The sequence below is a fragment of the Castor canadensis genome, chromosome 3 (assembly GCF_047511655.1).
Source record: "Castor canadensis chromosome 3, mCasCan1.hap1v2, whole genome shotgun sequence".
Classification (NCBI taxonomy): domain Eukaryota; kingdom Metazoa; phylum Chordata; class Mammalia; order Rodentia; family Castoridae; genus Castor; species Castor canadensis.
Genome location: NC_133388.1, coordinates 157,679,314 through 157,823,492, shown reverse-complemented (window position 1 = coordinate 157,823,492; position 144,179 = coordinate 157,679,314). Strand labels below are relative to the sequence as shown.

Genomic DNA, 144,179 nt, shown 5'->3' with positions numbered 1-144,179 from the left:
TGCATATTGCAGGATGTCTAGTGTCCCTGGACCTCCCACATAGACACACAAATCATAGTGACAACCAACTACACCTCCACAGATTTCCAAAGTGTCACCTATGGAGCAGTACTGTTTCCACTGAGAGCCACCAGTCTTGTGCAATAAATGCTTCTCCAAGCCCCACATGGACACATGAATAAGTGGGTAAAAAAATGAATTTGCTACTCCTGGCATATTGATATAAGCAAGGAATATGAATATATTTAGAATGCCAGTCTTGTGCTCTGCTAGGTATTTTATATATACTATCTAATTTAATACTCATACAACCTTGCAAGGTGGTATTAACATCCTCTTTACAGCATCCAAAGTGGGCCTTTGGAAATGAATGTGTGTCTGCTCTCACATGATGAGTAAGTGGTGGGGAGGAGATTGAAATCTGGGCCTGATTCCAGAATTCACAATATTTCCACTGTTATTAGGGTGGCAGTATGTCTCTGTTTCAGTCTGCTGTACTGATTCTTAGTATTCCCTTTCACTACTGGGTCCCAGTTTGGGCAATAAATTACATGGTCATCCTAAATACTATGTGCTGCTGGTGTCATTATTATCTTTTGCTGACAAGGTCAAGAGAAAAGGGAAAAAATGTCCTTCTGTTTCAGACATCAGTGAGATGACTCAGGATATGTTATGAGCTTTCTCTCCCTGGCTTATCATTTCTACCCTTCTTAGGTCATCCTGAAGATTTGCGTCTACTAATCTTTCAGTAAAACAAGTTTTTAAACAGTAGGAAAATAAGCACTAGATAGTCACTATTTCCCCATCAAAGGGGATGCTGCTCTGTACCTTCATATCAGATATGCTGTCTATTGAGAGAGTGAAGTACTGAGTCTGTTTAAATGTGAGGAAATGCTGAAGACAGTGAAAGATGAACTGAAGATGGTAAACTGAGGAGATGCATCAGTGCTGGCTTGCTTTTGATGAACTGGTCACGTGTTAGACTTATCACACTTCTAGACACATCATATGTATTTGTTCAAGCACAGAGTTTCTGGAAAGTTCCAGAAAAATTTCTCATGGTCATTTGAACACCCAAGTACAGTATTTTACTTGGCTGGGTACATATGCTCAGTCTCTGCCACTTCTTCCATCTCATTCCCATCAAGGATCCTTCTCCTTGCTTTGCTCTGCCCTGCCCTCGCCCTCCCCCCCACCCCGCCGTAGTTTGAGTTCTGTGTGGCAGTTTGTTGTTTCCCTCCCAATTGCATCAGGCTGGCAAGGCTCTGTGGGTCAGCCTCCTGTCTCTCCCTCCCATTGCTGGACGTTCCTATGTTGGCTCAAACACAGGCCAACCTGAACTCACTCAGGTCCTTCTCCAGCTACTGTCACCCACCCTCTTGTGGGCACTCTGAAGACATTTCTTGAAAAGAGCTTAAGAGTTGGCCTTACTTTCTTGGTTTCCCAAGAGCTCTGACCTAGAGAGTCCTGGTGGAGATGTTGAGCCTAATCCCCTTTTGGCGGGGTCGGGTAGGGGGGGTGTTGGAAGAAGATATCTCTCAGACTTAGGTAGGACAGGGGCTAAGCCTGCTTACCCATGTACCCTTGCAGGAGCTTGAGGATGGCATTTGGTCAAGAGCACAATATCCCATCAAAGGCTTATAATAAAATTCTAGCCAGGTGTGGTGGCCATGCCTGTATTCCCAACTAATGCAGAGGCATACGTAGGAAATGAAAAGTAATGGACCCTATCTGAAAAATGACTAAAAGCAAAAAGGTCTAGAGGCATGGCTCAAGTGACAGAGAGTTTGCCCAGTAAGAGCAAGGTCCTGAGTTCAATTCCCAGTACCACCAAAATAAAATTAAATTAAAAAAATAATTATGGCTGCATCAGGCTTTTGAAATACCATCCTGTTGCAGTTGCTTCCTTCATATTCTGTTACATCACGGAAGAAAAGAAATCGTATCAGTAAGTGGTACAAGTCATAGCCTGGCCCCAGGAGCACACACCTGTCATCCCAGCTACATTGGAAGCTGAGATTGGAAGGACTGTGGTGCAGGCTGGCCTGGGCTAACAGTGAGATCCTATTTCCAAGATAACCAGTGCAGAAAGAACTGGAGGCATGGCTCAAGCAGTAGAGTACCTGATAGCAAGCAGGAAGCCCTGAGTTCAGACCCTAGAACCTCAAAAAAAAAAAAGAAAGAAAAGAAAAGAAAAAGATGGAAACTGGTTCAAGTCATTAAAATTTCCCACCCTTCAAGTCTGAGGTGCAGTAGACTGCTGAGGGACATCTTAGATCATTGAAGGGTAAGTATGAAGGATGGATGTTAGACGTCCTTCTTTCTGAAGACAAGCTGTTCAGTGGAAGTTTTGTCTCCTTCCCTCCCTAATCTAGGGCAGATACTACTCATTGGTCACCAGTTATCTCTTGCTAATTCTCCATAGAGTACTTGTGGGAGAAACTGATGAAAGTTTGTCCTTCTGACCTAGAGCCAAACCTACTCCTGAATGAGGTGGACATTCCCAGGACCTATGGAGTTGTAGCCTTGTATATGGAGATTTTGGATCTTAGCAAGTGGACCTTAGTGGACCCCAAAAGGGACCTCCTATGTCATTCTCTCTGTGTTCCCATCATCCTGTCTTGGGAGGTCTATCTATGCTGGAATATCTCTAAGGGGAAAGGGTGCAGGTGGAGATGTGCCAAATGCTCCCTGGAGAGGAGCAGCAGCTGGAGATGAGTGAGTTACTCTTTGTAAGTTAGATTCCTTCCTCACTATTAGCTCTCAGGGTCTGCCTATCCTTGAGCCTTACAAAGTTTAATCATTCAACAAGTACCGTGGTAATCCCTGAGCTGTGATCTAGAGTGTGACCAGGAGTGACACAGATTGAAGAAGACAGGCTAATGACATCCATCAGTGCTTGGTGGTGGTGTTTTAAGATGCTATCTCACACTGTTGCCCAGGCTGGTCTTGAACTTGTGGACTCAAGCAATCCTCCCACCTCATCTCCTGAGTGCGGAGACTGTAGGGGCACTTCACTGGGCTAGGTCATTTGGGCTCTAGATAGGAAGGAGTTTGGGTGAAGAAATGCTTGCAGAAGTGTGGGGGAGCACACTGCAGGGAGCCCAGTGCGCTAGCTAGGGGATGTCTGTTCTCCAACAGGGACTGGACATAGAAGAATTTTGGGGAGGGCTAGGGCAGGAAAAGCATAGAGGCAGCTCCTTCCCTAGGAGCCAGGGTCATGAGATCAAGGCACATTATCCATTTGGGCTCTTCTCCACTCATCTTGGAGGACTCGGTATGCTCCTCCACATATTAATAAGTCTTTGATTTTTTTACAGAGGGCTAGACCAGATAAATCCTTGGCAAAGACCAATCTGTGATTTGTTGTCATGTCTTTCTATTCCGTTCTCCAAGCGATTCTTAGAAGTCTCCATTCTGAAGACCTCCTGTCCTTCAACGAAGCATTCATCACAACTCCCCGGAGACACCTGAAGTCACTCCTCAAAGCCACTCTTCTTACCGTTGACACAGCCACCATTGTTCCTGACACATAAGGCAGGAGGATTAGCGCCAGAGGCCACCATGCTTGGAAAGTGAGGGAGTAGTACTCAAAGGCCAGTAGGCTTGGGATTGGAGGGGGATCCCTTAAAACTGTTATAAATGGAGACATTCCAGGTGTGAACACACAGCCTAGGACTAGAAGAAGTGAAGAGGGCATTGTCAGGAAAAGATAATACTGAGAACGGATGCCTGGGCTTTGCAGTGACAAAAAAAGGGACTTAGGGAAGGCTTAGGAAGCAGATCTGTAAGGAAGATAGGGAAGGAAGGTAAGGATTCTGTCTCGGGTATGGGTATTCGGGTGTGGGGGAGGCTGAGGGGGTGATAGATGAGATCAGGGAATGCGTTCTTGGAATGACTTCCTGAGTGTTTCCTTCCTAACCAAACATTAGCACTCAATTACTGGACAATGCCCTGTCCCTAGCCAGGCACAGACTAGAGCATCATGTCTGTCCTCACTCCCTTAAAAGATGACCAAAAGGATTTCAATCCGTGACTCAGCGCTGTTACATCCCGATTGAGAAGGGCCAGGGAGTTTGGTAGCATCATCCTGGTGCACAGTCTTAATGTTTAGGGGTCACGAGTTGCCAAAGACCACCCAGGACCACTGTCCCCATAAGTCCTTGACTGAACTCAGTGAATCTGGGAAGGGAAGTGTTTTCTAATATTGTGGAATGTAGGAGCAGAAAGAAGAAAAATCCCAACAACACATATCAAATTACAAACAACAACAGCAACAATAATAATGATAATAATAATAATAATAATATATAAGATGTGTAAATCAGAAGGTGGGACTCTCAGGCCCATCTTAGGATTCTGTCCACCATGTCCATCTTCACCTCACCACTGCCTATAAGCCAGGGTCTTTGTTGGCACAGCCTGGCAGAGCAACTCTCCCCTCTGGCCAGTCCTGCTTCCTTTGAGCCCTACTGCTGATGATCTCTGAGCACTTGACAACAAACTTTCTTAACATGAATCCCTGCTTGCAGGTCTGTCTCCAAAGGACCCTGACCAATGACAGCAGTGCTCTTGTACCACTGTGTTTGGTGCCATAAAGGACAGACTGGGAGCATTTAAAAATTCTGGACACCAGTTATACCTGGGACCCTCCTTAAAAAGATGTTGACAAAAGATAGGCATAGCGGTTCACACCTGTAATCCCAGTAGCATTTGGGAAGCAGAGGCAGGAGGATGAGGAATTCAAGGCCAGTCTGGGCTATATAGTGAGACCTTATCTAAAAATAAAAGAAAGGGAGGAAAAGAGGGATGGAAGGAAGGGGAGAGAGAAAGGTAGGAGGGTAGAAGGGAGGGAGAAAGAAGGAAGGCAGGGAGGGAGGGAGGGAGGAACTGACCACTGCATTGTGGTCCCTAAGGTGTCAAGTCAGGAGCACTATGCTGATGATCGTTGACAGCCATGTCACTCAGTGGTCATCCTGCTTATTGTAAAACTTGATCCTCCTTTATCTTCATCACCATGACATCATGGTTCACATGCACTGAGAGGTCACTCTGTTCCAGAAATCATAAACATCTCACCCACCACATAATTAATCATGACAGCAGAGCAAAGAAGAGTAGCTGGAGTGAGACAATTGGGTGTTGAACCAGCTACTCCACTTAATAGCAATATGGCTCCAGTTATATAACCTTTCTAAGCCTCAGTTTCCTCATCTGTAAGATAGGGATGGTGTCTGTGGGATCAAATAGCCTTCTGCATAAAATCCAGCACAATGCTCTGTACAGCCAAGCATTCCATAAATGTCAGCAACTTTATGGTCTCAATTAGTTCTTATATAACCTCACAGGAGGGTTTGTAGCTGAATAAACTGAGGCTCAGAGGTTAGGCAGCTGCAAGAATGTAACAAACAGCTGAAATGTACCAGAGGTAGGACTTCAACCAAGTTCCTTCTGAGCAACAGTGTGAGCCTTTGACCTCTTTTCAGTCTTATTTCAGCATCCTTGGGACCAGTGGGAGTGATGAAGGCAACATTGCCTTCAGCAAATTGCAGAAAGGAAGACAGATAAAATCATACCCACAGAGAGCCTCGAGTATCCGGGAAGGACAAGCTGACAAGAGGGGTTCCTACTGTTTCACCTGCTCTGTGGGTGGGTTGGGCCTTTCTAAATGAGGTGGTAGAGTTGGAGTCTGTCTTCTCTAAAAAGCTAAACTAGGCAGTAGTCCCTCAGGAAAAACAGGATCACAGCCCACAATCCCTGGTTCAAAAATTGTGATAACCCAAAACTTTATATATAACCTGGCTGGACTAGCAGATGCAAGCGCTTCGTGGTCATGTGGCCTCAGCTGGGATGAACAGTGATGTTTGCCTCAGAAAATTGTCATGTGATGATTTATTGGGGGATCACTGGATTTTCACAGAGGTGTTGGCTACAATGTCATCTTTCCAAAATCTGAAAAACTCTGAATTCTAAAACACATCTGGAATTCCAATGATATTTACTAATTGCCAGAGCAAAGAATACAAACCAACCAGGCTGCATTCTTAGAGTGATCTTCATTTAAAAAACCTTTACCTTGTCTGGGGGGTGTGGCTCAAGTAGCCTAGCAAGTGCCAGGCCCTAGTTCAATCCCCAGCCCAAAAAAAAAGAACTTTGATTCAAGGACTTTTCAAAAGGATCCCTTGTTCCCTGACAAGGAAGAATAACAAGCCCCAGGGGATCTTAGTGACCACTGACCAGCCTGTTTCCTAGAACTTTCAACTGCATGGCAGAATGTGCCTGTATCACGTCCTTGCCCCAGAACACTGATCTTAGTGGAGGATGGGAAAGGATATTGGGGCTGAGCATAAAGGTGAAAAAGAGGAATTGTTTTTTGTGCTGTTCCCCAGACTTCGGTTCCTTTCCTGGAACTCCTGTGGAGCAGCACTCATTTGTTCACAGTATTCCCCCACATAATCTAAAAGCAGAAATTTTATGCATTTTGAATGTATAAATTATACATCATCCCCTCTTCCTTCTTGTTTATGTACATGAAATAAATTGCTCGGTGAGCTACAAGCTTGGTCTTATTTAAAAATGATGGATTCAGAGTGCCTCCGAATGACCTGTGTCTCAGAATGTCTGCTGAGCCGATTTTTTCTAGCAAACCCCACTTAGCACTTTCATGTGGAGCAGCACAGGTGGAGCATCATTTTACCACCATTTGTCTCACTGCACTTTGGCAAATGTCAAGTCCAAGTCTGTGTATTTGGACAGCAGAGAACAAAATGAAGTCAGCAGCCTCCTGGTGGGCTTTTTTGTCTGACTCACCTACCTTCACTCCATCAGGAATTGCACAACCCACAAGGAAGCGTCGGGTGAATGAGGCGTCTGTATGCTTTCTTCTCTTCAGGATAAAATCAAAGATCAGGGAATGTAGAAGATGCTTGCCACATCCCAGCTGCAGAGCTTCCCCAAAGAGACAATGTAGCAGAGAAGTGGAACACTTATAATGGAAACAGAACTGGGCACGATGGTGCATACCTATGTACTCAGCACTTGGTCAAAGCAGGAGGATCATGAATTTGAAGCCATTCTGAGCTACGGAGTGAAACCCTGCCTCAAACCACCAAAAAAGAAAAGAAAAACACCAGAAGAGAAAGTAAAAAACTTGATGATGTTTCTACATTTGATCACTCTGAGTTACTGTCAAGTTTATAGCCTGTTCGAGTCTGTGGCTCATCTATCCACTTCTCATTGACTGATTATCTTTGGCCAGCCACACAGATTGGTGATCCTTCTTCCAATACCCAGGTGGGAAGCAGGGAGGATGGAAAACAAAATCAGTCCCTGTGGAATCTAATTCAATTTTACAAAGAATTGCTTTTTCTGCTTGGTGGTAGGGGAGTAAGTAGTACAGGGACTGGGAATAATAGCCAAGTGAAGGGGACAGACCAGCTGATGCTCGGAAATAAGAAGTTAACACCACAAGATGCTAAAAGAATGCAGGGGACGGGCACTCAACTTCACCTTGAGGGGCAGTCAAGGAATGCTTTGTGAAGAAAGTGATAGTCCCGATGGCACCCAAATCCTGGGTTGAATACGAGTTATTCAGGCACATAAGTGAGAAGGAGATGGACATCGTACACAGACAGCAGCTTGTGCAGAAGTTCTGAGGCATGAGCGGTATTGCATGGAATTTATTTTTGATGCCTCTGAATGGATCAAGGGATGTATGTTAGTTTTAGTCAACACCTGAGGGGTGATGTGTTAACATGTGAAGGCCCTTGGTGAGGAACATGTACTCCAGACTATTTCAATAGCTTTGAAAGACTCTATTTGGAAGTCCACACTCAGAGGTAGTGTCTGTAAGGGCTTCCTTCAGCACTAGAGGGTCTGTTCATTTGTATCATGGGTTTGGAATGAGTTTCCATTGGTGACAGGTCTGGTGCACAAGATGGGTGAAAGGCTGAGAATACGATTTGGGACCTCCATGCCTGTATGAACAGACTGTAAAAATTCTTCATGTTCAACAGCTTACAGCCTTCATAATGGCCCACCATACCTAAGGCCATCTGGTCCTGTGTGCCACACTTCACATACAATTCTGTGCCTGATTCAGTTCTACTGAATTCTGCTGCTGGACTATTTCCTCATCAGATAAGGTATGTGTCAGACGAAGAGCAAAGATTTCACTGAGCTTAGAAGAAACACTTGCACATTATAGCTGTACTTGCTTTTTGTAACTAACATAGCAGAATTCAATCTGGGTCTTGCATTCAGTACAACCTACTTGGTTGGATAGTCTTGGTACCTATGATCTTCATCTCCTTTTAGCTATATCTTGCAAAAAGAACCTAATAATTACACATGGCCAAATTGGCTAGAGCCAGTTTTCCACAGCATGGCTCCTGTGTTTGTTTTCAACAGTGCGAGCCATCCTTTCCCTCCACTCTGGCGGGGAGGGAGTTATTCATGGTGGTTCAGTTCAACTGAGCCGCAGGAGGGAGCGGATCCCGTGGAAAACTGCCTAAGTTCTACTCGGAAGATAGTAATAGCCCTGATAAACCAGCAGGGTAATTCAAGGACAAAAATGAAGAGGCCTTTGGCAACTGGGGAGAGCGGGGAGCAGGAAGAACGAGGTGTGAGGCACAGGTCAGGATGAGGCTGTGAGCAGTAGGTATCTGCATAGCAACCTTCATCATGATGCAGCCACTCCCAGCTTAACACAGACATTCCCAGCTGGACCAATTGGCTATCCATGGTCAAGTTCATTACATACTGCTCCTCTACCTGCCTCCCCTGAGTCTGCTCATTATCTTCCCAACTGTAATCAATCACTAGGTCTAAGAACTTATGCCCATGAAATACCTCTTGATTCCATCACCACTGGTCCACCACCGTCTGCCTTGGGTCTATCCATCTTCATCTCTGCTTTGGACCAATGCCAAGGCTCACACTTCTGGAGACTCTTGCTGGTCTTCCTGATTACCTGCGTTGTCTGTTCCATTCCTGCCACATCACAGCTGCCTTTCTGAAGTGCAGACTGAAGTCCTACAGATGCCCCTGTCTCTAGCAGAACAAATTCCAGAGCATGGTACATTAGAACTGTTTGGATCACAAGTGATAGAAACCTTACTAGGATTAGTTTGGGTAAAACTAAAAAAATTCTAAGAAATAACAAAGATTGCTGGGTACTGGAAGCTCACACCTGTAATCCTAGCATTAGGAGGAAGAGAGTGGAAGGTTCGCCATTTGAAGCCAGCCCACACAAATCGTTTACGAGACCCCTTCTCCAAAATAACCAGAGGAAAGTGAACAGGAGGCATGACTCAAGCAGTAGAGTACCTGCTTTGCAAGTGTAAAGCCCCGAGTTCAACCTCAGTCCAACCAAAAAAGAAAAAGAGAAATAACCAGGGTTGTACCCCAGGAAGTTGAATCAGGGACTCAAATGATGTTGGAATGCTCTTTCTCTGTGTGCTGTCAGTGTGTCTTCTCCACTGGTCTGCTTCATGCCCTGGCTAGCCTGGGACTCATATCTGCCCAGTTGCACCCATTTTTTTTTTCATTTCCCAGTTGAAAAACCCAGGAAAGGCCTCCTATTGGTCTGTCTGGGATGATGGGCCCATGTCTAGTCTAAGAATCATGGATGGGATTGTGGGGTGGGGTCATAGTGACAGATTGTATGGGCTCCTGTACAAGGGCTGAAGTGTGATGCGGCATCAGTATTGGTACCAGTGGACATCCTTACACAGCCCACCAAAGTTCTGACCATGAACTCATAGCCTAGTAATTTGCTCCCTGCCGTTACCCTTGGCAATATGGTATAGGACTCAAGACTGTAGGCTTGATTAAAGATATATGAATTCAAATTCCAGCTCTCTCAATTACTAGTCGTGTGATTTCAGAAGTGTACATAACCACAGTCAGCCTCAGTTTCCCAATCTGTAAAAATGGGAGGGAAGAAATATTGATAACCTTTGTGAATACTTAGGGAGACAAGGCATTACAGGCATTTTGCACACAACCTGATTCATGGTGTGCGCTTGTCAGCTCGTCCTCCTCCCAGTGGCCCTGGCATGAGTGGACAGCCTTCGGAAGGCAGCAGGACCTCAGGCTGCTGCCTGCTGCCAACAGAATGAGATCAGGGTTAATCGGAGGAACAGACTGACCTGATTCCCAGCACCCCAGCAAAGTGACCCATCTGACACCTTGGAGAAGACCGTGCCAGGGAGAGGAACTCTTGGCACACATTCCTCTCCATACGGTAGGAATGTGAAGGGAACTGAAAGTTCCCTTCAAAAGCACCTTTGTCCCCCTGCCAGAGGAGGACAACATCTTGGCGGGGGCGGGGGTGGGGGTGTTGTAGCACTTTTTTAGCTCTGTGGTTAGAATCTGCCAGCCTTACGGGCCACAGCCTGGAACCATCTCTTTATTGAATAATAATTAAGAGGCCCCTGTAAAGGGGATCTGGGTATAATTATCTCCTCACTCATTAAGCTGCCCAGTTGAATATGGGAAGCTGTTTTCCTCTCCTGGTCCCACTCTTAGGTAATTTTCACCTTTCTAGAATCTGCTAGTGGACCCTCACCTTTGTGTGTGCTCAGACTCAAGGTCACCTGTTGAAGTACCAATCACTCAAAAAAGGCTCCCACCAAGCATCCAACTCTAAGGGGGTGAGAGTCCTCCCCTTTCCTGTGCTGCAAGATCAAAATTGGTCTTAGATCAGAGAACACGAGGAAGGGTTGAGGGACCAACCCAGCAAGGAATCAATCAGCTCATTAGTAACCTCAATGGAGGTGTTGAAATTAAGCAAGTTAAAAGCAGATTAGTTTAAATGAGACTTTTCATAAATGAGGGGAGATGTTTAGGTAGGAAGCAAAGGCAATCATTTTGCAACGGGGCATAATTTGATAATTAATGGGGAAGTTGTCAGTCTAATCTTGAGGGAACCCCAGGAAATGAAGAAATCTGTCTTTATTATGGAAAACTCAGGAGAGAAAGTTATTGGAATGCAGGCAATTCACCAGTAATGTCCTAGTCGTTCTTAGACGGGTGTGTTGGGACAGAGTCTTTCTGCCACATCTGTGTTTTATCCTGATTCACCAGGCCCATTACCTCCCTTAATGGAAATAAAAAGGAGAATAGAGAAAATGGCAGGGGTGTGAAGCAAACACAAGTTTCTTTTTGCTGCTCAGAACACCTGGCTGGTGCCTTTACCATGCTCCCCAGGAAAGCAGGGAAGCACAGCTAACTGGCTCCCTGGAGGGTGGGCCAGATTCCCAATGCTCAAACCTGAGCAGCTGAGGCCCTGCTATTCCAGACCCATGGAAGAAACTCCCAGCAAGTCCTTAGGAAGAAGGGCTGTACAGTTTCCAAATAGCCAGAAAAAGGGGTTCTAGGGGAAAGTCCTCCAAAGATGTCCATAGCACAGTGGCTAAGGCCGGGCATCTGGAGCCAGAGGCTGCGGTTCATTGCTCTACTTGGTCACCCAGAGTTGCTTGACCTCAGGACATTACTCAAGATCCCTGAACGTCAGTTTCCTGGTGCCCATCTTAGAGGATGAGAAGAGTCATTCTACATAAAGGACTCACAACACCTAAGCACCTGGCACCTAAGGTCTGCTGAACAAGTACCAGAGCTTTGCTATCACATACCATAGCTACTAGCCACAGGTGCCAGCTGACACTAAAAATGACTGCTGCTGGCTGATATGTGCTATTGGTGGGAAATGCCCACAGATTTCAGGCTTTGTATAGGAAAAAGAACATGAGATGTCTCATTGATAGTTTTCTTTTTTGGGTACTGGGGTTTGAACTCAGGGCCTTGCACTTGCTAGGCAGGCACTCTACCACTTGAGACACTCTGACAGCCCTATCAAGGTTTCAAGGTCACCAATGTTTTTTCAGGACCAGAAACTTCTTTTCCTCTCTCTCCTCCTTTGACCCAGGTTCTTCTGCCCAGCAGTCAATGAAGCCAGTTTTCTCCATGCCAAGGGCTCTTATTCTCCCACCTCCAGCTTCCTGGTCCCTCCCTTTGGTCTGTAGGTTTCTCGGTAGCTCCTCATTGCTTCCCCTGACTCTAATCGTCACCACCCCCAGTTCATTCTACTCATCACAGCTGTGAAAACTGAACCACATCCTCCAAGGTGTCAGTCTTCAGTTATTCACAGTCAGGACCTACCTTCCTTTTCAGTCTTCCATAATCTCTTGCCTATCTTTTGGGTGGGATCCCATAGAAAACCCCTGCCTGGGTCCCTATTTCTACGTTGATCTAACCCAAGAAGCTTGGGTTTCTATCCAAGCGTCACTCTTTTCTAACTGCTGTGGTCAAGTGAGCCAGCCTCTGTGCCTCTTCTTCTTCCCTGTCTATAAAATCAGCATCACAATGTCTGCCTTACAGTACTGTTTATAAGAGACCCAGGCTAACCTGACACATAGGAGAAACTAAGCAAGTGCTGGATTCCATATTTTCTTTTTTGTGACACTGTGGTTTGAATTCAGGGCTTTAAGCTTGTTCAGCAGGTGCTTTACCACTTAAGCCACACCCCAAAACCCTTTTTTCTTTAGTTAATTTTCAGAGAGCATCTTGTGTTTTTGCCCCCAGGGGGCAGCCCCCCACCACCACCACAATCCTCCTATCTATACCTCCTGTGTGGCTGGAATTAGAGGTGTATGCAATCACTCCTAGTTTAGTTGTTGAGATGCTGGTCTTGTTAACATTTTTTTGTCCCCAGGCTAGTCTCAAACCATGATCCTCTTGATCTCTGCCTCCCAAGTAGCTGGGAGTACAGGTGTGCGCCACCAAGTACTTTGGGAGAGAGCTGTAAGAGGGCCAAGGGGCTTGAAGGGTAAGAAGTGATGGTGTTCAGGTAGGCCAGGTAGCTGATTGCACAGCTTCAGTTTTGCTGGGTGACGAGGATGTCCTTGGACAGAGCAGAATCATAGAGTCAGTGGAACCATGGGCACTCTCAGTCCTGCTTGCTGTCCTCACTCAACCCTCCTTCTCTCTTGCATGTAAACATCAAGTAAAGATTTTTTTTTAACAGTACTGGGGTTTGAACTCAAGGCCTCATGCTAGCTAGGCAGGTGCTCTACCACTTGAGCCACTCCACTAGCTCTTTTTTGTGTTGGGTATTTTCGATGTAGGGTTTCTTGAACTATTTGCCCGAGTTGGCTTAGAACCACGATCCTCCTGATCTCTGCCTCCTGATTAGCTAAAATGACAAGTGTAAGCCACTGGTGCTCAGCTTCATGCAAATATTTTTAACACACCTAGTGGAAGGAATGCCCAACTGATGCCTGCGCAGGTGTCTGTATCTTCATCTGAATTTGGCTATCTCAAGACGCAGGCTCTCAGAATCCATGGCCCACTGCTCTGGGCAGCTTCCCCTGCTCTGGTAGGCCTTGGCCATCCTCCCCTTCCTAGAAGTCCTGACTACTACCCAGGACCCACCTGATAACTGGTGAGCTTCTCACTTGGGTTGTTTTACCTCCCTGGCAAATGATGAATCCTGCTAAGACAACAGCATCTTCCACTTCTTCCTGTCCCTCCCAGCCCCAGGTCTCAGCCATGCTAGGAGATCTCCAGTAAAATGTGGCATGATTGAAAGACTGAGACAAATGTCAGCAAATGCAGAGCACGGGCATGGGAGAGGTTATAAGGTCACTTGCCCTGAGATGGGTAGGGTCTGGCGTAGAGAGCAACAGGAGAGGTGGCCCAGCTCTGTGGATCTGTAGCATGTCTCTCACCAGCAAGCTTTGTTCTTTCCAACACGCACAAACTGGGATTCTCAGAAGGAGATGACTTCCTCTGGCCAAAGTTTACCACAAATTATTAGATAAGATATCAAAATTAGGTATCATCTCTGCTAAATAAAAGTTGAAGACAGCCACAGAGTGCCTTAAAGAGACGGGCTGTACCCACCTAATGGTGCCTACCATCAGCTGGAGAGGAAATTGTTCTGGCATAAAAATCCAAGCCCCTCCTAAAAAAAACTTCCAAAGGGGGAAAAAAAAAAAAAAGAGCTCATTCCCAAAGTTGTTTCTTCCGAATATAGAACCTACTTGAAACAAAGTTTGACCTTTCTGGGGTTCAAGTTCATTTATTCTTTGCCTATACTACTTCAGCAGCTTCTTTATTTTGAAGAACAAAGGCTCGTTAAAAGAAAAAAAAGTCTTTAAAGTCTCCTTGGACATCAAATAGTTCTTTAGAGGAAACGCTTTGATGAGTTAAGTGTAAATGAGTAAGAAACATACGGATCAGATTTCTCGTATAATTCACATGCATTTGAGATTTAAGGAGGAAAATCTTTTTGGAAAATGTGGTTTGGATTTGGATCCTGCCTACTCTACAAACACTGATGAAGTTAAAGAATATGAATTTTCCTTGTGTTTTGCTCCCCACCTTCCACCTCAGGAACTAGCATTCATTCTCTCTGAAGAGTAAAGGCAGATAATCAAAGTCCAAGAGGATTGTTAACAGGGAACATGCGTGTTACTAAGGTTCAAAAACCAAAACAGAGGGTCTGTTTGGTAGCAGACCCTTTTCCCAACGACTGGTTTTTAGGTGTTGTGTACAAATGCCTCTCTGTTGACTAAAAGCAGCCCACAACCGTGAGTAACCCTGAGCCCTGTGTGTTGGTGAGCTAAAAACATCACCCTCTGGCAAGCAGATTCTGTGGCTGGTGATACCATTTCAGGAGGCCCCTTCCTCCCCTCGGGTAGATGACTTTACCAGTTGTGGCCTTGACGTGACATTATGCATACAGCACAAACTGAACCCAGTTGAGAATGTTTTCTTTGAGTCAGCACATGCTTTGGTACAGTATAGATAAGAGATTACATGGGATTAAGAGTGTGAAAGCAGTTGACACAGAACGTGCCACAGGGAAGGTGCTCATTAAATGTTGGTTCTGTCTGAAAAATCTGAAAACAGACTCTGATGGCCTCTGAGGGTCAGAACTGCTTATCCCATGAAGCCCTGGTGAGGAGGGCTGGCTGAAAGGACAGGCAGCCCTGCTTCCCAGTACTGACTGTGCTGGGCAAATGTGTCTCAGTCTAGAGGATTTAGAATTCAATTACAAAGATTCCCATTACACGAGCAATGAGCTGGATAGAAAGCAGAGCAAGCCATAGGACAGCCACAGTTCTCCTTGGGCACAGAGAAAGTCTGGTTCAGAGAGGGAGGGATAAAGAAGAATCAGGGAGAAAAATAAAAGCAGGTCCTGCCAGGTCTACCTCTCATGAGTGGGCCTTTTAATAATTTTTTTTGGTGGTACTGGAGTTTCAAGCCCTTTTTGCTTTAGTTATTTTTCAACTAGGGTCTCGAGTTTTTGCCCAGGCTGGCCTCAGATAGCAATCCTCCTACCTATGTTTTCTGAGTAGCTGGAATTACAGGCATAAACCAGGGCATCTGACTATGGGTCTTTTTTTTTTTTCTAAATAAACAACTTTGTTGACATATACTACACCATTCACCCATTTTAAGTATGTGATTCTGCACCACACACAACCGACTCAAAATGGATTACAGAATTAAATGTAAATCCTGAAATAGTAAAACTCTTAGAAGAAAATGGGGAGATTACTTCTAGACATTACACTTGACAATGACTTCATGGATATGACAGAAGTAACAACCAAAAAACTGGACAAGTGGGATTTTATCAAATGAAAAACTTTTCCACAGTGAGGGCACAAAACCAGAGTGAAAATGAAACCTACCGAATGGAAGAAAATATTTGCACATCCCATATCCAATAAGGGGTTCCTCTCCAAAATATAGAAGTCTCATGACTCAATAGTAAAAGTACAAAACACAAAACAAAACAATAACAAAACCCTAAATAATGTGACTTAAAAGTAGGAAAAGACCAGAGTAGCCATTTCACCAAATAAGACATAGAAGTTGGTACTAGGTACGTGAGGGGATGCTCGGTCCCACTAATGACCAGGAACACAAAAAGCAAAACTCAAAAACATAATCCGCTCCATCTGTTAGAATGTCTACTATAAAAGCCAAAAAATAACATGTGCTGGAGAGGATGTAGAGAAAAGGGAAACCCTGCACCCTTGGTGGGAATATAAATTGGCACAGCCACTATGGAAAAATGTATGAAGTTTCCTTAAAGATATCAAAACAGAACGACTCCATGATCCAACAGTTCCACTTCTGGGTCCACATCCAAAGGATCTGAAGTCAAAATTTCAAAGAAATGTCTGTACTCACATGCTCGTTGCAGCGTTACTCACAATAGCTGACACGAGGAAACAATCGAAATGTCTTTGGATGGATGAATGAGTGGAGAATGTGGTAAAAAGCATACCATAGATTATCACTCAGCCTTACGAATGGAAATAGTGCCATTTGCAATGATTGGACAGAGAAGAAATGTGTTAAGTGAAATAAGCCAGACACAGGACAAATACCATATAACCCCACTTTTATGAGAAATCTAATACAGTCAAATTCACAGAAGCAGAGAGTATAAGATGGGTTTTCAAGGGTAAGGGAAGGCGAAATTGAAGCTGTTGATCAAAGGGTTCAAAATTTGTGTTATGCAAGATGGGTAAGATCTGGAGAACCACTACACAGTATAGTGCCCATAATTAATGATAATATATTGTACACTTACAACAATTCACCAAAGGTATATATTACATTAAGTGCTCTTACTACAGAATGAGTTTTAATGGAAGTGTACACATACATCCAAGCACACATGTGTGGATGGGTGGAAATGCTGGAGGTGATGGACTTGATTGTGGGGGTCACAGTATCCCGATCTCCAAACTCACTGAGTTGTACACATGAAATAAGTGTGGCTTTTTATATATCAATCATAACTCAAGAAAGAAGCTTAAAAATAGTGTGCAATTCAATGTTTTTGGTGTATTCTCAGATATGTGCAATTTTTAAGCATTCTCATCATCTCAGAAAGAAACCTGTATACTGTTTATCTTTTTCCCCCTCTTCCTTTATACCTCTCATAGTCCTGGGCACTCAACTACTTTCTGTGTCTACAGATTTTCCTGTTATGGGAGTGTCATATCATACGATATGTGGCCTTCTTTTCTGTGACTGGCTTCTTTCACTTGACATGGTGCTTTGTAAGGTTTATCCAAATTGTAGCATGTATATCATTATTTGATTGCTCTTTCTGGACAAATATTAGTGAATACATTGAATGTACACATACACGAATAAATGAGTATGATGACTATTGGATGAATATATTATATGGATATACTACAATTTGTTTATCCATTCATTTGGATTGCTCCCACCTTTTGGTTATTATCAGTAATGCTGTCTGAGGTTTGAAATAATGAGCCTGAGGACATTATGCTGAGTGAAGTCAGTGAGTCACAAAAAGACCAAGACTGAATGGTTCCACTTACACATGTCTATAGGAGTTGAACTCACAGAACACAGAGCGGAAAGATGGTGGCTAGGGGCTGAGGGAGAGGGAACAGGGCATTGCTGTTTAATGAGTATTGAGTTTTAGTTTTGTAAGATAAAAGGAGTTCTTGAAATTAGTTGCACAGCAATATGATACTCTTAACAGCACTGAATTACACACTTAAAAAAATGTTAAGGCGGTAAATTGTTTTTTATCTTAATTACAAATTTTGAGAAGCATCTCTGCTTCATTCTCCCTTCCTTCCCTGGTCAAGTATCTCTAAGGCCAGCCATAGCTGATGCAGGACAAGGCAGTAACTCAGTTGCAGGCAGAGGAACTTGTGGGTTCCCCAGGGCATGCCCACTGGAACGTGACCCTGTTCTGTGGAGCACAGGAAGGGACCTAGCAGGGCTGGCTCCCACATGGCCACAGCTGGAGGCTCACTTGTTAGCTGGCTCGAGCAGATGGTGCTGCTTTCTCCCCGGGAGGGTGCTTCAGACTACCTTTGGTCTTGTCAGTTTTCTGACTAGGCTGAATCACTCTCACATCAATCTCTCCATTTTTACTCATGTCCTGGTGATTCCTCTTTTCCCAATCACAAATGCTGTTAGAACTAGGGGAACAGACTTAAGTAAGCTTATGGCGTGATAACCAAGAACACTGTTAAGGAGAAAATAGTTTGAAATAAGGAGGTGTAGAAAGAACCAATTGGTCCCTAAACCTCTTACTTTGCAGTCAGAAAACCTTTATAGAGTTATTGGGTGGATTTGTGTTCTCTTTGATAGCAACCTCAAAAATAATGATACTGTCATTTATTGTATATTTACTATTTTCCCGAGAACTTTAAAATGCCCGATTCAATTTTATCTCATAATGCTGTAATTACTATTTCCAGTTTACAGATAAAGAAGTAGATTCCCAGAGAACAACATGACCAAGAAATAAAGCTAAGACTTGAACACATACTTGTATAAGTCCACACCGAGGGTGTGTGACTGATAGGCTATGGATACCTGTCTTATTAGTCCAAAACATTTATTAAGGATCCACTGTGGACAAGTCTCTAAATGAGGCTCTAGTGGGGACCCCAAAATAGGAGAGAAAAAAATCCATCCAAGAATATTTTCATATAAACACATATGGTATTGCTCAATCTGTATGAATGGAAGTTAAATATATAAGTTGACAATATTAAGAAAGAGAACAACAAACAGTCCAGCTGCTCAACATCACTGCATTTCTGAGTTGGAGGTCATCTAATTCCATCTCCCACCCAAAGCAGAGAACTCTCCTATGGAATCTGGGAAATTGTTATAGTCAGGTAAAGGCAGGTAAGCCCACTCCAAAGTTTCCCAGCTTTTGATTTTTATATTTTTTCTACTTTTCATCAAATTGATCTCCCTTTGGGGAAATTCTCCCATTCCATTGTCCTGGAACCACACCAAATCAATCACCTTTCTCATTGCTCCCATCACCCTTCTTCACATGGAGAAAGGGAAGGAAGCATGCATTGACTGAAAACTCTGCTCCAGGCCTGTTCCAATGCTCCTCTAAAGATGGATAATGACATCTCTCCTGAGGACTCTGAAACCAGAAGACACTAAGAAATTTGTCCAAAGCCACACAGCTTGGAGTTCTGGAACAGGAACTTAGTGTACAAATTCACTGCTCTTCTACCATACTGCAGTGCCTTCCAACACCAGTTGTCATCACCATGCCCCTTTCTTTTCTTTTACAGAACATCAAGATAGCCCTGATTTTTCACTCCCCTCCTCAGGGGCATGAACTTTCCTGAATGGCCATTGTTTGAATATGCTCTGCTTTGTCAGTGTCCCTCTCAGAATGCCACATGAGTCATGAATCATGTACTCAAGTTAAATGTGTGTGTATATATATGTATATATATATTTTTTGGTGGTGGTGGTACTGAGGTTTGAACTCAGGGTTTCATGCTTGCTAGGCAGGTGCTCTACCACTTGAGCCACTCCACGAGCCAGCATGAGTCATGAATTGTGTACTCAATGGGTGCAGACCATCTTGCCTGCATGGCATGCCTATCCAGCATGGTGTCACTGACTTAGAGCCTAGTGGCCCATCACACATTTGGCCTGGGATAATGTCACAATTCCAGGCCTTTTTCATATGAGCAGGTTTCAAGTTGGATTCCATCTATCCATTACTTATGTCTTCATTCTAGTCAGTCTCTGTGGACTTTGCTAGATTAATTTCTTGGTGCAGAGTGTTTAAATGTGCTCATTCTTTGGTATATTGGCTTCCTCCCTGGATACAGATTATTTGAAAAATTTAAAAAGTAGGTTTTCAATGTTTGCAAGTCACTGATAAGAATATTGAACCTGCTGGGACCAAGATGGGACCTTGAGACGTTCCACTGGAGACATTCCACAGGCTGTCCAGAAATCAATGAAGTCATGCCCTGTAGCTACTCTTGTCTACCCAGCTGTGATTCAATGAGCATTTTTTTTTTTTCAGTACTGGGGTTTGAACTCAGGGCTTCACGCTTGCTAGGCAGGCACTCTTCCACTTGAGCCACTCCACCATTTCTTTTTTGTGTTGGTTATTTTTCAAGATAGGGTTTCAAGAACTATTTGCTTAGGCTGGCTTTGAACTGTGATCCTCCTTCCTGTGTAGCTTCCTGAGTAGCTAAGATTACAGGTGTGAGCCATTGGTGCCCAGTTCTATTTTTAACCCCATGTTTCCCTGCCTCCTTCCCAACTTACATAATAATAGTTTACAAAACACCTTACTGAATTTTGTCTAAAACATTCTTTCTCCACATGTGTTCTGTGGAACAGTTTTTCAGTCGGATAATGTTAAATAAGTTTCTTTGATGCAGGATTTCTAAGTGCCTTTAATGTTTTGAGGTGCCCTGTGACTTCCCGAGAGGAGCTATACTAACATACTGGGCTTCTCAGACTTGAGGGGTTTTATTTTCTGTGTGTTTTACTTTTTAGCTTAAGTAAAGTTTTTACTCTGAGATTTACTAATTTGTGATAGTTCCTTGACCTCCTGACAGGAGAACCACTTACAGAAGGACTCAGCATAGCCTTTTTGTCTTGTTCTTGGTAAACCTCTGCTAAGACCTAGCGATCAGAGCTTTCCTCCGTAGGGATGGTCCTATGACACCCTTGAATAATCTGCTCTAGAATTTACTGTGGATTGACAACAAGCTTGTTGGTCCACAATTTTCAGAATCTATCTCTTCTTTCCTCTGATGTGACACTTTTTGTTTCTCAGACAACACCTCTGAAATTTAGCATCAGGAGCCCAGAGACTTGGTGTTCTAAACACAGATAGGTGCTCTCTAACCTTTCCAGCTTGAATAGCATTATCCTGACTGAGAACAAATAGATGAATCTTATGTAACTCAAGGCGGATTCCAACTGATCCTCCTTGGGGATTCCTACAGGAAAGAGATCCTTTGGGGCAACAATATTTATGAAGGGGACAGGGAATGACAGGGAAGACCCTGATGCACATTAAAGGAGTGAAAACAGGTCAGAGTGACTGAAGGACAGAGATGAGGGGAGGAAGTTACTGCTGGGTGCAGAGGCTAGAACTTGATTTAGGAGCCATGGTAAAGAGCATGGAGTGGGCTGAGGGTATAGATCAGTTCGTAGAGCACTTGCCTAGCATACGTGAAGCCCTGGATTTGATCCCAGAATTGCTTTTAAAAAAAAAGGAACAAGCACAGAGCAATGGCAGGAGAAAGGAGGGCCTACAGCAGGAAGACACCACTACGTTAAACTCTTTCCCCAAACCTTGTCCTACATGTGTCCTTGGAAAGCTCTGTCCACTTCTTTTAAAAACAACAAATAAAACAAACAAAAACTGTTGTCCTTAGCACTTCCAAAATCCCTCTACTTTATGAGGTTTCTGCCAATCTTTTGTAAGGATCCTGGACTCTGTGCACTATTGGTGCTACGTGGACTGTTGGTGACAGAGGCTTCGGAGACTGGATCTGAGTTCAGAAGGTGACAAATGTGCAGGTTCTGGGGGAAAAAAACAAATTCTCCAAACACATGAAGCCTTGGAGGCAGCTCAAGCAACACATAGGTCATCTTCTTTGGTGGCTACTGGGTGAATGTGGTGTACAAGGGCAAGAACCCAAGGAGTAGGGATCTGGAGGTGACCTGAACCCCTGGCTCTGGGATAGCCAGCAGGTGACACTAGGCATGTCATTTTACAACTCTGGGATTCAATGTCTTGACCTGTGAAATGTTAGGGCTCAATCACAGACTAAACTTGTTAATCCCTCTTCCTCCAGCTTCTTCATTTTCCCTTCCCTCCTCTGTCCACATGCATGTGTAGCGACGTGACAGCTATATCAGACAGGGCTTTTTGCCATTCAGGCCACTACCTCCTACTAAAACTGTTTGTAAATCAGAAGCTGGACAGCAGACACAGCATCTGGGAGCAGCTTTCTTTGGGTCGGAAAGGGGGTGAAAATGTGTGATTCTGTTTCATTTCCTCAGCCATCTTTTAATATAGCGCAATCTTCTGGTTTTAGTTAACAGAAGAGGCTGGGAGGTGATTACAGGATTGTAATATTACAGAACAGAGGGTCGGTCTCTCCCTATTGCCATATGAGTGAGTCATGTTTGGCTCAGTTAACCCCAAAGAGAAGTCAGAGTAAATAGACACTAGCTCAGAAAAGGAGGATGCTGAACATAGAAGAGGCTTTCTCCAGGAAAAGCATTTCCCCAAAAACATGTTGTATTCCCTGGAAAAGATTTTACTCAATGATCCATCATCGCCTGTTTGAAAAGCTTGTGGTGAATGGAAGAAAGAAGAAAATTTGTGTTCAAAAGCAAAAATACTTCCCCAAACTAAACTGGTTACAGCAGGATAGAATTATCAGGATGAAAGATAATTAGTTCAGTTTGAGGACAACCACCAATGGAAGTGCCTTTTCTTTCAGGCTTATTTCTCATTAAAGCAGTGAGCAGGCCTTGCAAGATGCAAAAGAACATCTTTTGTAGATATAGAGCAGATGCAGCTCCTGGCAGCCCAGACCCTATAATTCAGTAGAGCTCAGGAAAATCCCTACCAAAGCTGTCCCCATCTGAAAACCAGAAGGGCTGCAGGTCCCATCAGGAAGGAAGCAGCTTATACAGGAGCAGGAACTCCTCTGTAAACTGTCAGATCCCATGAAGCAGATCCTGCCAGCTCCTTAGGAGGACAGAACCATAAAACTGGGGGCTGAAAGCCTGCAGCAACTGAATGCTTTAGTTCTGCTTTTGCAGCCTGGCAAGACACCTGTTTATTTGCAATTCCCTCTACTAGCAATCCAGGAAGTAGGTGTCGAGTCTGCAAAGAGGCCAAAGGAGAGGAGAGGGACTGAGAGCTATCCCTTTTCCCTTTTGAGAAGCCCTAATAGAAATCTCTTAGGTGGATTAGGTTGGTCCTGGCAGGGGTGGGTACCCAGATGCCCAAGGAAGGCTCATTGTTAGGAAAGACGGTCTGGCTGGTGGGCCAGGCTCCACAAGGGCCAAGGGCTGGGTCTGGAGTAGACTGTGTTTGAGGCTTGAACTTCTAACCTCCCTTAGCACTTAACACAGTTTTGTGCTCTGGGGATGACTTCCAGCTTGCCCAAACTAGGACATTGCCCTGTGGGATGGGATTGGTAGAAAGTGTCATGGTAGAGTACATCATTGTTCTGTGTCCCGTGCTGAGCAGTGGGGTGGAGCACCCAAATCATGAAGATCATGGTGGTCCCAGGGTGGAGGGAACTGTCCCATTAGCTGGCCCTAGTGGATGGATAAACCCCTAGCATTCTTCAGATAATCTGGCTGGGCTGGCAGGCCTGGGAGGGGTGTGTAATGCCAGAAAAATACAAGATGCTGCTTGGTTGAACTCTGAGAAGGTAAAGCGAGTTATACTGGTTCTATTGGGGTGTGGGTGGGTGGGGGGGAGGGTTACTGAGAAGTTAATGGAGGGAACACTTAAATCCTTTCTTGTGCATGGGGCTCTTTCAAGACTCCACAGGGGAACCTGCAATGGTGCCACATGGCATTTGCTTCTGTGAAATTTCAAAAGTAAGAGGTTTATAACACTTTTCTTAGGATCTCTGGAACTGTGAACCTCAAATAGAGGGTCCCACAAAACCTGAAGGTTTGAGTGATAACCATGACCCAGCATCCATGGAAGAAAATCAGGCCTTCTTTGGGATCTGGCAAGAAATATGAAAAGAGGTATGGGGGAGGTAGGAGGAGGTACCCTTGGCACCCGCCTCAGCCCAAGTGCTGAGGGTCAAAAAGTAGTCCTCAGTTATCTCAAAGAATGGACGCTTTAAGAACCCTGGGAATAAGCTATCAATTTTTATTGCTGGTGGAAGTCTAACAGGAAAAAAGGAAGCAGAGCAGCCCCTTGAAATGCTGGCCATGGGCCACAGTTCAGTGTGCCAGCTGAGGAAGTGGAGGTGACAGGACTCAAGTGTAGATGCAGGTCAGGCGCACCTGGGCAGAGGATCCTGCCCAGGATTTCTGCAGAATCAGAGGGAAGTGGAAGAGCTACAATGTTAGGTTGAAGGAAGTATCCCGTCCTGGAAGTAATGAACCACATCTTCTGTCCCACCATCTTGTTCTGAACTACTGATGTGGGTGAGGTGTTGGGGATGAATACCTTAAGGAGCCAGCAGTCTACTGGAAGAGATCCCAACATAACCATCAGAAAGGAAAGCAATAGGACATAGAGAAGAACCATGGACAAGGTGGGGGTGGGGGTATCTTAGGGTGCATCTGGGCTGAGATCAGAGGATGAGTGGAGCCTGCTAGACAGAATGCCAGGGGCAGGTGTTCCAGGCATGGCAAAGATGCTGAGGAGCATGAAATGTGGCATACTTGGTGGGCCAGGTATGGGGAAAGGCCAGTGTTTAGTGGCACTAAATATGAAGGTGGTAAGGGGGATGCAGGGGTCCAAACAGCTGACGCTTGACACATGGCTGGGTCGGAGCATGGTGATCCCCGGAGATGCCAAGAAGTGTGGGCTTTATCCTGGATTCCTCTCCCATCAGGTATCAAATCCCACTGTTTCTCTGGAAGTCCTCTTGTCTGTCCCCTCTTTTCTATTCTGAGACTGCCTTTGTTCAGGTCCTCAGTACCTCCTGCTAGGTTTACTGTATTTGCCCACTTCAAGGCTCCCTGTCTCAAAAGAGGGGTATCTACCCAACAATGAAAATTGTGCTTATTTATGAGGGTTTACATCAGCTGTACTTCCGTTCTATGTGCTCTTAAAAGGATGCATTTATTACATCTTAACAAGCACAAGAGGTAGATGTTATCGTTCCCATCTTATAGAGGAAGAAACTGAGGCGTAGGGGTGAAATAACTTGCCTAAAGTCATGCAGCTTGTGAGTGGTGGGGGCAGGATTTAATCCAGAAAAGTCTGGTGTATGTGAGCTAGGATTCTTACACCATCACAGAGGGATCAAAATTCATATTCTGGAATTAGATTACCTACATCATTTTACTTCTTTAAACCTCCTGTTTCTCTACCTGTAAAATGAGGAACAAATCAGATGATCCATGGAAACCACCAAGCATGGTGCCTGGCACATAATTAGCATGCATGTTAGCTGTGAATATTAATTACTTTGCCAAGTAGGGCAAAAAAGCATCTCTTGCCAACCACATTAGCAACTGAACAGCAAAAGCATGGTGTCAACATATTAATGAAATTTATTTGGGAAACCTAACTATTCCTTTTCTGTCTCCCAACCTGAGCAGCTGGACATTAAGGAATTTTTCCAAAGTAGATACAACTTTGCGATGATTTTTTTACATTAAGGAATGGAACGGGGGATGAATGGGAAAAGCTGAGAAAGTGAGACTCGCATGAAATACAGATTTTTGTTTTCGTCTTTGGGTCAACTCCATGATACCATTCTGGGTGAGATTTCATATTCCATGGAAATAATCAAATATGATGTCTGGTGCAGAGCTAACCTAAATGTTAGCTTTTAGTATTAATTATTTTGCCAAGTAGCCCAAAAAAAGCATCACTTACCAATCCATTAGCAAAGTATTAGAAGTTGGGTTTACATCATTGTACTAAACTTAAAAAGCAATTCTGCTGTGCACAGCAGTGTTGTCTGAAAAACTAATGACAATGGAGTTAATTTACATGTCAATGCACTAGGAGCAGCCATTACTGTGTCACCCTGATCCTGTCATTTCCCTTTGTAAGTTTAATTTACAAATAAAATCTGAGGCTGACATTTTCTGTAGGCATCACTGCTGGGCTCAGCTCCTATTTCTGTTGAAATTTCTTGGATGTACATACATAAACAGACATTTCTGGCAGGGACACAGTACTAAGGAAGGGATCCACAGCTTACGTGATCTGTGTGGCCAAAACATGCACTTCTACTCTGACATTTTTGGGGACCAGAATGGTCAATCCTCTTCTTCGTGTGCTAGGTGGGTGTGGTTATCCCATACTCCAACTGAGGCATTTTGTGAGTCACATGTGGGCCAAAGAAAACCACAGGAAGACACAAAGGGTGAGTGTGTTAGTGAATGGGTGCTTGTGAGGTTATGTTTCTGTGGGTGGATACGTTTGTGATTTTAAGCATCGTATTCTCACATACATCATGCACACTGGCCACTGTCAGCAGACTTTGTGACCACACCAAGGAAAACATGAGCTTGGTGGCTTTAATAGGTGCTCTAACAGACTCAGGCTTTTATAACAGTAGCTTGGGAACTTCGAGACCTGTGTGTTTTTTCAGCTTTCACCCATCATTTTGAATTGGGCTGAGGCCGGGTTTAAGGGGAAAAAAATGCTGAATATACCAGCACAGCAATACCACGTATTGGCTTCTGTGGTCCAAGGATTCCGGCAGCAGGAATTCATGTGGCCAGGGGCTGCTGCCACCCAGCTTATAAAACCTAAGCCAGGAGCTGCCCCACTGCTGGAATGAAAACTTTAGGACTTCATGGTTGTTTTGATGCTTGTGGCAGCAATAAGTCTGTTCCCAGCTCTTGACTGATAAAGGGAGACAGGAAGAAAACTTCAAGTCTTAAAGCAAAATCTGCTCGTAGGAAGTGAAAATCATGGGGTGGCTAAGTGAGAACACTAGGGGATTGGTTTGAGGCGGAGAAACACTAGACCACCAACATGAGTATGGGAATGTCTCTGTCACCTACTGCCCCATTCCCCTCTGTGAAGAGTGGCATTTCAAATTATTTGGACAGTGAGTCATCAGAGAAATGCTATTTTTCATTTTGGAAAAACATCGTATCTCAGGACATTTTGGTGTTATCTGTTCTCCCTAGGAGTATGCTAATAATGGTGGGGAACCCCTTAGAAATTAAATCCATATGCATTCCATATTAAAAAAAATAACCCACCCAGGCCATTACACTATTGCTGACCATAGGAATTCAGTATTTATGATTTACATTCTTTCCCATCCTTGCTGTTTTTCAGACGTGAAGAGCCGACCTTTACAGCCTGAGCTGAGGTTGTAAATCACATTCCTGAGGGCAGAGGGAGCTGCTACAGCCCAGAGGAACTGCCTTTGATGTTTGCAATGTGCATCAAATCACCAGGAAAAGAACCCACATGGAGAGGCAGATGCTGTGTTGAGGGGACGGCATCTAGCTCATTTTAGGTCACCAACACAAAGGGATGGAAGCGCTGGGGACCACCATTTACCCATCCAACATGACTGACACTGATGACCAACACCAGTCATTCCTTCCCTGGGGCACACAGCCAGTGAAAACTGCCTGAAGTCAACATCTGGAGAGTGGCCTGGTGGTCTGGTCATCTGTAAGGAAGGGAGCCTCTGAGGGCTGAGTCTCCTTGCAAGGACAAAGTTGTGTGATGCCCTTGAGGAGCTGGCTGCTCAGGAAGGAATCCATGGGGGCATAAGTCAAGTGCAAACCAAGGAATCTGGAAGAGAAAGAGTCTTGGGACCTGGGTTGATCTATAGTTCCTCCTGGATGAGTGTCAGGATGAGTGTCAGGCAAGTATCAGCCTCCACCTGCCTCATGTTCCTAGAAATCAGGGAGATACCACTAAATTCACACTCAGAAAGAACATACATATGCGTGTGTAGTGTCTGTGATGCCCTTCCTTTGGAACTGAGATGCTGCTCTGGCACTCAGCTCACTAGCAAAGCAAAATTCGGTGAGTGCTAACAAAACTGCAGAGCAAACTGGGGCTTCTGAGAGCCCCTTCCAGTGGTGTTTCAAAAGTTCCAGTCCTCTGAATACCTTTGTCTGAAAGACTTTGTCCAGAGAAGCCCTAGTGAACTCATTCCCCTGCTCCTGCTCTGGGTTTTATTTGCTCTCAGAGAAGGTGGAGGATCCTAAACACTGAGCAAGCTGGAGCTCTGAGTCTTTCCAGGGTTGCACCTGTAAATGACTTCACCAGCACGTGATGTGTGGAGCAGTCAGATGGCTCAGAGTGAGAGAGAGCATGCAGCCCTCTGTTAGGGTGGTGGGACAAGTCAGGTTTATAGTGCACATTTTCCAGTACAGAGCAAGCGTTCAGCAACCCTGCCTGCAACTTGACCCCGTAATTAAGGCTATTGTGTGTATACTTCGGATGTGAAAAAGCAATCTTTTGGTTCTTTGGTCTGAAATTTTAAGAAATCATTTTTCTTTTAAAGGCAGACAAACCTCATTTCCTGTGGTTTGTAAGGCCACAAGAGTTCCCTTTACTCAGCATCCAGAAAAGGAGACACACCCTATGCTGGAACTCTGGTGTCTGCTAAGAACGGGAGGAGGTCAGGCGGCTGTGAGGAAACCTTCCACCATTGCAGGGCTTCACGGGGCCCTCAGCAACACGATGTCTCCAGAACATTCCAACCCAGTAATTACCACAAGAGCATAAAAAGTACAAGCACGAGCCCAGATGGAAACCGGGGAGTTGGCTGACTCAGCTGTGAAAGCAGATTCCTCTGGGAAAGACTACTTTCTGAATGATCTACTGTCCTTTTTGGGCTTTGGGAGGGGAATGGATTCGCCAATGCCCTTCCTTCTCTCTGCTTCAAGAGGACAAACGTGCTGGGGCTTAGGCGTCTCCTTCACCAGGGCTCTGAGTGGGACGCTTGCCTGTCATCTACCTCTTTAGCCAGGCAGTTGTGCTGAACATGGAGACTGGATTTCAACCAGTGCATTACGGTATGAGAGCATCACAAGGGACAAGCTAAGCTGGATCATGGGAAAGCCTGGAGAGACAAGGACCTGTTGCAAACCTTCAAATGTGTCAGTGGCAACAAAGTGGACATTGGGGAGACAAAGTCACAGATGAAATTCTGAAATAGACTAATGGCAGTTTTAGTGGATATCAGAGACAAGATTTTCACAATTCAGCATGCTCACAAACTAAAGCAGTTTGGATCCAACTATTTCCCCCCTTCTATTGTAGACATCAATGATTCCTTTAAACTCAAGAACATAGCAAAATTATAAAGCCATATTTACTTATTGCATCAAATTCCGAAGTCCAATTAAAAAATATTGCAACCCTCACTTGTGATAGTTCTACCATCAGGTGTAGAATAAAATGTGATAAGGGGAAATGTTGTAATTAAGAGCTAGCCTGTAAAACTGTAGTCTGTCAGTCTCAACCATTCCAATACTGATCCTTGCAAAGAAACAAATCTCAAATATAACCCTGGAAACCTGCACATACATATAAAGGAGAGAAGTGTTCCCTTAGACTATGGAACGCTGACAAATAGAAGTCTTAGCCCTCTCTACATCCTGATTTGTCACAAAAGTAGGAAGTACATTGAGCACTGCAATAATGTGCCTGTGGGATTTCTAGCTGCATAACAGTAAGAATGACATAAACACCACCACCTGATAAACATCATGGTGGGCCCAGATCATTGAGCACAGAAGTCACTCTTGCCTACCCCCATGTTCAAATTCAGCCTGGCTTCCAATAGTTACATTTCTTCTTTCTTAACCTGTGTTAAGCCTTCCCTTTCTCCTAGTGACTCAGTGAAGACCTCTAAGTGCACTATTCAACCCCAAACACTCTAGTCCAGTTCCAAGGTAAGCCTTAGTAACAATGGGTATTGCTTCAGGGTACTGTGCTGTGAGTGGCTTCTGAAGAAAGACCAATGGGCTGATGTACTTGGTAACAAATTTTCTTTCTCATTGGTGAGAACTTGACTCATGAGCTTAGCATGGAAGTAGTGCTAATAGTCCTGGTGAAAAGAAGACTGGTATTTATGGGACATCTTGTATAATCAAAATGCTTAATGGTTTAGTGAAATGTCCTAGCATGGTCAGAGAGCAGTTTGGACACAGCTTTATACAAATAGTGGAAGGGACACAAGAAAAGTGGGAGAGGCCCTGGAATCACCAAAAATGGCAAATAGGAGAAAAGTATGTAAAACATTCATCATGCTTTATGCCTGAAACAATGGTATCTTTAAAGACAGCAATTTGCAAATGGGGAATTTGATGTAATCTACAATCAAATTGTTTCAGGTACTGAAGGATAACCCTAAGACATACATTCTATTTCCAGCAATATGAGGTCCATTTCCATAGAGATGGGTGGAAAATTAGGTCAAGCTAGCAGTGTGGTTTGGAAGAAGAATGGCAGCTGTGGGTCTGGCCAGTCACGGAATGCACAGGTTTTGTAACCACTGTAGTCAAGAACTCTGACTGAACAGGGAAAAAGAAAGTGTGAACTCAAAGAAAGTGCATGGAAAGTATCTAAGATCTTTCCTAGTTGTTCCCTACAAACCACAGAAGAAAAATGGCCTCATATGCACTTTACTTCTTATATATGTCACAGCAAAGTCCAATTTACCACCTACTCTATAGGTACCTCTTCTGTCCAGCTGTGGAGAAAGGACACGAGCATCACTGGAAGTGTTCCAATGCCACCCATCAGAGGAGTGCTATGTTGCCAGGCCCAGCTGTCCTGGAAAAGGAACTTGGAAACCCTCATTGAAGTGGCATGTGCACAAGGAAGGACAAATAAAGAATGTGAGAAAACAAAATGCTTTCTCCTTGCAAATCAAAGTAATATTTAAAAATTGTAACCATGTTCAAAAAGGCCTCTGATGGATAAGAGTATAGATAGGCTGGAATAAAGCTGAGTGGTAGAGCATTTGCCAAACACATGCAAGGCCCTGGGTTCAAATCCCAGCACTGAAAAATAAATAAATAAGTGAAGGAGAATGGAGGGCATCTCTCTGGCTCTGTTCAACACTTTCACAGAAAGGCTGCAGGTAAAAGCTCAGAGTTGGGGCCTACCGGCTGCAGATTTCCAATTCTTTAGTGTGGGCTGGTGGCTGCTGCTCCTTTCTAGGACACTCACTTCTGACTGAGGAAGCAACTCTGTGTGGCTCTGAGCCAAGTGGTCACCTAAAGCACAGGATGTGACCCTAGCTTTGCAAATTTCACTTAATCCCCTCTCCTTGGAATTCTTTTACAGAAAAAGAAAACATATGACACTTCTATGGTTAAGAGATTTTCTTAAAGGAAGCCAAGACATCAAAATCTTCACGCTCTGTGTAACAAGGAACAAGACTGCTTTCAGCAAGTGTCTTTCTGTACGCTGACCACTTGTTGAAGAAAGAAAATCTAACTCAGTCACCATAATCACAGTGAAAAACAACCACCATCTTGTTCATTTTCTACAGATCACTTGGGAAGGGTATGAACTCACATATAAATGACTGTAAGCCCTTTAAAATATGTACTTTTCCTTTTATTTTTCCTTACCGTATAAAATGCACACACGCACATATACACTATCTTAAAGTCACTTGAAAAATACAGATGCTAGCGGTAAGATGCAAAGAAACGAGCATTTTACAGACTTTGATGGCCTTTCATGTGAATTGTTTTATTTAAAACAGGGATCCATCAGAGGTGATGAACTATTAGGAGAATGTTCTAGAGCATGGCACAGATGAAAGATAATACTCACCAGCACCTCACATGAGACTAAAAGATGATGCGGGCAACACGCCGTGGAAGGAAACCAAGCACATGTAAAAGGCACCTGGCGGGGGAGGAGCCGTGGTGTCGCTGCCCCTCTAGCAGGGTCACTTTTGTGCACTGTAAGTCTGGACAAATGACATTTGGAATGGAACAAAAAAGGCTCTGATCTGAAACCCAGTTCCTATGCAGGCAACTAGCCTTCCTCTGACTGCTGTTCAACCTGCTGTGCTGACAGCCCTAAAAAGGGCTAAACAGGAACACGAAAGCAACCCTCTTTTCTCCTTGAGAAGGATGGGGAATCCTCCCACAATTTCAATTTCAGCAGTGGATTCTGCAGGATTTTAAGCATCCTACCTTAAAAACAGCAAAATAAAAGATAGTAAAGTGGTCTGAACTTAAACAAACCCATCAAATGGAAAGGCAGATTCATATAAATGAAAACCAGTGACCAGTCAATCATCCGTGGCTAAGGTCGTGTCTGAATGAAGACTTTTATCCACATCCACAAGACACAGCGCAGAGATGCTCTGGGACTCTGAGCAAACAGCTACCTTGTCCTTCCAACACTATGCACTGCTGCCTGTAACTGTGTGCCAAGTGCCGAAGCTAGGGGAGACCCCAAATTGGCAAAGAACCCAGGCCGTGGTCTGCCTGCTGTGGCCAGGTCTGTGGGAAACAAGACTTATACTCTCAAATTGTGACCCCCCCCTCAAGCTCCCCTTTCTCTTCCTGTGGCTCTGTACACTTTGATCTCCTGACAGGGAGGTCCAGACAAGTCCTGTTTCCCTCTCAGTTCTAGGCACTCTCTGGAACACCTCTGATAAACCAGGGCCTTTCATTTCTTCCCAACTCCATTGGTGACTTTGGACTTGGAATGTCGGTTCCTTCTTCTGGAAGAATGGCTTTCGTTGTTGCCTGAATGCTTGGGTGGGCTGTCTTCAGAACCTGGCCAAAGGAAGCAGAGCACAGTCACCTGGGGCTGCAGAACTTCCTAGACTGTCTTTATTGTGCTGTTTCCAGCTGGCCCTGCCCTGCCAACTACGAAAAGACTCTTCCCTGATACTTGCTCTCCCTCTAGTGGCCTCATTAATAATTAAGGCCAGACATGCAGAAACCCCAGCACTGAAGTGTACAGTGGTGCCTTGGGCACACAAGGAAACAACCCCCAAAGTCAGGATGGCTCCTATAGAATTTTTACACCTGCACTGTGTAAGGTGAACTGTGGTCACAGTGATAAGGACTTTAAGCGAGTATAAATGGACTGGAAGCACACAGGTGTTCATCTTACTCTTCCAACCAAAGAACAATTACCTGAGTTGGCATACCTTGAGCTGTCACATGCCAGGATTTCTAAACTCTCAATTGGGGAAGGATTTTTGGCTTTATAAAATTAAAATCACTAATTGAGAGACTGACACCTTTATAAATCAGGCCCTTGCTGCCTAGGATGGGAAGCCCTGGAGTTGCACAGTTGCATTGGCTGGGCTCTGTCCTCAGATGGCGCCCAGGGCCACTCCTTAGCCTAGCAGCTGGGTCAAAGGCTTTTCTGCCCAGGGATCATATTTATCCCTTTGGTAAATCTCCACCCATGTCAGCCATCCAGAAAAAGTTCCCAGAGTTTTGTCTCCATTGTAAGTATCATTTGTCTGAGTCCAAAAGATTCTTTTAGCATTCTTAAGGCTTTTTTTCTTTTTCTACTATTCTAAGTATGTAATAACTATAACTTTATCACTGATGAATTCTTTTCAACATACACCCAGAAGTGCCCAGAACTGATCTGTAAAAGAGGGCTCTATAAGGTGGGTCCAGGGAGCTCCCCTTCCCACCTATGTCAGCACTTCACAATGGGTTGCTGATCCATTCCTTGATTAGGGAGAAACTGCCACTACAAGAGTGGTTGTAAACTCCACAGGGTTCACACTAGCATCTCCCCAGTGTGATCCCTAAAAAGCATGGTCTTGGAAAACCTGGGGAGGATAAGTGCTCAGGTTAACATCTTCTCCACATGCCACAGTTTCTCTGGGCAATTCTGGGAGTTCAGTGTCTGGCACTCACCATTTCCTCCCCCAACCATGCTTCCCATCCATGCCCATGCAGCCTCATTGTTCCACAAATAACCAAGTAGGCCTAGCTCTTTTGGTAAGAGGCTAATGGATGGTTCCTGACTATATTATTGAAATCCCTCTCACACTGCTCTGCCTTCTATATCAATAGTATTTAACCGCTCTGCCTCTTTTGAAAGGCTCTTACTTCTGGTACACAATTCTCTCTAACCCTTTTCACTCACAACCAAAACCAAGAGGGAGAACATTCCATGGGGTTCTTGAGATGGTACGGGCCTCCTTACAATACCTGCTTCAGGAAAGGCAGAATTGTGTGAACATTTTTCTCACATAGCAAGTGTGTCAGCTGTAAGCTCCCTCTTTTCTCTCTCTCCCTTCCCTCCTACTTTTTTTGTTGTTCGTGCTGGGAACTGAATTCAGGACCTCATGCATGCGAGGCAAGTGCTCTACCACTTGAGCCACATCCCCTAGTCATTTTACTTTTAGTTTGTTCTTTGGTGAGGGTCTCATACTAACTTCCTACCTCTGCCTCCTCAGTAGCTGGGATTACAGGCATGTACCACCACCCCAACCCTGCTTGTTTTAGTGACAGAAGACATTTGATGACTAGGTTTGTGAGACCCTATGAGGCCTACATCACCAATAGTCAGAGGATGAACACTGATCCCAAATCTCTTCAGTAGGTCTGAGGGACAAAATACCTTTTGTACCTTTCCCATGAGGCCAGGAGATGTCTGGGCTGTATGTGCTGTCTTCACACTCTGAATAGGTCTGGGGAGAGAGACAGGCTTAGGGAGGAATTTCAGGTCTCACCTGGGATGAAATCACCCATGTGGTCCCCAGGCTGATCTCACCCCTAGAGAGTCACAAAGTTTCTAGCCAATGTTTCTTGGCTAGAAAGTTAAGGCTCTTCTGTTAGGCCATACAGAATCAACCTTCTAGAAAGTGCCCAAGTCCCTGAGACGAAAGGTATGAAGGAAGGATAAAGGTCTTTCGTTTACCCTAAGGAGAGGGAAGGGTAGGTGTTTTGTAGGTGGGGTGGGAGGTGCCCAGCTAGGATACAGAAGAAGAAAAGCTGCAAAAGAGGAAGAGTCGGAATATATAACCCAGCCTCCCAAGACCAGTCCAGGGCTTTCTCACTTGCTTCTTTCTTTTGCTTTTTAAACATATAATTAAAATTTATCCTCCTTACAAAGGAGGCTAAGATACTGATGTATGGGCTGCCGAGTCACAAGCAGACTCATTAATCCTGACACGGTTAGGTTCCTAGGGGAACAAGACTGAGAGAGCTCCACAGGGCTTCTATTTGAGTATGCTTGGGGCTAGTCCTACTTTAGGTGAAGGCCACCTCTGCCTCCTTCTGTACCTTTTCCCGGTGACCATAGTGCTCTGCGTACCAAACCATGCCGTACAAGCACAGGAACGTGGTGAAGGCCTGGAAGACAAAGACACGTGTGAAGCCAGTTTATAAATGATGACATACAAAACATGCTATTTCCAAGAATGTCAGGGTCTTGTAGGAATTCACAGGTATAGCACATTTCTATCATCTGTCCTGAGGATCCTGGTCACAAAACGGCTGGAAGAGGTAGAGCTGGGACTACCAAGAGATGAGAACTTGGAGAGGTGGCACATCCTGGAAGCTTGGGACAAGAAGGATTGTGAAGAGACCACAGTTATTGCCTGTGACTCTATTGTCAGAATTCGAGGTCGTCCTCAATGTGGAGGCAGGAGGGATGTGCTTCCTGGACAGCTTTGCAGTTCTGTTTAAGAGCATGTATGGCACTCTGTATTTCTGATCTTCGTGGCTGGTCCTCTCTGCCCTGCCCCCATCACTGGCAGGAGTTAGGAGGACTCAGCGTGGGGAAGAGGATTTCTGAATGAAAAAGAAGTTTCATCCAGCCTGGTCATGATGGCACTTGAAGGAACAGAGGACAGACAGCCTTCTGTCCTGGCAGAACTGTCTTGGCTGCTGGGTGCCAGTGGCCCCACCCTGACCACTGCTTATTGTTGCTTAGGTGTTTCTCATTTAAGTAGATAGGAAAGTAAAGAGAGAGAAAATGCTTCACAAGCCCCTGAGTGACATGAGAGAGAGGTGGGTACCTCTCTCTTGCATGGTCCACCTAACACACCACACCCTAAATGACTCTCAGGTTTAGGGAAAGAAAAGCTCGTTCACTCAGCCCTCTGTCCCCACAGTGCCCTGCCCTCACATGGACACACACTGCTTTCCACCTCATTATTCCCTGAACAGCAGGCTCACAGCTATTCGCATAGCACTGCATTAGCGGTCCCATTAAGTGCTGGCATTATATTATGTTAACTAGATGATTTAAAGTACACAAGAGGATAAGCAGAGGCTACATGCAAAGACTATGTCATATTATAAGAGAAACTTAAGCACCAGTGGATTTTGGTATCCACAGGGGGTCCTAAACTAACCTCCCATGGATATTGAAGGGTGATTGTATAAGAATCCAAAATTTCAGCATTAGGAGGCATAAATAGGGAGGATCACAGTTCAAGGCCAGCCCAGGGGAAAAATGATCTCGAGACCCCTCCCCACCTCAAGTGATAAAGCTGAGCTTGGTGGTGAGACCTGTTTTTCCAGCTTCTAGAGAAGTGCAAATAGGATTGATGTCCAGAACGGCTGGGCATAAACACGAGACTCTATTCAAAAAGTAACTTCAGAAGAAAGGGATGGGTGTGTGGCTCAAGCAGTAGAGAGCACATACAATGCCCTGGGTTCAATCCACAGTACCACACACACACACACACACACACAAAGAAAACCCACAATAATTCAAAATTTCAGAATTTGTTAAAAAATGAAAGTTAGGAAAAGTCTCTGGTTGTCCAGACTGCATAGTGAAGGGAGTACGAGCCTGATGGGAGGGGGAGTACGAGCCTGATGGGAGGGGGAGAACAGGTAGATCAGCAGGCCTTACCTTCTGCTTTACAAGTGAAACAACCAAGAGAAAACATCAAAACAAAACAAAGCAATGCCTGCCCTTCATGCACCAAACAGCCCACTTTCCAGCCTCTCTCTCTCCCACTGAATTTCCTGTGGACACCTGAGTACCTGTCATTACATGTCATCATACTCCAATCATGAACACTGTTATGAAATCATGCTACGACCTTTTCTTCTTGAGGGACTAATCTTAGTTCTTTCCAAGAATCCTGACTTTAGATCTAAAAGGTCACCTCAGAGACCAGTACTCATTTCTCTGCATTTAACAGAAGAGGAAGGAAGGCTCAGAGAGGTGAATGCCTCCTACAGATACAAAACTAGTGTGAAGCAAAACTGGAGGCTGAACGCAGGAGACCTGGATCTCAGTTTGGGGGACGGCTATGGAAATAAATAAATATTACCTTCTGACTATACATCTTTATGCCTCTATCCACTCACCCAACTCAGCCATCCTCTGAGAAAGAAAAGCATGATGGGAGCAGCCAATGACGGCCTTGTCTGCTCACAACCTGTTGGGTGGAGCAAAGACAGGTAGGGAAGGCAGGACAGTGAATTTTTGTCTTGGAGCCTAGCTTTGGTCTTTAAGTCAGCAACATGCTAAGTGTCTGTGGCATGCCCAGTGTCCTCTAAGTTCCAAGAAAGAAAGGAGTCCCAGTATTCCAGCTGGCCTTCCTCTTCCACACCAATGAAGTGGGAATAGAGGCGTGGTGGTGGAAGAATCTGAAACACAAAACCACTAGTTTGTTTTATATCAAATCCATATGCAAATTGACATACAGCTACAGATTGGGGTATTAACTTATTTTTGGTGGTTCTGGAGTTTGAACTAAGGGCTTTGCGGTTGTTATGCAGGTTCTCTATCATTTGAGTCACGCCCCCAGCCCTTCTTTTTGTTTTCATTTAGTTTTTAGTTGGGGGGGGTCTTATAATTTGCCCAGGGTAATCCTCCTATCTGTGGCCTCCCACCTAGCTGGAACAACAGGTATGGGCCACCATGCCCAGCCTAGATTAAGGGATTTTAAAAAGAGAAGTTCATATTCCCCATCAAAAAACCAGGCAGTTGTCTGGAGGTGTGCCTCAAGCAGTTGAGTGCCTGCCTAGCAAGTGTGAAGCCCTGAATTCAAACCCCAGTACTGCCCCAAACACAACAGAAACAAACCCCCGTACTGCCCCAAACACACAAACAACAACAACAACACAGATAGTAAGCAAGTATATTACAATTACAAAAGGAAAACCACTTCTAACTTTTAGCACACATTAATACTGGTCTGGATTTCTTACACACATTAAATTACCATTTTCATGGCATGGAAAGAATGTCAAAGACTAGAGATCTGCCACGTGAAGCCTTGGTATGTGACAAGCCCTTTGCAGAGGGCACAACAGGTTGTCCTAGGCTTCCCACAGGAGACTGGAGACTGGGGGCCTCCTTCCAAAACAAGCCCTGGGTGTGGGGAGGTAGGGCCCTTCACTAGCCTGTCATTGCAAATTCTGACCACCAGAGGGCAGCTGCGCAGGGCTCTTCCATTCTGCAGCTGGGCTTGGGAGGGCCTGCAGCAGCTGGGGCTCCTTCCAGCAGCAAACAGCAGGCAAAGCTGGCTTTGCAGAGGGCCAGGCAAACACTGGCAGGTGGCAAGAGTAGGTGCTTATCATCATGAGCACCGCACAAAAAGCCTGCTGTGGTTGCCAAATCTACCACTTCACCTAGGTATAAGAGCCCCATTTTCTGCTTCTCCCAGGAGACAAAAGCTTGTAATTTATGGGTTTGCAATCACACCTGTGGAAATCTAGGCGCGTATCACTTCAAATGTCAAAGTCTGGATTTAAAATAGCAATTGTACAGATTTTGTTTAAAAAGGGGTGGGAAGGGGGAAAAGAAAATGATACAGGACGAGAGCCAGGCAGCCAGTGATGGCAGATGTGGCAGCAACAAGGGTGCAAAATATCCAGCATGGCTTCCTCAGTATGGTAATGAGCATTAAAATTTATGATGATTGATCAGACAACTGTATTATCCAGCACAAGAGATCTTTGCTTTTGCATTAATCTCCAGCTCTGTGCACGTTCTCTTGCCAGGCAAGGGGAATAATTAGGGACTTTGTTTTTCTGAGCAGTGTGGGAGGCACAGTGTAACTCAATGCTCTTATTGAACAGTGATCGCCTGGCTCCTGGGCTATAGACCAACCTTGCTCTTTAACAAAGGCCACAATATAACAACAACAACAACAAAGGTGTCAGAATCTTGTTTCTACACTTTTTAAATAAGTACATGTGCAAGGCAGTGGGGACTTGCTACAGTTTGGGCCTTGTGCCTGGCTTTGGTGCCAGTGGGAGGTGGTGGAAGCCATTAAGTGGTGGGGTCTACTGCAGGTCTTAGGTCACTTGGGATGTGTGTGTGGGGGGGTGGGGGCGATCCTCAAAGGGCATAATGGGACTCCAGCCCATTCCTCTTTCCTGTCTTTCACGTCCATGCCAGGAGGTGATTTTGCTCCACAATGTGCTCACACTATGCTGTGCTGCCTCACCACAAGCCCAAATGTAATGGAGCCAAGTGATCATGGATTGAAAACTACAAAACTGTGAGCCAAAACAAACCTTTTCTCTTTAAGTTGATTATCTCAGGTATTTGTTACGGTAATAAAAGCTGACTGACCCAGTGGCCTCTTTTTGGGCCAAATCCTCCATGTCTCTCATCACTGATCACTTTCATCAGGGACTCAATCTGTCTTCAGAGTCCCATGTCCTATGGCTGCCTCTTGTGTCCCCTGGCCTCTTAAATCCAGGTGCTCCACGGACTCTGTCCTCAACCAGATTTCCAACTCCCTGAAGTGTGTCTCCTAACTCTTAAAGTACCCCCCTGGCTTCACATGTTTTTTTTTTTTTTCTGGTACTGGGGTTTGAACTCAGGGCCTACACCTTGAGCCACTCCACTAGCCTTTTTTTGTGATGGGGTTCTCCAAGATAGGGTCTTAGCCCAGGCTGGCTTTGAACTGTGATCCTCCCGATCTCTGCCTCCTAAGTAGCTAGGATTACAGGCGTGAGCCACTGGCCCTCGGCTCTGAGTCTTTGATCTCTACCTCTGACCAAGTCCTTCCACAGTTACTGGACGGACTAGAAGTCCAATGAGACATGACACCTTCACCTGTAAATTCAAAAGATCCTTGCAACTCTACTCTGTACCAAATTCACCAACTCCTTTCACAGGCTCCTCCCTTATTTCCCATCTCTTATTAGCACAAACTGTAAACTTTGGGAGTTGCCCTCAAGTCTCTTCTTAGTGGTCAGAAGTGGCCCTCTGTACTTAAATGCCTCTGCCTTGGCCATGCCAGTCACTGGTCACCTAGGACCCTGCAACACTCTCTGACTGTACGCCCTGTTCCCACCCATCTTCCTGCTAGGCCCCCTCTACCCTGCACCATGTTTCTCTGGAACACAAATCAGACGTCATTTTCTCACTTGCAAATATTTGGGGCTCCAACTACAGGTCCACAATCCTAAGCAGGCAACCCCTATCCTCTTCCAACTCACCCTCTTCGCTCTCACTCCCCAAACTGGCCATCATCGTGAGCCACCAGGCCTTTCCACATGAGGGACCGGCTGGTCCCTCAGCCGGTCTACACGCTTTCTAGTCTTTGTTTCTCTAACTCATTCCTTCATTCTCCACACATTTGCCAAGTGTTTCCTATGCTCACGACAGTGAGGGCAAAGGGATGATGTAATCATATTTGTGTGCAAGGAGAGGCTATAAAAACAAAATAAATCCCATAGCACTGGGTCAGGACAAGAAGAATTTTGTATGACATGTAACTGGGCAGCCTGGGATGCACTGTGGTGAGGACCTCTCCTGCACCAGGCAAGAAGGGCAGCCAGGCCACATTCCAATCCAAACCTGAGGTGCCCATGCCAGAGAGAAATCCAAGAAGAGCAAGGGAAAATCTTCAGGTGCCTCTGTTGCAATTCCCTTCACCGATTCTCACATCTAGTCTCACTAGGATGGGAAAACACACTTGAGCATTAATTCTGTACTTTAAATACAAAGGATGTCATTATTTCCCAATTTATTCCAGATGAAGCAGCACGGGACAGGTTCAAGATGCCTGCTGCAGTTAAGATTTCTAGCAAATAATCCTAAAATAGATATGGGGGAAGTGAGAAAAGACACCTTAAAAATATAAACTTGAGCCTGGCCAAAAAGAAACACCTGAATCTGACCAAGCTTCTAGAACCAACCACTGATTTATGTAAAACACAGAGGACAAAGAAATATGTTAAGTTACAGGACAGGCGGAAAATGGTAAAATCTAGACTGTGGGAAAACCTACAGGCCAAAGACCCGGTTTCTTCAACAAGAACGCGCTAAAGACAGAAGAAAAACTGTAGAACAAAAGTGACTTACTTAAAACACAAGCCACCTACTTGTGATGAGTGGATAGTGACTCAAATGAATTGTTAGAAGTATGAAATGCAAGAAAGAATGAGTTGTTTGAACAATGGTTAGATATTGGATAATATTGAAAATTATTAATTTTTCTTCAGATGTGATAATGGAATGGTGGTTGCATTATATAAAAAAAAAAGATTGCTATCTTCTTTCAGAGCTATATTCTAAAATAGTAAAGATGGATCTGCTTCCAAGTAACACGGGGTGGGAACAGTGGGAGAGCATAAAAGAAACAAGACTCACTATGAGTCCATCATCGATGACACCGGATGACTAGTACCTGAGGGGTTATTTATTTTCTCTACTCAAATGTTTGAAATTTTCCATGAGTATGCCAGGGGTGGTGGTGCGCACCTCTACTCCCAGCTAATGGCGTGGCCATGGCAGGAGGTCAAGGGAGAAGCTTAAGGCCAGCCTAGGCAAAGGCAGGGAGAACTTATCTCAAAACAAAGTACAAACAAATGAACTGGGAGGTGGCTCACGTGATAGAGTGTTTGCCTAGCAAGTTCACAGCTCTGGGTCAGCTCCTTATACTGGAAAAACAAATAAATTCCATGAATATATATAAAGAAAAAAAAAGGCCCAAATTAATCTTCTTCTAGACCAAATAAAGTGAATCAACTTAAGCTTAAATGTAAAGTAAGAACTTTTCTCCCAAATAGTCACTTTAAACAAAGACAAGCCAAATGCTTACATTGGGAAGACCTTGTTTTGTTTTTTTCAAAATTTTTTTGGCAGTATTGGGGTTTGAACTCAGGGGCTTATGCTTGCTAGGCTCACTCATGCTTGCTCTACATGATCCAAGACGGGGGTTTGAATTCGGGGCTTCGCACTTAAAGCAAGCACTCTACCACTTGAACCACACCTGCTCTTAGTGTGTTTTTTAGGTCAGATCTCGAGCTTTGCCCAGACCAGCATCAGACCACGACCCTCCCACCTCTGCCTTCTGAGTAGCTGAAACCACAGGCATGCCCCCATACCTAGCTTGTTTTTGAGATAGGGTCTCACTAACTTTTTGCCTGGGCTGATCTGGAACCTGGATCCTCCTGTCTCTGTCTCCCAAGTACTGGGATTACAGGCATGTGTCACCATGCCCAGACTGTATTCTGTTTTTTAAGAGACACCAGGAAGTTCAACTAATATCTTTGGGTATAAAAGTAATGACTTACCACACAAAGAAGCCAAAGTACAACATAGAGTATTTGGGTCTTAGAGAAGAGATCTTGTCCAAATTTTATGCAAACAATAGCTTCCAGGAAACCAATGACCCTAAGTAGACAGAAAAGAGGAGGCTAAATATTAATTCATCTAATTAGGGCATAGACATCACTAGAAATATGCATGATTGAAACAAAAAGTTAAATGGTCACAAGATTTCTGCTCCGGACACTTGTGGCAGGTACCCTACCAAACGACATTGTTCTTTCCCACTTGTATTTTCTTTGGAAATAAAACTTTTCACTTCTTTTTCCCAGATCAAAATCTTGGGTCACGGTTTTTAATTGCTGGGGGTACCTGATGTCCCATAACTCAGAGTCTCTGTTACCAGCTGGACCCTCACGCCACCCTGTGGGACACCGGACGCTCTTAGGCACAGGGAATCTGCATCCTTTGTGGGGTGCCTCACTCCTTGGGTCAGACTCTAACCGCTGGACAGCTTCATCTTGGGCTGGCAGCTGCCTTCTCACTGTCTACCTGTGCATCTCACACAGGCTAAGCCGCCACACAGGGCACTCCAGAGCCCTCTAACAGGGTGCTTTAATAACACGAAGGGCTCAACTGCAAAACCTTTTATTCTTTCTTGATCCTTTTAGCAATTTTGCAAAAACTGTTAATATTCTCTCTTTCTCCCTCCCCATGCTTTCCCCTGTAATTAAAACATCAGGGGAAGGTATCAGGCCTTCCCCTAATGGTTCAGAGGGTTCAGAGGTTGAAGGTGAGGATGGATGAAATGAAGGTTATACAGTTGGCTGTAAGGTCCAAAAAGTGGCAGAAGAACACTGATTTCTGACAACTCCACTTTAGGGGCTCCTTACTCCAGAAGGAATCTGGACAGTCAGGGATTAGTGTGTTCATATATAGGCAATCTCTAAAGAGGTGGCAGGGACCAAGAAGGCCTCAATACCCCTGTAAGAAGGAGTGACTTGAGTCTTATAGGCCTCTGCCCCCGCCCCCCAACAAAGCCTGCCATATGTGAGAAAGGACCACTTGAGCTGCGGAAGGTCTCTGCACTGTAATCCTGGAGTCCAGATGGTGACTTGACATGAGATGGCAGTTGAACTTCTGTTACTTCAGCCTGCAGTGATGTGAAGGCTAAATCTTTGGCCAGCACCACCTGAACACTCCTACTTGAGGGTACTGAGTCTAGGATATGAGTATGACTACCTGCTCATAAGCCAGACTGAACATCTGAGCTTATTAGGAAAGATTTCCAAATATCCAACTAGAATACAGAATAGTCCTTTTCAACAGCATGGTGACCAGCAGACAGGAGCTGGCAAGAAGCCATTTTCTACTGTAACCCAGTACACACTCATAAACACACACATAGCAGTGAAACAAAAGCTTCACAAAAACAATTTGCAATCCTTGTTAAGTAAAAATTATAGAAGGCAATTGTTTTCAACTAAACTCCTGTCCTAAATCCTAACAGACCAGGCTAAAAGCCAAAATGGAGCCACTCATGTGAAGTTCCACGTCACCAAACTGAAACTAAGCTGTTCACCTGGCCCTGTGAGAAATATGAATTACAGATAACAGCAAAATTTCCCAACTGGCATGATATGAAGTTCCTGCTGCCTTAATTCTTACACAAAAGGTAACCTGAAGTAACCTTAATCTAATCAATCAGTTTCCCTGTTCCCACCTCACAAAGAAAGTAACTTTGAAATGACCAATCCACTACTGTCCCTTGTTTCTGATTTCTTCGGCCCTTTACTCTTTATAAAAACAACCTCTTCTGCTCAGCTCATCACAACACCAGTTCTGTTTTATAGAGTGAAGTGTTGTCCAATTCTAGAGTAGAAAATAAAGCCAATTAAGACTTTAAACTAAATTGACAGCTACTCTGGTAGCTTTCTGTTTGATTTCATCTTAAATTCTGGTCAGAATCTACACAATTGTCTTCATAACCACCTAGAGTTTTTCCTAAAGACCAGTGCTTCTGAGTCAGTGGCTCCAGGATCTGATTTGCTGCTAGGTGCTAGGCACTCTTTAACCAAGCTGCTGTCTGTACACATAGACACATCTCACCTCCACAACAGGGTGACCAGGTCTAGGGAGCCAGCTATGGGATTATTGGGTGGGTCAGGCTGAGGCCAGAGCACGGGAAAGGTACAGACAGGGGCTTGGAATAAGGAAGGGATCAGTTGGGGTCAGGATAATTTGGTCTTGAGGCCCATCCATACTTGACTTCTAGCCTGAAGGGGCCTTAGAGGGTTTGGAGCACATTTTAACACAATTGGGTTCACATTTTAATATGATAATTTTGGTGGCTGAACAGAACTGTTATGAGGGCAAGAGTAATACACAGGGAGGCTACTGTACCGGTTCATGTGCAAGGACCTCGGTAGGAGCTGCAGGATTGATGAGAAATGCTGGGAACTGAGATGGATTTAAACTCAACATCACAGGGACTCATACCAGCCACTGACTCCAACCACTAGAGGGAGTTCCAGTCAACAGCAACCTTCTAAGATAATGTGACTTTCACACCAAGACTCAAATGGTAGCTAATCTGGAAAGAGGCCAAAGGCTTGGGCACAGTGGGAGCCCATACTAAGTCTGCCAGCTGACACACCACCTACCTCCTCCTAACTCCTCACTCCTGGGCCTCCCACTGCACAGCTCTGCATAAGTCCCTTTACTCAGTTCAAATTTAAATATCTGTGATCTGTGAGCGAGGTGGCCAAATTATAGTTTGACGGAATTCCGTTAGTGTCCCCATACCCTTTGATGTCTACTGCCATCCTTATCTTGATTTAGCAAGGCTGCCTGTGGGCTGTTCCTGGGGGCAAGAATTAGTCCTGGTCTGCCGGTTTACTCTCAGCTCTGTCTCTCTTTGCACATGGCTCCACTGGGTGGAAAAAAGGCCTTGTTAATGCAGAACCAAGGATGAGGAGTTCTGTGGTGAATGGAATGAGACTGCAGGCAGGGTTATTCCTGAAATTTGGGCATGAAAGCCCTAGGCTCACAGGTAAGTTGGGTATAGAAGTCAACCCTGATTGACAGAGGAAGGGCTCTTAGATTCTAAGGTCATCTCAGCAGGCCACCTCCTGAGTCCCACAAACAGCCCCCTACAGAGGCACAGGAATCATTCCTGGGTACAGTGGAAAAGTAAGTACCCTTCTGGCTGTGGAGCTGACCTCTAATAGTGGAAATCAGAGGTATGGCCGAGAAACTCAACTATCACACAGTCACCTAGGAAGCCAGGGAGTGGGGAGGAAAGGCCCCTAATTATGGAAGCATGGCAGGGACAAAATACCAAAAGTCAGGTGGAATGAGGAAGGAGGGGCTGAGCGTGCAAATGCCAGAATGAAGAAACAGGGGCCTGCCCAGCGAGATTCAAGCCATGATCTACGGAATAGACAACCAATCAATAAGGTCCACAAAAAGGGAGACAGTCAATCGAAAGTAGCCTGACCCAGGTATAAAACGTACTCTCAACCCTGCCTCAGCAATGTGCTATGCTCCTTTGCCTAGCTGCTTGCCACTTTCTTTCCTTTTAAGTGGTATGCCAACGAATCTTTCCTTTCTTGGTAAATTATTTTACCAACTCAAGACTCCTAAATCCATGACAGGCAGTACTCCTGAAGTTCAGAGGTACAGTCCCAGTTCTAAGTTGGATGAGTAAACACACTTTTTTAGAGAGGAAGTGAGAGCTGTGGGGAACCTTAACAGAGGTGAAATGACAACTGTGCTCTAGGACTTTCTGACTTTCAGAAAACGGTAGGAAAAAGAGAGGGGCAGAGGGTCCTGTGCTTGGGACAAGACGTTGTCTGCGGGAAGGGGATCCAGTTGCTATAAAAAGTCTTTGTGACTAGTGCCAGAGTTCTTTAGATGCCAGTAGGGGTGTCCTTGAGGCAAAGAGTGGGGAGTGGCAGGATACAGACAGGATGAACCAAGAGAAGATGAGGTGAACGGGAAGACAGTGCAGGGAAACTGGCTCTAAGGCAACACCGGAAGTGAAGACAGCAGTGAGCACAGGGCCAGAAGAGTGGATGTGAGACAACAGTTGGCCTGCAGGATGGCGATGACCCAGAAGTGAAGTCGGCAGGAACATGGCTGTGACCAGGAAGTGCTGGTTGGGTCACAGATATAGATGGCCCTATAGTTCAGCTCCCTTCTCCTGGAAAGGAGTATCTGTTTTATAGCTGTGTCTATCCTTAAGAAAGACAATCTGAGGCTATGAGCTTAGAACAAGGGCACAATTTTGAGACACTGCAATGGGGAGAGCAGGGTGGAATGTGAAGCCAGCAAAGGAAACTGAGAACAGGAAAGTGGGAGGAAGTCCAGGACAGAATTCGCAGAGGAAGGGGATGGTTTCAAGATGGTAGATACTGTGGAAAAGAGAGGAGAGATGAGGGTATAGACTTGGGAATAGTGCCTGAGCAGTGGCAGGGTGGAGGGTTACAGTACTGGTGGCACTAATAGGGTCAGGATGACATGGAGGAGAGGCTGCTGGGAAGCTGAGACTCTAACAGCAAAGCACGATTGGCCACTGGGCCTCAGGTACGCGTTCTCCCAAAGAAGTCTCAACCCAAGGACTCTCAGGAGCAAGAAAAATAACTTCTCACTCCTGTCCTGTCAAAGCTCAGCTGCCTTCCAGGAGAAGTGACAAAACACCTTTTCTTTTTAAGCCTAGCTAATGCTCTCTTTTTGAGACATGAACACCCAATTACAACCTGGGTAGAATGGGAGAAAAGGTAAAGAAAAAGACAATATAATCTGTACCCCTGCGGGATTTGCTCACATCAGTCTGGCCCCCAAACTCCCACAGAACTGAAGGAACATAACATTTAATTGTTCTCTGTTTTGATAGGCAAGGAAATAACATGAGGGCAACAGGGAGGATGGGGGAGGAACAGGACAAGAGAGGGGGACAAAGGGTGGAAGGGGGTGGGGGAAAGTGAACACTCAGAAGAGCCTGGAGCCCCAGGTTCCTGTTACACCTTTCTCAGCTGACAGTGTAGACAGCAAGATGGCATAGGAGCCAGTTCTTGTGTGTTCACACATGTAGGAGGGTCTCTGTGTGTGATTTATTTTTTTATTTTTGGTGGTAGATGAATGAATACTGGGGTTTGAACTCAGAGTCTTGTTCTTGCTGAGCAGGTATTCTACCACCTAAGCCATGCCTCTCCCCTCCCCCTAACCCACACCAACTGTGATTTAGGAAGAAGAATTTGTTTTTTTGTTTCTGTTTTTTAGCATGGCCTGCTGGTTCTCACAAAATTCATTAATCTTGGCATCACTACTCTGGGAGTTCTCAGTGATTAATGAGGCATACTAATAAGCCAAATAGCTCTCTTTTGCATCTTACTTTGTTTTAATTATTGTCCAAGAAGGCACAACTTTCTATCAGTGCTTCCTACTACTCTTAGCCCCATTTTCCTTTATCTGTGTCTTCCAGCATGGAGACTATACTTTTTTGGCTGCCTAATGAAAAGGAAACTCTGTTGCATCACTACCTCTATCTGACCCACACCTCCTTTTCCTCTACAGGTAACTCAATAAAGTTCTGTGCAAAACATCTACTCCACTGAGGACTTTTAAAAATGAAGGAAAAAATGCACAGGGGAGGGACCTGTGAGAGAGAAGAGCCCAACTGCTGGGGACAGCCCTTTCTCCTAGGACAAGACAGTAAGAGGGCCTCCTCTGTTCAGTCATGGCACCTGGAAGATGTGTGACTCCTCCTGCTTGCTACACACACTGAACAAAGGAAACCCAATCCACCTTATCACTCCTGAAGAAAATCAGCTTACACCACATAATGTATGAGAAACAAATGACAAGGACAATGGCCCTCTGTCTTCTGGTGGGTGGAGAAGGACCTGTTGAAGTCTAACTTGAGTATCAGCATTTTTATCCTTTAAAATTAGTGGTGATCCCTCAGAATCTGGAGCAAGAACCCACATGCATGTACACACACACACACACACACACACACACACACACACACACACACACAGTTAGAAGGAATGAAAGATCACAGTGACCATTCCTGAGGGCTGATTTCTTTGGTGATCTTTAGTTTCGTCTACATTCTTTTCTGAGGCTTTATCCATGTGCACACATTATTTTTTAATTGGAAAAAGGTTATTCTGTTTTGAAATTCTATTGGAAATAGTCATTTCTTCTCTGCTGTGGGTTTTCCTCAAATTTCCTCTGCACTATCATACTCAATTTAGAACTTAGATTAGGCCTTGAGATCAAGGGAATCAGGGACTGAACTTCCTGAGCAGATCTGCAGGACCTTTAGGCAACTTAGGTTTCGAAACTCGATGATAAATTGCTGGTGTTTAAGTGTCAGAATAACTTGCCTGAGACACTGAAGAGGGGCTCATATAGGATGGTGGGGTGGAGGCAGGGGGTGTGAAACTATTTCATATCAGTTATGTAACTGTAAATTAGGACACAGCACTCATACCCACAATAAGACAATAAATTGTAACCATGTGGCTGTGTTCATCCTCTAAACAATAAAGTTATACTTTGGTACAGCAAGCAGCTGTTTGTTTCAAGGACCTTCTAAAGGCAAAAGAATGGAGCATGGCTAAGCTCACAGCAGGATGATGGCCCAGGACATGGTCCGGGGAACCCATCCAATCCATTCTCTCTTTCATAAAACCAGGTCTCCTACTTCTCTGTGGGAAATATCTGATTTCCTAAAACTGTTTTCTTAAGAAAGCAGTTTCTACACCCTCTCTCTATAATTTGCCAAGTAACTATTCTTAACTTATATCAAAAATAGACGAATGTTAAAAATGAAAGATAAAACAATCTAAAACCAGCAAACCTTGTTCAACAATGTGTGTGGGAAATTTACTGAAAGGCACTTAACATAAGATCAAAAACTATCCAGAAAAAAATTAGGGCCTTCTAGCGGGGTGCCAGTGGCTCATGCCTGTAATCCTAGCTACTCAGGAGGCAGAGATCAGGAGGATCGTGGTTTGAAGCCAGCCTGGGCAAACAGTTCACAAGATCCTATCTCGAAAAAAGCCCTTCACAAAAATAGGCTGGTGGAGTGGCTCAGGTGTAGGCCCTGAGTTCAAAACCCCATACTACAATAAATAAATAAATAGGGGCTTTGGTGGTTTATAAAGCCCTGATATAACAGATACTCACCCAAACACCCAGCACTGAGTCCCTACACGTTTGCACTGTGTGTCGGTCAGGTAAGCATAGTACTGCCTGAAAGAACAAAGCTGGAATTACTGAACATTCTGGAAGACCAAGTCAATACACAATTAAATCACAGTGAAGGTAAAAATGGTCCTTGCTTTACATGCTCTGTCTTCCTGCTCTAGTTCTACTCCAGGGAACAGAAAATCAGTGCCACTGAAACACTGCTGTAAGAGATTCAGCACTCCAGTTAAGTGGGAGGGAAGGGAGCAAAGCTTAAGGAACCACAGTGTTGGCAAAGGCCACCTTGATCCAGTGAGACTCCACCAGCTCTGAGCCAAGGCAGCCCAGTGGTGGGTTCAGGTTCTCTGTGGAGGTGATTCCTGAGGGTTGGCTCTGGGGGTCATCGGTTGTCCCCTCTGGGACTTCCTGGGCAAAGGTCATTGCTGGTAACTGGCTCTGAGAGACTGGAATGGACCCCAGCTGCACTTCACTATCCCTCAACACGGTGACTTTAAACATTGCCAACAAGATCAGAAAAGGGTGTTGAAATCTCAGAGCAGTGCCACCCAACAGCTACAAATAGGAGCCACAGGTGCCATTGTGAGTTGTCCAGTTGCCACATTCAAAGAGCAAAAGGACAGATAAAATTCATTTTAATAACATGCTACTTACGTCAACATTAAATAGTGGATGAGCCCTTTGATGCTTTTGTAAACTCTCTCAGATGTGGGGTGCGGTTTATAGAAACAGCACATTTCAAAAGGGACTGGCCCCATTTCTAGTGCAGAACAGCCACGTGGTGGGGGCCTGTCCGAGGACAGTGTAGCTTGGAGTCTCCTAGATACCCCTGACCTCAATCCACCCTCAGAGCTCCTCTGAAGGAGGAACTCATCATCTTTTGGGGCTCACTGACTCCCTTGAGGATTTGATGATAGAAGTACATAAAACTTGCTCACAAAATTCTGCAAGAAACTCCATGGGATTCACAGATTTACCTAAAGTTTGTACAAGCACTGTTACCTCCTCACCCCAAAGCCCCCAGTGAAGAATTTCACAGAATGCAGGTATCCTCTTATTTCACTTGCATTTCCTTAATCTGACGTGCTTTTACCAGTCTGCCTGTTACCTTCTAATTGCTCTCATCCGCTTACACTATCCCTCTTTATATTATCGAAAGAGTATTCGCCCAGAGTCTTCTCAAAGCAGATTCATGTGGGAGTTGAATCCAAAAGAAAGAAGATGGATCTGGGAGGTATATACCGTTTATACTGAAGCCTGTAAGCTCTCTCTTGTGTCAGGGCCTGGCACTTGCTAACTGGATGGCTGCACTGAAATCCACAAGAGCAAGTCCATCTTTCCAAAGCATTTTGTAATATGAAAAGTATCCCGGTAGTGTAAAAGCACTGAAAGTGACTGAATTTTAAGCAAAAAAAAAAAAGAACTGTATAGAAATCCATAGGGTTTGGTAGAGTTTTAAACTCTAATTTGCGGTTGAAATTTGCAACTTCATGACAAGTCAGTTGAGGTTTGCCATTTTGCTTGGTAAGAAGAGATTTCTTTCCCCTCTTACTGACTTTGTTGATTGCCCCTAACTTTACACAAAAACAGCTCCTAGCTGGGGGTAGTGGCACATGCCTGTAATCTTAGCACTTGGAAAGTGGAGGCAGGAGGACAGTCATGAGTTCAAGGTCAGCTTGGGCTGCACAGTGAGATGAGATCCCATCTCCAAAATAAAACATAAAAGAAAATAACTGTTCCTAGTCTTTCTGACATTAATGTGATGTGTCAAATGAAATGAAATTTTAAATGGGGGAGGGGCCTTCAGACCATTAAGGAAAAACAGCATTTATGACCTAAGGACTTGAACAAGCCACTGACCTACAGAGTTTCAAAGGGCTGCCAGCCTTTCTCACGTGACTCACAATAGAGGAGATGGAATTTTGGCTTTAGTTCCACAGGACTCAGACTTCTCTTTTTTACTTTAGCTTGCTTAATCCAGGAACTTCAGACAGTTGGGGTTTTTTTAGAATGATGAATGACAACTAGAAGGGGCACTGGTTGGGGGTCTCTTTGACCAAGGTGAATATCTACTATTGGCAAGTGACCCTTTCTACTTGTGTGGCTTGCATACATATTAAAAATGATGAACTAAGAAATCCTACAGTTTCTGAAAAACTATTTTTTTAATTTTTGGAGGTACTGGGTTTGAACTCAAGGCCTCACACTTGGCTAGGCAGGTGCTCTACCACGTGAACTACTCCACCAGCCCTTTTTTTGTGTTGGGTATTTTTGAGATAAGGTCTCATGAGCTATTTGCCCAGGCTGGCCTTGAACCAAGATCCTCCTGATCTCTGCCTCCCAAGGAACCAGGATGACAGGTATGAGCCATAGGTGGCTGGTCAAAAGTGAAGTCTGTAAGAGATTTGGCAGATCTTTAGTCTGGTGACTGATCAAGGCCTGCACTCTGAATTAGTTATAAAACCCAAGTGCCACTTATGAATATTAAAAGTGAAAATGTTTTGCTTTGAACTGTCCTGGGTCCTTGTTTGTGATGGACAGTGTCCTGGAGAACTACAAGAGCATTTTAAAAGGCAATTAGTTTGAGGTCAACCCAAGCAAACGGTCTGTGAGACCCCATTTCAATCAATGAAAAGCTGGGATCAGTGGCACATGCCTATCATCCCAGCTACACAGGAAGCATTTACAGGAGGACTGCGATGAAGCCAGCCCAGGCAAAAGTGGGAGACCATATTTGAAAAATAACTAGAACAAAGAAAAAGCTGGGTGTGGCTCAAGTGTAGAGCTTCTGCCTAGCAAGTGTGAGGCCCTGAGTTCAAACCCAAATACCATAAAAGAAAAAAAAAAAAAAAAAACAGGAAAAAAAGCAAGTTGAGTGTGGTGGTACACAACTATAATCCACTATTCAGGAGGCAGAGGCAGGAGGATTGAAGCCAGCCTCTGCAAAAACCTCAAGACCCTATCTGAAAACAAATAAAGCAAAAAGGGCTAGTGGCATTGTTCAAGGAGTAGAATGCCTGCCTAGCAAGTACAAGGTCCTGAGTTCAAATTCCAGTACTGCAAAAAAAAAAAAAGAAATTAGTTTCCCAGGTCTGAAAAAGCTAATAAAGTCTCAGTCTAAAAAATGGTATCACTTGTGACTTCAATTGCACCACAAAAACTTTCACCACTTCTCAATAATCTCATTTTAAGAGCGTTAAGTGTTTGAAAATGAATAGGGCAACTGGTGTGGCTTTAACCATTTGCTTTGTTCTTAAGGCCCCAATGATGGACTGAGGTCTGAGAGCAAAACATTTCTTCACATTCCGGAGTCACGTTCTTTGGGAGGGCTTTTTTCACGGAAAATCTGCCAGTTGCTGGACTTCCCTCCCCGTATGCGGGAGAACACATCAGGTCAACATCCACACACGGCTGTCATGCTGCAGGAATTACCTCACTGTCGGAGCTGTGATGCAACCGATGAAGAGGATGCGACACCAGCTTAACGGATGGCTGGCATGGAACACAAAGATGTGCTTCAAGAAGAAGGTATTCAATTCGGTCAGCTGGAAAAAGGAGAGATGAGTCACCCTGGTCCATCGTGTGAAGTTATGAGCACATGTCCTTAAATAGGTATTGTACAGCTAAAAATAACTAAGATATCCAAAGCATGTTCAGAAAACACATGGGCCCTCCCAGGGGTTGTTGCCAGGAGTTGCTGTTCAAATGAGTAACAGCACAATATGAGCCCTGACCAGCTGGGGATCCAGGGAGGAGCAGGGGTGTCTGGAGGGGGACAAAGGGCTGGGCACCAGGTACTGTCATGTGTGCTACTTTGTGGCTCCGCTAGAATGGTCAGGAGAGGAATGCTTTGAGCACAGTAGACATAGAAGTCAGGCTATGCCTACAGGAGGTCCAACCATAGCTAGGTCAGCTCTTATCCAAGGAATCTCCATGTACGTCCTGAGATGACTGTGTACTCGTTTGCATTCCCCTGGGACAGACCAGATCTTTGACCAAATGCAGGTAGAAGGTTTGCTCTGATTCCACCTCGGGACAGTGGCACTTCTCCCTGACGTTAGCATCCTGCAGGATGAGCACCTGGCAACAGGATGTAGCCGCTCTCTGCCCACAGTCCAGCTCTACGTCATTAGCAAGGGGTAGAGACCGTGGGAGGTCACTGTGCTTTGAGAACACATCACGTGGACTGGTGGTGCATTTCAGGTACATAAAACATGTGTTGTTTTTCAAAACCTCTGACTACAAGGATATAAAATAAAAAGCAGACCACTAAACATCACTTGTTAGAGCTGATCACAGCATGGTACTCATGGCCATGGGAGAGGTGAGTTCCAATAACTGCCAGCAGGGGGCTCCATTCTAGAAGCTAGGCTGTCCTTAAATCAAACCTTGCAATAAAAGAAAACAAATCTTTTGCACTTATGGCTGATAAGATAAAGCTAAGCCCAACCCATTGACAGACCTATTTTTATAAATAGCCATCCCTCAGTACCTGGAATATTGGTGTCAAAACACCCCATGAACACCAAAATCTACCAATGCTCTCATCTCTTATATGAAATGGATCCTCAGAGTTGCCAGGTGTAACGGCTCGTACCTGTAATCCCAGCTACTCAGAGATGGAGATTGGAGAATCATGGTTGGAGGCCAGCCCTCGAAAAAAGTTATTAAGACTATCTCAACAAATCAGCCAGGTGTGGTGGTACATGCCTATAGTTCAAGCCATATGGGAGGCATAGATAGGATGATGGCAGGCTAAGGCAAAAATATGAAAGCATATCCAAAAATTAGCTAAAGCAAAAAGGGCCGGGGAGGTGGCACAGGTGACAGAGTGCCTGCCTTGCAAGCGTGAGGCCCTGAGTACCTCAAACTCCAATACTTCCAAAAACAGAAATAAAAAGGTTCCTTAACATAAAATAGGTTACGTGCTGATCAACTACACACTTTAAACCAAATCATCTCTGGGTTACTAGTGAGAACCAAGACAACACAAATGCCACACAAATAATGGTTAGGATGTGTTCGTCAGGGAACAATGACAAGGAAAATGTCTCTATGTGTTGAAGACAGACACAACTGTTTTGCAAATATTTTTGATTTGCAGTTGGATGGATCCTCACATGTGGAACTTGTGGGTATGGAGGGTGACTACACCAACTTCTCCAAACCATGGTGACGACAGAAGTACTCACTACTCACCTATACCTCTCAATCCACATGCTCCATTTATGGAGCAGGGTGAGTATTTTCCCTGTGTGGACAAGAAGTCAGGAAGACTGCCTTGGTATCTGGTGACGTCAGGGTCTTGAATATTTTGTCCAGGTCAGCCTTGCATTGTGATCCTCCAAACTATACCTTCTAAGTAGCTGGGATTACAGCTGTGTACCACCATACCTGGCTTGAAATATGGTCTTGCTAACATTGTTTTGTCTGGGCTGGCCTCAAACTTTGATCCTCCAATCTCCACCTTTCAAATAGCTGGGGTTAGAGATGTGAGTCACTGCACACAGCCCTAATTTCTGATGATTCTGAAAGAGCCTTTAGGCAAAAGCCCTTGGCTAGTCTGCAAAAGTTGTGAAAACACCTAGGAACAGGAGGCTCAATTAAAAACAAACAAACAAACAAATAAACAAACAAAAAAAACCAAGCTGAGGGAGGGAGGGAGGAAAGAAGGAAGGAAAGAAGGAAGGAAGGAAGGAAGAAGGAAGGAAGGAAGGAAAGACTTTTCATTTATTCCTTTGGTCTTGAAAATGACCATCACTGCCTAATTCTTCTATATGCCAGCTGCAGCATATCACATTTTATAAGCTATCTGTTTAGTATGCAACATAAACGAGCATTAATTCTAAATTCCCAGAAGCTTTATAGTTTTGTTTTTTGCCAGAGTTATGAGCATCTCGAAAGCTACCTGCCAGATGATCATGAAAAGGTATACCCCGGCCACTCTCTGGAAAGAAGACTTGGGATCAAACCACCTAACGTAGGTCCAGCTGGCAGGGGTGAACTGCAGCACAGCACGTTTGATCTTCCCGGTGGTGGTGTGAATGTCCCTGTGAGAAGAAAGTGGTTCTAGTGAAAACTCAAGGAGGTAGGAAAGGGCGGGGTGGGGGAGGGGGAGGAGGGAGGATGAGTAGCCGGGGAGAGGGCAAGCTAAAACAAGGAAAAAACTGCACTGGTGATTTTCTAGCAAGTGCTCAGAATAGAAAGTCCTTTCTAGTCCAGTGTGGTGGCTCATGCCTGTAATCCCAGCTACCTGGAAGGCAGAGATTGGAAGGATTAAGGCTCTAGGGCAGCCTGGGTGAAAAGTCTGAGAGCCCCCCATCTCAACCAATAGCTCGTGTGGTGGTACCTGCCTGCCATTCCCAGCTATTTGGGTCATGGCCCTGACCGTTTAGGTATAAAGTGAGACCTTATCTTAAAAATAACCAAAGCAAAAAGGGTTGGAGGCCTGGCTCAAGTGGTAGAGTGACTGCTCTAGCAAGTGCAAAGCCCTGAGTTCAACTCCCCATACTGCTAAAAAAAAAAAAAGTCCTTCTATTTGAACAGTGTCAAGCAAAGGTCTCCTGCTCCCATGGGAGGTAGTTAACAGAAGCACAGCCAATGCGGCATCAGAGATGACAGCAGGACACAATGCTCCCATTGGGGTCAGGGACTGAAGCACTGTGAGCCAGGAGGGGCTTGTGAATTGGTAAAGATAGCAGCCTGGAATCTGTCCAGGAGGAGCTTGGATGTCCCACCCACTGAGGGTTGGTACAATGCCCATGTTCTGTGTTCTTGAGATCATCTGTGTCATTTCTTTACCTTATTTTGGGTTGACAAACAGTGATATTTAACTTTTCATATTTGTAATCCTAACAATCACTCCGAGGTTTCCCATGCCCATGACAGGAAAACAGAGTCCCACATTGTACAAACAAGAAGGTATGAGCACAGAGCAGTGCTGATGCACAATGATACGTAAGCGTCAGAGCTAGGTGCAGATTCCACCCTTGCTGATAGCCCAGGAGAGCTGAAATCCAAGGCAGATACCAACCAGCACCTGGTGGAGAGTCTTTAATTCAACAAGGACCTGTGTCAAGGACCTATGTGCCACACAGCGTGCTTAGTGCTGCAGGTACAAGTACCTGTGCACCAGGCCTTTTCTTCCAGAAGGGTACAGGCAGGGACTGTGGAGGTCACCAGGCCCAGTCCTCCATCTACCACTTGTCCACCCATAGGGACACATTGGGAAAATATGACAGCAAGAAGATTTGCAGCACAACAATAACAAAAACAGACTACCCCAAAATAAGTAAGACCTACATTTTAAAAATGCAAAGTACATGGAAAGACCTAGAAAACAGAAGTAGAGATACAATGTAATTCAGAGCAGATTATTTAATAAAGTGAAGAGGTTAATTCAATAGAATTAATCTATATCCATTTATACCTTTAATATGATTTCAAGAAACATTGGGATTTTTTTGGGGGGGGGCTTATATTTTGGTATCTTGTCAAAATGATTCTGAAGTTGGATGTGAAGCATTAATGTATAAAAATAGGGAAGCAACATATCTATGTTTGAGGGTCAACCTGGAGGAAAGTCAGACTCCACCACCGCCTACTGTACGTCCTCAGGCAAATTACTAAACCTGCAGGCCTCAGGCTCACCCTCCCTGAAATGAAGAGAATTGCTGTGTCTACCTGTACGGCTGAAATCAGGCTCCAATGAGAAACTGTATAGCCAGGCGTGGTGTCTCATCCCTAGTTGGGAGGCAGAGATTGGAGATCATGGTTTGAGGCCAGCCCAGGCAAAAAAATTAGCAAGAGCCTTTTTCAAAGAACAAACTGGGTATAGTGGTGTGCACCTGTAACTGCAGCTAGGCAGTAGGTACAGGGAGGAGGATAGAGATCCTATCCAAAAAATAACTAAAGCAAAAAGGCCTGGGGGTGTGGCTCAAGTGGTAAAACAAGGCCCTGAGTTCAAATCCCATAGTACCAGAGAAAGAGAGAAAGAAGAAAGAGAGAAAGGAGAAAGTGGGGGTGTGTGGGGGCGGGGAGGGAGAGAGGTACTGAGTATAAGATTTCTTGGAGCAATACCTAGTGATTTATTGCATTTAAATATTACAAAGTCTTTGCAAGGACATGGCTAAAAACAGGTATTAATAAAAGGAGTAGGAAAAATTGGTTAATCTCTGGCAAAATAGACCAAAACAAATTTAAGATAGATTAAATAAGTGATTTATAATGACAACAAAAAAGATGCAAATGGTCAGGAGCTAGAAGAAAATACAAGATTAACAAAGAAAAACATGAAATGTTTTGGGAGGCATAAATGAAAAACTCACCACAGACTAAATGAAAAAAAGGATGACAGAATGCAAAATAAAAGTTATATTTATGATGACTCTGTCTAATATTAATATCCTTGAACTATAAAGAGCAATAGTTATTCTCCAAAAGAACTCTCTAAAAGAACTGGACTAGAAATTCAATATCACACAATTTTAGGGGGATGAAATTGACAAAAGTTCAACAATAAAATTCAAGGCAATAGTAAAGGTACACACACACACACACACACACATATAACTGGTGAAATTTTAAGTTGGTGTACTCTAGTTGTATTTGAAAAAGAGAGGGAGAAAAAAATATATAAAGCTATATGATCAAGAACTTTCACTCCAGCCTTCTTTATAAAGTAAAAACCTTTAAACAAGTAACGGAAGCAGACTGAATACTGTTGGGAAATGGCAAAGGCTGGTAAAACCATGCTTCAGAAGAATACTGAAGAACACAGGGGAAATGATCATGTTTTGTTATAAAAATAAGGTTTTAAATGCAGTGAAAACAATTACTACTTTCATTTTCACTACATGGTTCTTTTCCTCTTGTCAATGGCTGCTTCCTGACAGCCCGGTGTGCTCTGCCACTCCTAGAAGCACAGAGGAGAGGTGTGCGACTTAACCTAGCATCAGGGACAGCTTCCCAAGAGTTGACAAGCAGGCCAAGTCAGCAAATGATGAACAGCCTGGTCCTCGGAACATGAGCCAAATCCCAAATAAAGAGAGGGAGCCACCTGTGCGTGGCCATAGGACCACAGGTGCCCTGGGAAGGGATGGAGAAGGGTCCTGCCTCCCAGCCCACGGGTGTACACTTTGTCCTAAAGACCAGGAGAAGCCATCACAGGGTGAGACATAGTGAACCTTATATTCACTCAAGCAGTGGTGTGAGAAAGTTTGGAGTGGCCGTCTCAAGGGACAGGGGACTAATTAATCTAAGGACAGTAGTCTGAATGCAGGCTGAGCCAGACAGCAGGGATCCAAGCAAATGGATGAACGTGAGACTTGTTCAACCCTCTGAAAACACTGGGTGAGAAGAGAAAATGGTTAATGCTTGAAATCAGGTGTATAATCATTTGCAAGTTTCAAAAATCACTCCTGATTAAACACTTACATATTCTGCAACACCAGGACTAATGTCCCAAAAGAAGAGGACTCACTTGAAACTTGCCCAGTGGTAAGTCCTCATCTCTAAAAATCGGCAGACGACCATGCCCAGCCAGATGCCACCGCCATTGCACAAGAGGATGTCCAGAATGACTTGGTCCCACCAGCACTCAGCAAAATTGGGCAGAAGATGCATGAAGAAAAGCTGAGGACACAAAAAGATGATGGTTGAGAAAAAAAAAGCAACACTGAAGTATCATGCAAGAAGACTATTTCCTTTTATTACACATTGTCTCAAAGTTGTTTCATTTCCCCCAATATATAAAAAAGCTTGCTTTTTATATATATATAAAATATATATATATATATATATATATATATATATATATATATATATATACAAGTCTGTAGTCTAGTCCTTGCTTTTCATGTTGCAGATGGCTTACAAACATTTATCCAAACAGCTCTTTTTTTTTTTTTTTTTTGACATTGGGCTTTAAAGAAAACAATAGCACCTCTTAAAAAATAGTTGACTAATGACACCAACACAACAAGGATCTGGGAGGGGAAGAGAGGAAAGTTTTTGTGGCTGACTACAAAGAACTGACATCATGCTGAAAATCAGAAGCTTGAGAATGCAAGCTGTGCATTTTAGAAACGGTCCATGGGTACGCTGGTAAACCAGTGGGTGAATTTTACAAGCAGGAAGGCTGGTTCCTGAGGTCACATCGAAGAAAACAGACACCTGACTAGGACACATCACACTCCTTGATTCACAATAATGATAATCTTTTATTAGGTGCCCATGATGTACATGGTGGTAAGACAAAAGGAAGTCAAGGCTGTTGATCTCAAGGGGAGGAGTTAGATGTGTATCCAGATAACCAGAAGCACAAAGTATGCTAGACTGAGGCATCATGGGTACAGAACAGATTCATTTCGCCTGAGGGCAGGTGGAGGCTTCTGGAACGAAGACATACTGAGGTGGTTCAGGACAGGGACAACTGATTGCAAGAGGTAAAGACAGTGAAAAGAACATTCCAGAAAGGGGAACAGGAAGATCACAAGTGGAACAGAAGTTCCTTATGGAAACTTCTTGTCCAAAAACAAAGGGTGTATCAGCTGTGTTCAGCACATACTGCTATGTGAAGGCCCAACTTCAGAAGGTGAAATCATAAAGACCATGCTAGGGAATTCTCTGGAAAGAAGCAACCCTGTCATCACAAACCTCTGAAGTAATAGCCTAAATCCTGCAAAGTTACAACGGTATTGATGAGAGCATTTTGGAAGCTATCAACAAAGTATGAACATGAGGAATTTTCTTCTCCATTTGTCTACTGCCCAGGAGCTCCAGGACAGCTACTGCATTGTGATGGCTGAGGTGTGTTGGCCGGCGGGGGTGGGGGGGGGCACAGAGCTAGAATTCTGGCCCTATGTTGAGGAAGACAGAAACTGCAACAGAAGCCAGTGACACATTTGCTGAAACAAAACTATGCCTGGGAGTAGCTATGGAGCCAGCCTGGTGGCTTTCTGGAAGGCAGAAGATTCTGGAGCAAGATGGGCCCTGAGAAACTGAGCGTGAGGAGCTGGGGGCCATATTCAGGACAGAATGGTGAGTATTTGTGGCACATAAGGCTCAATACTTGGGTCTGGAAAATACAGACATGGGCTTTGCCCTCTCAAGGCAGAGAAGACACCTAACGTGTCTACAATGTAAGGGGTATTTTAGAGGAGCGGGGAGTGGTCTTGGAACAGTGAGAGTTCCTTCAGGTGTTCAGTTCAAGGCAGCAGGCTAGTAGGTGAGGGGCAGGGTAAAAAGGAAAGGGGTGGTGAGAACTCTGGTGGGGAGAAGCCTAAGGTCTTCAAAATGGAGAACACAAAGATGGCTGGAGCACAGAGGCCAAGGGATAGAAGCTCAGGCTCATTCTGCTTCTGGGATTTCTTATTGGAAAGCTTTCTTTTGTTATTTTCAGACCTTTCTGCATTAGGATTCCCTTTCTCACCCACGAGTTGGGCTCCGTGGAATCTGCCTTTTAATTAAGACTGCTGTTTTCAAATTGGCCTGTGGGGCTCAGGGAGTTCCCCTTGGGCCTAACGGCTGGGTCCAAGTCTGTGTTGTGTTTTAAGAGCAGTGGACAATTACGCAAGAGCTTTTAGGAGGAGAGGATCTTGACGTGGTTGAGGTCGAAGAAGGACCACTTTGGCAACAAACAGTGTGAAGACAAGGACTTGGGACAAGAAATGATGGGGGATCAGACATGAGTGGGAGCAGAAGAATGAAGAGGGAAAAGAGCCTAGGACCTGGGGACCACAGGGTGCTGAGAGCAGGGGAAGAAGGGACAGAATGATCAATCTACAGAGTGAGTGAGGGGAAGCAAGGTGGCCGAGAAGGACCAGGAGCCTTGCATGAGGTCATGTGGTGGCTGGGTAGGACGTGGTACTACAGCATGAACATAGGAACATAGGCTTCACACCTGGAGTGCCATCCTAGCTTATCTGAGGGAACCAGGCTGACCTTTGGCTCCCTAGCCTCTGTGGTGGAAATACAGATGCATGGCTTCTCCTGGCTACTGTGAGGATGCATTGTGGCAGGGACGGTGTTGGGCCCTGATGGATGAGCTGAACTAAATCCTCTCAAGATTCTTATACTGAAGCCCTAACCTCCACTTCCTCAGAAGGCAAATTTATTTGGAAATGGAGTCACTGCAGAGGTAATGATCTAAGACGAGGTCATATTACAGTAGAGTGAGTCCCTAATCCATTATGACTGGTGTCCTTATAAACAGAACCAGGAAGGCTCAGACACACACAAGACAAACACCACCTAATCACCAAGGTAAAGACCATGGTGATGCATCTACAAGTCGGGGATACCAAAGATTGCCAGCAAACCATAAGAAGGCAAGGGAGAGGCCTGGAAAGAGTCTCCAAGACACTCCTTAGATGGAACCAACCCTGCCAGCCCCACAGTCTCAGACTCCCAGCCTCTAAATCCCTGAGAGGCACATTGACTTCTCTGAGTTAGGGTTCGGACAGTGATTGGTACTAAGAAATACACTGTGCATGTAGCCAAATTCTGTTTTCTGGGAATGATTAATAATAATATTAAAATTGAACAATAATGAATTAGTTCTACAAGTTTCATTTCATTAATAGTTTTTCAAGAGTATTTCTCTTTCATTAATTAAGTTAGACAAACTTTTGATTACCAAAATAATGGAGTTCTTTGAGAAGCCATTTTCAGCTGCAAAAATACCTTTGGATGCTCTAGTAATTCCTGAATACCTAATTTTCTTTATCTCAAACTGGGAACTCATGTGTGGGTAAACTGACTTAAGTTCTACACTGATCTTTTTATTACCATTTATTTGTCTCACATGGGATTTTAACTTTATTCTTTAGTTTAATTTCACTTGTTTCTCTTTAAGTCTTCCGACTTCTCCTATAAGTAAACAAGGAAGATTTTATTTAGTTTTTGTTTCTTAAATGAAGGTATAAGATATTCTCATGTGAGGGTGTAAATAGTTTTAACCACAGAAGCTGGAGAGTGGATCGACCGACTGTTACTTGACAACTCTTTTACCTGGTGACATAGACTGTGCACACTGTGGAGTCCCTATAACACCCCTACCTATGTCTCACCTCGGTCAGCTCCCAGGTGATGCTGATGGTCCAGCAGAGACCGTAGCTACGGATCAACAGGGCTTTCATGGCCCAGCCCCAGAAATGCCCAAATGCAAATATGTCAAAATGGCTGAGGATCCTTTCCCAGGTGATCACGTGGCAATTCACAGCATACTCCTGTTTAGCATAAAAAAGGAAAAAAATTAATGGCACTCTGAAGACCACCCTGTTGTAGGATTCAGGCAGTCATCCAAAGGACTGATATGACGTTGACAACTAGTGTATGTCCTGTTCAATTAAAAAAAAGTTTTAGTAATAAGATTCTTGGAGTAAACAGGCAAGGATTAGGGTTTATAAGTGAGAATTACTTTGCTCTCAATTGTGATGCTGGGTTAAAATGGAAGCAAAATAATTTTACAAAGGTTCAACATGTTTTAAAGAAGCAGAACCATGTCACTCATCTGACCACAGGGCAAATGTGCAAAACACAGTGTCAAAAGTAAAAGATCCCAGTAGAGTTAGAAACTTAAAATCACATTTCTAAAAAATCATTGACTAAAGAAGAAATCACAACAGAATTTTTAAAAAATGAATACTAAGGATTATGAAAATATTGAGATTTAATTCAACTCCGAGATCAAGTGTAAAGACTAAAACACTTATATTGGGATCCAAGGGCTGAATCGCTCAAGTTCAGACATGGGAAGAAAACAGAATAACCCCTCCCCCACACACATCTAGAAAGGTATCAGGTACATAATTTACATACTAGGAAAACTAAAGCTTTTAAAGATTTGGGTTTCATTTCTAATATCTTTTTGTTTCAAATATGATATTATGTATTTCCAAGCAATTTTCAATCTTATCTTTAAGCATTATGAAAGTAGTTATCATGTGACTACATGACAATATCACATTTCTTAGGAAGCTCTACATTTCATAACCTTTCTTCACCAAACTAATCTGATAGAAAAGTACCTGCCAGCAGCCAACTGGAAAAAATCCCTACAAACTGTAATGCTGTCACAATCTAGACATGACACTTTCTAAGAAAGCAGAAGAGCAGCTCAGTCCTTTCTAGTCTCTTCTGAATCCCACCATATCCGACCTCCTCAGATACAAATGGATTTCAAGTTGCAAAGCTGAAAGGACTACCTTTGGAGAAGCAGTGGGATGAGATATTACTGAGTGTAAGTAGAAAATGCAGAGGAGGGAGAATAAAATTCAACAAAAGTAAGTCTAGGCTTAAAGACACAAAACTGCCCTGCAAATGCAATGAAGTCTCTTCCCAGACTCGGAACTGCATTTTCCTGTTACAGGCACTCCTTGGCTGACAGAGAAACACCCTGGGACAGGATACAGACTAGGTCAAAGAGAGTGACACCATACCACCAATCCCCAATTCCTTAACCTCCTCACCTTTTCTTACTCTCACAGGCTGCTTAGGGCTAGGTAAGGACGTGGTGGGAATGGGGGTCCTGCTGTCAGGAGTTTATTCAACATGATCACAGGCTGAAGGTGGCTTTGGAAGGCTTTGTACTTCTATGCTTCAATTATAGGAGGGCATTTAAAAAAAATCAGAAAGAACCAAGCTGCTCATACTAGCATTATAATTATTAATGAGCAGATGTGCAAATTCATGACCTTCAGAGGACCCTGAGGTTCTGGTCCTGAGAAGGCCCCAGGTCTCTTGAAGTCCCTTGGTCTCTTGGAGGGGATGCTCTATGGATGTCCTAGTCCCTTCTACAAAATGACACAGGTTTTCATATTACCTACACACATCCGCCCATATATGCTAAATGATCTCTAAATTATTTCTAATACCTAATATAAATGGTTTCTTTTATTAGGTTGTGTTTTTTAAGGAAATAATGGCAAGATTCCATACACATTAAATACAGATACAATTTCTTTTCCCTGAATATTTTTGATCTGCAGTTGGTTGAATTCATGGATGCTGAATCCAGGGATACAGAAGGCTGGCCATACCAGAGCTTGGGAACTGCATGCAAGCATGAGTCTGGGGAACTGGAGGAACAGGCTGTAATTGAGGACAGCCCAGAGCCAAAGCCTGGAAAGGGGCCAAATGGGCAGGTGTGTGCATGAGTAAATGATAAGTAATGATGAATTCTGCCACCTCCCAGTGGGTCCCTGGGCCAATTTTGCTGGCTCCATCCTCTGTGCTTGCCTAACATGTAACCAAACACCAAATCCTACTCATGTTACTTTCTCTTTTCTCTACCTCATTACCACTATTATTTCTTGCTTAAGACTTTTGCAATAGCCTTCTAAACTGTTTCAGAGACGATGCTATAATGTGTACCTGAATAACCACCCTGTATTCAGGGTACTTTTGCTTCCTGTAATGTGTTATTTTTAATTTTAATTTTTTTTATTGCTGTGCTGGGTGGGGGTACATTGTGCTATTTACAAAAGTTCTTAAAATATATCAAATATATCATTTGAATTCACCTCCTCCACCATTTTCCTTTATTCCCCTCTCCCCCTATTCCTGGAAAAGTTTCAACAGGTCTCATTTTTCCATTTATATACTTGTGTACACAGTATTTGCACTATATTTACCCTCCTAACCCTTTCCTCACCTTCTCCCCCTCCCACTGCTTTTTACAAACTCATCTTGAAAATCATAAATCAGCCCATGTGTGCATATGTGTATGTACACACGTGCGTACATGAGTATGATATGTGTGTGTGTGTGTGTGTGTGCATGCGTGCGCTAGGGCTTCTACACCTTCCTGGTGTAGAAGGATCTCTACTACTACTTATTGCAGACTTCCAGCCGTATTTTCTCCTTCTCCCTTTTGGAAGAGATAGTGATTCTGGAGGACCCAACTTTTTGGGTCTTCCCTTTGGAAATTATTTACCTTCGGACAGTACAAGTTCTTGTCTGATCCTCAATCATGCAGAAATTTTGTGAGCAGGGCCCTGCCTTATGGAAGAAGCTTCTGGTTGTCCAATGGACCGGGGGAGGTCAAGCCTGCCTTATCAGGGGACAGGGAGCATATTAGCAAGCTCATGTGGCCCATAATATATGGTTCTTTAAATAGATAGTTTCTTTTGTTCCCTTCCCAAAAGCCATACCTATAATTCAGGGTGCACCTTAAAGTTGATGTTGACCTCCTGACCCCACAAATAATGTAATGTTATAGAGACCAGCAGACATCTGGGCATTCTTGTTTGATACACAGCGTCACTTGTGATGCAGCCCCACCATACAAACTGGACTAGGATCTGGAATCCTATCCGGCCTGTATGCCCAACTTCCCATGGACAGAAAAGGCAGGGGGGACAGGGATACATCCTCAATGACACCCTGCAAATCCATGCTGCGAAAAACAATATGGTTTCTTGCATAAACAACCTTTAAGGAGAAAGTTAGTGTGTGGGGAGAAACTAACTACTGATCACCAGATGCTTCATTGAAGCTTCAAGTGCAACACATGCACCTTTTCAAGGTCCAACCTGAGCAAGTCCATTCTAAAAAGCCCTTATCAGGCAACTAACTGGGAGAATATAAACACTGATTGCATAAGCTAACTGTAAAGTACTTATGCTAAAAAAAAAAAGAAAAAGAAACAAGGAGTCCATACATATTTTAAATTTAATGTCTGTGAACAGTTTTGAAATAATCTGGGGTACAGGAGGACGGCAAGATTGGGTGTATGTTGATAACTGTTGATGCCAGCTGATGGGCACATGGATGTGTACATAGGGACAGGAGATTCTTTCTACCCTTGCATATGTTTAAAATTTGTAAAGTTTGTTAAAAATATGTCAGAACTGTTTTAGGGTTCAGTAGTCAACAATTGTTCCTTTAAATTTACCCTCTGTATACCCTAAGACAGGGAATGTACCCATCTGTTCCCCTGTTACCACCAGCATGGTGTTAGCACATAGGAAAAGCTCAGTATCCACTAAACAAAGACTGCAGCATCAGACAGACCACAAATGAGCTGTGCTCTCAAAGACTGCATAAAGTTTTGACTATAATCAATGCTTTATTTGGTCTTATTTGGTGCTGGGCTTCGTGCATGCTACACGCATAGTTTAGTACCGAGCCACACTCCAACACAGAATCAATATTTTAAAAAGTAACAAACTGTTCAGGTAATTAAACAAGAAACTGTCTCAAACAGGATTAATGCCCCTTCCACCCCAATTTCTAATAGAAACTCTAAGGGCAAAAGGGAGTCTGAGTTTTAGTGGGCCAGAGTGTAGTCAGATCAGGAATGGGTGGAAGAGTAAAGGAATATGGAGAACAGATGACCCTGAGGACCTGTGAGTCACAGACCTTCTGTCCTTCATAAAAGACTTCTTTCCACAAATCCCACAGTATAGAAGGTATTTTTCTACAGCCTCCAATGAGCAGGTCCTTAAAAGTGTGCAAGCAATTTGAAGGAAATATAAATTGATAAGGGATGGTGAAGATGAAACTGCTCCAGCTCCAGCCAGAAGTCTGGAAGCTTCAAACAGCCTCATGCTTGGCTTGGCCAAAAAGAATTAGCTAATATAGGAGACTGTATCTTAAAAAGCCAGATGTAGCTATTTTGGAGCTGCAAGTGTGACATTCAGTTATCTCTGTGATGTCAGACTCCTATGGAAGCTAGAGGTCAAGCATTTGTTGGATCCAAGCTGCTCCCACCAGCTGGAGATCTGGATCAACAGGGATACCAGACAATACCTGCAAGTTGGTTTGCTTTGTAATGTAACCACTTTTGCTCTAAGGCCTAAAAAAGGTTGCCTGGGAAAATATTTGATCAGGGATTGCTTTCTCCCAATTCCTGCCTCCTGAGGCTCCTGCAAGCATGAAAGTACTTTTGATGATACTGTGTACTTAAAGCACAGTTGAAATGAAAAGCATGGATTAGGAAGCCAGAGAGAGAGAGAGTTTTGAGAGAAACACTTAGCACCAAAGTTTCGTTTCCTCCTCTGTACAATGATGACATGTCTGGATCTGGAATGCCCTCCAAAAGGCCCTTGTGTGAAATGTTTGGTCTCCAGCTTGGCACTGTTAGAAGGTGGTAGAACCTTGAAGAGGCGAGGCCTAGGGGGAGGTTTTAGGTCATCCCACCTGTAATCCCAGCTACACAGGAGGCATAGGTAGGAGGATCGTGGTCTGAGGCTAGCCCTGGAGAAAAACACAAGACCTTATCTGAAAAACAACTTAAGTTGAAAAAAAAAAAGGGCTGGAAGTGTGGCTCAAGTGGTAGGGCACCTGCATAGCAAGGCCCTGAGTTCAAATCCCAGTACCACCAAAAAAAAAAAAGAAAGATTTTAGGCACAAGGCTATCTATACTCTTCTTACAGTGCACCTCTGCTTTGTGAGAGGATTCCATGTCCCTGAAGTGTATCACTTTTGAAAAACCATGCAACTCAACAGCCCATGTGGAGATCCAGGTTTTAGCTATCTATACAGGAAACATGGAGAAAGAACAGCTTAAAATGTGACGTCTACTACCTCCCACACCCAAGAGTGCGACAATTTCTCTACAGGGCCCCTGCCAAATACATACCATGATGTCTGCTTCCCTTGTGGCATATCGAAGATTTGGATCTAACCAGTACATTAAGGATTTGACCTGGTCGAAATTCAGGAATAGGAGGAAGACCAGGAAGAGGAAGTAGAGCACGCTGAGTCCTGACAGAAACAAACAAAAAAAACAGCTCAAGTTTAGCAGAGAAACACAACGCACATTAGACTTGAAAGGCTTCTTGTCACAACCTGCACAACTATTGCAACATAACCGGTTAAGAACTCTGTCACAGTCAGGAATTATGGGGAAGGGGACTGGGGATTGAACTCAGGACTTCAAGCTTGCTAGGCAAGTGCTCTACCACTTGAGCCATGCCATTAGTCTCTGTCTCTGTCTCTGTCTCTCTCTCTCTAGTGTTTTAAATGAGGGAGTGTGATACACAGTCCTAATTCAGAATGAGAGAATAGTATTTGAGCCAAGCCTTAAAAGACTGGCTCCCAAGGGATGTGTGAGGTGGACATGGGGCGCACACACAACATTCAGGCAGCACAGTGAGCATGTGGCCAGGTCCCTGAAGAGAGAAATGTCTAGGACCTGATATGTGGCACGGGTGATGGCAGAGAAGGGACTGAATGAGTGGCACTGAAGTGATAGGTAGGGCTCGGGGAACATGGCAAAGATGTCCAATTTCCTTTTAAGGTAAATGAGGAGGAAATAAGATAATGCAGGTAATGTCTTACGAAGTCGACTCGGTAGACTGGACATGGGTCAAGTTGGGTGTGGACACCCCAGTCTGCGAGCCCTATGAGGTGCCTGGGCCGTTGATCCTAGACTGACCCTCCATGTGAGCCCTTGAAGGCATCATTTTATTGTCACAGCACATCATAATTGCTATCCTAATTAACCACACACCAAGTAATACATTTAAAAGAGGTAAAAGCCTGTGCTTTGCATTTCAGAAGGCTCTGAAAACCAACTGTGAGCATTGTCGTTTCTTTCTGTTGAGCCTGTTAGAATTAAGATGTTGATAAAGGGCATCTAGACACATGATCTTGGATCACAGCACCCCATCCAAACTTGGCTCAGCGGTAATCTCCGAGGAGCCGTTTCGGAGAAGAGGATGTCTGTGGCTGGCATGAGACCCACAAGCGCTGCAGCACAGGCCTTCCAGTGGGACCTCTGCAGTCCTCAGGAGCGTGCAGAGGCTCAGGAGGAACAGAGCCAACCCACGGTGTGCATCCCACGGCCAGGAAACACATTTTAGGCACATTGGTATGAGAACTGCCCTATGTTTGCACTTATGCACTGCCTGTTACAAAATTTCACATCAAATGTCTATCCGCTACACCCTTCTAAAAAGTATGATCCTTTTGAAATAATTATCTTAAGCAGAAAGAAATTGTCTGTGGTATATATAGATGCTCTTAAATTGGAGCTCTCGGTTGGGTTTTGGGATGTGTAAAACACTGGATAGATAGTATATGTAAAATTGTACAGATTAGGGAAAGGTCTATACATCTCATCAGATTACTGAAGAGCCTCATGTTTCAGAAAAACTCTCAGGTAAGAAATAAAACTGCTCATTACTGAAACAGAAAAAAATTCTGATGTGCCCAACTGGCTGAAAATAACTTATAACTTGAAGCAGCCGTGTTAAGTCCATGAGGTAAGCACAACCAGGACTATCCTTTTTAAAAACATAAGCGCCTCACGTCACTCACTGCTCTGGGAAAAACCCTCCTGAGATTTCCCAGTGCCCTTTGCACCCACATTCCTACTCTGCCTGGCCCACAAGCCCTCGATGCTTCTGTCTGTGCTGGATTCCGTGATCACTCTTGTGTATTCCTTCTTGTCTACTAAACGCGGGCCACATTGGCCTGAAATACCAAGTTCTTTCTAGCTGTGGGGTCATTTTAGTAGTCTTTGTGTTTGCTGGAATGCCTCTCTCCCTCAAATCGCTGCATCCAACTTTCCTTTCTTTGCATCCAACCTTCAGCTGAGCCTCCCTCCCTCAGGCCTCTCCTCATTACTCAACCTAAGGCAGTCGTCCAGTCACTGTCCCCTTATCCAGGTTTGACTCACTGCCTGACGCTTAGTGACAGCTGATCATTTTTGATTACTGACTTGCTTAATAGTTTGCTTACTACAGCTGTTCTTGTTCCCCTGACTGGAAGGGTGGCTCTCAAGGGCAGGCTCCTGTATATCTGGTCCTCCTTGGTGGCATGTCACACAGTCACACTCAATGAATAACTGCTGAGTGAAAAGTTCACCAACAAACTCAGAGATGAGCATCTGAAGGATGCTCAGGCAATCTTGGGGGGGACAGCGTGGTTAAAATACAAAAAAAAAAAAAAAAAGCACATAATCTTCAGCAAAATATCCTTTTATCAGGGCCCTTTTGCATTTTTACACAAGATTACATTTTTCCAAACCTCAAAGTCAGATATCCTAAGTTTTGAAGATTTATTTTAAATCCACTCAGATGATTTAACTTTTTGGACCACAAAATCAAGTCAAAATAAGATAGCCAGCTTTTATATGTTTATCAATAAGCTTTAATTCAAAGGAGGGCTCTTGGTCTCAACTTGTTTCCTTTTTCCAATTTTCTTCTCATTCACAGCACTGAAGAGATTGAATTGCTGCATTTTCATTTCCTCCTGCATGCTCACGAGACAAGTGTGCTCACGGGATGCATCTGAGCTTTAACTTGCAAAGGGCAACATGAAGGTGTGTAAAGGAAAACAGGCAATACTTGCTTAAGTGAGGTCTTGTGCACCCGTGGAGTGAAAACAGTTCACGTGGACGAGAGAATTTAAACCATCAGCAGTAATTTACTTGGTGTCAAAGAAATTTAAAAAAAATAAAGGTTAAAAAAAAACTATAAAAGTTTAATTGCAGATGATATAATGACATAGAAAAACAACTTTTTTAAGCGGAATATATTTTTACATCTATTAATGGAACTCACCAAAAACCATTCTCCACAAAGCTGGATGAGGTCGAGTAAAGGGACCTGCAGGTAAACGTGGAAAGTTAAGAATGGTTCAAAACACAGAAGAAGAATGCACTGTGCAACATACACACGCATAACAGAAAGCTCTCTACTGGTTTTTCGGCCACATAAGCACTTTGAGGTCAAAGTCAAGGTTGAAATATTTTACCCACATTGTAACAACTATCACCATGACCATCACAGGCTTTGTCCTTAGAAGTAGAAGCATAATTTCCCATGGAAACAATGTTGTAACCTTGACCAGGTCACCAGGCTGGCCTTTGAATGCGTCTAATACATATTGTGTCTTCAGAAGGAAATCTTCCAACTCTACTGCTCGAGCCAGAGAAAGATTCAGGACAGCCTAGAGGCTGTGTGTGTGTGTGTGTGTGTGTGTGTGTGTGTAAGAGAGAGAGAGAGAGAGAGAGAGAGAGGAGAGACAGAGAGAGAGAGAGAGAGAAGGAGGATGGGGAGAGGGAAGGGCAGAGAGAGGGAGGGTAGGGCAGAAGAAGGAAGGAAGGAAGGGTGAGTCAGAAAATAAGAGAAGAAAACAAGTGGGGAGGGGAGTATGGAACCCTAGGAACACACTAGAACAGCGGCTTTTGATCATGACTTGTGATAACAAAGTATCTGTAACATGGCAACCCAGTTCCAACACAGATTTCTCACAAGTAAAACAAAAGTTTCACAGGACAAAACTACACTTTCTCTTCTACTGAAGGTGGAAGAAGAGGAGAGGAAGAAGGAAAAATGGAAGCCAAAAAGCCAATTAGTCAGTTAGCTGGGCCTTGGCCTGCAAATCAATTTACCACTGACCTTAAGGTTTCAACTCACAAATACATAAGAGCAGTACTCTAGGGGGGCACCTATCCCGTTTGGGGCTCCCACCCCCTTTGAAGAGCTTCCTTCACTTGGGAGAACTGGCAACATTACGGGGAGACACCCGAGTTTGTTTCCCATTTTCTATAGCTTGGTCTTCAGTTACACCTGGGCTACACTTGAACTTGGCAGCTGGTGACAAAATAGGAAAGGATGCAAAGTATGCAGAGCTCTCGTCTCTCTGTTTCTCCAACCTTGGTCAACAGAGGCAGAATCCCACCTAGGATCCCCTGGAGACCATGGCAGTGATGGTTCCACTAGAGTTCACTGCAGAAGTGACAGTGGGGCAAGACACAGCCTATGTTGGCTGGGGTTTCTGTCTTAGATCAATTTTGGATGTGAGGCTTGGTTTCCGAGCCTTCTTCCCTCTATGAGCCAATCCATAGATAATCCTTAACACGCTCTGTAGCAAGCAGTCAACTTGCAACCTTGAGTTCTGTCTGAGGCAAACATTACATTGTAACTTTTATTCTGGAATCATTCTAAAATCTAATATATCTTCTCAAAAAGATTGCATTGGAATATATTTTAACTACTTTCTTTTAACAAATTAAGTTCAAGTGAAGAAAATCAGTCACAAGTATCCCTCACCACCCAAGTCTATTCAGTTCCTGTGTTCAGACAGTAACAGCTCAGAAGGTGAGTTACATTCATGACAGACTTGTATGCGTTTGGTTCCAGAGTTGTGGATGGCAGGAAGTAAGAGCTTGAATGATGAGGGCTTTACCAAAAAAGTGTATCCAACTCTGTTCCACTTCTAAGGTTTTTTTTTTTTTTTAAATAAATTTTTTACTAGGATATATTCATTATACAGGGGGAATTCATAGTGACAATTCTGATTAGACTTATATTGTACTTTAGTTACATCCATTGTCTCTCCCCCTAAACCCCTCCCCCACCCCAGTGAAAGCAATTGCAAGAGGTTTCTTTGTTCTATTTCATATAAGTATATGAAGTCCATCAACCATATACCCTCACCTTAATCTCCTTCCTTCACCTTCCTCCCTCCCACTAGTACCTCCACTTATAAGTTCTGATAGTGAGTGCTCAGAGAAGAAGGAATACCTATATTTCTTTTTGATCACTTGCTTCTTTCTCAGGAAGTTACAGTGAAGCATATAAATCACTTCTAGGTAATGCAACACGGTTACCTTTTGCCAGAAGTCATTTGGAAATGATGATTAAAAGTGCCATGTTTTATTTTCTCCAGTGAAAGCTCTTTTACTGATGTGTGGCTGCCTGCCCTACAAACATTACTTCAGCATTACCACTGAATCAGCCTTTGGATATAACATGGGACCGACCACAGTTTTCTCCATAAGGTGCAACTCTAAAATTTTATGGCCTATTATTTGGCTTGCACCAGAATGCTGTGTCCAATCAACACTCAGCCATCAAATAAACAGTCATTGTCAAGGGCAATTATAAAGTGGACAGCACTTTCCAGCGCACACACTAACTTGACACTCCTGTACACATGAATGTTCTCCTGCCGACTCAGTGCCGAGGGTGCCACCATCTTCCCGCAGCACGGAAGCAGGCTCTGCAGCATGAGGTACCTGTCCTGGGCCTCACGGCTGACAGGGTTCCTCAGCAGTTGTCAGGTTCTACTCTGTCAGCAGGCCGAGTGGTGCAGAGTGCCTGGTGCCTCTAAGGCATAAGGAGGGGGACTGGGGGGTGGGGGAGTCCAAGGTTTGAGCCAGGAGTGCAGGGGAAGAGGATGGAGGGGTACTCTAGGGGAGGGGGATGGTGGTGAGTAGAACATGCCCTAGTTCTATGTGGAATCCATAAGTAACATCAGAAAAAAACAGGAAAGAGCAGGGAAAATGGTAGGGAGGACTGGAGGTAGGGAAGCCTGGAGTGATGTTAAGCCAGAGAATTACCACAATCTTTTGTCTACAAAAGGTGAGAAAAGGCCCTGGGATGTGAGGGGTTTTGCAGTAGTACTGGTGATTGAACTTGGCCTTGCACTTTCTAAGCAAGTACTCTACCACTTGAGTCTTTCTCCCCTTCCTTTTGCTTTTAGTTTTTCAGTTGGGTCTTATGATTTTTGCCCAGATCCTCCTATCTCCACCTCCCAAGTAGCTGAGACCACAGGTATGGGCCATCACGCCCAGCTTGTATATTTAGATAGGGTCTCAATAGCTTTTTGCCTAGGATTGCCTTGGATTGTGATCTCCCTGTCTCTGCTTCCTAAAAGGCTGGGATTACAGGCATACATCACCATGCTTGGCTGAGCCTTGAATTTTTTAATACAGTATTTTAAGAAGTACATTCTTAGTAGCATTACTCACTAAAAGTACCATTTACTCTCAAAGTAATAGTAATAGTGGTAAACAAAATGAGTGGAGGAGGAGGCTGGCCAGTTTTTATATTATGAACCTTGTACCTGTGCGTGCCAGGTCACCACGCCTGGCTTTAGTGAAGCCACTGCTGATGATCCTAAGAATGCAGGGGGATGCAGGAGGAGCCCCGCTTTCTGTAGCATCCACCTGCCCATGAGATCATGGCTTGACTTACCAGAAACAGTTAAACCTATGAAAATTTAAGTTCAAGGGACTAAAACTTAGGGAAGTGTAATTCTTCTAACAAAACTCAGAAGCTGTTTTTCCAACAGTGACACATTTATATCCTTGGGCCAGAGGCCCCTGGCAAGCCCTCCTAGCAGCCTCTTCTCTTGACCATTACTGTAAAGTTCAAAGTCTTCTAGGAAACAAGAATAAAATTGTCTCAGTACATTTTAAACCTTAGAAAAACATTATTATTATTATGCCTCAAGAAGGTATGACCCGTGTTTATTCTTACAATGAACAAGTACTAGTTTAATTTCTTGACTTGCAATAAGGTTTATCTTTTTTTTTTTCCTCGTTTATTCATATGTGCATACATTGTTTGGGCCATTTCTCTCCCCTTCCTCTCCCTCCCCCCAAAAAACATTATATTTTAAGAGAAAAAAAGTATTGGAGCAGGAGACAGAATAGTAAAAGAGGTTTTTTGTTTTTTAATTTGGAAGATGGCAAATCTTCTAGATCACTTTCAACCATCAAGAAGCTGTGATCAGACCAGGTGTGGTGGTGCACTTCTGAAATCCCAGTATGAGGAGGGAGATGCAGGACCACAAGTTTGAGGCAATCCTGGGCTACAGAGCAAGGCCCTGCCTCAAAACAGAAACAAAAACCAGCAAACAAAAATTGAGAAAACAGCAACAAAAAGATGCAATTAGCAGGACCTGAGCTCAAAAAAGTGAAATGAGGACACAGAAGAATAAATGCAGGAAAATCAGGAAATGCCACTATTCTGCTATCCTCAAGACACATGTAAGAAGTGTGGAATGGTGCTTTCTTACAGACAACAAAAAGGAAAACAAAAGCTGACTTTGGTTAACTTCTTTCTTGGCTGTTTCATTACCTAAATGAACATGTATTTCCTGAGGAGTGGCTGGGGGACAGACATGGGTACACTCAAGGCTGGCTGCCTTGAGTAGGGTGGGGAGAAAAGGTCCCAGGGCCCTCAAAAGCTGAAGGGCCTACCAGAGGCCGCCTGCTGAAAGAGGTCTCAGTGAAGAGCAGACTCCAACGGGCTTCTCAGGTTCCCTCCTGCGATGAGGTGGTATAGTTAAAATTACACTTGCACTTGATGGTCATTTGCTTTACTGGGATGGAAGTAGCATTGAAAACAATTTTTTAAAGGAGCCAAAGGTGAAAGGAACGTAGAAGAGAAGGAAATGGCGGGAGAGAGGAGGCATGCAGTATAATCCCATTCTCTCCTTCCCCTGGTCTTACAGGACGCAGGAAGGGGCCTTGGAACCTAGCCTGCCCTGCCCCCTTGCTGATCATCAGAGGAGGATTTGTGAGTCTCCACTTCTCTCCCAATTAGCGCTAAACCCATGGAAGGAATCCTAGTCACCAGCTATGTCTCTGTCAATACATAGCTATTCAACATCTACTGCTCTGCTGTTGGAGATTCCAGTCCTCAGGACTGGCTGGAAAAGAGGCATATGTCTCAATCCTAGTCAAAGATGTGAGAAAAAGCAGATTAGCGGGGTGCTGGGAAAAGTTTCTTCACTCTTAAATAAAAGACACAGGAGAACAGAAGAGTTCTTCTGTTAGACACTGCACATTGTTCTATGTCTAGCTCAAGAACATTAGGACAAAGCCAAACATGGTAGCACATGCCTGCAATCCAAGCTACTCAGAGGCAAAGGAAGGACAATCTTGAGTTTGAGCTCAGCCCAGACAAAGGTAGGAGAGCCTGTCTCAAAAAACAGAAACAAAAACAATAGCGAAAAGGCTGAGGTGTAGTTCAAGTGGTAGAAGCTTGCCTAGCACGTGCAAGGCGGTGGGTTCAATCCCTAGTCCCTCCAAAAACAAACAAAAACAAAAAACTATTAGGACAGAAAGGTCTGGGCTGGGACCACCATGCTCAAGATGGGAGAAGAGAAAGAGTGTAAACAGCCTGGGTTTTCACATGCCTCTGAATTAGCTGCTGAATGAGCCAGGCTTGAAGCCATCCTCTCTCAGAACATCTTGCTATATAAGAAAGCAAGTTTCCCTTCTAGCTTAAGTGATTTTCAATTACTTACAGCTCCATGCACCCTGACTGCTAGAAAATCTTTCAGAGAAACTAAGTCAAGGGACTTCTTTGTTATTTAGACTCTACACAAAGAATTGCAAGGCCCCTCCCATGGGAGTTGGCAATTCTACCACACAGGTGGCACATCTGAACTCACACATGCCAGATGAGACACATGGTCAAGATCAGACTTAGGCTGATCCCCACACACGCAGGGCAACCTTCATAGGTCAAGGCTAAATGCCAGAGAAGTTGCCAAAAGGGTACCACCTGGGTGTGCTGCCCACTGCAGGTGCTCCCTAACACTGCCTTGGAAGGAGAAGGCAAGTCTGGGCTTCCACTCTCCCTGTGCATTTTCAGTACTTCCTTTGAGAATGGGTGCCAAGGATGGGGAGGATAGAAGATAAGGTGATGAGACTGCATCTCCCACCCAGAGAGGCAGTCATTGATGTCATGGTTCCTGGAAAGGCCACAGGTCTGCAGGCTGGCTCTGAGGTGGCCACAGCTCAGGAGCACCTTTTGCCAGTTGCCCTGCCAGCTATCCATCACCTCCACTGGCACCTCCTAAAGCTGCTCCTAAATTTAAAAATAGCTGAGAACATTCTTTCATGTAGAGAACACAGTTCTTCTAATCTTATGTTAAGTGTGGATACACAGATCTTTACAAAACTAGGTAAACATGATCTGTGTGCTATGTACACATGACTTTAGGAATTCCTCTAAGTTTTCCATTCCCAGACATTATGGTTTTTGTTTTTTGTTTGTTTGCTTTTGTTTTGTTTTGTTAGCAGTACTGGGGTTTGAACTCAGGGTTTTGTGCTTGCTAGGCAGGTGCTGTACTGATCGAGCCACGCCACAGCTCCCTTTGGTTTTTTGTTGTTGTTTTGGTTTTAGTTATTTTTCAGATAGGCCCTTGCTTCATGCCCAGGACTAGCCTTGGATCTCATTCTTCTACCTATGACTCCCACATAGCTGGGATTACAGGCATAACCACCATGACTGCACAATAAGGTTTGTTCTTTCAAAATTCATGTTGAAATTTGCTTATCATTGTGGTTGTAATGGGGGAGGGGACCTTTGAGAGGTGTTTGGGAGCTGGGTGTGGTGGTACACACTTATAATCCCAGCATTAGAGAGACTGAGACAGGTGGATTGCCAGTTTGAGGCCAGCCTGGGGCACATGGCAAGACCTGGTATCATTTGAAAGAAAAAATAAGATAAACAAGAGGTGCTTGGGTCATGAATGTCTTTCTCAGAGAGGAGCTGGTTAACTGTCATGGGTACAAGTGAGATCTTCCTCTTATGGGACTGGATTAATCAGTTGGAAGCAGGTTAATAGAAAGCAAGGTCACTTCCTCTATTTTCTCTTCACGTAAGCCTGTTTGCCCTACAGACTATTACACCTGATGCAGCCACTCAGTCTTGGACTTCCAGCCTCCAGAACGGTGAGCCAAAAAAATCTTTTTCTTTAAAAATTATTCAGCCCGCAGTGTTTCGTCACTGTCACATAAAGTAGACTAACACACCTGACTAACCTCCCAGCTCCTACCACATAGTACTGAGCTGCAATCACCCTTTTCTACATGTAGCTGAAGTCTTATCTGTGGCAGTTTCTGCCACAGGTGTTGGCAGAAAGGGAAGGGTTCTAAGGCAGTAGAGCGGCGAAAGGAGAAAGTGGGGAGGCTCAGTTCCCCTTGCCAGCTTCTGCCAGTCACGGACCACACTTGGGCAACAGAGGAGCAAGGATCCAACTGTCACCTGCCTTCTGCAGGTATCTGAGGCATACTACGTGCAGAACAACTAAGACCCAGCTCTGGGGAAAAAGAAAAGCCAGAGACTAACAGACAGGAAGAAAAACGGACAGTGACAGACACATTTCCATAGGAAGACAGAGGCAAACACCACACAATGGACCTGACGGGAAATATGAGCTGAGTTACTTCAAGGAAGGCAAAGGCAGAGCCCAGCACCAGGCTGACATCGAGTGGCCAGGTGACTCCAAGGATGACTGGTGGCCATGGGTTTCGGCTTTCTCATTTGTAAACTGAGCAGGCTGAGCTAGATGAGCACTAGATGGGTCGTTCCCTCCCCCGATCTTGTATAGATCCCCAAGTCCACACAGCCAGGATGAACTTAAGATTAAAAGCACACACGATATAAGCTTACAGTTCTATTTTTCCAAAATCAAAACAACAGCACAGTCCCACCATGAGAAGTCACACAGGTTAAGAGAATGTTGGAGATGAGAGGACTTCACAGGAAAATGGAGGAAAACCAGCAGAAATAACAAAATGTGCCTTCAAATACAAGTACTGGAGGTATCTCTAGTGCCTGGGGTAGCTTGAAAACATCTGCAAATGATGCACTACAGAGGGCATGACTACAAACAAGGCCACTGAGAGACTCATCGTTTAGACTCCTCAAACCTCCAAATGGCTCTGGATTCAGAAACAACAAATTAGAAAAAGCAAAAAAGAAACCTTCAAGCCATGAAGAAGTGACCACTGAGAATCAAGCAGCAGGTAACAGAGCTAAGGAGAGGGAAGACTGGAAGGACAGACCTGATTCCTCTGGGTTGATATTTCCTGACCATGTATGTATGCACTGTGCTCAGGCAAGGAATAAAGGAGATAGGACAGGGGCCACAAGAAATAAAAAGCAGACATAAGGGCACAGATAAATGATGACATGGTATTCAGCAATGACAGAACTAAGCAGCAGACCTTGCCAGGATACAGAGGGTGAGAAGGATAACCTGAGTCACCACCACCTGAATAGTCACCTGCTCACATTTTTGAGGCTTTGGTGGTGGAGGGATGAACTCCTTGTGTTGGTATCCAACCTGAGATAGAGTTCACGATCTCCTTACTTGGAGTTGTATTCTTACACTACCATTGTATAAAAAGCTCGGATTGCAGAGCTGAGGGTAAACACTCACAGCTGGGTTCTGTGACACTACTACATGGAACCCTAGAAGGAAAGGATAGGCTGCAAAGTATCCAAGCTGTCCTGATATGCCTAAAATTATAAGATTTTGTAGGTTGGAGATGGGAGGGAAAGGAAAGTTGGCGGACAGCCAAAGGCTGTTTGACAGTGGTTTTTCTTAGCAAATTCTACAGCAGGTCAATAATGTATATCTTGTCCTCATTATCTCCATGACTGTGCATTATTGGAGCCATCACAGAAAAGCCAAAGTACACTTGTCATGTCTGCAGAAGGGATGCAGGTTTTCATACAGAGAAAGGTTTTCATTAAGGTAAATTTCACATAAAATCTTGAGTGGTTGGAAAGTTCAACTCAGCTCCCAAATAACATGGCCTGCTAGGATAATTCACTCTTCAAGAAATTGTGTGTCATGGTTTCACTGGCTCAGTTCCTATGCTACCAGCAAAACTTGCTACGTTCTTATAAACATGGTGCTCCCCAAGAGAAGCAAAACAATAAAACAAAATTCTACTGCCACTATCTTGGGAAGCCAGAAGCCCTTGCCATGGAACACTTCCGTTCCATATGAACGTTCCATATGAACGTTCCATATGAACGTTCCATAACATTCACAGTACATCTCCCATGTTACAGATCATAGTCTCCAGAGAGGCATGCGATGAGATCCAAGAGATAATCTTGAAGCCTGTTATTTCAAACCTGAGTAGGTTTCAAAATATCCGAAGTATATGAGAAATAGGATGCAGGAGTAAGCATTTAGAAATGGTTACAGAGAACATGTACAGAATATTCTAGAGAGAAGATACAGAGATTAAGAAAAATAATGCAACTCGGAAGGGGCAATTCAGAGAAAAGGTACGAGTTAATTGGAAGCATGGCTGAATACCACACTTGGTTTCTCTTTTTTTTTGGTGAGACTGGGGTTTGAACTCAGAGCTTTGCACTTGCAAAGCAGGTGCTCTACCACTTGTGCCACATTTCCAGTTCATTTTGCTCTGGTTATTTTGGACAGGGAGTTGCTCAAACTATTTCTCCAGGCTGGCCTTGAACCATGATCCTCCTGATCTCTGCCTCCCAAATAGCTAGGATTATAGGTGTGAGCCACTGGTGCCTAGCCCCAAACTTGTTTCTTTAAACAAGGCTCTGCCTCATTCTCTCCAAAATCATGATGGGGGTGAGAGGAAGTGGGAGATTCACAGTAATAATTATCTTTTTCCTGATAATAAAAATTATTATCCCAAATGTACAATCAGCAAAGTTAATTGTGTTAGAAGGTTATTTGGGACCATAAATTATTTAAGTAATACTCATTACAGCATTGACCCTGTCCTTAGCAAAAAAAGAGTAATAAGGGGATAGGACTTTGATTACATGATAAGGTGAGTGCACACAAGGGAGGTATGAGGATAGGTAGGTAACCCCCCCCCCGAAAAAAAGATAGCATTTGATGTCCTCAATGCAAAGGAACTAATGCAGAAACTTTAAAGCAACAGAGGCCAATAGGAAAAGGGGACCATGAACTAGAGAAAAGGTTAGTTCGAGAAGAATCAATTTTGAAAGTAACCATATGTACATGGAAGCAAAACTAGGAATCTCCCTGTATAGCTGTCCTTACCTCAACTACCTCTGGTCCTCCTTATTAATGTTTATATTCTCTCTTCAACAAAATTGAGATAAGGGCAAAACAGTTCCTGCTTGGAAGCGAGGGGCTGGGGGTGAGAGGGAAGGGGTAGGGTGAAAGGGAGGGGGCAGGGGAAAGGGGGGAGTAATAACCCAATCATTGTATGCACATATGAATAAAGGAAATTAAAAAAAACCATAAAAAAAAACACCCCAAAAAAACCAAACCAAAACAAAAAAAGAGTAACAAAAGTTGAGCACTGTATAGCTCAGCAGATAATAACTAAAACAGCAACAAGAAGATCTGGCAATTCATCAGTCACTATTCATAGTGGGCTGTGGTTTCAACATGGGGTTTCCCCCCAAGGGATCATGTGTTGGAAACATGGTTCCAGCATGGTGACATTAAGAGGTGGGATCTAGTGGGAGGTCGTTGGGGGTGTTGCCCTCAAAAAACCTAATGTAGTTCTCTTGGGACCGTAGCTCTCACCAAAGAGTCACTATAAAACAACAAATCTAACTTCTAGTCTTACCATGTGATCTCACCTCTTGTGTCCTCTCCCACCATGAGGAAACCTGCCACAACATGAAGCCAAAGGGACCTTCACCAGAGCCAGAAACATGCTGTTTGGATTTTCAGCTTCCAAAACTGTGAGCTCCATAAACCTCTTTTCCTTATAAAGTACACAGCCTCAGTTAGGTGCTTTGTTATAGCAATGGAAAACAAAGTCATATGGAGTGTTCAACATGTATGAAAGCTAATTCCTGTTGTCACCATTCTGTAGAAGAGAAACTGAAGCACTCTTAGCCTAGGGGGCTTCCCTAGGACTTAAAGCTAGGAAGTCCACAATGTGCAGTCTGCCTCCAGAGCCTGGGCTACACAAAACAAAGGTTATTATTATTTTTTTCCATCTCCAGTTTCATCTGCTGGATGACTTGCATGTCAAAGAAGTCAGACGGGCACAGAAGTATGACAGCACATTATATCATCACTTACCATTGGGGAAAGCTAACACGCTGATGATAAGAAAGAAGAAAACTACAGAGAGGATGCCTTTCCAGATGTTGTCTTCTGGAACACGGTCATCCCTGAAAATAGAAAAACAACAGTGAGAATTCATTTTCACACCTAAACAGTAAACCAAAAGGAACAAGCTTTGCGCGGTGTAAACAATTTTGCTGAGCCAAGTCCCTGCATACACTATTTACAACTCACTGCCATTTCCTAAAATCACAAACCTCACAATAAAGTCCAGTTCTTACTAGGAAGACAGTTCAGGGGCGGGGGTGCAGCTCAAGTGCTACTGAGCACACCAAGCATGCACAAAGCCCTGGGTTCAATCCCCAACACCGAAAACAAATAAACAAAAAGACAATTGGCAACCTTCACTCCAACACACACTCACTTGGACATGCATTTGAGAATCACTGTTCTTTAAAAAAGAAAGCAAACAAAACCCTACAATGTCAAAACACAAGGTTTATTTTGGAGAAATGTCTTTTGATCTGAAGAATAACTGAAGATGACCTTTGTTGATACAGGATGTGGCAAAGACATTTTTCAAGAATCAGAAAGAAGTATCAGATTGTAAGGAAGAAGGCACTGCAATGAGATTATATCATCTATTCTTAAAATTGGGCAGTTGGCTGTCTAAAAGGATGCTTGAAGATGGGGTGGAAAGGTTAGATAATAAGATAGAGTACCAGTAAAAAAGTTAAAGAGAAAACAAAACATGAGGTTTAAAATCACATCCAGAGCAAAAGAATTTAAAGAGAAAGGAAGAACCCTCTTCCCATGCTGGTCATTCTAACGCAGTATCACAACATCGCCCTAAAACCCCAGTGGCTGGAATAACCCCATTTGTTGGTTTGTATCACTTGTCTCCCCTGTAAGTAGCGTACTTCTGAAGCAGGGAAGTATTCATTTCTGTTCTCAGAGCCTGGAACACACACAAAACTCCACAGGTATCTGTGGACTTCTTGCAGATTAGGGAAAATATTAGTTGTGCAAGACCAGAGAAAATTTCCCAAATGGAAGTTCACATTGACACTGGGGATGAACTAGGGCTTTTTTTTTTTTTTTAATTTATAGTTTACATTAAAAAGAGTCTAGTAACACATTTGAGTCTCAAGAAAAACAAAAGCAGGAAAACAGAAATGTAAGCCAAATAAGGAAAGAAGTCCTGAGTTATTGATAATTACTGGGAAGCTTGGGAGCATTTCCGTTTTCAAAAATGCAGAATGCATAGGCAGAAAATGTTGACACTAAGACTAGCAACAATCAAGTAAAAGTGATCAAAGAAGTTGAGTTTGTGTAGGGAAGGGATGAGTGAAAGTTTTCAAAAGACAAATATTAAGCATTACTGAAAGGAAAGAAAGAGATTCAATCAGCTTAAAAGAAACCCATGTTTGCACAGAAAAACAAATCTAGATCATCAAAAAATATGAAGAGGCGTGGAATGAAAAACAATAAATTAACTTCATTAAAAACAGTTCATTTAATACTAGCTTCTGTTTAGGCAGCTAAGTTTCTGCACCCGATCAAACAACATTTAGAGTCATGACAGGATTGAACATAGGATCTGAAAGAAGAGCCGTACAATGTTTCTTAGATCACTATATGCACTCAAATGCAGGAACAGTGCTGCTACCTTCGTAGTCAGATTACAAAACCAAACTAGAAAATCAGGACAGACTTCATGGTCAACAAAGTATAGTTTTATTTTAATGGACACCTTAACACTTGACCATCTGCCCAGAGGTTATAAATATGGACCTGAAAATGCCAGCCTGGTCCTGACAAGGGTACCTGCAATGCTCTGGCTTAATCAGGGAAGTTCCATATTGGATTTCCAGGAACACAACCTTCTCCTTCAGACCAACTCTGCATTACTGATACTGATAGTCATGGTGGTCATCGTAACAGCTCCTGGTTATCAAGTATCTGCTGTGCACCAGACACTCAACGGGCAACTCAACGTTATCTCTAAGTGTCACAATGCAACATGGGGTATTATCAACCGCATTTTCCAAATGAAGTAACAGCAGCCCAGAAAGGTAAGCAACTTGTCCAAGGCTACACAGGGTAAGAAGTTGCAGAGTTGGCATTCAAAACTAGGTCTAGGGACTGCAGGCATGGCTCAAGTGGTAGAGTGCCTATCAATTGCAAGGCCCTGAGTTCAAACCCCAGTACCACCAAAAAACTCAGCTCTGCTAGTCTTGGAAGATGATGATCTTTCCCCAATGACAAGCTCCCTCATTAGAAGATTATCTATCACCTAAAATCAGTGTAAGTCATGTTAGAGGCAAAGGATGATAGGAGAGACTTGGACAAGACACATGATATGCAAGTTACAACTCAGAAGCAAGGCTAAACGACTATTTATGGGAAAAGAAGGGAGAATCTATAATCCACACTTTATGCCAAAATACATTCTGGATGACTGAAAGAGTTTAAGGGAAACTATATATCTATATGCTGGAAAACTTAATAGGAGAATCAAAAACAAACAAACAAAATAGTCAACAATCTTAGAGTGGGAAAAACTTTCTGAAGTACAGCACAAAACCCAAAAGTCAGAAGGAAAGAAATCAGTAGATCTGCAGAGCAAAAAGAAATCAGTAACAAAATCCAAGACAAAGTGATCAACTTGGGGGAAACATTTGTGCTTCATATCAAGACATGGGCTAATTCTTCTAATATACAAAGTACTTCCTCCAGAATCAATTAACACAGCGGACATAGCAAAACACACAGGAAATGGGCAAAAGATACCAAGATTGTTGACAGGGTGTGAAATCCTATGGCTCTCAGACAACTGAAAAGACAGTCCACCTCCCTCTTGGAAAGAGATGAACGAATTAAAACAACACTGAGAGACCATTTCTTTTAATCTACCTAATGACTAAGCTGGTGAGGATCTGAAGAAATTGGTAAATTGGCACCCCTATACACTGTTGGTAGTTGTATAAATGTAAACCTCTTTTATGGAGGGCAATTTAACAATGTATTATGTTTACAAATGCATACACCCCGTGACTCAGCAATTCCATTTCTGGGAATTTATCCTTCAGATATCCTCTTATTTATGCAAAAATATCATATGTATCAGGGTGTCCATTACAAAATTAAATGTATTTACAAGACTGGAAACAAGCTAAACATTCACCAAAAGGAAACTGAATAAATTTTGGTCTAGGCCCAGTCCAACAATATAATATAAATAAATAAGTAAATAAATAAATAAATAAGCAAATAGAATACTAGCGAGGGGTGAATATAATCAGAGTACATTATATACATGTATGGAAATACTATGATTTTGTACAATTAATTATGGTAATAAAAATAAAAATTACAGTCTAATTTCACAAGGGGAAAACTAGGCAGCCATAAAAAGGAGAAAGGTTTTTTTGTGGCTAGTAAGAGGTATAATTTTTTTTGGAGGGGGATGGTACAAGCGTGTGAACTTAAAGCCTTATGCTTGTTAAGCAAGTGCTCTACTGTTTGAGCCACACCCCAAGTCCTAAGAGTTATAATTTTTATTGGCATAAATTAATCGTACAAAGGGTTTTATTATGATACATATACACAATGGCTGATCAGGTTCACCCCCTCTATTACTCTTTCTTAATCTCTAATCCTCCTCCATGCCTTTAAAACGGCTTTCATTATGCTATTTTCATAAATATATATATATATAATGTATTCACCCTGTTTTATCCTCTTTTTCCTTCACCCGTGAGAAGTTTTTATGAATTAACTGTTTCAGAATAACTTAAGAGATATTGTGAAATAAAGAAAATTGAAGGGCAGATATAATAAGCAAGCATTTGTGTACATAAGGGGACCTATGTAAGGGGATATAAGTTACAGTTTGTGCTTACAGAGGTACAGAATGTCTCTAGACCTCCACTTGAGGAAGGGGACACCGATTTTCTAACAAACAGGAAAACTGAGGGGCTGGGACAGAGGTGTGCAGGGGAAACCTCACCACATACCCTTTGGTATAAAAAATTTTAAATAAGTCAATCAGCAAATCGTTCTCTATTTAAAATTACCAACTATTCACAATGCTCGAAAACATATACCATCACTAAATTCATAAGAACTTGAGATCAATAATAAATAAGAATATAAAACCCAAGTCGAGCATGGTGGTATACGTCTGTAATCCCAATACTCAGGAGGCTGAGGCAGGACGAGGTTCGAGGCCAGCCTGGGCCACGCAGCAAGTATGAAGCCAGTCTAGTCTACACAGTGAGACTGTCTCAAAACAAACAACAAAATAAAGCCAATGACACTACAATTGTGCAATTTGTAAGCAATTTTGTTGGAAAGAATCAAGCGGATGGCCTAGTTTCAGGGAGAAAAAAATGGTGGGAAAATAAACCCCGGAACTCTGAAAAGTTGGCCGTTTCATATCTGTTTAATGAGGAAAAAAAAGTATCAAAGATAGACAAGTGAGGTCTTTAAATAAACTAAGAGATCAAAATATTGTAGCCAAAGAACAGGGAGTGGGTGGAAGAGCTTAGGACCAGAGCTGCACCTTCACATTCTAGTATGAGTTTCTTGAGCACAGAGAGGGTGCATTTACAGCACGGGGCACAGCCCTTCTAAGTGGTGGATGCACAAAATAAACTGAATGCTGCCCAACATCCCTGCAGGTCACATGCAAGTTGAGTGCACAGGACTACGCTCTAAGGCCTAGTGTAAGTCCATCTTTTCAAAATGCCAAATGATCCAGGGATTTAACCTTGCACTGAAATGCACAGAAATTTTCCAAAGTTAATCATGAAAAGGAACTTGGCTACAATGGCCACACCAGTGACCTCAGAAAACCCACTTTTAGTGAGAAGAATCATCTCTATGAACTCCATGGTACCCCGTGCCTCATTGGGCATGCTAGTCTTTGCGTGTGAACTTCCTCAATCTTCAGTAACAGCCTAAAGTGGGAAATGACCAAATTCTGCATTTTACTCATGAGTTCTGGCTCCAAAGTGCAAACTGTCTCCTGTGCAGGCAGCCAGACAGTGCAGTGACAAGGAGAACGGGTTGGTGCCAGAATGCCAGCTGTGTGACCTTGGGTAGACTGCTTAACCTCTCAGAGTCAGTTTCTTCTCAGTTAATAGTTCCACCTCACAGGGTGGTGGTAGAACTTAAATAAGTTAACACACGTACTTAGAACAGTACCTACACAGAAGTGTCCACTCTTAATCATCTGCAGCGGCTGAACACTCTTCCTTTTTACACCCACTCATTCCTTCTTGTGGTTAGTGCCTGCCATTGCATAGGGTCTATGCTGGAGGCTGAGATGGGCAGTCATGGCCCTATTCTTGGATCATGATGCGAAAGACAGCCAGACAGTCATTATCTTAGAACAGCCTTGCCCCAAAGGAAACATTTTTGATTTATAGGAACTATATAACATGACTAGCCAAATAATATTAAAAAGCCCTAGTTGGGGTGTTAGCATGCAACCAACTGCTTTCCTGAGGTCAGTGTGGTTCCTACTTCTCAGGAAAGATCAGGAATTGTGGACCAGGCTGCGCACTCCTCACCCTGACTTTTCCTGGCCTTGGGAATCTCACTCTGCTCTGCCATTTGCTTTATAGCAACAGAAAAAGAGAGAGCACCTCTCAGCTCGTGACTGTGATGCTGTGCCAGCTCCCTGACTTCCTCCCTGGGTCTCCCACAGCTCCTGGCCAGAGGCCTTGTCTGTAGTACCATATGCTTTCCATAGAATCAAGGGGAGGGCACAGAAAGGGGCATTTTTTCCTGAAGGATGAGGAAAACAAAGCTCTTGGTGTATCCTGTCCACAGCCACACACACAGGTGGCAGGGTTGGTGCCGGGGTCTTGGAAGACATGTCCCCTCTACTAAAGTTTGGGTGGGGGTACTCCTGCTATGTGTCAGACACAACAGTGCTAACAATGAAGTGTATCTGAAACAAGACTGACATTTCACCTCCAAAGGACACAGGTTCCCACCCGGCTCATCAAGGGACCCAGGTGTCCAGCATAATGACTGGCACAAAGAAAGTACCTGCAATACAGAGAGTGACAAAACGTGTTAGATGACATGGCAGAGTGGGCCAAATGACTCAGGTAGCATGAAAGGGATTGCACGCTGAAGCACAGAGTTCACTGGCAGTGACTTTCCTGTCCCCTGCAAAGGGTCTCCTGCAGAGGCCTACTGAGTCCACCATCAGGAAGTACCTAGATCTTAATCAGGTTTTCAAACACCTTAATACCTGTGGAACGCTGCTTCTAAGAGTACAGGGAACCACCCAAAGAAAGAATATCCTGGGATCAGAGAAAGTATAAGAAAAGTCCTCAGTTAAAAAAAAAATGTACTCTGTGAAGAACTTTTGGACTCAGATTCTGTGCCAGTTTAACAATGGATATCTGGGGGCAGGGAGGAGACTTCAGGAAATCAAGGCAAATAATCCACTCACTCGCACTCTTTGGACAGGTCTTCCTGGGTGCAGCTAGGCAGACAAGAACAACTAGCATTTATCATGACCACTAAGTCTCCTAGGCTAACTGGCCCTCGCCCCCTCCCATCTTCTCCTCTGTTACCTTTAACATGAGTCCTTGACTCAGACATCCAGGATCAGATCTAGGAGACCAGCCACTATTAAGGATCTTCTCTCCAAATGGAAAATGTAATCCTGGGTTACAAGGTAAATTAATATCAACTAGCTTTGATATTATCTTTAACACCATATTCAATTTATCCTAAAGAAAGTTATAAACTTTATAACGAATTAATGCTGAGATCCCAACAAAAGGAGAAGAATGATAGCTTTTTCAAACTCTTATCAGATAAATGATTTCTTGTGTTCCATTCATTCAGCATTTACTGGGTGCCTATCCTGGCCTCAAAAAATTGACATACTAACACATATTGCACTATGAGAGATACAAGAATAAAAGGCGTTTGGACGTCTATATTGTGCTTACTGGAACATCAGGAGAGATGTCCAAGGGAGGTACCATCCAAATGGGCTCTGCAGGGTACTATGGGCTTGAGGAGTAGGCAGGAGGCACAAGGAGCTGCTTTCCAGGGAAAAAGACAGAAGCACTCAGGGACCTGGGTGCAGGTGGGGTGAGGAGTGCAGCTGAAGTGGACCTTCCCTATATGGAAGACCTCAGAAAGCAGCTTGTACTTTCCTACAGGTGGTAGATATCCAGTGACTGTAAGCAGGGGACAGGAAGAATTACAATTTTGTCCTAACAGATCCCGAGGGAAGCTGTAGAGGACAAACTGCAGGGAGATACAGTCAAGGCCTGGGAGTGTGCTATTCCAAGGGGTTACAGTTACTTGGAATGGAGGGAGGAGAACAGCTCCCGAAGCTTAAAAACACATTAAGACTTGCTGAAGAGAAGGTAGATGGTAAGAGCCAGGAGGGCAAAGACCTGGCCTAGGTGGAATGGGGACTACTGAACTGTTGAATGGAGTTGGATGGGATGCCAGGGATGAGGAAGCAGACCAGGCTTGCTGGACTAGTACTGGTTTCTGGATTAGCTGAGAAATTTAGAAATCTGTAGCAATAAGGATTATAATCATCAGATAAATTGTATTTTGCTTCATAACAGAATTTATACCTGTAATACTAAACAATTATCTGAAAGAGACCAAGTTGAATTAGTGCTTTTTTCTCACAAATAGTCTGAAAGGAAATTCCTGGCTGTATTATCTCTCCAGCGTAAGGTACCATCTAAGCCAAATAAATACCTGAGTCACCCAATTGTCTGTCTACTCACTACAGACCACCCCAAAGAAACATATGGTACATTTTCCCCTTTAGTAAGTTTCTAATCTTATTAGGGACATAAAACATCAGAGATGAGTATATGAAAAATATTAAAAGATGCTTCAAATCCAATTTAAAAATATGATTCAAATAATAACTGAGGAGGACAAAATAAAGATCAATGTTAAGTGTATATCAAGTAGAACTGAACCGAACTGAACCTAACAGTGCTCTATGTTTACATCCAGGGTTGATTTGACCCCCGTACACAGTCAGTATAGATGATCAATTAATATTGCTGGTGTCAGGGAATAAGGGTTTCAGGGCTTCTGATATGCGCAGGGAAAGAACATGACGTACATAAGAGAACTGGACCAGGACAACTGAGTCAGCAATATCAGGAGACATTTTCTCATGGGTATGTCCCATGACAGAAGGTCAAAAACATGGCCCAATGATAAGGCGACAAACTGGAGTTTCAAAGCCAATGAGGGAAATTAAATAAAACCTATTATTAAAAATTATAAAAACCAAGTAACTCAAATAGCTGTCGATTTCCTCACTCTTATCTGTCTCCTTAGCGCCATACCAGGAGAAAACCAGCATAGCCAAAATGAAAATCACTTAGGTAATTATATTCTGAGCAGGAGGTAAAAGTTTTACTTGCCCAGTTTGGCTGAACAATTAGCATATGCCTACACATCTAATTTATAATTTATTCTAAAATGTGGCAAGGCAAGCTTTTCAAATCTTAGGGAAATGATCAGGTAGCACTGACACTTTTAATAACAATGACAGGAATGGGAGAATGAAATACTATGCTTTAATAATGAGTCGGCCTAGTTGTTATTTGTATCAGTCAGTTTGCAGCACTATAACAAAATACCTGACAAAAGCTACTTATAAAGAAGAGATTTATTTAGCTCATTGCTTGGGGGAGGGGCTCAAAGTCCAAATGGCATAGCACAGGTTCTACGGTGAGGGCTGCTCCTTCACTGCATCCCGTTATGTCAAGGATAGCAATGGTGGGAGCATGTGTGATTATACCCCAAGAACAGAAGGAGAAGGGCTTGCTCCATTTATAACAACCCTCTGGTGAGGAGTCAGGAGTGCCTTAAGAACTACCGTCCAAGAGCACACTCCCAATGACCTCATAATCTCTGACTAGGCCCCACTTCTTCAAGGTTCCACCACCTCTCAATAGTACATTGCTGGAACCAGGCCTCCAATCACAACAGACCCTTGGGTGACATTCAAACCATAGCGCTAACAAGTATAAGCTCCTCTAAGACTTCCGTACAAAGTATCCAATCCAGAACCCAGGTACAAAAGTAGTACTTTTTTTCTCATACTGGTAATATGTCACCCCAAAAGTACTTTCTTGTTCTCTTAGACAATTAGTATATGCAAAATAAACTTTAAGGTACATTTTAAAATTTTACTGAAATAATTGCATCGAACAGTTATCTAACTAAAAATCCTTATAAATAAGTTGCTACAGGTAATCATTATGAAAGAGCATAGAATGAAAATTTTCATTTAAGAAGTCACTATTTTCAATCATTATGGAGAGGTATCATATTTCAAAGTGTCACAAATTATTATAAAAGTGATCAAGATACAGTAACTACTAATTCTATTAATGGTGCCCATCATTTCACATAAGGTGAAACATGTTACTAATTAGTTCTTCATTATCTGAGTTGGCTGTTTATGAAATTAGCATAAGAAATAAATTTGTTATCATTTTTGGAAAAGGCCACAGCCTGAGGTTCAGGTTATGATGTTTCTATTACTTTTGACAGGCTATTAAAATTCACACTTATTTCTTATCCTTTCACTGCTGCAATGTGTCAACTGTTTTGGAATATGGCATACAAGAGAAAATTCCAGGCTCAATTGAGTCACTCTAGGTGGAGTGGCTTAAGCTGTAAGAGCACCTGCCTAGCAAGCGTGAGGTCCTGAGTTCAAACCCCCAGTGCCTCCCAAAAAAAGTAAGATTCCAGAAGCATAAGGCTTTCAATACTAGAAGAGAAATCTATTTTGAATAAAATTCAAATACAATACAAAATACAAATACAATACAAATAAAATTCAAATACAATACAAAATACAATAAAATTCAAGATAAAAGGTTGAAACAAACTGCTCATTCTTGCTTCTCATTATTTAAAATAAAATAGTATTAATTACTTTTCTCATTTCCAAAGTAACTCTCTCACTAACGTCATCATTTTGAATCCACATGTAGGATGAAGTTAAATTGAAGTTAATGTGACACAAACATGTATGTTATCCAGTGTCTGTTTTTCCTTTTCCTCAGTTATCCTGTACACTATATCCTCACTCAGTAAGAACTATAATTTAGAAGGTATTAGCATACAACAAAGTCATGTAATGGTAATGTTTCCTATGCACTTACTGCTTGCCATGCACTAAGCTAGACACAGGTTATCTAAAAGTGAGTTTAATCCTCATGCCAGATAATCCTGTGAGGTAATGTACTGGTATTTTTATTTTACATACACATAAGAAAACTGAGGCTTGGCAGAATTAAATGGTCACACATATATTAAGTGGTAAAATCAGGTGACATGATGAAGCGTTTGACAGTAACTATACTTAGGCTCAAGACTGATTTCTCTCCAAAGCTAGAAATACAACTGGTTAGAGACTGTAGAATAGAAGACCTGATCTGCACCAAATTAGCAGACTTTATAATAACGGAAACACTACCCCTCGGTTATTAAAGAGTGAGTAATGGAGCCGGGTGCCCGTGGCGCATGTATGTACTCCTAGCTACTCAGGAAGCAGAGATCGGGAGGACAGAGGTTCAAAGTCAGCCCAGGCAAATAGTTCGCAAGACCCTAGCTTGAAAAACCCTTCACAAAAAAAGGGACTGGTGGAGTGGCTCAGAGGTGTAGGCTCCGAGTTCAAACCCCAGTACCACCAAAAAAAAAAAAAAAAAAAAAAAAGCGAGTAATGGTTAACTGTGCTTTGTACCTTTGACAACATGTGCAAATAAACACATAAGAAACAAGAGTCAAATGGATGATGGAGATAAGGAAAAGTGTGATGAAAAATCTGAAAATTTGCAATGATTCCCAAAGGAGGCACCACTGGCACTTGTGTGCAGATGTGGAAGGGCAATTTAGTCTTTCTTGTACAACACGGTCCCATTGTACCTACAAGTTTACACCATATGACCTAGCCTTTGCCCTTCCCTCCACTAAACACAAGTGTCCTCAATACTTGCGAAAACACACCCCAACATACCCCTACTTGACCCCATTTTCCCCTGACCCTGATTGAGAACTATGATGGTTGGATAAAAGTATCAGGAGAGGCCAGATGTGATGGCACATGCCTGTAATTCCAGCACTCGGGAGGCTAAGAGAATCACTAGTTCAAGGCCAGACTGAACTACATAGATATCTGTCAAAAAAAAAAAAACAAAAAAACCCCAGAGAGGAAGGGACATTAATTGTGCGTGGTACTGCTCTGAGTGCATCCGCACATTATTCATTTAGTCATCATAACCCTGTATGAGGTAAATACAGACCTAATCTCCATTTACAGTGTGAACCTTCATGTTCAGAACATGATTAAGCAACTTAATCAAAAATATCTTGTTTTGAAAACAACAGTCTGCCTCCAAAACTACACTACTCTAGGTTCATCTTTTAAGCCATAATGGTGTGGTAGGCATGACTTCCTTTTCTTTAATGAGCTTGATTCAGAAAATGTAAATGGTAAATAGAAACCAGGATGTGTATGTTCTTATGAACCAGGGATCCATTACTCCCTGGTTCGAGTACAGGGTCTAGAGTCACATAGTGTGAGTGGGTTGGGCAGCTCCCCCAAACAGTTATCTATTACAAGTGCTTAGCACCGGAGTGTACATGTTTTCAAGGGATAAAAGAGTTGTGTTCCCTTATGTGAGGTTTATGTATTTTGTTTAACACATAGAGAGTTCATAGGCACCAGGCACTATTATAACTGTTTGGCACTGTCTCATTTCTGCACGCATGTCAGATGACGACAGGGCAGGGTGTGCCCTGTGTGATGTGTCGTGGGGCTAGTGCCTATACTGCCCAGTGCACAGGTGATGGACATAGGCTGCATTGGATGGGAGAGGTCTGCTGTGAGTGTGTTTCCAGAGCTGGTTTTTATTGTGGTGCAGATGGTAATATCTGAGGCTGGAGAAAAGGTTAAGCTAGACGATTCCTGTGCAACGCGCGCAACGCATGTGGAAGGTGCTGCACGGGAAACACAGTGTTGTACACCTCACATGGGCTGGGCAGTGCTGGATATTGGAGGAGTTTCACAGGCAGGGATCTAGGTTATGTCCCGGGCCTGTGTAAGGTGCCCACAGGCGCTGTGGTGTTTTATGTGTGCAGTGCTGTCTGCTGAAAGTGGTGCATACGAGATGATTCATGCGGTGCGCCTGAAACGCACCGGGGCTGAAGGGGCTGCAGAGCTCGCCCGAGTCATGACGTGGGTAGAGAAGTGCTGAGGGCGGGGGCGGGGGCGGGGGGGGGGCGCTCGATCACACTAGGTGACCCGCATGTGTGGCTGTGGCACTGGATGGAGAGGTTGGGTTGGGGGCTGGGGGGGTAGGCTCGGTGCCAGGTGCAGGAGCTGCGTGGGCGGCGGGTCTGTTGGCTTGAGTGTGAACCAACCAGCCCGCTTCCTCACCCTGGGCCACCCTCCCCGCCACCGCCGCCCTCATGCCTCTTCCCGTTGCCTTCGGGCGCCCCACCTCCCCATTCACTGTGCGGCCTCACCTGGTGAAGGCGAAGTACATGAGGCTGACGATGGTGAAACTGAGCAGAGTGATGGTGTGCGGCCGGTAGAAGAAGTCGATGGTGATGTCCTCCACTTGCTGCTCGTTGATCATCCGGAAATGCATCTTGTAGTTCACATCATCCTTGCTCAGGGTCCGGCTCCCCACGCAGGACGCCATGGCCCGCCTCCCCGTCCTGCCGCGGCGGCGGTGGCCCCGGCCCGCGGAGGCTGGGACCCCGGGGGTGACAAGCCGCAGCAGACGAAAAGGCGGACGGCGGGGCCGGGTCTGGCGCCCAGCAAAGGCTGAGAGCGGAGGGAAGGACAGGCGCGGGAGGGCGGGGTCGCGGCGCCACCAACGCGGCCTGGCGCGGGGGGCGCCGTCGGCCGTCCCCAGCTGGCCTGCGTACAGGGGCATCTTTAGGCACTCATCAAACCTTCGGTCTCCCAGTGAGCGCGGCTGGAGGGACGCCACGGTCGATAGAAAGGCATCTGCGGTCCCCGGCTGGCGCTTTCCCCTGCTCGCAGCGCGCTCTCCCCCCGCGCGGTTGCCAGATGGTCTCGCCCACTCCGGCCGCAGCCCACGTGGGCCCGGGAGCCGTGGGCCCGGGAGCCTCGGGTCCGGCGGGCGTAACGCAGTAGTGAGGGGCCGTGGCGCTGGGCCTGGGGTCCAGCGAGCCTGGCTATCCCCGCGGAACACCCCGTGAGGCCCAGGCTTCGCAACAGGTAAAAGCCCGAGCCCCCCAGCGCGTTCCCGGAAGGGTTCGGGTCTAGGCGGCGCCCCGAAGCTTCACGGCCCTTTAGGTCTTCGGGGCCGGGTCGAGGGGGGGTGGGTTTTTTTTGCGCGTTTCCCGGGCTTGTGTGCTGAAAACGCAGCCGTGCTTGTGTATACGCGACTCTGCGGGACGCAGAGCGAGGCCCAGCATGTCGGCTGGCTTCCTGCGGAAGTTTGATTTGGGGAACTAAAATGCACGGGTTAAAATGGCCTAGGGAGGGCCCTTTATTACGAAGCCACCATGTTAGCCCCACTTTCATCTCCTAAGTTCAGTTATTAGATACAGAGATGGAAGCTTTGAACCGGAAATACATCTATTTCAGTCTTTTAGTCCTCTTCTTAACGAAGTACTAGACGTACAGTTGAGAACTCGTGTAGTGTACTTTAATGGACTAGAAAGGATTTTTTTTTTTCCCCTTGAGAGTGAGTTTCACAGTGCTGCCCAGGCTGGCCCCGAACCGTTGGTCCTCCTGCATCCCTCTTCCGAATGCTGAGATTACAAATGTGCACCACCTCGCCCGACTTCAGAGTTTTAAAGGGTGTTTTCTAAAAAGTCATCTCTCTGATAAACGGTCTTGTTAGGAGACTTGCCGTTGGACTTCTCAGGTCCTTTATATACATCTGCAAATGCCTCCCATTTTTGAATGTGTAGGCAAGGGAGTTGACTCTACTTGCCATGGATTAATTTCCATCCACCAGACATTAGGTGGAGATAATGAACAAGTAATCAGTTGTTATGTATAAGACAGTAGTGAAACGGGAATGTAAAGATAGTGCACTTGTAAATAGAAATGGAAGGATACTAAGGTCTTTTTAAGGTCAGATGGAATTTACAAGTGCATCCGCCAGAGTGAATTCGGGGTTTCAGGAATTTGAAGTCCAAAATGTTAAGAGTTAGCTGGGCATGGTGGTACAAGCCTGTGATGGAGGCTGAGCCAGGAAGATAGCAAGTTTAAAAAAAAAAAAAGAGCTGATAGGGACCTGAAAATCTTTTTATTATACCCTAACCTTTACAAAAAATATTTTGGAACTGAGAGTAGCTAGTGCTAGGTCACGTGGCTTTGGGTTTGACCTCCAAATAATGGCAAAAAATAATAATGATAACACTTGAAGAATGATTACATCAAACCACAATCATGGGCTAGACCACCACAAGAAACTTACTGTTGTCAAAGTAGGTTAACTGAAGTCTCCTGGCTCCCATTTTGATGCCCTTATAACTACTATGCAAAGCACCATAAATTTGAGGGAAAACTTTTGAGTTTGGAAGCTCATTTTCCACCAAAATGTAACAGAAGTCATCTATCCCACAAGGTTATCATCACCATTCATTTCCTTCCTAACATTACTTCAGAATGAAAGTGAGCTTTCACTTTTATAAACCTCTTTCAGCAAACTTTGCCAAACTACAAATATCCAACAGGAAATTAGACCCTGAAGTATTTGGTCTAATTCAGAGCATTGAACAAGCCACCTTCCACTGTGTAGGAAAAGCACACATTTGTATGCAACAATTAGCTGATAGAATTAAATGCATTTGGTTGTCTAGTCATAATAATAATAATGGCTAATTTGTTGAGCATTTCCCATGTGCCTGACACCATGCTTTGTTTTATATGGATTATTTTATTTAATGTTAAGATTGCAGGCATAAGGTTTACCTTTCTAATTAGCTGATTAAATATAAAATTCCTTCATATTTCTGGAGTTTAAAGTAGCAACAACCTGTCTTGTTGAAAACAAATACTTTTTTGGTTAAATTATTGCTGGTTGCTTACTTGTTTCTGTCACTTTGGGATTTTTTGTTTTGTTTTGTTTTTTGAGGCAGAGTGTCACTATGAAGCCAGTCTGGCTATCAACTTGGAAGCTTTTGCTCCCAAGTGCTCGATTTAGGCATGTACAGCCAGGCCCAGCTTTCTTGCTATTTTGACTTTTTTCCTTTTTTTTTGAAGACTGTTCTTTCTTTTGTTTGTTCTTTGTTTTCTAGTGAAACAGTATTTAACAGTTTGACAATTTCCTTTTGAAAAATAACTTTATCTGTGAAATAACCGATAGTGATCAACTCTGTGGATGAAATAAGAAACAGCTTTCCCTGTTTTATATTGCAATGATAATATTATGATGATTCATGCTGCTGCTTTTGTGACTAATTTATCTATGCAAAATGTATTTGAATAACTCAGTGTTATTTTGATCAGTAATCACTTTCAGTTTTTTTTGGTCAGTGTGCCACCACACTTGGCAGCAATATATTTCTCAAATGTCCTTCAAACCAAATTCCAAGAACATTTCATTGTACCAGTGTATTTTCTATTTAAATGGTTAAATTAACAGGTGTAAGCCAGGTGTAGTAGAAGCACACCTGTTAATCCCAGCACTGTGCTACCTAGTGAGACTCTCAAAAAAGAAAAATTAAAATGAATTAACAGCTATAATTTGGACATTTGAAGAGTTTTGGTTTAAATGTTTTTCTTACACCAGTGATTTTGCTTTTTGTTTTTAAATTGTAAGGTATATCTTTCATAAATTGTAAAGCTTATCTTTTTCCAGTTCAGTGTTCCTGTGTTGGTTGGTAGCTGAAACTTCCTTTATAGCTTTTCCTCTATGAGAAACAACTCACTATTTTAGTGATATAAATTTATTTAAACTTCTTTCACTCGACGAATAATTTCCAATTTATCTTTTGTGGTTTGAATACTGTCTTACACATTTAGGTAAATTCAGTTTCTCTTCTTTTGACTGTTGTATTTTTCCTTTGTAGGCTGCTTGAAGAAAAATGGCTCTGTCAGCCCAGCAGATACCCAGATGGTTAAACTCAATTAAATTGAGAAGCTTCATTAATGCCACACAACTCACAGAACATTTTCCAAGACCAGGGAGAGCATTGTTTCATGGTTTTTCTGCCCGGGCTCAGATATCCTCTGACAATTGCTTTCTCCAGTGGGGATTTCAGACTTACAGAACTTCCTCCACACGGAATAGTTCCCAGTCTGCCGACTTAAGTAGGCAAGAGAGTAGTTCTTCCCAAAGCACATTGCTGTCCTCTGAGAGTGAGCAATCAGAGAAGATGCCCAGCTCTGATGCCAAGCTGCCTCTGCAAGGTAATTCTCAACTTTCAGGAAAGTCCCCTTCCCCCATATCCCCACGTTGGTGTTTGAACAAGCTACCTGTTTACATTCTGTTAACCCACTTTGCATTATATTTTCTGTCAGGCAAGGTAAGAAACCATGCTAGGTCTATCCATTTACTTCTATTATACCTTTCTTTTACTAGCAGTTTATTGGTATAATATGTGTAAGATTATATATAAATATAACATATATGTATATATGAACCTTTGCTTTCTACATCATTATTTAGATTATTTAGAAAAAAGTTCCCTTCTGGTATAAATTAAGCTTACTAGGGTATAATTGATGACACATTCTTCTTTTGGGGTATGTAGTTCTATGAATTTTGATGTATAGTTATCACCACCACAGTCATCAAATAGAATAGTTACATAACCCCCAAAAGTTCCCTTGCATTCCTTTTTGGTCAGTGCTCTTCTTCCTGTGCTTCCTAGTCTAGGAATTCAGTATTTCACCCGAAATGGAATAATACTCTGTTAGGGAATATGAAAGAAAGCAAGCTGGATAAGTTGGCAGGGAGAAGAGGTTGGCTATGAAAAAATGAGAAAGGATAGTGAGCAATTAGAGGCAAAAAAATAGATCATAGTCTTGATTCCTTAGCTTAGGATAAGTTAAAGTTCCATGTATCTTCCATATTGCATTTTATTAGGAAAACAAAACCTCAGACTCAAGCCTGTGCTAAAGGGGACTCCCTTAGCAAAGGATTACAGGTGGTAGAACTAGTCATAAAGGTTTGCCTAAATACATTTGAGAGAAACCTGAAAAGGAGGGCATTGGATCAAAACAGAAGTTTCAGAATGTTATAACTTCAACCCTTGCAATTCAGACTGATAGAATACGTGTACTTTTGGCCAAGTTAGCAAGCTGTGTAGACTCAATCTCAAAATGTGCGCACAGGGCAGTTGATCTTTAACACTCTTAACCTGTTGATGAAAAGAGAAGGAAAAGAGTTTTGTACCTTCCCAAGGTATATGCCTGTAATCCCAGCATTTGAGAGGCTGAGGTAGAAGGATTGTGAGTTCAAGACCTGCATGGAATACATAGTGAGACTATCTCGAAAAAGGATTGTGTGCCTTGAAACTTACCAACAAATTTCTTATCTTGGAGAGATGGTCATTGAGCTCTCTAAATATTAGTCATAACTCTGTCTCTTAAAAGGTAATTTAATTCTGAAATGATGCCAATATTTAACTAGTGAGAGATGCAAACTAGGGAAGAGGTGATCTTTGTAGAATAGTTTTACAAGTATATTGCAGTGCTAACTCGTTTCTCTCTTTCCTCATGGCTGGCTTCCAAGAACTGGATGATTTGCCTCCATTGTCTCCACTGCAGCTAGTTTCTGAGGAGGAGGCTATTCAAATTACTGCAGCCCCACCAGTGCCCCCAGCTTCACACACACTTCGAGACTACGTGGATCATTCCGAGACTCTGCAGAAGTTAGTGCTTCTTGGTAAGCTCTCACCCACAGGTACTTCGTGAGTGTACTCCCATCATTTTGGATGGTTTAAATTAACATTTTAATCTTATCAAAGTATACATGTGAGCACAAGTCTAATAGGGTGACAAGGTCTGTAGTGGAAAACCATATTCTGTGCTTCATTCTTCTTGACTTTGCATCCCATTCCCCTGAGATATCTACTCAACTTTTATCTCTTTCTGTTTGCACCCAACCCCCACATTTTAAAAGCAGTGTTTCATCATCAGTTGGTCTATATGCACATACTTTTCCATATTCTCTTCAGTTTCTTCAGTGTAATAATTGTTAGCTAAATCATTAGTCAGTGATTGAATTGCTAGCTTCTCTAGTAAGAAGTAAAATACTGCTTTCCTTTCTGTATAGCTTTCCACTTCCAGCCACCTGGAAGTTTTACTTGTCTCTAGGGTAGAGTTTTACCACACCTTCCATTAACCTCTTTGGGTGGTTTTTCCATCAATCCTGTCAAATTATGTTTGCCCCGTTCCCTGACCTGCCTCCTGCAGCCCACTGTCCTGATTTGGGTAGTTTCTCAGCCTGCTAACTGGTAGATTGCACCTGGATCTGGATAGCTAAAGGCAGCACCTGGATCTGGAAAGTTGTACTTGGTCTAATTTGTAATCTAGCACCTTCTTGTAACCTTTTGCTTTTCCCATTACCTCTGGGTTTGGCATTTCTCTTACTTGATTTTCTCAGAAAATGAGCCCCTTTATTCCTGGGAGATTGAGAGCAACCAGATAGGTAAGGGTCTGTTCTCCACGTACAGCCCTACGTAGTCCAGTTTCCAGCCCTACGCAGTCCAGTTTCCAGCCCTAACTCACTTCCAACCTCTTAGCTCTCTAGAGATTCCATTTCTGAGCCATTTAAATTTTTCTTGGTAGTTTGAGTATCTCTTATTCAAAATGAAGGGTACCAGAAGTATTTTGGCTTTTTTTTTCTTCATATTTTGTAATAATTGCCTAGATTTTACCAGTCTTGCATTGTCATCTGAAAAATCCAAATTCTAAAACTTTTTGGAACATTTCAGATTTTGCATTTGGGGATTAGAAGTACTCAATCCATTCTAATTTGTTCACCACTTGTCAGAATTCTCATCTGCAGGCATTTCAGTTTCTTCTTTCTCTTCTCTGATAATTCTCTTACCACTCTGTTGAGTTTTTTTTTTTGTTGTTGTAGTTTTGGTTGTTTATTTATTTGTTTGTCTGAGATGGTATCTGGCTCTGTAGCCCAGGCTGGCCTTGGACTCAGGTTCCTCCTGCCTCCGCCTCCCTAGTGCTGAGATTACAGGCGTGCTGTTACCACTTTTCTGTCTGTTTTCATATATTGTGTTTTGGGGATATAGATAAATCTATATCTTGCACCCAAGAAGCAGCTTATTTTTTCTGTTTTTCACTCCCTGTATTTTGGGGTGCTGATTTTTATGAGTGGCAAAAGAAAACCTTTGCTCTGCTGGAGATTTCTAGAGATTGTACATGATTCTTGCTTTTTCCCCTCATTCCTTTCATCTAATTTAACACCTTTTGCTATGGCTCTGTTCTATGTATCTCAAGTCCATCTACCATCATCCTATAGTCACCATCATTAGGGGCTCATTGTCACTGAATGGCATCTCCTAGTTTAATAGTCTTTTTGTCAGCAGTATTGGCTCTGAAAATCTCTGGGATGTTGGTACTTTCTCTAAAATGCAAATCTGATCGTGCCAGTGACCTGCTTGGAATTCTTCAAACCCTTTTCAAGGCCTCAAAGCTCTTCCTGCTTTCCTCCTGCTTATCTTGTCAGCTTCAGTGCTTACTATTTCCCTCCTTTGTTGGCCAACTCTTGACAACTGGAGAAGTTAGCTCAAGCAACTTTGAAATGTTTTCTTTGGCCCTGCAAATAGGGTGGCTCTCCTGAGCTCCTGTTCCCTTTTCTGCTTCCTTGGATCAGAGCACTAATGACAGTGGATGAAAATTGTTTACTCATCTGTCCCTATGCTTAGTTACCCAAATGTTACCCAAGTGTATAGGGAATGGCCTTTGTTCTCAAGAAACTTGAAGAACAAAGACATTCAGAAATGTCTAAACTCACAGTTTGAAGAGTAAATGGAGTGGAGTTCTGGGGCTGTAGCTCAGTAGTAGAATGCATCTTACCATTTGCAAGGCCCTAGGTTTGACCCTGAGCACTTAAAAACTCTATAGGGTGCAATCTCTATGAATTAACTGCTACTTTCTTTGAGGTTTTAATAATTTCCTTAGTTAGAGCACTATTTAAAATGAGTAAAAATGACCCTGTGAATTACTCACCATGCCATCTCTAGGGCGTTAGTACCCAGACAGTATCCAGAGGGAGCCTACACATGTCTGTGTGAGAGCCATGGATACACAAAACCCTCCAGCACCCAAGAAAACAGAAAGTGCACAGCCTTCACCCCTCACACTCTCACCTACCCTTTTCCCCTAGGTAATCCAGGTAGACATACATCAAACACCTGTTGTGCCCCCAGAATACACAATTAAAAACATGCTCTGTAAGTTCAAAGGCAAGAGATGACTCTGCTGTGAGCAGGAGAGCCAGTCACCTTTCCTTTCAGAACATCCTCTGTAGGCCGTGGCAGGTGCTGTGGGTGATGCAAGATAAACCTAAGATATGGCCCCTACCTGTGAGTAATTACAGTGAACTTAGAGGCTTGAAGTGTTTCAGCCATTCCTTCTTCCATACGCTGATACCTCAACAGCATGTCTTAGAAGTGACTTCAGTGAACCATGATTGCTTGTCAGATGTCAGGCAGTGTTTTTGGTTTTGGGGCGCTACTGGGGTTTGAACTCAGGGCCTTATACTTGCTAGGCAAGCACTCTACTACTTGAGCCATTCCTCCAACTAGACAATGTTTTTGAGGACCTGAATCCTGGTCCTTCTCTGTTTACTTTTCAGATCTATTTTCTGCCTTTCTCTGCTTATTCTGTATCCCAGGAGGCTAGTCCCTGTGTGTATAAGCTCTGATGCCTGCTGGCTTCTGAGTAGCTTCAGCCAGTGGGAGGCACCCACAGGGTAGAGGATACAAGGGCCAGGTGGGGTGGTTTCTCCTGTTCCCTACCTTCTTTGGGTCCTATAACAGCTGGCTCCATGACAACAGCTCCTCTAGAGCAGCCCCTCCATAATAGCTCGGCTCCCTCTGTACTCTGGTAAACACTTTGGCCTCGTTGTCTCTGGTGCTAGAAGAGCCTGTGTGTGTTCCCTCAACTCTGTTCATAGCACTGTGTTTGAGTTCCTTCATTACAGCTCTTTTATTTGAACTTCGTAGGACAATAAATGTTGCTCACTAGACCCTGACTGATAACTAAATGTGTGTAACTATAAGTGAACATGGGGGGGGTAATGGTAATATTTGCATTTACTGAATTGATGAGATAAAGCCCAAGTAAACCAATCACCTAGAGGTTAGATCATGTATTGTTCATTTTATCTTTCGTCAGTGCTTAGCAGAAATGCCTGGTCCATTGTAGGCATTCAGTGACTGTTTTTCCTGGTTAATGAAATCCTGTGATTTCAAATCCAAGTGATTTGACTGAGTGATGTGCTCTCCTGGTGAGATTCTGCTCTCCCAGTGCTATTATAAAGCAGCTTTTCAGGATTTCTGTGTTAGCACAGTCAGAGTGTGACAGCTCACACTGAGCATGGCCTTTCAATACTACATGGCTGTAGTATTTAGTTAAACTGAAGTCTGAGTCCTTTACGTTATTTTTAAAGCCTCCTCTTCCATTTATCACAGATTTTTGTACCTGGTTTCCATCCTCTTTATCCATCCATTAGTTATGTTTGCTTTCCTTTTATTATTATTAGTATTATTATTTTTAAATTACAAAAGAATACATCTAGTTGTTAAAAGTGTAAACATTAAATTATTAAATAGATAAGCCTCTTATCCTCTTCCATTTCCCAAAGGTAACCACTATTACTGATTGGTCAAATAGCTTTCCAGGCATTTTCCTAAACAAACATGTATTTATGGAAAGCCATACACGGGCTTTATATTTTTATGCATTTAATTAATGTTTTTAAGTTCTCTGTCTTCTTCTAGTCTAGTTTAGCATTTAGACTCTTTATTCAGTGTTAAGTTTTATATAATGATACCAAGAGAATTATTTTTTGGAAGTATAGTTGGTTCTCCCATTATATTTTAATGAGTAGTCTTGTCTTTTCCTCATTGATTTGAAATGCCATTGTTTGTGCATGGAACATTTTTTTAGTTCATCCCAGGTCTGTTTCTCAACTCCATTCTGTGTGCATATGTGTGTGTGTGTGTGTGCTTAATCTGTTTTGCTGTTTGTGGCTGTCTTGCATCATTGTATGTTTAATATCAAGAAATTAAATTAATAGCAAACATGATGCCCTGAGTTCAAACCCCAGAGCCACCAAATAAATAAATAAATAAAGTGCCTTCTACCTTTAAAAATAAATGAAATTTGAATTTGGAATTATAGTTGGCTCTGATAATTGGAGTTAGAATGATAAGTTTTTTTTTTTTCCTGACACAGGGCCTTACTGTGTGGCCTAGGCCGACCTCAAACTTGAAATCCTCAGCCTCCCAAGTGCTGGGATTACAGCCATTCACCACGATAATTTATTTTTCTGATTGCAGATACCATTAAGAAAATAATGTTCTTGTTTCATTGCCTTTATATGTAACACTATAAAGTTGCCTCTAAAAATCAGTTTTAGGAGTTATTTTTAAGAAACATTTTTAAGGTTATGAAATTCGAATCTAAACTTAATGTTTTACATTATCTCAGTTTTATTTTAAAGAAAATAGGATAGGCCTTTCCATGCTTTTTTAAATTTTATTTTAATCAGATAAAAGGAGAAAAATGAAGGAATAAGATGCTCGTGTTTCAAGGAGGATTTTGATTCCAGGTTACTTTGAATCCCTGCCTAATTAAAGCTGACATCTAACTATGCATGAAAGCAAAGAGTGCTTTAAACTACACCTTCCTTTCCCCTCTTCCTCCCTCCTGTTTCTCATCTCATCTACCTGAATTACCTAGGGGAAAAGGGTAGGTGAGAGTGAGGGGTGAAGGTTGTGCACTTTCTGTTTTCTTGGGTGCTGGAGGGTTTTGTGTGTCCACGGCTCTCACACAGACATGTGTAGGCACTGTCTGGGTACTAATGCCCCGGAGATGGCATGGTGAGTAATTCACAGGGTCATTTTTACTCATTTTAAATAATGCTGTAACTAAGGAAATGATTAAAACCTCAAAGAAAGCAGCAGTTAATTCATAGAGATTGCACCCTGTAGAATTACTGCAGTTGAGCACTTACTATGGTGGTATTTAGGGGCTCACAAGCATCCTTTAAACTTCCCGGAAGCTATAGACAAAGATGGTGATCTGCTGTTGATATGCTTTAGTGAATTTGTCTTTAGGGGAATTTTGCTACAAATGCTCTTGTTTTCTTCTAGACTTGTCTTTGAAATAAGTACTGTGATTAATTAAATTTGTCTTTATTTCTGAAACCAATTTAGTTTAAAAATATTTAGAAGTTTCTATTTGTCTATCTCAGTTCTCCTTTGAATAGGTCATTCATCAGTAATTTCTTGTGCTTGTATTTTTGGACTGTACTGAATAAGATGTAATTTTCAAACCATATTTACAATTTATTGTAGGAGTGGATTTGTCCAAGATAGAAAAGCATTCAGATGCAGCCAACCTTCTTCTAAGACTGGATTTTGAAAAAGACATTAAACAAATACTCCTGTTTCTGAAGGATTTGGGTTTGGAAGATAACCAACTTGGAACATTCCTGACAAAAAATTATGCCATTTTTTCTGAAGACCTTGAAAATCTAAAGATCAGGTAAGGCTTTTTTTTTTTTGTTTCCTCCTTTGGTGGTATTGGGGTTTGAACTCAGGGCCTCACACTTGAGCCACTCCCCCAGCCTTTTGTTTGTGTGTGTTGAGTATTCAAGATAGGGTCTCACAAACTATTTGCCCAGGTTGCCTTTGAACCATGATCCTCCTGATCTTGGCCTCCCAAGTAGCTAGGATTACAGCACCCAACTCAGGTAGGGCTTTTAGAATGATTCTCACATAACCTAAGAAAAGGTTGTGGAGGAAATGTATGTGTAAGTAATTTTTTATGTCTGTGTTGTGCAAAATCTAGTGAGATTATGAGCATGGATGCTACTTTTTTGTTAAAATCCTTATTTGGTCTAAGTTGAGTGTTTCAAACAGTTCTTTGATTCAGCTCGTCTGTTGTTTTATCCTTTCAAGTTACTGTTGAGGTAGTAGTTAATATTTCTCTTCAGAAACTGGTATACTTTTTCTAAAAACTTCATTAACACATAGCTAAATTAGGGATGGGGTTGTGGCTTAAGTGGTAGAGTACCTGTCTAGCAAATGTGAGGCCCTGAGTTCAAACTCCAGTACTGCCCCCCAAAAAAGGCTGAGTTATCTAAGAGTGTATTTAAAGTCACAAAAGCATAATCTTTAGGTTTTTCTATCTCCCCCGACCAAAAATGAAATTTTTTTCATAGTGAGATGGGGTCTCACTATGAAGTCTAGACTGGCCTTGAACACTATCCTCCTGCCTTGGCCTCCTTACTGCTGGGATTACAGGCATGCGTCACCACACCTGGCTTTCCAATCCAGTTTTTGATAGAAGACATTTGACATTCTGTTGGCGAATTATTGTATAATTTGCTTACTCATTTCCACAAATTGGCTATTTTGGTTGTTCCTTTTTTCTTCTTTAAATAGCACTTTTGTAAACATCTTTGTACGTCATTCGACATTCAAAGAATTATTAAATCTGTGAGAACCCTTACAGTGAGATAAATGTCCCTGTCCTCCAGTTAACACTGGAACTCATCTTCGGCCTTCCTCTCACCAGCAGGCTCTGATTGCTGGGTTCACTGATTGAGAGCTCTGCACTATTCACCCTACTGCCTAAATCAGACGTACTAGTATTAACTCTGGCTTCGCTTCTGTTGGCATCCACGTGTAGCAAATCAAGGCCCGTGAGTTCTACCTTAGCTGTCTTCTCAGACCTCAGTGCATTCTCTTACTCTCCACTTCGTCTTTGCCTCAGGCCCCATCACTTCACACTTAAGATCACCATAGCAGTCTCCTACTCAATCTGCCTGGTCTTTGGCCCCCAGACCATTCCCCACCCTGGTGGGCCACCTACCTACATCTCAGAGAGCTTAGCATTTCCTTGAAACTTTAGAATCTGATGCCTTGCTCCTCAATTAAGGGAGAAAAAAAGAAATAAAAACTACTTTCCTAACACTGCTCGACTTTTGAGGTTTTATATACTGAAGGCACTGGGCAGCAGACATGGAACTACAGTCTTGTGTAATACAGACTGTCGAATACAAGGAGAGAGAGTAATTCTCATGAACTCTCCCATCCAGGTCTGCTTCTCCTAGCTGCCTGGAATACTGATTTCTTCATTCAAAAACCAGCTTGCCTGATTGCTGAAGTTTTATTCCAAGGAAGCTTGAGTACCATGCAATGGGGATCATTTCAAAAACTAACTTTGACTGTTAACTGTCTCACTGCACATAGGATGCACAGAGAGGTTCATAATTGTTCCAAGATTGCATGCAGCATAAGTAGCAGATTTGGGATTCAAGTCCAGTTAGTCCAACTCCACAGTCCTGGCCATTGCACCATAATGTCTGCCTGCATTTATCCTGTGAAGGAAACTTAAACCTTAAAAGAGCATAAATTACTTTTTCAAGGTCACATATGCTCCTAACAACTGAGCAGTATTCTCTAATATAGACAGTATGGCTGACTATTAAATTGAGCTGGGAAACACTTTTTTAATTAGAACTTTCCAATAGCTATTATATCCACATGTACTCAAAAGGATGTACAATGAAAAATAAACTTCTACTCAATAGGCAAGGGTATGTTTAAACACATTTCCTGCATCTGCTGTGTACATCGATCTTATTTTCTAGAATTTCTATGACAGTACCAACTTCATGTGTTCATTTTCTTTGCAATGAAAACATTTTAAAGGTATAAAAAATTTTAATTCTTTGTAAAATTTTCAAGAGAGCTGGGTGCCGGTGGCTCACGCCTACAATCCTAGCTACTCAGGAGGCAGAGAACAGGAGGATCGAAGTTCGAAGCCAGCCCAGACAAATAGTTTGTAAGACCCTACCTCAAAAATACCTAACACAAAAAATTGGGCAGGTAGAGTGGCTCAAGGTGAAAGCCCTGAGTTCAAGCCCCATTACCGCGAAAAAAAAAAAAAAAGTTTTTTAAGAGAATCATCTGCATTTAAATTATTTAAATGTATTTTTGGATGGATGGGACTTACATTTTAGTTTTTATTAGGAAAAATTATCATAGTGTAGACAGCAGTTTTTATAATATTTTAATCAAATCCTGACCCTTGCTGCCAAAAAACCCAAAACAAAATAAAAAGGAAAACAATAAATCTCCTTTCCTCCTACTTACTCCCAATCCTTGGCCTTCCAACACTTACCCGTGATTGTTTCCTCCATTGTTGCCGGAGTTTGTTAGCTGAGATACGGGGATTCTTGAGGCAGTTAGCAGGAAGCAACATTTTATTGTGCCAGCACAGACTCAGCAGACTCATGTCCAAAGACTGAGTCCCAAGAACAAAGGGGTCTCACCTTATATACCCTTGCAAGCAGGTTACAGAAGCAAAAAGCAAGGTCTAATCCATAGATGGATATATTTAATTTTATTGGCTACTTTACCCTGGTGCTATGCGACTTTCCCCTCCCTGGTGCTATGTGACCTTCCTCATGCTTAGATTTCTCAGGTTTTATCTCTCTATGCCATCCCTACCTCCCTGCTACTTTCTCGGGACTCAGGCCTAGACTGTTTTCTTCTGATCCTCCTCCCTGCTACATTATTACCCCCTGTTATGCTCAGACCCACTTAGGGTCAAAGAGCATCATCTTAATTTAGGGGTTTGTAGTTTTATAACATCATTACATGTAAGGCCATTTGTCATCTTTTTCTCAAACCCAGTGGTCTCCCGTGTTGGTTCCCCCCCCCCCAAACATAGCATGAAGTGACATTTAGTGTCTGGGCTATAGACTCAGCCAGTAAGAGGAACAAGTTTTTAGCTTTGGCAGAGATGGAAAATATAAAAGGAGTGAAAAACTTGGTATGAGAAACTCTCATGGGTAAGAGTTACTAATTTGAGGTGTATCAGACTCTCGGTGTCAAGACGCTTTTTAATCTGTTTTTATACTAATTACTTTTTCCTGTGTTAAATCAGATGGCTTAAGTACAGTGAAATTTACAGGGTTACAGGTGCCACAGGTGTAGTTAGGGGCAGCTTTCCCCTTGTGGAGGAGGGCTGCATATTTAGCCCTCTGTTAAACCAAATCAGTAAGAATAAATAGTAATTATGCATCCCGCTCAAAAGAGATAGAAGAGAGCAAATAAAAACTTTTCTCCGTGAGACCAGTCAGCGGGGGTGGTTTCTGCCAAGCCTATGGCAAAGACTAGGGTGAGAACTACAGCAGCAGATACAGACAAGGGGTGACAATGCATTACATTGAAATAACTGGTGTGAAAAACATAACCCGTAAGTCCTGTTAGAGTTGACTCCTCAAGCTTCTGCCGTGTGTAGACTAGTCAGCTTCCAGTGGTAACTAACACAGGGTTGTCCTTGCGTTGTTCTTGGCCCCCTCTTGTTTCCTGGGAAGCAGAGTCCTGCCGGAGGACAGCGCTCAGGTTCTGGAGGGTGATCCTGTAAGGTGAAGCTGGATCAGGGATGCACTCCCACTCAAGAGAAGCTGGCTTGACTTGACAGAGGTGGATCCAAGGAGCAATCACTGCTATTTTAACTATGGTGGGAGTAGACAAGATAACAACAAAAGGGCCCCTCCAATGGGGTTTTAATGGTTGGATATTTTATTTTTTTATCCAATGTCTTTTTTTTTTTTAACTTAATAGAATTACTATGGCAACAATATACTGTCAGTGTATATGTCCAAGAAAACTCAGTTGTTTAATGATACTCATTAAGTATCAAAGGACATGTTTAGAGTCAGTAAAAATAATTATTTTGTCTCTATTTAAGTAGAAGATCCTGTCTAAAAATTTGAGTTTGTGTCTGGAAGGGCTTTAATGCCAGAGAGCCACACATGCATAAGAACCATTTCTTTAATCTTCTCAGCCTTGGTTATTTTTGAGAGGTCTGGCACCAGTGACTCCATTTGAACTTTGATGGCATTCCCCCCTTGTCTCCAAACTGCTTGTCTCTGAGCAGTCTCTTCTGAAGATCTGTCTTCCATCCAAGTGCTAACCAGGCCTGACCCTGCTCAGCTTTCAAGACCAGACGAGATTGGGCATATTCAGGGTGATAAGGCCTTAGACTGAAGATCTTTCTTGATTGGTCATCATCAGGATTTGCTTTTTCCTGGATTTTGTTTGTTTGTTTGGTCTTAATTCCACGTCGGGAGGGAATAACGAGCAGATCAGGTGGGATTCAGTGCCAACTAGACCCTTTTGGCCAAATTTAAGCAACAAAAAGTCTTAGAAGGAGTGGCTCTTAGGCAGTGGGCTTCTAGACAAGGACAATATAAAACAAAATCTAACAGAAGCAGATGTCTAAAAAGCTAACCTAGGTGACACATAGTAGTTATTGGTTTTTTTTTTATGGACTTGATTGGAAGGATCAGAATTTTAATGACAAAAACTTAAGAGTCATGGTTAAAATTCTGATGGACAATTTAGCAACTAACAGAACAGTTTATCAGTACCACTAACTTTTTGTTACCATGCTTATCTAAATTTTATATTTTAGAAGGCTTGATATACTTGAAAAACATAAATATATTTAATACACAGGAACCAGCAATAGCATCATAGCGCTATAGAGGTTAAATATACATGTTGGTTTAGTTGTTTTTGAAGTAAAACCTTAGAATTTTTCATCATTTGTGAGGGGGAACAGTGTCAGTGACCACAAATACCCAGTCACAGACACATATAGGGTACCAAGAATTATCCAAGACAACAGTTGTTTAACCATGAGGTCATCTAGAAAGTTTTATATAAACTGTTAGAAAATAAGAGTATGGAAGAGGCAGAGAGAAGGCACAAACACCAGTGCAGGCAGGGTTTATTGTTCAGGCAGGAGCCCTGTGGAGGGTGACCCCAGCAAGAGAGCTAGATTCCATTGCCTTACACAGGCTTGGGCTAGATATAGGGGGCTAGTGGAAAAGTACCAGGAAGGTCACTAAGGGAGATTGTTGCTGGGCAACCAAGAAAGAGAAGTTGTAGTTAGGTCACTGTCTGCACAACTGTCCCTGGCATCTATCCAGGATGATAAAGGTGAGCCATCTGCAAGGGGGAGGAGGTCTAGTCCTAACATGGCTGTCCTCATTGTTAACCCCAACATAAACCAATTCCTAAATGAACATGACTCAGTTACCTTAATAGTTAAAACCCCAACAAAAATCACCAGAGAACACAGGTAAATATTTATGGGGACTAAATGTGGAGTTAGGAAACACAGTGGCCAAGAATCATGGCTCAGATGTTGAAAAGGGATCACATCCCAGATTGTTGACATTAACATGTGGCTCATGACACACAGCAGAATCCCACCAACCTGTAGTCAGTGGAGCCCCCCTAAAATAACAGGCCCAATCTGACCATCCCAGGCCAAAAATTCCCTCCATCCAACATGTGGAAGGAGTAGGACCAATAAAAACTGGAGGTCTTGACTTCTAGTGTAGTGTTTTGTTTTTTTTTTTTAATCCTATCTGGAGGGTACACTTGGGCTTTACGTAAGTAAATTTGTTTTAACTCTTACATCAGTGCAGCAGTATTCCCTGTGCTCAGCTGCCTCTTGTTTTTCTGTGTTTTAATAAACTCTTGTTGTCTTGCCAAATTTGTAGATTAACCTGTTGCACCAAAAATTCCCTGACAGTTATCTTGACAAAACAAAAACCATTTTAAGACAATTTTTTTTAAGTGTTATCAAGAACAATGTAATATTTTAAAGACAGCCTTGTTGTTATGAGCTTAGAGGATTAAATTTTTAGTTTAACATCAGTACATTAAATTTTGACCTTATAAAACCTTTAATGTAACTCTTAGATTTTAGTTAACTTAATCACTTACATAAGCATCCATAAGCTCCGTCTTTTATGACAACTTACTCTGTATCTTTATGACAACTTTTGTATCCCCTGGGGGAGCTTGTCTTTACCACCCCACTTTTTTTTTTAATCCAAAGGTATTTTTTATCCTTTTATTTTTTAAAATCATATCTTCAATATCATGTTACTTGTTAAAATTAACTTATAAAACCTTTTAACTTAGAACCTTATATTTGTATGGGAAAAAAATAACAAAGCAAACTTAAAATTTTTTTTTGTATAAAAACAATTTATAGAAAGCCCATTTGTTAATAGACCCCTGTATTATAAGAGATAATTAAATTCCAGATTGTAATTATGGCAGAATGAAACATGTGAAAGTCATTTCTTTACCCAAATTCCAAGATTTTTGTTGCAGGCTGTGACCCTTCCCCTCCCAAGCCAGAGTGTTAACCCCTGAATGCCTGCATCTTAGTGAGACCTGACTGAAATAAATTTGAAAACCTGTTTTCTTAAAAGTAGCAGTAGAACAGAGTAATAATTTTTACATTGACTCTATAATAAGAACCGTTCTCAAGATGTTTACATATTTATGTGTAAAAAGCCTAAGCAGTTTATAACAGAGGTCTTTAAAATAAATACCCTTTTGTTACCTTGAGTATCAGCATTTTAAGAACCATTTTGAAGATGTTTACACACACACACAAACACACACACGCTGTGCGCATGCAATGATATGGATGCATAATCTGACCAGCCATTAGCAAGGGAAACATAAGCATCTCATGACTGTCTCAATATCAGACCAAGCTTACTGCACCAACCTATTGGAACAGTTCGTTGTTTTTTTTTTTTTAATCAGCAACAGTCAAAGTTGCTCTTTTTCTTTTTACCTTTTTAGGTAGGTTCTCCCTGTTTATGCTCCTTAGAAGTAAAGATGCCAGCAAGTTCAGTATTTCTGGCATATTTTAATAATCCTAAATTGTTTTTTATTTACTTTTTATTTTTAAGACATAAAAACTCCACTGAAGGAGTGTATTAAGCCTTTTATCCTTTTCTGTCTCTAAACATTTTATGACATTTTATTTTTTTCTTTTTCTTTCCCCTCTTTTTTTCTCTCTCCTTTCTCTCTTTCTCTCTCTCCTCACTTCACCCCTGAAGACCTCATCCCAACTTTGTTTCCATTTCTCCATTTCCCTCTCTCTACATTCACAACCCTTTTGCAACATTCCTTTTCTTTCAAGTCAGACCAGATCTTAAGTATCAGTGTAAGTCCATCCTTTATGTGTTAATTTTTGAAAGAGCTCAGTTAGTGCTGAGCCTCAGTCCTCCTTCAGGATGCCCATTTTGGGTGAAGATGTGCAAACTGGGGCACCATAGCTATGTATCAAGACTGAAAGAATGGTTTCTCCTCAGTCTGCCCAGTAAATTGCCACCTGAACTTAAATAAACAAAGTCTGGTTTTTGAAGACCAATTTTAGCCTCTTGGCTTTTCCCATTCTCCTGGGTGTTAGGTTTTGGTTTGGGTTTCTTTTCTTTTTTTCTTTTCACAATTACTCTGTAAACTTCATTAATCACAGTTTTATCTAGTAACCCTTCTGGAAGCCATCCTACCAAAAGCAGGCCAATTTACTTTAACAAAGGACATTTAGCTTGTTACGAGTTAACAACTCTGTAGTCTCCATTAAATTCCTTTTTAAAGTTATTAATCATACACTCCAAGGGAGTGTTTTTACTCTTGATTTCTACATATCTCCTCCCGTTTCCAGACGGGAAGACAGACACAGAGCGCGAGGGAATTCCTCACTTGCTTCGCAGCTTGCGTCTCATCTCGCATTTTCATATACTCTCATACAGCACCATACTTCCATACATCTCCTGAACCTGAGAGACATGGTTTCACCCCCAGAATGGCAGTTACTAGGATGTCCCATTAGGAGGTGATCAAGCTCCCCTTCTGCCTCCTGGGGCAGTTCTGAATTTGAACCTGGGTTCTTAACCAGTCTGATGAGCAATGCTCTCCTTCCCTCACTGGTTCCTGCACCTCACTGGTTCCGTTGTGCATGGGTGGCCCTCACCCCAACTCACAGGGAGGATGAATCCCCTCTGGATCAAGCTAGCCATTGGTGCCTGGTGGGATCTCCTTCTGGTGGTTTGGGGGGATGCACCCCGGTGACAAGGGAGGTGATAACTTACCATCTCCACAATCCTGGATAACAATCCCCCAAGAAATGTTGCAGGAGTTTACTAGCTGAGATATGGGACTCTTGAGGCAGTTAGCAGGAAGCAACATTTTATTGTGCCCGCACAGACTCAGCAAACTCATGTCCAAAGACTGAGTCCCAAGAACAAAGGGGTCTCACCTTATATACCCTTGCAAGCAGGTTACAGAAGAAAAAAGCAAGGTCTCATCCATATATGGATTTATTTAATTTTATTGGCTACTTTACCCTAGTGCTATGTGACTTTCCCTTCCATGGTACAATGTGACCTTCCTCATGTTCAGATTTCTCAGGTTTTCTCTCTGCTATGCCATCCCTACCTCTCTGCTACTTTCTCAGGACTCAGGCCTAGACTGTTTTCTTCTGATCCTCCTCCCTGCTACACCATAGCCTCTGAGGAATGACTTTAGAGGAGTCACATAACACTCAGTAGAAGATAATTTAAGTTCTGGTATGTGATGTAGAACCATCACAGAGTTTCCATGTCATCTTTGCCTGAGTTCACATCTGCTCTATTAACTAGTTAGTTGGTGATCTAAGGCAAGTTATTTAACTACTTTAGTTACTGCTACTAGTTACTGCAGTTATTTAACTACATTTTGTCACATGTAATATGGACAATTTATCCACTCACAGGGAATTTTAGGGCTGTTCTTTAATAATAATATCTTGATATAAGGCTGAACAAAATTGTTTATTATGTTTTTAGATTTAAAAAAGTGAAGTTTTATAGCTAAACTTTCTACATTATACTACCTTAGTTTGGCTTCCAGAAGCTCAGGAAAATTTCTCAGTTGTTAACAGAATACATAGTGAAAGCCTGTAGTAAAATTATTTATGAAAATATATAATAACTATACTAAAATAAAAAAATCTTCTTTTAGATCAATTCATGATTGAAGGTCCTTCTTTGTATAAAGAATTGTCTCATTTCCTTACTTGGTGTTTTTCCCATTCTTACCAAGGGTTGGGGGGAAGACCGTTTGAAGCTATTTTACTTTTTTCCTACCAAGTAATAAAATAAGTCAGATTAACTGAAAAAGAAATCTACCTGCTAGTGGATTCCAGAATTATTTCTTTTTTTCACATATAAACAAAAACCACTGTAGAATGTGGTGAGTACTTGTTCTGCAGACTTAATCCATATTTGGGCCATTATTACACAGTGTTTTTTTTTTTTCTGGTGTGGGAGCTCTTTTTTCTTTTTTTAAGTTCTTTGAGCTGAGTGCAATGGTGCATGCTGCAATCCCAGATACTTGGGAGCCAGAGCCAGGATCATGGTTTAAGGCCAGCCCCAGCAAAAGTTAGTGAGACCCTATCTCAAAAATAAACCAGGCATGGTAGTTCATACTTGTGATCCCAGTTACTCAAGAGGCAGGGGCAGGAGGATCACAGTTTGAAGCCAGCCCAGGGAAGGTTATTACAAGACCCTGTTTGAAAAACAAGCTACAAGCAAAGAAGACTGGGAGCATGGCTCTAGTGCATGAGGCTCTGAGTTCAATCCCCAGCATTGCAATTGGAAAGTAGCATGACACTAGGAAGTGTTTATCATGCATATGTATATTTGTTTATTTCTCTAGTAAATGTGTGTCATATATGTGTATTTTTGTTTATTTCTCTAGGGTGGCTTATCTACAGTCAAAAAATTTCAGTAAGGCAGATATTACACAGATGGTCAGAAATGCACCATTTTTGCTGAATTTTTCAGTGGAAAGACTGGATAACAGACTGGGATTTTTTCAGAAAGAACTTGAACTTAGTGTGAAGAAGGTAATAAGTGGAGAGAAATCATACATTTTTACGTCCAATACTTTTACTAACTTAATTCTCAAGTTTCTAATAAATGTGCGGCCCAAGTGAATCCTTTAAGTCCCTGATACTTTTCATACAAAAACAAGTTTCCCTGCAATGTTAAACAAAAACTACATCATTTTAGCCTCAGATTGCTTCATTAAGATCCAGTATTTTTTTCCTCAAACAGTGTTAAGTTTATATATTTCTGAGGTTCCTGTCATTTCTCTGATGAAGTCATATTTTACATTTTAGCTTTGTATTGCCTTAATTTTTCAAACTAGTTAAATGTGCATACGTAGTGATAATAGATTGTCTTGTTTATAACTTAGACTAGAGATCTGGTTGTTCGCCTCCCGAGGCTGCTAACTGGAAGTTTAGAGCCTGTGAAAGAAAATATGAAGGTAAGACGATGAGATTTTCAGATGCCACTTTCTTTGTTTGAGCCCTTTGGAGAGAATGAATGTCCCAGTTGTCATCTTAAAGAAAGATGGATTTTAAAAGAAGTCATATCTAAAGTGGTAGAGTGCTTGCTAGAATCCTGATTTCAGTCCCCAGTTCCCTAATCCCCAAAAAAGTGATTTAGATAGACAGAAGTAGGAAAATTATATAACAGATATCTAGTAAGGAGTTTGTAGCAGTTAAAAGTTTGTCCCATGGTGGCCAGGTTTCTATCACCTGAGTACATTGGTACCCATAATCCTAAAGTAATGGAGAGGTATTTGATGGTACCTGGAAAGTGCTTTTGTTGCCTGGCCAAACAGGCTATGGTCTGTGTCTCCTAGCTTGTGTTCCTAGTTTGTGAAATTGCTTTGTTTTTCTATCATGAGAATCTGTTTATATGTCTTGGGGAGTTTGAGAGGCTAAATCTAAAATAATTTTTTTTTTTCAGTGCTAGGGATTAAGCTCAAGACCTTGTGTATGCTAGGCAAGTGTACCACTGAGCTTCATTCCCAGCCCAATTCAGAGGACTTCTGTGAGGAGAGTAGTAGCTAGCACATTGCTCTCCATTGTATCTGTGCCAATTACTAGCTCTCGGTGTGTCGCACAGTATACCAGACACTAATCCTTCCTCCACCATGGGAATAGTATGAAGCTAACAGCAACCAACTAGTTAATATACAAAGCTGCAGTAGTCCTGGAAATTACTGTGTAATGCCTATTCTTTGAAGTGCTGAAGTGTTTCATGCTCCGTATTTGTTGTTGACCACCTGCCAAGCACCGTGCTTGAGAGGGATTCCCTGTTCTCATGGTGCTTAGAATCTAGGGGGAGGATAAAGTGCAGTGGCTTGCCAGGGGAGCACTGGACACTGGACATAGAAGACCGACCCCCCAGTTTGAGTGTTTAGTTTTGTTATCTGTGTCTGGAATCTAGACATGTAGTTTTTCAGTAACATATATGTAGGTGTGCTTGGGAGCAAAAATTCAAAAAGCACTTTGAAAACCTTAATGCAGGTCTGCTAGTGTCTGGCCCATACAGACAAATGCCCTGGTTCCCTCACGTACCATGATTACATCTCATGGTCATGCCACTCCTTCTGGAGTCCTTCATGATGGTCACCATGCTGTGAGCTTATTCTTAGGGGAGGGATTTGAAATTCAGGTGACACCCAGAAACAGGAGGCCACAATCCCTTGTGGACATTAAATAGTTACCCCCAGATTTTAAAATGTCATTGTTTTAAATTATAAAAGAATCAAAGTATCCTCTGGCAGTAGTACCAAAATAACTGTTTCTACTCCTTACTCATAAAAAATGTACTTTCTTGTAGGTTTATCGTCTTGAACTTGGTTTCAAATGTAACGAAATTCAACATATGATCACTAAAATCCCGAAGATACTAACTGCAAATAAAAGGAAACTTACTGAGACTTTCGATTATGTGCACAATGTGATGAGCGTCCCCCACCACATCATTGTCAAGTTCCCACAGGTAATGCACTCAAAGCTGTTTCTGGGAGCTGCCCTAGCCCTGCTTTTGGGGCTGCCATCTAGGCACTCAGTGCAGTGCTCTTGTGGGAAGATCACAGCTGCAGGGCACAATGCTACATCTCCTAAGGAGATTCAGTGCTTTGTCTGTGTTCCTATAGTTTCTGCCTACTCCTAGTTCTGCCCATGGTAATCAGGCAGGAGAGTCTAGTGCAGTCTCTCCTGTGGTTGTCTGCATTTAAATTCAAAAAGGATCACTTTTAAAGGTCTTTTCAATAGTAGATATACTTTCATTCATAGTCTAAATCCATGGATTAACAAGCCATATTGTAATGATCTCCTACCAAAGCATAAAACAGTTCCAGTTTGCCATCATGCCAAAGCTGTCATTTCATTTCCTAAGGTAATCAAACTTTCATATTCTTTACCTCATTATTTCCTGGTATTATCTGCTGTTCACAAGAACATTGACTGTGTGAACACAGTGACTGTCTGATTCATACACAGCTGAATCCAGTGTCCTAAAACTATACCAAGCACTTAAGCATGTAATGGATGTTTGCCAAATAAATGATAGAATTTCATCAAAGCAGCCTTTGATGAATAGGATCTGAGTATTTATTGGGTAAATGACAGATTAAAATTCATTAAAGTGATCACGTCTGCTATTTGTTAGTGTGTGTCTTATCATGATCTAAAGATATTTAAAAAAAAAAGAAAGAAAGATGACCTAACACACCTCCCATAACTAGATTGCCTTTGGTCCAGTTCCTTCACATACAGAAGTGATTTGCCCATAATATTTTGCATGGTACTTAACATAGGATGTTCCTGGTACATTATAAAAGTGTTAGGAGCCAACAATTGTATTAATTTGGTTTATGGAGGCAACAGTAAAATAAGTAATGTTTAACTAAGAAGCAATGACAATTTGTTTTCCCCTGGGTTGGTGGATTATTAAGTGACTGATCATGATGAGAGAATCTGACATTGCCCCCTCCATACTCTAGTGGTCCAGTCCTTCTTGGAATATGTAATAGGGCATCCACCCTGGGTGAGAGATACAGAAATCAACCAGACATGGGCTATATTCTTGAAGAACTTGGAATCCATTGTGATAGACAGCGTTTTAAAAATATAATTGTTTACATCATAGTATAGTCTTAGCCAGAGGACTTAAGAGAACAATGATTCAGTGTAGAAGAGGTAGGAAAATCATAGAAATAACAGTAGCTATTGAGTGCTTACTGTGTACCAGCTCTGTCTCTACTGCTCTGCTTGTATTAACGCATTACAATAATTCTTACAGTAGCCACACGGGGTACTGTTAGTACCCTGTTTTACAAATGAAGAAAGTAAATATAAAGTGATTAACCCATCCGAGGCTACCGAGTAACAAGAGGGCAGAACCCTGGCAGCTGAGTTTAAAAACCTGTGTTCTTTACCAGATATACTGCCACTGTCCTGTTTGAACGCAGGACTTGGTGCTTGCTAGGGAGGAGCTCTATGGCTTGAGCCACACCTCCAGCCCTTTTTGCTCTGGTTATTTTGGAGATAAACTGCTTGCTATCCTCCTGTTTTATGGTTCCAGCTGTCACTGGGATGACAAACGCATCCCACAACACCCAGCTTTTCAGACTTTTTTCCCATTGAGATGAGTTCTTTCAAACATTTTTGCCCAACCTGCCCTGGAACTGTGATCCTCCAAATGTCAGCCTTCTGCACAGCTTGGTATGACAGTACCCAGCTATTGGTTGAGATGGGAGGGTTGCACAGACTTTCTGGCCTGGCTGGCCTTGAACCCCAATCCACCTGATCTCAGATCTCAGCCTCTCAAGTAGCTAGGATTATAAGTGTGAGCCACTGGTGCCTGTGCTCCCAATTTTTAAAGAAGAAACAACTCAATCCAACCTGTAGCTTTTGGATTTGAAGAAGTACACAATTCTCTAATGATAAAGTAACATGAAGGGCTAGGCATGGTGGCATAGCAAGTTCTAGGCTCACCTAGTCTACATAGCAAGACCCTATCTCAAAAATAAATTGAAACAATAAAGTAACCTTGAGCCATTGGGCAAGTAAACGTAATATCTGGTCATAAGTTATATAAATGTTTCAAAGCAGTATTATATTTAGGAAATTAATCATAGTTTAGGAGCTTCAGTCATTTGTGGTTTTGTCTGTTGTGTGACATTTTATAAGCCAGGAGTCATTGCCTAAGAAGACAAAGACAAAATAATCATCTTAAGCTTAGTAATGATAATGTGGTAAAGGGAATTTAGTAACCAAAATGAGGGTAGAGTAGAATATCATTTGTTTTTGCAGAGACAGGAAAAGATTTTTTTTTTTTTTCTAAAAGCACACTAACCACATTTTGAGTTAATACCTGTACTTTTTTTTGGTCACCATTGTCAAAGCAAGTTTATTTTCAATGGTAATTTTTCAGTGTCCTTTCCAAATAAACTGTTACTTTGTTTTTACTTGGATACCAGTAAAGACATCTCCAGTTTAGAATTTGTCATGCTGTGTCCCAGTTCCGACCATGCAGCCAAGAGTGCGGCTACAGTCCTCACCCTCCACTGGTCATCCCAGCCTCCCGGGAGCCCACGCCTCCTGAGCTTCAGGGCTCTGGCTGCAGTGAGGGGCCAGATATCCCAATCCTCCCCCATCCTGGGGCAGGACTTGACCTGCTTCTGACTCTTTTGTGAAGTTGCTGCCACTCTCTCCCTTGGGTGTTTTATTGTTCCCTAACAGACTCAGTTGCATTTCATTTTGATTATAGTTGAAGAGCAGCAGGGAAAAAAATAGCCTGGCACCAGGGCTCATGCCTATAATCCTAGCTATACTTGGGAGACTGAGATAGGGAGGATTGCAGTTCAAGGCCAACACAGGAAAAAAGTTTGTGAGACCCCATCTCAGTGTAAAAAAGCTGGGCATTGTGGTGCGTGCCTGTCATCCCAGCAGCAGTGAGAAGCTTAAAGTAGGAAGACTGATCTCCAGGATGGTCTGACCAAAAAATGAGACCATATCTCAAAAATAATCAGTGAAAAGGGCTGGAGGTGGACTCCCAAGTGCAAAGCCCTGAGTTCAAACCCCAATGCCATCCAAAAAATGGAGGGGGAGAGGAGTTTTACAGATTATGAAATCTTACAAATTTGTTTGCTGACGTGGATCTTGATATAACATTGTTTTTCAAGACGTGGATCTTGATATAACATTGTTTTTCAAACTTGGCAGATAATCAGAGTCATCTAGAAAGCTTGTTAAAATAAATTTCTGGTCCCCACGCTCAGTCTTATAGGTAATTGGATGGTGACCCTGAGGACTTACTCTTGAAACACATTCTCCTGTCTCTGGAGTACTGCGTGTTCTTTGTTCTCCATGTAGCTTTTTGTTGTTTTATTGTTGTTCTCTTTATTGATTTTTGAGTCTGTTTTAATCATCATTTCTTCTTTTGTTGTTGTTGTTGCTGTAGTATCCCTGGCTGGTCCCCAACTCTGAATTCTCCTGCCTCAGCTTGCTGAGTGCTGGGATTACAGGTGTGTACTACCACACCTGGCCCATAATTTGTCTAATAATTTTTGGACTGTTCTGGGGATCAAACCCAGTACCTTACACATGCTAGGCATGTACTCTACTACTAAGCTGCACCCCAGCCTCTCTAATCATAATTTCTTTATAGGCGCTGTAAGATATAAATCTTGTGGCGGTAATCATATTTACTATGCATGTAATGCATATTTGTTAACCTTGTATTTAATCAAGTAAATTTTAAATATTTCATCATTTATTATATAGTGCTTTGAAAAAACTTTATTTTTCTTTTCCAGGTATTTAATTCAAGGTTATTTAAAGTTAAAGAAAGACATATGTTTCTTACCTATTTAGGAAGAGCACAGTATGATCCAGCAAAACCCAACTACATTTCTTTGGACAAATTAGTATCTGTTCCTGATGAAGTATTTTGTAAAGAGATTGCCAGAGCTTCAGTAAAGGACTTTCAACAATTCTTAAAAACTCTTTAGTTTTTGATGAATGCTAAGATACAATATTATCAAGTGAATGTATATGTAAATAAATGTATTCAAAAATGTCCCAGGTTTCATTACTGTCAAAAATAATTTATTGGTATTATTTGGGTGTGTACACTCTGGTAGATCCTTCTTGCAAGTTTCTAGTGACTTAATTCTTGTTCGCCTCAACCATAGCTGCCTTCTTCAGGAAGGAGAAGCTTCAAGAAAGGAAGTGACTTCTCCAGGAAAACACCAAATGGTGGATGACATGGGTATAGCAAAAGGACTCGAAGGCCCAGGGACCCAGGCATGGGAGGCCATGGTGGCTTCTGCAGAGGGTTCTGCCCACCTTGATAGGGGCAGTGGTCTGGGTCTGGGTGTGGGCCAAGGCTGCCGGGGCTCATGGAGGCAAAGCCAAAGATAAGGACTGGATCACAGTCACCAAGCTGGACCGCCTGGTCAAGGAATGGAAGATCAGGTCTTTGGAGGAGATCCATCAAGGAGTCTGAAATTATTGAATTCTTCCTGGGGGCAGCCCTCAGGAAGGGGTTTCGAAGAGCATGCTCTTGCAGAAACATGGGCTGGCCAGCACCCCAGGTTCAAGGCATTTGTAGCCACTGGGAACTACAACAGTCATATCAGGCTGGGTGTCAGTGCTCCAAGGAGGTAGCCACTCCCATCCAATGGGGATCATCTTGGCCAAGCTTTCCATTGTCACTGTGCAGAGAGGCTACTGGGGGACAAGCTGCTGTGGTTCTATGCTGGCGCACCACCTCATCCCTGCCCCAAAGGGCACTGGCATCGTCTCAGCTCCTGTGCTCAAGAAGATGGTGTTGATGGCTGGTATTGATAACTGCTACACTTCATCCAGGGGCGGCACTGCCACCCTGGGCAACTTCGCCAAAGCCACCTTTGATGCCATCTCCAAGACTTATTAGCTACCTGACCCCCAACTTCTGGAAAGAGACTATGTTCACCAAGTCTCCCTTTCACTGCCCATCTTGTGAAAACCAAAGAGGTCCAGCTGTGGCTACAATATAGGATTTTTTAATACAAGAAAAATAAAGTGAATTAGCCCTGGGGGAGGCAGGGAGGAGTTCACTATAAGCTGGGTGGTGATTTGTTATTCTTGTGAAGTTTTGAAAATAGTGGACCATTTTCCTGCTCTTGGAATTACAGGTCTTTGAAAGCAGTTTCATTCTAAGACAAGATGACCTTATTTCCTTTCAGATAAACTCCTATGAGTTTCTGAAACATGATACATCATTCATCTAAGACCTACTATCTGGTGTGCAAAACATACTCCATTTGGGACTATCTACCTGAGTACAGGTATTCAAAGTTGTCCACAGTTGGCCACCGGAAATCAGGAAAGGAAAAAGGATAGGGAGGAAAGTTGAAGATAAGTAGAGGCAATGAGGCCTAGTAATGGGCATAGTAAACCTTTGACTTACTACCAGCAAGAAGACATACCATGAATTGATACTCCCACTCCCCTACTTATGTAAGTTGTCCTGGGCAAATGATTGAGCTCTTCGTCTTTGCTTCTTTATTTGTAAAATCAGGTACCATGACTTTAGTTATCTGCCTACCAATTTGGATAGACTGTTAACACTACAATGATCCATATTGAACCACATCTGGTATTTTCACTGTTTGAGACTACCCACAGTGACTCTGGACCAATCTAATTTGGGTCATGGGACATGATGAAGCAAAAGCTTGACAAGCATTTGCACATTGGGGATTGTCCTCTTGAAGACCTAATGTAAAGAGGTCAATTACTGGAGAAACTAAATGAAAAGGAAGATGCCTGTCCATCATACCCTTGGCATGAGTGAGGAAGATGGCTGAGTGAGTGACCCAGCCTTAGCAAAATTACCCAGCTAAATTAAGAATTGGCAGAATGCTCTAAACCACTACCTTTGGGTGTAATTTGTTGTGTACCAGGGTTCTGTGGTGTGCTGGATGTCCCAAAAGAAACCTTGTAAGAAATTAAATTTTTAGCTCATTAGAGCCAGGTATGGTGTCCTTTCTGTTAGATACTTTACTCGTTCACTCACAGGCATTTGAGGTCCTAGAATAAAACAGTGATTAATGTGACGTAGGTATGTGCTTTCATGGCATTCTCCAATGGATAAGATCAATACACAGGAAGCAATGGAGAAAGTACGAATGGGAGACAAAGTGTGAGACTATCCCGCCTGGACTTTCTATGCCTTAGAATTTCATTTTACCTTTACAAACAACCTACTCTTACCAGAATAGGCTAGCTGTGCTGCTGTAATGGACAGTCCTAAAACGTCAGTGATTTAAAATGAGAAAAGCTTCTTACACATTTCTCCTTTGGGATCACAAAGGCACTGTTCCACTTTAGTGATACAGGTTGATGTATCCTGGTACCTCCACGATGAGTGGTGTGTTGCCACTTTTTGGAGAGAAAAGAGATGTGGAAGGTTACTCTTAAAAATTCCTTTCTGTTTAGGGTTTTGTTTTGTTTGCCCAAGTATCACATGCTATGCCTAACTTTTCAGGAAGCAAAGTAAGTATGATCCCTAACCTATGCCAGGAGGAAATAATAAAAAATAATTTTTGAATCAACACTTAACAACCACCAGCAACATTCCCAGGTTCTAGACTTAATGCCTATAGGAGCTGGATTTTGTGACACTCCTGGATATCTGATCCCTTGACATAAAGGTCTTTTTGCCCCCTTCACTCTGTAACCTTAAAGAGTAAGGAGAGTTTGCTCTTTGCAAAGCTATGTGCTAATGTGCTCCACATTTTTATGCCTTAGATGTCACATGTTGGGGCTGGGGTCTTGAAAGTAGATAAGTCTATTTATTTGTCCCTCTTTTGCCTTAAAATTATATGAAAATTGTGCAGTACTTCTTAAGATTTAATATTTTAAGAACTTTTCTGACCTAACCTTCCACCAAAATGGTTTGATGTAGATCTTTAGCTGAAGAAACTGAAGACCAGAGAGGTTTATTATCTTTCCTGGATTCATAGTGTAGCATATGGTCCTAGAATTAAGGAGGCCTAAATTTCTATTTGCATTTTCTGATTTTTCAAGAATTGGATTTTTCTTAACCATGTGCCTTTCTGGGGCTCAGCTACCTCCTCTCTACAATGGAGATATTCATAGTATATCATAGATTTAGGATTATATGAGAGTACTGTCAGCCCTGCATATTTAGGGGTGCCGTGGAATCAACTTTGCATGGATGGAAAATATTTGGGGAAAAAGTGCATCTGTACTGAACACGTACACTTTTTTCTTGTCATTATTTTCTAAATGCTTATTTGCATAGCATTTACATTGCATTAGGTAATCTAGAGATGGTTTAAAGCAGGAGATATCTGTTGGTTATATTTTAAAATACACCATTTTATATAAGCATCCAAGGATATCCTCAGGTTCTAGAATTGAGGGACTATGCCTGAAAAACGTTACCTGGCTCCACCTGCGCCATTAATACCGTCCACGCTGTCTTACTTAGTAAATAACAGAACCTGCACTAATCTCCGGGTCTTCTAATTCCTTGCCTAGTATTTTCTCCATCATGTCACAGGAATGCTTCTTGCAAATGGACGCGCAAATGCTCAGAAACCTCCCACTTACATTCTCGCGGATACACTAGCCCTGCTGTCAGATCTGCGCTTGCGCGGACCGCCTCTCCCTACTCGTGACGCATGACGCCTGCGCACTGAGCGCACCGCCCTCTAGGATTTACCCAGAAGGCAGCGCTTCGCCCTCGGGTCAAGATGGCGAGCAGGCCTGCCGGTAAGTGAGTGGGGTCCTCCCGGAGGGCATCGCGGCGTTCACCTTGCTCCTTTCTGCTGTCTGTAAATGGCCGGGTTTGCGCGTAAGGGAAAGTGTCGCCGGTCTTGGTGGAAGGACGTCTTCGCCACTCGCAGGGCGGGCTGGCCTCGCCGTCGGGACCGGAGCCGGCGTTGTGAAGGTGCCCGCGGTGGCTGAGCTTTAAATCACCACCTGCCCGCTCTCGGCATCTTTCCCCGCCTTTGAAGAGCTTAAGGCCGCAAGGACATGGATAGTGCATGACCTTCAGGCGGGATGAACTGAGAGCTTCCTGTCCAACCCTGACCTGGGCTTTAGATCGATGTTTTCGACCATTTGTCCTACACGCCGCTGATGGACAGTGACGGGAGGAAACCCGGCTGCAACCCCCATTCCGCCTCGGGCAGGCAGCCGAGCAAGTGTACGGGGAAGTTTCTCCTTAACCTTGGCGTGTCTGCAACGTGAGCGTCATCTATAGACTAGGAGGGATTTGCAGTTGTAGGCATTACGACAGGCGCATTTATTTCGGAATAGACTGCAGAAATTGGCGGCATATTTAAAACAATGTGCACTTCAATTCAAACAGTGTCCCCCTTCCCCTTTTTAAAAGTAATCTCTGAGCCGGGCGCCGGCGGACTACGCCTGTAAACTTAACTACTTGGGAGGCTGAGATCGGCAGGGTAGCTGTTGGAGGCCAGCTCCGGGCACATAGTTCTGAGACCCCAATCTCCAGAATAACAGAGCAAAGTGGACTAGAGGTGTGGATCAAGCGGTAGGGTGCCTGCTTTGTAAGTGCAAAGGTCCCAGCAAAAAAAAAGAAAAAAAAATCTCTGCCCTTTGGCGGTATAAATTGGAATCGCTTTTTAAAAATAGGTGCCCTTCTCCATCCCCAGACATTGTGAAACTATTAGGAAACAGATTGCCAGATGAATCTGTTAACCTAAGTGACATTGAGCTTTTAGGGGTATAAATTCTTTATTTCAAGCTGGGCATGGTAGTGCACAACTGTAATCCCAGAACTCTGGAGGCTGAAGCAAGAGGATTACGAGTTGGAGGCAAGTCTGGGCTACATAGCAAGACCCTGTATCAAAAAATAAAGCAACAAAAAGAACTCATTATTTCTTTAGTTGGACAAATATTTAATGATCCTTACTAAGTTCAAGGCATCTTGCTTCTGTGCTGTGTTGGGGAACCCTAGAGACCTGAAACTACCTCTGACCTTGGGTGGGATCACTTCTGCAAGGCTGCGTCCTTTTCTACAGCAACAGGCATGTTTCCAGTAAACTCAACCAATGTGGGTAAAGCAGACAGGATAGTCCCTGTCACACTAGTTAGTGTCCCGTGAATGTTCATCTGTATCATCCTCACTGGTAAATATATACAAATAATTTATTTTCAAGTATGTTTTTAAATTGTTGACTGACACTTTTCCCCCAGAAACAGTTTTATACAAGGCTGTTAATTTCTAAGGAGATCTTGCAAAGCCATGTCATCTGTAATGTACTAAGCAGTAGGGGTCAAAAGGGTTGGAGTGAAAGCAGAATTTGCTTTTCTTCCTTGGTAATGGGCTTGTGGTAGACAACATTTTAAAAGAAAATTCAAATTTGCTCTACCTTCATATTTGTGCCACATCTCTCCTGTAATCATCTAGCATTGTCATGTCATCCTTAAGCCCTTACTGGGTTACCCCGTCAGGCTCAGCCCCGTTCCCCCAAAGAGTTAGTTGTGGCTTTTGTTTTTGTTTTTGTTTTTTTAACATAAGGTCTTGGTGCATGCTAGGTACAAACTATCACTGAGCTATAATATACCCTAAACTTATTTTAATTTTTTCTTATTAAAGTAGGGTGTTAAATTTGCAGTCCTCCTTACTCAGCATCCTGAGTGCTAGGATTATAGTCGTGCCCTTCCTCACTCGGCCCCTAACATTACCTGTGTCTCCCTACCCGTGATCAAATACTCATTTCCTTGATGGAAAGTTGGCTGCTTGGAAAGATAAAAATGGGCTTCTTTTACTAATCCATATAAATGTTTAAATGACTAGTGGTACAAAAATTCTTCTAGAAATAAATATATTTTAAGGAGAATGACCAAGTGAAATAATGGTAATGTATACTAAAAATTTTCAGGAATGGGGGTCTGTAGCCCTGCCAGCCTATCCTGAAATCTCACCCCTCTTTTGATAAAGCTCCACTTACCTTGAAAAAAAGAGTTGGAAGTTATTCTTGCTTTTTATTTCTGCAACTACAAGTGACAGAAATGTTCCAAGTCCATTTCCCAACTCCTACCCACTCAGTTCTGGTGGTAACAGGGGATATAAGGGCATGGGATGTTGGACTTGGAGAGGCTGAAGTGGCAGCAGTTGTACAACTGTCGCCATGCTCATAGATAAAACAAGCAACTCTCATCTATAGGAATTAATAGGAAATCCCTTCTTAGGTCTGTAAGAAGGTGATGGCCTGTTAATGCACTCATGCAATACATGTGAATTGTAGGAACTAACTGTATATCATTCCCAGTTTCAGCATCAGGCCGGTGGCTGGAAGGTATTCGAAAATGGTATTACAATGCTGCAGGATTCAATAAACTGGGTGCGTATCTGTGCTGCCTTCCACTTTCTTTTTTTCTTCTTTCCTGAGAGTATGCTTTTATAGGAGTCATTGTGGTTCCAAAGAATACTTTGTTTCTGTGTACATGGGATTTTAAAATTAGACCACATTTTATTATGTTTTTATTCTTTTGAGAGGAGGAGGGAGTGAAGTCCTCAAAAATGGTTTGAGGTAGAAATGATTTATACTAGCAGGACATTTTCTTTATGATATTCTCCCTTTCCCAAATCCTTCCCTTAAAATGCTTTGGGTTTTGGACTGGGGACATGGCTCAAGTGTGCTAACAAGTGCAAGGCCCTGAATTCAAACCCCAGTGCTGCCAAAAAAAAAAAAAAAAAGCTTTGGGTTTCCATTGTACCTAGTAATTTGAACTCTTAGTATTTCATCCAAGTCTTAAATACAAGTTTAAAGATACTTTACTCATTAAGAAAAACAGTGTGATTTTTAAGATGTTAAGAATGTTCACTCTGACTCTTTTCTATCGTAGGGTTAATGAGAGATGATACGATAAATGAGGATGAGGATGTGAAAGAAGCCGTGAGAAGGCTTCCTGAGAACCTTTATAATGACAGGATGTTTCGCATCAAGAGGGCACTGGACCTGACCATGAGGCATCAGATCTTGCCTAAAGAGCAGTGGACAAAATATGAGGAGGTAGAGCAGTTTTTATGCATCTGACAGTGTTGCCCACTAAGAATGGAGTAGTAGACACAAGAGAGACACACTCATTTCCATAATGCTTTCTTGCTTCCAAATATATGTTAACTAAGTATCATTTTAACAGCCCAGTGAAATTAATAGAGCAAGTATCTGCTCTATTTTAGAGAAAAACACATTGAGATTTAGAGGTAAAGTGACTTCCAAAATCACAAAGCAAATCTCTAACATAGAGGGCCAGAGTCCAGGTCTTCTGCCTCCTAGACCATTGTTATTGTTTCTTTGCAGTCTACTTCCTGCTCACGTGAAAAGAGTTTTAGTATGTGCAGCCCACTGAGTGGTGCTCTAGCTTCCAAGAAGGACTTCTGTGAAGCAAACCCTCACCCCCCACCCCGAACTGCATTAAAACCAGGCAAAAGTATAGGCCCTCATTTCTTTTTTCCCCAACAGACTTCCTTTTCATAACCTATCAAAGCAACTTACTACAATATCTTTGTGGGTTTTGACATTTTAAAAAGCATATAGCTCTTAGTTTGGTTGAGAATATATTTTCTTAAGTTGTAAATAAAAAGTCATTCATTGTGATAGGTTTCATTTGTTGTTTAAGACCTATTAAAAGTTTGGGATGATAATAGGATATTATATTCTTTTATTCATTCTTTAGGATAAATTCTACCTTGAACCATATTTGAAAGAAGTTATTCGGGAAAGAAAAGAGAGAGAAGAATGGGCAAAGAAGTAATCACGTAGTTGAAATCTGTGGATGCAGCCGAACTTTTTATGAAGTTGGCTAAACTTGAAATGTACAACTTAAGAATTATTTGGTCTGCAGACATATTACTTTAAATAAATGACTGTTATAATCATTGTTGGAGTTTGAATTCTAAACTTTATCCTGATAACTATTGAATTCATTATCCTAATTTTTTCCAAACTTCTAAGATATTTTAGTCAGTGTTTAAGTGCTTGGAGATGAGATACCATTTTAATCTTTTCCTCATTGGTTGGAGTTTACTAAAGGAGTTAATACATCAAGCAAAGAGTCACCTTTAGATTGCTATTGTGGGTTAACAATATATTTAGCAGCTGCATCAGGGCCTAACATGCCGGTGTGGGATGGAGCAAGAAGCCAGAGCCAATGATTTACTTTACTGAAGCAAACAGAGCACCTAAGCAGACTGGCTGTCAGCTTCAAAAGCGATACTGAGGAAGAAGGGAGAAGTCCTGGTTTGCCAGGACTAGAAAACAGCTCTTCAACCACTGCTCTCCCAGTATATTGACTTTACATTTAGAAAGAAATTAGGCTTCTGCTCCCAATAAGGGTATATGTAAATTGTGTGTGTGTGTGTGCACGCTTCTGGGTTAATATGCAAGTCAGAAAACCAAAAGACATTAGAAAAATAGACAAAAATATAAAAACAAATGATGCTTAAATGGTTGTTACGAAGTATACTACACTGCAGGAGAGCACCTGCCTAGCAAGTGTGAGACCCTAAGTTCAAACCCCAGTACCACCAAAAAAAAGTTACAGAAAGTTAAGGTTATAGGCTAATTTTAAACATCAGTTTGAATTCTTCAGTAATGTCACCATTCCCACCCCTAAATTCTGAATCTTCAGTGGAGATGAGAGCTGGAGCCATCATGAGGGTAGGATGTTGGAACCTGCAGGGCACAGCGTTCACAGCCACAGCACGAGTGTTGGTTGAGATCTAACCTCGAAGGATAAGATGAATGAGAAACAAGTTTTATCTTATGTTTAAAATTTGTACAGCAATCAAAATGTGCAGATAACAGTTTCCACAAAAAGATGTATAAAGGACATTTGTGCTTGACCTTTACAAAGTGATCATGAAGAGTGTCTTAAAAGTTTTGCTAGGGCCTAGGGGTGTGACTTGGGGTAGAGGCCCTGCCTATCGGGTTCAAACCCCCCCCCAAAAAAAAAGTTTTGCTAAAATATTAGAAAGTTTCATTAAATTCTCTAAGAAGTGTTCCTCCAATATTTGGGTATATTTCAAACATCTATCCTGAGAATCAAGGGGTTGGCTATGTAGCTCAGTGGTAGAATGCTTGCCAAACATATGCAAAGACTCTTTGTTTCATCTTCAGCACTATAAAAAATGAAAATCATTCTTTGTTGATTGTCCAAGTGAGTTAGATTCTCATTTGATAATGCTTTGCTTATGGGAGAAGCAGTTTTTGGTTTTGTTTTTTGTGGTGCTGGAATTTGAACTCGGCCTCACACTTGCTAAGCAAGAGCTCTACCTCCGGAGCCATGCATCCAACCCTTTTTTGCTTTGGTTACTTTTCTTTTTTTTTTTTTTTCATTTTTCTTTTATTATTCATATGTGCATACAAGGCTTGGTTTATTTCTCCCCCCTGACCCCACCCCCTCCCTTACCACCCACTCCACCCCCTCCCGCTCCCCCCCTCAATACCCAGCAGAAACTATTTTGCCCTTATCTCTAATTTTGTTGTAGAGAGAGTATAAGCAATAATAGGAAGGAACAAGGGGTTTTGCTGGTTGAGATAAGGATAGCTATACAGGGCATTGACTCACATTGATTTCCTGTGCGTGGGTGTTACCTTCTAGGTTAATTCTTTTTAATCTAACCTTTTCTCTAGTTCCTGGTCCCCTTTTCCTATTGGCCTCAGTTGCTTTAAGGTATCTGCTTTAGTTTCTCTGCATTAAGGGCAACAAATGCTAGCTAGTTTTTTAGGTGTCTTACCTATCCTCACCCCTTCCTTGTGTGCTCTCGCTTTTATCATGTGCTCATAGACCAATCCCCTTGTTGTGTTTGCCCTTGATCTAATGTCCACATATGAGGGAGAACATACGATTTTTGGTCTTTTGAGCCAGGCTAACCTCACTCAGAATGATGTTCTCCAATTCCATCCATTTACCAGCGAATGATAACATTTTGTTCTTCTTCATGGCTGCATAAAATTCCATTGTGTATAGATACCACATTTTCTTAATCCATTCGTCAGTGCTGGGGCATCTTGGCTGTTTCCATAACTTGGCTATTGTGAATAGTGCTGCAATAAACATGGATGTGCAGGTGGGAATGTAGACTAGTACAACCACTCTGGAAAAAAATTTGGAGGCTACTTAAAAAGCTGGACATTGATCTACCATTTGATCCAGCAATACCACTCTTGGGGATATACCCAAAAGACTGTTACTCCAGAGGCACCTGCACATCCATGTTTGGTTACTTTTCTTATAGGTTCTCCTGCTCTTGCTGGGCCTACCTCAGACTGGTCTTTCTAACTCTGCCTCCTAAGCAGCTGGGATTACAGGTGTGTGCCCTGCTCAAAAGCAGTTTGTTAACATCCTTAATATTTAAGTGCTGTTGACATTTAAAGCAAGACTAAGGAAAATGCTAAAAGACAGATCATCCTTCAGAGCTTACTGAGATTGAGGTCTAACAGGAAAAGAAGCTTCCAGCTATCCACCTGCCCAAGTAGAAAGTGTGGCATGACAGCTGGGCAGTCTGGTTTTGCAAGAGTTTCTCCGAAAGCCAAACTGCCTGTTCTACATTATTTGATTACTTTGTTCTTCTAAATGAGAACAAATATACACAAGTTCCTTGAAAAGCATAAAATGCTCTATCATTGTTTTTACTGTTAATTATAAAGTATTATTCTGCTTGTCAGGAAGAATAAGAAAAGTATAAGTAGTATTTGACTCATTAAGAGACTAAGTTAATGAGAACTTGTTAACCCACAGGTGAAATTCTTTCATTTGAAAGAGAGCCTCTGTTATCAAAAGCTGTTCTATGTGAAAAGTCACTATGGAAATGTCAGAAACAGGCGTGTCATCCTGAAGACAGGAGAGTAATTCAGGGCTGATTTTGGATCAGTCTACACAGGCCTCAATCCATTCACTCAATGCTCAGTTTCCTCAACTCTAAAATATGGTTAATGGTAACTTATAAGGTTGTGTCAGAAGTAACTCACTACATCATATGTCAAGCACAACATTTCCTGGCACACAATAAATGCTATGTGAGGGTTAGAGCACAATTTGGGAAAATGCTGAGTACCAATAAGTCTAAAGCTGACCATAGCCAAGGTTCAGGGTGTTCTCCCTTCTAGTTTCTATGTGGCACTCTCAATTCTTCCCCTTGGATGTCTAACCTGGAATGATGTACCCATCACTAGAAATGGAAAGAGGAGGAACTGGATTCAGGTGACAGCTTTGATTAGAATGGAGTTCAGCTGATTTTGGTTTCCTTGTTTCGTCTTGAATTGACAGAGTTCTTACTTCCAACATGTCACATCCTGCTAACTTGTGGAGTTTATAATGTTCAATATCTTGTATTGTTCAGAATTTGAGATTGGTCTAGGCTTTGGGTATATGGTTTCCCTAGACCTTGAAGGAAGATAGGTTTGCATACTCATCAGTGGTCTGTGTTCTATTTTTCTGTTTTACTGTGTTTTGCAATTCCACTCAAAAACCAGACAGCAGGCTTATGTTCACTGTCATAGTGCACTTCTGGGTGTCACTCAACTTCATGTTGCCAAGGTGTAGGAAGCAGAGTAAGGCACGTTGGGGACTCAGACCCCCAAATGATGATGTTGGTCCTAACCCCATATTGCATGGAAATATTTGATAACATTCCTAAATGTAGCCTAAGTATTTACGTGATTCTCTATGTATGGCACCAAAATGTGAACTAAGGAGCCTTCACCAACAACATCTTTGCCTGTTTTTAAATTCTAGACTCAATAAAATCCAAGGTGGTAAAAATATCATGTAGCTGTTTAAGGACTCCCTTTTAAAGCATTAGCTCTGCATTAATTCCAACTTGCCAAAAGATTTAAAAATAGAATAAAAATTAGGTCAAAGCTCAAAATCTTTATAGCCATCATAATCCTTCCAAAGTCACAAACAGGATGATGTTTTAAAAATATAGACATCTTTGTGTGGCTTTGAAAATTACCAAAAGTACTCAGGATTAAAAGGTTAGGTGAACATAAAAACTGTCTTAAGCAAATCCTTGACATCCTGGTGGACGGAGAGCAGATGGGATTAGATTGTAAGGGTGGCATGTGTTTTAGGAACTCCAGCACCAGAGAGGAATACAGGTATAAGGTGAATGAGATAGCTCTTTAGGAAACAAGTCTCTCTATTGCAACAACGATGGAAATTTTGCCAGTAGGTGGCGATGCACTACAACTTTACAACTTGAAGGCACACCATACCATGGAAGATTTATCCATTTTGTACCTCCACCAACTCCCTCTCCGTCATTTTTCAGGATGACAACACCTTGGAGGTTTACGGCCATCAAGAGAATTTACTACTAAGCTATACACTGATGTAATGAAATCTAATATATATTGTGCAATGAATTATGAGATGTTATTTGGTTTGGGGGTTTTATTACTTCAATCAGTTATGACCATATTTCCTTTTATATGATTGCTCACTCTTTAAACATACCAGATGACTGTATAAGGAACACCTAATAAAGTCTAGATAGGTTAAAATCTAAATGTTTTCATTTATTTGCCGTAATTTGTTTAAATTCTGGTTATATGGTTGTTCATATTAAAAGCCATATCTTTAGCATCTGACATCTCTGATCTGATAATATCTCTAAGTGATATTCTGCTAAGAAATTTAATTGTATGCATTCACAATTGAGCAGGAAGAAGAACTGAATCTTAAAAGGTAGTTAATTTTTAGCATAGATGCCAAAAAGCCTAATACTATTGAGTGGTTTATGACAAACTATTTAAATGATTATTCTAGATTCTGACTATATCGCCTACAGTAGAAAGAATGTATTATTTGTTTAACTTTGAATTTTAATACACTTGCCTATTTTTCATAAATGCCAGAAATGTAATTTTAAAATAAACCCATGTGAAACTTTTGGTAACATTATTCAATTGAATTATTCTGTTGGTACCCTAATGATTTTTATGAAAATTTTATACATACTTTTGAAGATTGTATTTATAAGCCAAACCAAAAAAGATCATTTTTGTTTTAGCAGAGTCAGCTTATAATTTCTTTCTTATGCATGCACTTTAAATGTGGTTTGCTACTAAACTGGAAAGTCAGATGTGAGGCCAACGATTTGTCAAGGTCATTAGCCTTCATCAATGGGACTCTTCAGTAAGGAGATGAAAGAGTTTGACGACAAAGACTTTCAGACTCGTTTCAGCACCAAACCATTTTGGGTCTGTGGTCTAATTTTCATGCTTTATTGTTCATATGGACTAATATTGGGATGAAGTACCAGCTCCGTACCAGGTACTTTTCCTACATTGTCTCTTTTCATTTTCCTGAAACCTGGCACAGAAGTTGCATCTATTGTAGAAGAAGACATTGAGCTTTTAAACCAGATATGGTGATGCATGCCTATAATCCCAGCACTTGGATGGCTGACATAGGAGGTTTGAGAGCTTGAAGCCAACCGGGGCTACACAGCAAGACCTGTGTCAAAGAAATAAAAAGTTCATTTTACCCTATTTCAGTATATAAATTTGTGGGGTTTTGATAGGATGTGCATGTGTGTGTGTGTGTGTGTGTGTGTGTGTTTTCTGCATCAAGCTAGGCAGAAGCTAGTTATAAAACAGAATTTCTCAACACAGCAATTGTGACATTTTAGGCTGGATAACTTTGTTGCGGGGGACTGTCCTGTACATTGTGGGATCATCTTACCAACATCTTTGACTTCCAACACACTGGATACTGGTACTAGCTCTTCCTCTAGTTGTAAAAAGTTTCAGATATTGTCACATGTCCTCTGAGAGCAGAATTGCCCCCAGGTGAAAACCACCCACATAGGGAATACAAAGTAAGAAACCAACATGGTAGAGACAGATATGTAATTAGGTATGTGAATATGTAAATAAATGTATAAATAAATATGCAAATTATCTGTAATGAGCATTATGGGTGCTATGGAAACATGGAGAAGGGAAGCTAACTCAACCTGGATGGGCATCAGGGAAGACCCTCTGACAGTTTGGCTGGTTCCGGAAGAGCCAGCAAAGTTAGCCAACCCAAGAAGGCAGCGCAGGGCTTTCCAAGCAGAAGAAAATGAGGAGAAAAATGGTCCAAGGCACGGAAGTACAGGTTTTGCATCGATGGAGTGACAGCTGTCAGCCTGGAGATATGTGAGATGAATGTGAAGGTGTATGCCATATAAGCTGCTCGGACTTCAGTCTGTGAGCAGAAAGTATGTGAACAGACTCAGAAGTGAAGATGTTGGATTCAGGGACGTGGATATTTTAAGTTTCTCAATACTTAACTGCTTGTTTGCTTTTTTTCAAGTTGATAATTTATACTTGTCAAAGAAATTTATGAGGGTTCTTTTCATTGCATCTCTGCCTACACTGAGTGCTCTTATTAAAAATAGTGTTTGAGTTGGGTGTGGTGGCACATGCCTGGAATCAGCTCTGAGGCAGGAAGATTGTGAGTTCAAGACCAGCCTGGGCTATGTAGTAAGACCTTGTCTTAAAAGAATAAGAAAAAAAAAAAAAACCTAACCAATCAAACAAGCAAAAAGTTCTTTGAATTTGGTTAGAGAAAGTGCTTCTTCTTCAAATTTGCATTTCTTTGCAGTAAACATTTTTCATCTGGTATTTTTGGGCTATTTTTCCACTGTCATCAGTCTTGTTCATGTCCTTTGCCTGTGTATCTGTATTTTTCACAGCTTTTTCTTCATTTGAGTTAACTTCTACCTCTCCCATTCCCCCAAATTTGAGTCAGTTTCTTATCTATTTATATGAGAACCTTACAGAGTTAGACAATACTCCTTTTACTTAAATTTGCTAAAAATGATACTATTTCATTATTTGATTTTTATTTTGGTTATTTTTTATGCCTTTTCATGGTGGTGTTTATCAAATGGAAGTTTCCCATTTTTATGTAGTACAAGCTATCAATCTTTCCTCTGTGGTTTTGACTTTAAGGTCTTGCTCTGAGAAGCCTTCCCTTTCCTCCAAGGTTATATAAATATCCAATAAGTTTTTCATCTAGTACTGTTAGCTATAAGAAGTAAAATCATAAATCTTAAATCCCTGTAGGATTTAGGTATATGGTGTAAGCAGAGTATTTTGGGGGGAGATCCTAGGAGGTCCAATCGGCAAAGCTGGAGGATGGCTTAGCTGTGCTGGGGTTGAGCTTGAGAGAGGGAGGTGCAGAAGGGAGGTGGGTCCCCAGTACAGAGGATCTGTTGAGGAGAATGGAGACTTGTGACCAGCCCCTCTGTGTGCTTGTCATCTTGTTGGATGGTTCACTGTATGGGATGTTCCAGGCCTGCTCTGCCCTTCTCCATCCTGCTCTGTACCTCAGGAAGCTGTCTTGTTTGGACTGCATCACTAGACATCCTTCCCCTCTAGTATGTGGTTTGGGCTCGGCACAGAGGAGTCACCTGCCAGGTGGGCCATCAAGAGAAAATGGGGTATTTACTCCCCAGTCTGGTCACTGCTTGGCCATGGACTGGCACTGGTCACATTCCTCTGTCACACAGCTCTTCGCAGGATCCTTCAGCTCTCTCCCTCCGTGTCTCACGTCCCTTTGCTGTTCCTATATGAAAGCTGCTTCTTCTTCACCTCACTTGCCCTTTGTTGATAGTCCCTTCATTGGGCAGTCCCTCCTTTCCTGCCAGGACTCTAACTCTTACACACTGAACTGGGCTTGCCCAGGAGTAGCTGGCTTGTCCCATGGGAGCTCCAAAACCTGCCACTTGAAAATGCTTTGGGATCCGTTCCAGGAAAGCCTGTAAGCTGACTGCTTTGAGGCTCATCCCCAGAGTCAGTCTCTGAGAGACCACACAGATTCCTCTGCAAGAGAGTGACCTTCCAAAGCCTGCCTCCTACCACCCTCACCTCCCCCCTGCCCCCACAGGTCTGCTTCCAATCAGACACTCACTCCTCCGCATGATTTAATGCAGGTAATGCCAGCACTGGAAAGATGCCATCTGATGGAGAACAGAAGTTTCCCATCCTGACATGTCATTGTGTTCTGGTTAGACAAGACATTTCCTCTTGTTTAATTCCCCCATTCTCAAACACACTGCAAAATTCTGCCTCTCTAACCCTTATTCCTCCTGCACTGGGTCCCCCAGATGCTGCTGGTTACCTTCATCATTCTCTCTCTTGTCCAAATTCTAGCTTTACTTTAAGGCAAACACTAAATTCTACTTACTTAGAGAGACTCTCTGATCCCCAGACACCCGACATTTCTATTTTCTTTGACTTTCTGAAGAAGTTACTGCTTCACCCAATTGTTTGATACTTAGCAGTAATGAATCCTATTTACCTGTGTTCACTGTGTACCATTCATGGCCTCATTTACTCCTTACAGAAGTTCTCTAAGGTCAGCACCACTATCCTCTTTCAGGGAGGCTCAGAAATGTGAGGGGACCCATACAAGATCACAGCAAGTGAGGAAGGCAGAATTTAAATTCTGTCTGGTGTCACTGTGATGTCTTCTCTATCTATGATATACAACATGGTGTTTTGATATACAGATGCATCTTGAGATGATTGCTACAGTCAAGCCAATTAAAGCATCCATCACCATACGGTTGATTTTTTGTACATGCGGTAAGCGCACTTAAAATCTCTCTTCCAAGACTTTCAGGATACAGTATGATATCCTCATAAGGTCTGTGCCTCAGACCTTAGAGTTACTCTTTCCACACCACTAACTGCAGGTTTATAACCTTTGACACCCTTCCCTCCACACCCTTCCCTCCCTATCCACGGTCACGGCCATTGTGTTCTCTGTGAATTTGTGTTTGACCATGTTAGATTCCACTCACAAATGAGATTGTGCAGGATGCTTCTTTCCGAATCTGGCCATTTCTAAGCAGACTGTCCTTTAGTTTCATCCATATTGTCACAAATGGCAATATCTTATTCTTTGAAAACGCTGAATAATATTCCATCATATATATACACCATGATTTATTTATCCATTCCTCTGCTGGAAGATGCTTCGGTTGTTTCTGTATCTTGGCTATTGTGAATAATACTGCCATGATACATGGGGTCATAGATGATACTGTTCTGAGGTAGTGATTTTTATCCTTTCTGAATATATCCAGGAGACAGATTGTTAGGTCATGTGGTAGTTCTTCTATTTTTTGTGGCACCCCCCCCCCTTGAGTTTTCCATAATGGTTGCACCAGTCTTCATTTCTATCAACAGTGTACAGGTTCCTTTTTCTCCATGCCTCACCAACACTCGTTATCTTTTATATTTTCATAATAGCCATCCTCACAGGAGTAAGGTGATGTCTCATTGTGGTTTTGATTTGCATTACCTGACAATTAGTGAAGTTGAACACATTCTCACTTACCTGTTGGCTATTGTTATATCTTCTTGCAAAAGATACCTTTTTGGGTTCTTTGCTATTTTTATTTGGGTTTTTCTACACTGTCTTTTCAATATGTTGTTTCCAGTTAGCTTTATATTTACAACTTTTTAACCTCAATCCACTAAATGAAATCTTTAGTTTTCAAGTAGTGTTTAAGTAGTGAAGCTTCTCTGTGGAGGTGACATTTGAACTGTGCCTTAAATGTGGCAGTAGCAGAGGAGTCACCATCTGAAGTCACCTGGTTCTCAAAATAGGCTCTACAGAGAATAACCCAGGAGCTTAAAAACAACCAAAACCAGAAAATCTAATGCCTGGGTACCACTCCAGAGATTCTGAATTAATTGATTTGGGAAATAGTCTGAGATATAGAAAGTTTTATTGTGTAATTAAGGCTAAGAAACTCTGGTCTAGGGGAAAACACAAAACAGTGAGTGCAAAGGACCTGTGGTAGGAATGAGCTAGGGAAGCTGAGGAGACAAGAAAAGGCCACAGTGCTGAATCCAAATGCAGGAGGGAAGAATGCAGACCTTGGGGTCAGCAAGGGAGGCACAGCCACACCATGGAGGACATTTTAGATCATTTTATTTAAATGCAACTGAAAGCCCTGAAGGGTCTCGATCAGTGCAATGTGATTATAAAGCAAGCAGTCTGTCTAAAACTCTCTCATTCTTTTTAAGAAATATATAACTCGCTGGGTTATGGATGTACATAATTTACTCAAACACTTTGCTGTCAATTGATATTTTGGTTGTATATAATCAGCGGTATTACAGAGAGCACTGCAGATGACGTCCTTGTGCTTTTGTGTTTTTGTGGGACAAAGTCCAAAGGCTTAAAGAATTTACACAGGAAACATAATTGGGGAGAGGGGAGAAAAACCGTGGACGTTTCCTTGTCATGCAAGGGAGTGAGATCCTCTAAACTCAAGTGTCTCAAGTGTGTGCGCCACATTGGCCTGGAAAAGCCAGGTCTAGCAGACCATCAAAATTTTGCAAGCAGCCACTGAAGTGTCCTACAGTCACACAGAAGTGTGGGAAGAACAACCTTGCCCAGCATTCCCAAAACGTGTTTCTTTTCCCTTTGGGTTTAACACTATCACAAGTTGATTATGGTCCATCCAAAAGATTTAGCTGACATAGGGTATGTGTAGTCAGCTTTTTAAAATCCTATTATGAACCAGAACAGGATTTTCCTTTTAGATAAGTATACTTTTAAAAAATATCCATTGTTAAAGGAAAAGGTGCCTAATAAGGGTGCTTCTCAATCTAGTCAATGTGTCTGTTAAGCCTTTGGCACCTTTTTTGCACATTTGTGTAGAAATAAGTTTTAATTAGTTCATGCAACTAATATTTATGCATACATAGTGCTAGGTGCTGGGGTCCAAAGATAAATCCTATACAACACTTGTTGTTATTGAGTTCACAGTGTGGAGGGAGGGGATAGCTCTGTAAGCAGAGAATTATGAAGGATGATCAACCATCTAACACCGGGCCAGGGACTACAGGTGACTGACATTCGGGGGGTCAGAAGAAATGGAAATGGACTGTGGCTTAAGTAGAAACTCGCACTGGGAAAATGTCAAGGAATCAATAGGAAGCTGTATTTGGTCCCTATGGCTGCTGTAACAAATTAACACAGACTTAGTAGCTTAAAGCAACACAAATTTATTACCTTACAAGAAGTCCAGAATGCTCTGTGGAGCTAAAACCAAGGTGCTGGCTCTGGGAGAGAATCTGTCCTTTTACTCTTCCAGCTTCAAGAGGTCTCCAGAATTCTTTTACTTGTGGCAACATTTGTTCAACTCCATTTCCATTGACACGTGGCCTTTTTCTGTCTTTGACGCTCTTGTTTTATGAGAACTTTTGGGTTCCATTGAACCTACTTGGCTAACTCAGGATAATCTCCCATCTCAAGATCTTTAACTGAGTCACATTTGCTAAGCTCCATTTGTCATGTAAGGTGGCATATGGTTCTAGGGATTGAATGGGAACACCTTTGAAGAGGCTGTTATTTAGTCTACCACAGAGGGCAAGAGAGAAACCTTGTGAAAGGGATGAAGTGTATATGACTGATGTTCTACTCCAGACCAGACCAAAGCACAGACTGGCATTGCAGTTGCTGAACTTTCTGCTTTCCCGAGTAATTTTTAGCTGTCCCTGGGTTTATGTGGCTCCCACAAGACAAACCCTCAGTGGGGATGTCCAGTTGGCAACACCTGGCTCAGGTGTTGGCACTAGTTGTGGGGAGAAGGTATATGGACCCATAGGCTCTGGTTCCAGGAAGCCAGGGTTGTCCTTCCACCAAGTTGGGGCTATGCCACAGACACGTTACAAATGTGCACTGCAGAAAAGAAGAACAGCAGAGAATGATCCCAAGGAGGAGATCTGGGCTGGGACTTGAAGGAGGATGTTATAGCAACTCAACTTGGCCAAGTGAGGGGTTTTGTCTGTCTTTTCCAGGTGTTGTATTGAAGGACACTGGGCTCTTTATCAGACTGCCATTAAAGAACCATTACTGATATCAGGGATCTCTACTTAGTAAATAAACCAAAGGTATCCAATGCATTTTGAAGCCATATGAACAAAAAGACCAGAGCCACTCACATTTTAATATCTGCTTTGTGGCTGTGCACATTGGCAAGATCTTTCTCAAAAACAATTTGGAAATAGATGCTGTCTTTAGAATGAGACATCATTTGACCCAGCAATTCCATATTTCAGAATGGAAGAAAGAATCTGTATACACATGTGCAAAGATCTGTATTACATTATCCACAGCAGCAGTGCAGGTAATTTTGCTGTTCAACAATGGGGACACACTTGATGGAATATCATTCACACACACCCGCACAGTGATATTCTCAGAAGATGTTTGAGGATGTGATGCAATGTGTGTGCATTCTTATTAACTGGGAAAAAACCAAAACATATAACACTAATATTATAAAAACCACATAGGAGCTTGGAGGAAAAGACTAAATAGTAAATTTCCACATATTGTTAGAGTTCTAGGGGCTCTAGACTGCGGATATTTTGGGGCAGGTGCAGTACTAGGGTTTGAACTCTAGGCTTCACACTTGCTGGCACTCTAGCACTTGAGTCACACCCCTAGTCCTTTTTTGCTTTAGTTATTTTTCAGATAGAGTCTCTTGCTTTTCTCCCAGGGCTGACCTCAGCCCCAGCTTGTTTGTTGAGATGCAAGTCTCACTAATTTTCCTCCCCCACTCGGGGGAGAACTTCTCTGGAAGTGGACTGAGAAAGTGAAGAAATGCTGAGCCATGTGCTAGAACTTGTCTTTGGGTCAGACAGCAACTTTTGCCTTTCCTTTGTTCAAATATTTGCACCACCAGGTAATAACATGTAGATGGGCCAAAGGAAGGAAGAATCATTTTTCTTTTTTCCCCTCAAATTGCTTGTATTTCAATCCACATTAAAATTTTGATGAAGGGTTTTGTTAATTATCTTGAATATTGAGTCCTAAATACATTGCTTAACTAAGCCATATTTTAATATTTTAACTGTTGGGACTGTTATCTAAAGATCAGGAAAAAGTAAGGACATGGATTTGCCAGTGAACAACTGTTTCAAATTATGACTTGGTGAGAAGGAAAATATCAACATTAGGCCTTGACACTTCAGCTTGGAACTTGGTGTTGGGCTTGATGGAAATTATAACCTCAGTTCAAGAGCTCAATTATTCTAGGAGAAAAAGGTCTATGAACTTTGGTTTAGAGTCTTAGGATGGGGGTTTGAGAGTAGAGAGATTGATGAAGGCAGTTGTTTAATTATAAAGAGATTCTTTCATTTGACAAAAAAAAATTGTTTTTTTTTTAAGTTTAGGCATTGTGCCCAAGTTAAAAATAGAAATATGGCATTTTAGTTTTCTCCCTGTTTGGAAAATCTTTAAATCAATCTCAATCCAGAATTATGTGTATTGTAGAATCTTTACTTTGTCAATAACCATAAATGGTCACCATCTCTGCTACAGGTTGACAGTGGTAGTTTAGTCTAATCAGCACCGAGACATGGAATGAAACTTGGACACATCTGGCCTTTTGGGAAGAAGATACAGGCAGATCTTGGTTACGTGGTGGTGTGCAATGGTTGGAGCTCCACAGTAACAACTAAGTACCTCTACACTTCAAGCAACATTGGGGTACAGTCACAAATAAAACAAACTGTCCATTCACAATTTGGGAACAAGGTGAGTGCAAGGATTCATTAAACTTTCTGGGTCCAGATCTCTCTCTCTCTCTCTCTCTCTCTCCATAATTTCTGTGTGAAGGTGATAGGAAAGTTTATTAGGAAAGGAATACACTTTCAATAGACTGAAAGTGTGTCATCTCTAGAGAATGAGAATGACCTCTCTTTGCATAATTTTTTGGATGGTACTAGGGCTTCAACTCAGGAACTTGTGTTTGCTAGGTAGGCATTATACCACTCACACCACACCTCCAGCCCTACGTAACTTTTTTTGTGGTGGTGGTGAAGTCTTACAGAATGGCATCTGCTACAGACTGAATGCTGTGTCTCTCTCAAATTTCTAAGTTGAAACACTAACCCCCAGTGTAATGGCATTTCAGGTGGTTAGGTCCTGAGCCTTGTCATAAGATTAGTGCCTTATTAGAAGAGCTACAAGAGAACTTTCATCCTGACTTTCTGCTCTATGCCATGTGAAGATATGAGAAGATGACCGTCTGCATGTCAAGAGAGACAAATAGTCCTCACTGAAGAAAGAATTCAGGGGCAGACACACACAGAATTCATTAACATAACAGATTTACTTCATTAGACACTAGAATCTATTAAAGCAGAAGTGATCATAAAACAATAGTACACCCCCAAAGCATACTGGTGGCAAGCAGCTTGACTAAGCAGTTGAGTGCCCCGAGACCTGAGTTGTAAGAAGTTTCGTGGATAAAGTTTAAAATTATGCTAATGAGATATGTGCATAGTTGTGAAGTTTTCCAAGAAATGGGGGGAGGCACTTCTAAGAACACCTAATAAGGTGTTCTCAGAGCCAGGATGGTGATTTGAGGATAAGCTATGAAACAACAATTACAATGAGATGTCAGTGAAGTGT

General features: G+C 42.6%; 3 protein-coding genes and 1 pseudogene across 8 annotated transcripts; 3 read left to right on the top strand and 1 right to left on the bottom strand.

The window, feature by feature from the left end:
* Window positions 1-31,205: 31,205 nt before the first annotated feature.
* On the bottom strand, window positions 31,206-94,599 carry Ptdss1 (phosphatidylserine synthase 1). Of its 5 annotated transcripts, none has more exons than XM_020172217.2 (13): window positions 94,274-94,598; window positions 81,725-81,816; window positions 70,687-70,731; window positions 67,758-67,882; window positions 62,242-62,400; window positions 58,653-58,804; window positions 55,080-55,221; window positions 52,604-52,716; window positions 49,154-49,219; window positions 41,980-42,079; window positions 34,759-34,827; window positions 34,103-34,163; window positions 31,206-32,274 (listed from the first exon to the last, which is right to left on the bottom strand). In XM_020172217.2, the coding sequence occupies exons 1-13, from the start codon at window positions 94,450-94,452 to the stop codon at window positions 32,165-32,167; spliced, it is 1,413 nt and encodes a 470-aa protein (XP_020027806.1). In that variant the 5' UTR covers window positions 94,453-94,598; the 3' UTR covers window positions 31,206-32,164. The 5 variants fall into 5 exon arrangements, with proteins under 5 accessions (XP_020027806.1, XP_020027805.1, XP_073924980.1 ...); XM_020172216.2 differs by having other exon boundaries at window positions 34,094-34,163; window positions 94,274-94,597; XM_074068879.1 differs by lacking the exon at window positions 41,980-42,079 and having other exon boundaries at window positions 94,274-94,599.
* Window positions 94,600-94,859: 260 nt separating this feature from the next.
* On the top strand, window positions 94,860-121,764 carry Mterf3 (mitochondrial transcription termination factor 3). 2 transcript variants are annotated; one of them, XM_020172213.2, is made up of 8 exons: window positions 94,860-94,997; window positions 97,808-98,147; window positions 99,475-99,627; window positions 105,290-105,479; window positions 115,577-115,724; window positions 116,078-116,149; window positions 117,517-117,678; window positions 121,560-121,764. In XM_020172213.2, the coding sequence occupies exons 2-8, from the start codon at window positions 97,823-97,825 to the stop codon at window positions 121,611-121,613; spliced, it is 1,104 nt and encodes a 367-aa protein (XP_020027802.2). In that variant the 5' UTR covers window positions 94,860-94,997; window positions 97,808-97,822; the 3' UTR covers window positions 121,614-121,764. The 2 variants fall into 2 exon arrangements, with proteins under 2 accessions (XP_020027802.2, XP_020027801.2); XM_020172212.2 differs by having other exon boundaries at window positions 121,502-121,764.
* A 150-nt stretch (window positions 121,765-121,914) lies between these two features.
* On the top strand, window positions 121,915-124,718 carry LOC141421694 (small ribosomal subunit protein uS5 pseudogene; annotated as a pseudogene).
* A 650-nt stretch (window positions 124,719-125,368) lies between these two features.
* Window positions 125,369-129,615, top strand: Uqcrb (ubiquinol-cytochrome c reductase binding protein). The gene is made up of 4 exons (XM_020172214.2): window positions 125,369-125,471; window positions 128,003-128,074; window positions 128,580-128,746; window positions 129,414-129,615. Exons 1-4 carry the CDS (start codon window positions 125,453-125,455, stop codon window positions 129,489-129,491), a joined length of 336 nt encoding a protein of 111 aa, XP_020027803.2. The 5' UTR covers window positions 125,369-125,452; the 3' UTR covers window positions 129,492-129,615.
* The last annotated feature ends 14,564 nt before the right edge of the window (window positions 129,616-144,179 follow it).

What these genes read in the sequence shown, in the direction of transcription:
- Ptdss1 (XM_020172216.2), bottom strand. Translation starts at nt 94,452, where the DNA reads ATGGCGTCCTGCGTGGGGAGCCGGACCCTGAGCAAGGATGATGTGAAC. An exon ending in TTTGTGGAGAATGGTTTTTG is followed by an intron (nt 67,883 to 70,686) that starts GTGAGTTCCATT and finishes TGTTTCTGTCAG; the next exon opens with GACTCAGCGTGCTCTACTTC. An exon ending in ACTATGGTCACCGGGAAAAG is followed by an intron (nt 34,164 to 34,758) that starts GTACAGAAGGAG and finishes CTCTCTCCCCAG; the next exon opens with ACCTATTCAGAGTGTGAAGA.
- Uqcrb (XM_020172214.2), top strand. An exon ending in TGCAGGATTCAATAAACTGG is followed by an intron (nt 128,075 to 128,579) that starts GTGCGTATCTGT and finishes TTTCTATCGTAG; the next exon opens with GGTTAATGAGAGATGATACG. An exon ending in AGTGGACAAAATATGAGGAG is followed by an intron (nt 128,747 to 129,413) that starts GTAGAGCAGTTT and finishes TTCATTCTTTAG; the next exon opens with GATAAATTCTACCTTGAACC.
- Mterf3 (XM_020172212.2), top strand. Translation starts at nt 97,823, where the DNA reads ATGGCTCTGTCAGCCCAGCAGATACCCAGATGGTTAAACTCAATTAAA. An exon ending in TGCCAAGCTGCCTCTGCAAG is followed by an intron (nt 98,148 to 99,474) that starts GTAATTCTCAAC and finishes CTGGCTTCCAAG; the next exon opens with AACTGGATGATTTGCCTCCA. An exon ending in CTTGAAAATCTAAAGATCAG is followed by an intron (nt 105,480 to 115,576) that starts GTAAGGCTTTTT and finishes TTATTTCTCTAG; the next exon opens with GGTGGCTTATCTACAGTCAA.